The sequence below is a fragment of the Muntiacus reevesi genome, chromosome 2, assembly GCF_963930625.1.
Source record: "Muntiacus reevesi chromosome 2, mMunRee1.1, whole genome shotgun sequence".
Classification (NCBI taxonomy): domain Eukaryota; kingdom Metazoa; phylum Chordata; class Mammalia; order Artiodactyla; family Cervidae; genus Muntiacus; species Muntiacus reevesi.
The window spans coordinates 162,284,053-162,428,231 of NC_089250.1; the positions used below are offsets into that span (position 1 = coordinate 162,284,053).

The following is a 144,179-nucleotide window of genomic DNA, read 5'->3' on the forward strand; positions in this document are numbered from 1 at the left end:
AATTTCCCCTTAATTTAAAAACTGATGTGTTATTATCACTTCCTTGAATCACTTAGGTTCATTTAAGGCACTTCCTACCTCCTGTTGTAGATTAATGAGCCCTAATGCAAATCCTGCAATACCAATATAGCCCTGATATGAACACATTACCATAAAAAGACTCTTCTTATGGGCTGAATGAAGCAGAGAGCCTACGGATTCCTCAATCACAGACACCATAAATGTCTTCAACAATGGCTGCTCTAGCAGCCCTTTCTACTCTGGCCTCAGGAGTAGCTCACGTCTTCTGCTTCCCAAGCCCACAGAGAGTGCTCAGCCAGGACAGGCAAGACTCAGCAGGAGAACATTTTAACGTCACTGCCATTTTACTAGATTCTTCCCTGGTAGCTCAGATGGTACAGAACCTGCCTACAATGTGGGAGACCTGGGTTCGATCTCTGGGTCAGGAATCTTCCTCAGAGAAGGAAATGGCAACCCACTCCAATATTCTTGCCAGGAGAACTCTAAGGATAGATGAGCCAGGTGGGCTATAGTCCATAGGATCACAAAGAGTTGGACACTATGGAGTAACTCTTAGAGAATATTTGTATTTGTAATTATGTACATGTACCTAGTCGGAAATACAAACTTTTAGTGTACTGCTTCTCAATAAACAGCACTGTTACTCAGGTCGTCAAGATTTATAAAATGTGCCCTTCTACAATTATGCAAGAATCCCAGTGACTTTCCCTTTAAAATACCGTAAGTGCAATTTAAACCTGTATCCTACAGAGAATTAACTTTCATGACTGCTACGTTCTGTCATGAAGAAGATTTATGCCTTTTCCTTCTCTTTATTGAAACCCTTTGTGCAAACGAGACAGATATGAGAGATATGGCCCACAAAAACGTCAGGGGTCACTTTCCCAATGAATTTGGCTGGAAATCCCTAGGCATTAACTTCACCCTCAAAACAGCATCCTTCAAAGGCAGGAGCTGAATTCTCAATAATCATCTTGTTTGGTGATCACCTGGTAGGTCTGTCTTGGGGCAGACTCATGGGTCTGACAGCTGTCTCCCGCCCTCTAGACCAGACTCCCAGGTGTTGAGCTCAGTGACACCCAAGGGACCAGGGAAGACCAGAAAAGACAGGAAATCCCAGTCTGCCCAGGGGGACCATGTAGATAGGGAGTGCAGATTCTGGGAGACAGTTCCTGCTGCACCCAGCGTCCCCATGGGGAAAACAGCAGGCCAGCAAGAGGAGCAGGATAAGCAGGCAGGAGGAACGACACCCCCAGTCCTGGCACCTGGCTCAGCTCCAGACTTGGAATCACCTGGGGACTTCAGAAAGGGCTCCTTTTCTCCAGTTTCCTTGATTGACACCAGGCTTAGAGTCGGGGGTGATAACGACAAACACAGAACACTGCACTGTTAAATGGTAGCCTGTTAGTCAAGCAATGAAAGACCTACTTTTGTTGTATGAAAAGGGCATACAATGGGCGATGCATTTGATTCCCGTAGAAAATGTTAAATTTCTGTATTTCCCCAAATTCACCAAATAAAGAGCAAATTAAATTAGGGAAATATTTGCAAATGATTACATCTCATTACTGAGTGGAAAAAAGACTAAAATTAGTTCTTAGACGATGACCTCAATTTTATTAAAAAGATGCATTTTTTGAAGGAAGAGATATTTAGTCACTTTAAAGAAGCCAATATTACCAGTGATCATATAATAATTTTTTTTTATATTTATGCTCTTCTGGAACTCCCATATTTTCTATAATAAGCACTTGTTTATTTTCTAATTTAGAAAAATTTTAATAGTAAAATAAAAGACAATTATACTCACTCCTGTGAATTATTTTAGGGAAATAACACAGAATTAAAACCAACTCTGAGCATGAAGATATTTACTGTGGCTTTATCTTTTTTATTAAAAATGGAAATAACTTAAATATCAGCAGATAGTGAAATAGCTAAATAAATAATTGTTTATTTATTCTATGAAATACTGTGAATTCATTTGAATGATAATTATGATGACTATATAAGTATTTTAAGTATACTTATTATGTCAAAGTGTTAGCCGCTCAGTCATGTCCAACTTTTTGCAACCCCACGCACGGGCTGCAGCCCGACAGGCTCCTCTGTCCATTGAATTCTCCAGGCAAGTGTACTGGAGTGGGTTGCCATTTCCTTCTCTAGGGGATATTTCTGACTCAGGGATCAAACCCGGGTCTTCCACACTGCAGGCACATTCTTTACAGGCTGAGCCACTACGGAAGCCCCATACTTACAATAGAAGGGTCAAAAAAGATTAATAAAACATATGTTATATTATGAAAGTATGAAATATATCTTTATTTGAGCAGGATTGGGAGAAAAATGTAAAATAAATGCAAAAAGGCAAAATGATTGTCTGAAAAGACCTTACAAAATAGATGAGAAAAGAAGAGAAGCTAAGAGCAAAGGAGAAAAGGAAAGATATTCCCATTTGCATGCAGAGTTCCAAAGAATAACAAGGAGAGATAAGAAAGCCTTCCTCAGTGATCAATGCAAAGAAACAGAGGAAAACAATAAAATGGGAAAGACTAGAGATCTCTTCAAGAAAATTAGATACAAAGGGAACATTTCATGCAAAGTTAGGTACAGTAAAGTACAGAAAAGGTATGGACCTAACAGAACCTGAAGAGATTAAGAAGAGGTGGCAAGAATACATGGAAGAACTATACAGAAAAGATCTTCATGACCCAGATAACCACGATGGTGTTATCACTCACCTAGAGCAAGACATCCTGGAATGCGAAGTCAAATGGGCCTTAGGAAGCATCACTATGAACAAAGCTAGTGGAGGTGATGGAATTCCAGCTGAGCTATTTCAAGTCCTAAAAGATTATGCTGTGAAAGTGCTGCACTCAATATGCCTGCAAATTTGGAAAACTCAGCAGTGGCCACAGGACTGGAAAAGATCAGTTTTCATTCCAATCGCAAAGAAAGGCAATGGCAAAGAAAGTTCAAACTACTGCATAATTGCAATCATCTCACACACTAGCAAAGTAAAACTCGAAATTCTCCAAGTGAGGCTTCAACAGTATGTGAAACAAAAACTTCCCAATGTTCAGGCTGGATTTAGAAAAGGCAGAGGAACCAGAGATCAAATTGCCAACATCCATTGGATCAAATCCATTGGATCATAGAAAAAGCAAAAGAACTCCAGAAAAACATCTACTTCTGCTTCACTGACTATGCCAAAGCCTTTGTTTGGATCACAACAAACTGTGGAAAATTCTGAAAGAGATAGGAATACCAGACCACCTGACCTGCCTCTTGAGAAATCTGTGTGCAAACCAAGAAGAAATAATTAGAACTGGACATGAAACAACAGACTGGTTCCAAATCAGGAAAGGAGTACGTCAAGGCTGTATATTGTCACCCTGCTTATTTAACTTATATGCAGAGTACATCATGAGAAACACTGGACTGGATGAAACACAAGCTGGAATCAAGATTGCCGGGAGAAATATCAATAACCTCAGATATGCAGATGACACCACCCTTATGGCAGAAAGTGAAGAGGAAGTGAGGAGCCTCTTGATGAAAGTGAAAGAGGAGAGTGAAAAAGATGGCTTAAACAACATTCAAAAAATGAAGATCATGGCATATGGTCCCATCACTTCATGGCAAATAGATGGAGAAACAACGGAAACAGTGACAGACTTTATTTTCATGGACTCCAAAATCACTGAAGATGGTGACTGCAGCCATGAAATTAAAAGTTGCTTGCTCCTTGGAAGAAAAGCTATGACCAACCTAGACAGCATATTAAAAAGCAGAGATAATACTTTGTTGACAAAGGCTTGTCTTGTCAAAGCTATGGTTTTTCCAGTAGTCATCTATGGATGTGAGAGTTGGACTGTAAAGAAAGCTGAGTGCCGAAGAAGTGATGTTTTTGAACTGTGGTGTTGGAGAAGACTCTTGAGAGTCCCTTGAACTGCAAGGAGATCCAACCAGTCCATCCTAAAGGAGATCAGTCCTGAATATTCATTGGAAGGACTGATGCTGAAGCTGAAACTTCAATACTTTGGTCATCTGATGTGAAGAACTGACTCATTGGAAAAGACCCTGATGCTGGGAAAGATTGAAGGCTGAAGGAGAAGGGGATGACAGGATGAAATGTTTGGATGGCATCACCGACTCAACGGACTTTAATTTGAGTAAACTCTGGGAGTTGATGGACAAGGAAGCCTGGCGTGTTGCAGTCCATGGGGTCGCAAAGAGTTGGACACGACTGAGCGACTGAACTGAACTGAATTGAATATAAAAATTACATTAGCAAGTAAAGATTATGGACACATTTTTCTCTTTTTAAAAACTGTGATATTGTTCTTAATATTTCAAGAGAGTAAAACTAGATACTCTTAGATTAACACTTTCAGGATACATCAGGGGGCTTATAAATTCACTTTTTTATCTTATGCTGGCTTCTAGGCCTCTGGATTTAGTCTGTCTACTCTCAAGACTTATTCTAGGGCAGACTTTGAATTACAAGCCAGCCATCTACCCTGAGTAGGAACACAAATATGACACCCAGAAGTGTCAGATTGGGATTTATTTTTAACTGCAACAACTGGAAGATTCTGTGAAAGACCAGACAATGTTGTGAAACCCTTAAGACTGTTAGAGTGTCTCACAGTCTATTTCTACCAAGATCCAAGCTCGTTAAGGATGTGTAATCAGTAGAATTACTTCTTCTCAAGAAAGCATGATTACGCACCAGCTACAAGCTTGTAAAGTTAATCTGATTTATGAAATGCTATTCCATGAGCTCAATATTAAGACATTGTTTATTTGGACTAACAAAATTCTGATGAATGAATCAAATAAGGATGTCCTCTAGCTTATTCTTCTGTTAAAAACAGCCAATAATTTGATAAACACCCACTGACAGGGCCCCAGTGACCCCAGGAATTAGTGTTGCCTGTAGGTCAGTTATGTGGACCAGCTGGAAAGAGAGAAGGGGCCCGAATGGGTGCACACCTGCTCCTTGTCCTTAATACCCAGGACAACCATCACATTGGAGCATCTTACAAACAATATTTCAAACCCTAAATTTTCCCTAAGTCCCAGAGCTAGGAGGTGGCCAGACCAGAGCAGGACTCCTACCTGTCTGTCTGTCTGTCTAACCACAAAGCCCTCGCCATTTCCAGCAACACCTGACTGCCTCTCCTTGTGCTCAGGATGTAAGAAAAACACATCCCTCACACAGCTTCCTCAGGAGAAGTCCATTTCACCATGACCGCTTTTCTCAGAAACCTCCTTTAGTCTAATAAACCTCAATTACCAAGTCATAAAGTGCAGTGACTGATCCATTGTACTGCAATAATTACCCATAATATGTGCAGACACAAAAAGAGATCAATAACAAGAGTAGTCAGATAATAATTTGGACTGATGATCATCCACAAGGAAGTAAAGGGTGGGTGGAAGGTATTTAAAGAAAAACCCAAGGAAAGATAAATAGATGCTAAGTCTAGGCTGTCAACCTAGTACTCCCTCCTGTTCATCCAGTCCCCCACTCAGCTGCCGACTGGGTCTCCCATGTTACTGGGTGCCTTTCCTTTAAAATGTGTTGACTGCACAAAGTGTGCATGCATGGTCCCCATTTCATCCCCGGCAACAATGCACAACCATACCTAAACCTCACATGAGAGCAGTTCTGCGTCCTGGACTGAGCCCTGAGTGGGTGGAAGTTCACCTCTTTCACTGGCCAGAAATGTGATCTTGGGTAAGTCACTTCCCCTTTCTGAGGCTGCGTTTCTCCATCTAGAACTTGGAGTTGGCAATACCTACCACTGATGAAACAGGGTTGGTTTGTAGTTCAGATGCTTTCATTTAAAATAAGACAGGATTGACCAATTTAAAACAGCAGTGTTATAATAAAAATAATCTAACTAATGTACTAAATGTTGTGGCCCATATTGATGTTAGAGGTAGTGGGAGGCTAAGTGACCTTCTCCTGACAGGAGAAGGGTTTGAGTAAAGACACAGCCTGAGAAGGGAGGCTCAGGAGACCCAAGTCTGGAAGAGAAGGGGGCATCGTTATCCTGAAAGATACACAAGTTGCAGTCTTTTAAAGCTAACTCCTGAGGCTACAGACTTGAGCTCCAGATTGCATCGTAAGCATGGTATGACTGCAGGGTGGCCAGAGGAGCACTGGTTAGGGCTTGCCTAGCAGCTCAAACAGCCTACGTCTTTGGCTATGTGTACAGACAGGTTGACTTTTTAGAAAGAGATAAGTTAGCCCCTTCAGGGCCAAGGTCATCATGGTCCATCCAGAACTGCGATTCCCCAAAGCCTGTCTGATATGTTCACTATTGGGATCCCTTAAAGCCCTGGTCTTAAAGCAAATCACTGTGGTTTTGGTATCCCTGTGAGTGACTCAGCAAATCCAACTCCACTTTTAACCAAATTTTCATTACTTCTTCTCTTGCAGGATACACCTTAGAGAGGGAAGATCTTTCTTCAAATTTAAGGTCGCTTAGAGGGACTTGGGCCCCCCTGAACGTCGCCAAGGAATGGATCTTCAAGACTCTTGGAGAACACTCTTGAGGGTCCCTGGGACTTCAAGGAGATCAAACCAGCCAATCCTAAAGGAAATCAGTCCTGAATAGTCATTGGAAGGACTGATGCTGAAACTAAAACTCCACTACTTTGGCCACCTGATGTGAAAGAGCAAACTCATTGGAAAAGACCCTGATACTGGGAAAGACTGAAGGCAGGAAGAGAAGGGGACAACAGAGGATGAGATGGTTGGATGGCATCACTGACTCAATGGACATGAGTTTGAGGAAGCTTCAGGAGTTGGTGATGGACAGGGAAGCCTGGCGTGCTGCAGTCCACGGGGTCACAAGGGGGTGGGGGCTTCCCTGGTAGCTTAGCTGGTAAAGAATCCACCTGCAATGCAGGAGACTCCTGTTCGATTCCTGGGTTGGGAAGATCCCCTGGAGGAGGGCATGGCAACCCCCTCCAGTATTCTTGCCTGGAGAATCCCCATGAACAGAGGAGCCTGGAGCCCAGCAGGCTACAGTCCACATGGTGGAAAAGCACTGGACACGACTGAGTGACTAAGCACAGCACAGCTTAGAGGGTCAGTGCTGTCCCACCCCCACCCCCAAAAGGACCTGTATTCATATTCCAGCTCTGCCAGTAAATCATAAGGCACTTAGGAATCTAAGTGCTGTGTTAGGTTCTTTAACATAATATCTAACATAAGGTTTTTAATCATCCAAGGATAATTACCCTCCCCCACATAATAGAAGAAATGGAGGCTTAATGAACTCAAGTGATCTGCCCAAAGTCACAATAAATGCCCTTCTAATACTGATAGTAACCTTTCAAGACGCCTAGGGCCAGAAGAAGGAAATCCAGCGTGAGGATCAAAGAAAAGGCTTAGCTCACATGGAAAGTCCTTAGTTTACTGCCTAGCACGTGGTAATTCCCAACAAATGATATATGGTATTAGTAATAGCAGTTCATTACAGGAACCATTAATGGATCATATATAGTGCATTGTTGCCATTGAAAAATTTTGTAATTCCAGCTCTTCATCTCATTCACTCTCTCCATTCAGCCAGTGAATCCTATACATTCACTTATTCTTTTTTTTTTTTTTTTTTAGATCATGGAAACATTCTTAAATCCACAATCTCATTTATTCTATAAACTCCATAAGGGTAGAGACTTTGTGTCCTCTTCACCCCTATATCCCCAACACCTACAACAGTGCCTGGCATTGGTTCAGTTAAGTTCAGTTCAGTCGTTCAGTCCTGTCCAATTCTTTGCGACCCCATGGACTGCAGCACGCTAGGCCTCCCTGTCCATCACCAACTTCCAGAGCTTACTCAAACTCACGTCCATCGCATCCATGATACCATCCAACCCTCTCATCCTCTGTTGTCCCCTTCTTCTCCTGCCTTAAGTCTTTCCCAGCATCAGGGTCTTTTCAAATGAGTCAGTTCTTCGAATCAGGTGGCCAAAGTATTGAAGTTTCAGCTTCAGCATCAGTCCTTCCAATGAATATTCAGGACTGATTTCCTTTAGGATTGACTGGTTGGATCTCCTTGCAGTCCAAGGGACTCTCAAGAGTCTTCTCCAACACCACAGTTCAAAAACATCAATTCTTCGGCACTCAGCTTTCTTTACAGTCCAACTCTCACATCCATACATGACTACTGGAAAAGCCATAGCTTTGACTAGACATTGGTCGTTTTCCTAAGTTAATTGATCGAAGGCAGAAGGCTAATTGGGACTTTTAGCTCTTGCTTTTCACAATTTTCATCAGGACACATAGGCTTACATTTTCATAAGCGCACATAGGCTTACTCACTCCCAGTCTTAAGAAAACAGAGGTAACCCCAGAAAACAGACGTAACCCCAGTCACCACCTTTTCCTTCAAGGCACAACAAGATCCTATGCTGAGCTACGGAACCCTCACGGTGGCGGAACCCTGAAGCAGACGGAACACAGGAGTGACGGAACCTGAAGGCAACGGAAACCCGGAGCGGTGGAACCTCGGATTTTGCGGAACCAAATTACGGCGCTCAAGGAGCCACCCGGACTCTGTTTGGAACGGAAGCCCAGTGGCCGCCGGCTTCCTGGTTGCGCGGCGGCTCTGAGGGCCCAGTTTAGCCGTGGCGATGTTGCCCTACACCGTGAATTTTAAGGTGTCGGCGCGCACCCTCACCGGGGCCCTCAATGCCCACAACAAGGCGGCGGTGGACTGGTGAGGGCGCCGGGCTCCGAGGCCGCCAGGCTCGGCCAGGAGTCTGTGAGGGGAAGGGGAAAGAACAAGAGGTTTCATCCCCCTGTTTAGTTAGTTCTCGTCAAGAGTGGACGCTGCCTTCACACTTTATAGAGATTTTCATTTTTAAATGCTGGCTTTCTGTTGTTACTATAAAAGCTGTAAATACCCCTATGTGGGAACTTGCCTTGGGTGGATATATTTGCCCTCGTTCTCCCATCTCTTGTTTCTCTTCGCTCTTTCTTCTCAGTTTCCTCGCCGTCCCCGTTCCCCACTCTTACCCTCTCCTCCAAGTCTCCGGGCTTCTCGCCCCCATGTCAGTTCCGTTCTTCCCCAATTCTGCCTTCTTTTTCTCTCATCCCCGTTTCTTAACCTGTATCCATTCAACAGTGTGCTGGACGCTGTGCCAGGCCCCTGGGCTCTCGCCAACTCTTCATTTCACCTTTATCTTTTTACTATAAAATGACACCGATAATTAATAACCAGGCAAATACAAAGCAGACTGCTTGTAGCTGTGGCTCCTGGGAAGGTTGGCAAGAGTACAGAAGCTTCCTGTTCAGGGTTCGTCTTTTTATCTGGTTGGAGGGACCAGGGCTAATCCCAGAGTGTGGAGTGTGTCCCACGCACTCTATGGATGCTCAGGATTCAAAGTTGACTAAGACGAGGCATAAGCTCTAGGAGACAAATAGACGATCGGAGTCGTTTTATATGTCTTTACGCCTCTACAGGCATGTCTCTCAGAACTTTTTTTTTTTTTTAATCCGGAAAAAAAATTTCAACAAGTTTTTTTTTTTTAAGCTTAGTTAGACCTTTTCTATTTAAATGGTAAAATGTAAAGTACTAGCCTTTGGGCTTACATAATAATTTTATTAATGGTGGTGCCTGTTGGTTAGATTTATCTGTTTATGATGCTTCTTGGCAAGAGAGAAGTTGTTTTGCTTTGCTCTTCACTTAAATGTTCACACTTTTTGTTAGGGGCTGGCAAGGTTTAATTGCTTATGGATGTCATTCGCTTGTGGTAGTGATTGATTCCAATACTGCTCAAACGCTTCAAGTTTTAGAAAAGCATAAAGCTGATGTTGTCAAGGTAAGTCAGATCCTACTTACATCATATCATAAATTGTCTGTTCTAAAGTTTTAAATATCGCTGGAATCTCATTAAAGTCATATGTAGAAATGTTGAGTAGGTTTTACATGTGATACTCTATTTTGGGTAGCCTAATACGGGGTTTCCCTAGTGGCTCAGTGGTAAAGAACCCACCTGCCAGTGCAGGAGTCTTAGGTTCCATCCTTGGGTCAGGAAGATCCCCTGGAAGAGGAAATGGAACCCACTCCAGTATTCTTGCCTGAAGAAACCCATGGACAGAGGAGCCTGACCCGCTACAGTCCATGGAGTCACAAAGAGTTGGACAAGACTGAGCACACATGCACATGCAGTATTTCCATATATACATTTACTGTTGCATCAGGATGAACTATTAAATGCTAGTTCTTAGGTCATTTTAATGCTAGTGGAAAACACTAATTTTGTCCTGTACTGCACCACTCATTTCAGTCATTAGTTTTGAGCATCTAGTATGTGCTAAGAGTATAGAGATGAAAGCCCTCAAGCAATTCATTTTCTAGTGAGGAAGGGTGAAAAGAAAACGAATACAGTGTGGTAGGTGAGACCTATTTTATGTGCTCTAGGAAGATAGAGGAGCTACAGATCACCTGGTTGTAGGGATCAGAGGAGGACTCAGAATTCTTTTCATTTTAGGGACTGATAAACAGTATCTGGCTGAGTGAAAAATTAGGAAGTGCACTGCAGGAAAAAAGGAGGATAGATTCAAAAGGAAGCAGTGTGTGTAAAGGATGGCTAAAAGATGGAATACACATGTAATCAGTAGGAGTGACAAAAGAAGGCAGCCTGAGAAATTCACCTACCCTGAAAGGTTTATAAGATTATGATGGATTTGGGATTTTTAAGGAGGAGATTGATTTGATCATATTTGCATTTTAGAAAAACTCACTCTGGCAGTGGTGGAGGATCTGTTGGAAAAAGGCAAGACAATGCAATGGGGTCATTTAGGAGAATTGTAGTAATTTTGGCAGGAAATCCTTAGGGCCTAAATAAAAAGGAGACAAAAAGGAGTCAGATTTAGGAGCTCTCTAAGAGGTGAATTTGACACCTTTATGGTACACAGTCTTAAGGGAGAGTCAGAATGACTCCAGTGTAGGAGACCCCGGTTTGATTCCTGGGTTGAGAAGATCCACTGGAGAAGGGATAGGCTACCCAGTTCAGTATTCTTGGACTTCATGGGTGGCTCAGAAGGTAATCCACGTGCAGTGTGGGAGACCTGGGTTCATCCCTGGGTTGGGAAGATCCCCTGGAGAAGGGAACAGCTACCCACTCCAGTATTCTGGCCTGGAGAATTCCATGGACAGAGAAGCCTGGCAGGCAACAGTCCATGGGTTCTGAGAGTCAGACATGACTGAGCAACTTTCACTTTAGAGGTGAACTTGATAGCCTTTATAGTGAACAATCTTAAGGGAGAATCAGAATGACTCAAGGTTTCTGTTTGAGTAACTGAATGGTAGTTTTGTTTTGATGAGGTGAGTGTGTGTGAAGTCAGTGTTTAAGGTGCAAAGTCTGAGACACCTGGGGCAGTTGAATTATACTGATCTGAAATTTTAGGAAAGACATTACTATTGGAGATAGACATCTGGGGGCTTTTATTGGTTGTTAACTGCTTTATTGAGATATTCATACCATAAAATTCACCCATTTAAAGCATGCAGTTCCATGGCTTTCAGTGTATCCACAGAAGTTGTGTAGCCATCACCACAATCAATTTCGTAACCCCCCAAACGAAACCTTGTACACCTTAGCAGTTGCCACCCATCCCCTTTCCCTTCATCCCTGCTGCTGCTAAGTCGCTTCAGTCGTGTCCGACTCTGTGCGACCCCATGCACTGCAGCCTACCAGGCTCCTCCGTCCAAGGGATTTTCCAGGCAAGAGTACTGGAGTGGGTGGCCATTGCCTTCTCCGCCCTTCATCCCTAGGCAACCACTAATCTGCTTTCTGTTCTGTAGATGTGTCTGTTCTAGACATTTGAAATAAATGAGATGATACAGTGTGAGCCTGCCTTCTTTCACCTAGCATAATGTTTTTCAAGATTCATCCATGTTATATAGCTTGTGTCAGTACTCTGTTCCTTTTTATTGCTGAATAATATTCCACTGATACAACATTTATTTATTGATGGATATTTGGCATATCTCACTTTTGAGGTATTATGAACAATGCTGCCATGAACATTTGTGTACAGTTTATTTGTGTGAACCTATGTTTTCATTTCTCTTGGGTATATGCCTCGAAGTAGAATTGCTGACTCACATGGTAACTCTATATTTAACTTTTTGAGGAACTGCCAGACTGTTTACCAAAGAGGCTTCAGTGTTTTACATGCCCATAGCAGTGTATCAGAGCTGGAGCTTCTCCTCAGACTCAACATTTGTCGTTACTTGTTCCTTTGATGATAGCCCTCCTAGGGGGCACAGAGTGGTTCTCACTGTGGTTTTGGTTTGCATTTCCTTAATGGCTGATAGTGTTTAGTATCTTTCATGTGCTTATTGGTCATTTGTAGCTATTCTTTGAGAAATGTTTATTCATTCCTTTGCCCATTTTAAAATTGTATTTTTTAAGATTTTGGAGTTGTAAGAGTTCTTTATGGTTCTAGATACAAGTCCCTTATCGGATACATGCTTGTAAAATATTTTCTCTCATTCTGTGATAGTGCCCTCTGAAGCACAAAAGTTTTAAATTTTGATGTAGGTACAAATCTTTTCTTTTTTCTTTTTTGGCTATTTCCAAGAACCATTGCTTTTCCCAGTGTCAAGAGGATTTATACCTTTGTTTTTGTCTAAGGATATTACGGGTTTAGCTCTTATATTTAGGTTTCAGATCCATTTTGAGTTAATTTTTGTATGTAATGTGCAATAGGGAAAAATACAGGGAATTTTTTTTTTTTTTTTTTTTTTTTTTTTGATATCTACATGTACCCTATAATCTTGCTAAACTCATTAGAGCTAGTAATCTGAGTGGTATTGTTTTGTTTTTCTTCTGTAGACAATCATGGTCTCTGCAGATAATGACAGCTTGGATTTTTCACTAGTAATCTGGTGTCTTTTCTTTCTTTTCCTTGTCCTGTTGTGTTAACTGGGACCTGTACTACAGTGCTTAGGACTGAGGGAGAATGCCCTTGTCTTATCCTGAGCCTAGGAAGAAAGCATTCAGTCTTTCACCATCAAGTCTAATATTAGGTATAGGTTTTGTTTTTTACTTTTTTTGCTTTTTGGGAAGAAATATTATCTCTCCCCCCATTTCTGTCTTTTTCGCATTTCTGGAGTTTTCATTTCTTAGTATAGATCTGTGTTTTAGTCTGGTGTCATATTCCTTTTGGCTAAAGAATTTCCTTCAAGTCCTTGAGGCATGTATCTGATATTGGTTGACCCTTTCTGATTTTATTTGTCTGAGAAATTGTTTCACCAGTACTTTTTTTTCCTTGTAGTGCTTTAAAGATCACTCCATCATCTCCCAGAGTAATTTTTGTTGGGAAATTTTTGTCTTTGTTTCTCTGTATGCAATGTGTCTTTCCTCATCTCCTTATCTTGATTTTCAGCAGTTTGATTATGATGTGTTTAGGTGATTTTTTAAAATATATATACAGAGATGGAATTCAAGTACTACACACACACACACATACACACACCCTACAGTAATTCTTATCTGTGATAGTTTTATTCTGTAAAGTTGTTGGAAACACTGAATTAGCAAATACTGCTGCTGCTGCTAAGTCACTTCAGTTGTGTCCAACTCTGTGCGACCCCGTAGACGGCAGCCCACCAGGCTCCTCTGTCCCTGGGGTTCTCCAGACAAGAGTACTAGAGTGGGTTGCCTTTTTCTTCTCCAATGCATGAAAGTGAAAAGCAAAAGTGAAGTCGCTCAGTCGTATCCAGCTCGTCGCGACCCCATGGACTACAGCCTACCAGGCTCCTCCATCCATGGTATTTTCCAGGCAAGAGTGCTGGAGTGGGGTGCCATTGCCTTTTCCGAATTAGCAAATACTGAACCACTGATTGCTCCTAGGGGAAAGAATGCAGTTTGGTTCCTAGTGAGCCTCTAGTTGCAATATTTTCATCAACTGATTGATATATAACCTTGTTTTGTATGTGTTTCTGTTAAAAGATATTTATTATATACTGTTGATTTATTGTTATTGAACTCATGGCCGACAGCACCATAACTCATGCCTGGACAAAGCTTATTTTCATGTGTTTTTTCTATAATGCATGGCACAGCTTTTTGTGCTTAGGAGCACTAGACAGCACTTTAGCACTGTGCTGGGGGACCACTTTAAACAGTGAAGTCATAACTGGAAGCACAGGAATGCAAAACCACGGGAATACGTAGGCCTCCAAAAAGACGTGTTTACGTTATGAGAATTGACACAAGAGCACCTTGCTCAGAGGCAGCTGGGATGCTCTTGTATGTTGAGTGGCTCAGATGTTTCACCGCTCTGCGTGTGTCCATTAATGACTGTAAAAGCACTGCAGATAAAAGCACTGATTTTACAAATAAAATTACAAATACGTTTTAGCGAGTAGGCAAATTCACAAATACAGATTCTGTAAATAACAAGGAGGGAGAGTATACTTAGCTGCACACATGTATAAAGTAAATATATACATACATACCCACTCAAACATATATACATGCATATGTGCAGATACACATTTTAATTTTAAAAAAACTCTTGCCTGAGGAAAAGATGTGTCTCATTAACTCTGAAGTTCGGAAAACTTTTTGCCATCTTTTTCATGAATGCTATTGGAATTGATTAGCATGCTTCCATACCCTCGCATTTTCTCTGAGTGTGTTTACTTTTATATGTACATACATTTGTGTGTACATAGGTATATGCCTATATATTCAAATATAGGTATATGTTTGAAGAGTCTGTAGTGTTAAGTTTCTTTACTAAACACATACTTGAACGTCAGCTGCAGGCACTGTGTTAGGGTCTGGGAATAGAAATGTGAGCAAGGCCCCCATGATCCTGCCATATGGAGTGGGACTGGTGATAGGTCAAAACAAAGTAAATAAAATAATTACAGAGTATTATGTGGGAAATGATCCAAAGTAAGCAAGTAGGACGCTGAGCTAGAAAAGGGAGGTTGTGGCCAGGGAAGACATTGGCTCAGAGTAAGGACTCGTTTTATTCCTTATTCTGTCAGTGTTCAGTGCTCAGGAATTAACCTGATTTGTGCTGGGATTCTTGTATTTTTTATTTAAAAAGCTATTAATGTTATTATAAAAAGTATGATGCATAAATTTTTTTTAGAGAAAAACCTGTTAACAGTTTTTTTCCGATTTTATGAGAGGGATACCCAGATTTTTTGTTTGATTTTGTTTTCCTTTTGCAGGATTTTTTTAGCTTCAAGTTTCCTTTTTATTAGAAGAATAGAATGCAAGAGAAGATTCTTCTTAACAATTTAGAATTTTACGTGTTTTGTCAGAATTAGATTTTATGGTCTTTACTGTGATTAGATGATATACCAGTGATCATACCATTTTAAGAGATGGTATTCTGGAATTTTTACCTGAATTCTTCAGATTATTAAGGCTTTGTGTCATTTCCGATATTTTAAAGGCAATAAAGTTGTGATATTTTCAAAACTATTTTATTTGTGACTTTAAAAAAATCATAATAAAAATGTCTGACTTTTGAGGAAGCTAATTTCCTATTTTTGTAATATAAGTGTAGAATGTAGCTTTGAGTTCTGGTCAGTGTTTTATGAAAATTATATATGGTTTACATCCAGTGCAAGTATTTACTTGATTTGGTTTCTTCTTGATACTAGGTTAAATGGGCCAGGGAAAATTATCATCATAACATTGGCTCGCCATATTCCTTGCGCTTAGCTTCTGCTGATGTCAATGGAAAGATCATCGTTTGGGATGTAGCAGCAGGAGTAGCGCAGTGTGAGATCCAAGAGCATGCCAAGCCTATTCAGGGTGAGGAAAGTCCACGCTCGTCCGAGCGTCTGTGATAACACACTTATTGTTAGAGCGGTTGGTTTTTGTCCCTTTCATTTACTTTCATCACTTGTCAAGTTACCTCTTGATTGTGTGTAGCCAGTTCTGTGGATCTGAATCTAGCTTTTTTTTCCTTATCAATACACTTCTGGGCTTATTTTCCTCAGATCTCAGTTGATTTGTGCTTTGGTAAAATGCATTAATTTCAACCTTGCCTTCAGTTGAGCATGAAGAGAAAAATTAAGCTCCTTATAAATGGTCTTGTAAATCTAAGCTATAAATAAACTCCCCTGAACTGCTCCTTTGAATTAGCCCTCAATGCTTACTTTCTGTTAATAGAGATAAAATGTTCTTATTTTCATATATCAATAGATCATTTGCTTGCTTGCTTATGTTACTGACCTAATCAATACAGTATTCCTGGCTTTGACTGAGTGGCTCTCTTGACTGGGTGAATCTTTTAAATGACTGTTAAAAAAATACTTATTGAGTACTTACTGTACCTATTGAACTAGATCTTTAACTTCTTTATTATCATGAAAAAACGTGCAATTCTGTAAAGTCCCATTAAGTAACTCCACAAAAACATTAGGAGGGTCTGACATTGATCATGGCTAGGACAAGTCTTTGACATAAAGTTTTAACTAATGAATAGTGTAAATTGCCTTGTATTTTCTTTGAAGTAATATTTCAGATTACTTGGAAATGCTGACCTCTAGATTCTAATGTTCAGGCAGCTTATTTTTATGTAAAATTAGTTTTCCCTGTCAATCTTGACACATACACTTAGATGCAACATTGAAGAGGAGGGGGAAAGTTAAGGTTTTAAGGATTATGAAAACACATACACACAACTAGATATAGAGGATACATTAACCAAGTGTTTTAAAGTGGGTGCTTTCTGAATTTTGCCTTTATTTATCTGGTCTTTGCAGATGTTCAGTGGTTATGGAATCAAGATGCTTCCCGGGATTTATTGCTTGCTATCCATCCGCCAAATTACATTGTGCTCTGGAATGCAGATACTGGCACCAAACTCTGGAAGAAGAGCTATGCAGATAACATTCTTTCTTTTTCTTTTGATCCTTTTGATCCCTCACATTTAACTTGTGAGTACTAGTTTCTTGTGGAAAATGAATTGAGGTATTTGTAATATATATGGTTAATGCTATATACATAAGATACACATAGACACACACCCAGTCATACATTATACATCTTAAAATGAGAAGCACATCTAGTTCGTATCTTTTCAGCTCCTTGTACAGATACTAAATCATAACCCATATTTTTTGCAAGTATTCTGATGATCAGAAATTTAAATCAGCAAGCTAGACCTTCAGTGTGTGGAATTTGTGATCAGAATTAGATCAGTCAGAACGAGAGAGTTGCTGTGTTATTCTAATTCAGACTTAATTAAATTTTTTTTCTAGGAACATCAAAAGAACCCGAGTCGAGGGTTTCATTTAGTCTGTGGCCAAATTCATTTCTTCCTTTTCAGAATATTGTTCTAATTCATTCCAAGCCTTTTGAGTGCCATAAACAGAGGCATGTCAGGAACAGACTAAGTCCAAAGGAGTTTTTTCTGGCAGAGACTGTTTTTGCCAGTATACTTTAATGTTTTACTGAGCCACTGATATAAAAATCAGATTCTGGACAGATATTTTTGTGACTGAATTATTTAGAAAATATTTTTTATTCAGTTATCCAACAAATATTTCCTGAGCTTTTACCTACTATATGCCAGGAGTGTTCTGGGAGTCTGGAATATATCAGTGAACCAAGACAAGGATTCTTGCCTTCATAAAGTTTGCATTCTAGTGAGCAAGAATTAGGTGGTAACCTTTGGGCGTAATGAATTGGTACACTGCAATATATTATGAGTGGTATAAAAAATAAGATAAAGGGGGTGGGAGTGGGCTTGTTGTATTAGATAAAGTGGTCAAGGTAGGCTTCATTTTGATATTTGATGAACAACTTAAAAGAGTTGAGGGAATCTACTATGGTAAAGAATGTTTTCCCTGGATTTGAATGACTCAAAATTCCAACTTGTATCCTCCAATATTTATTGAGGGGTATGTGAGTTGATGGAGGGACAGAAGGTCAGACAAGTAGAAATTAAAATGAGAAACACAGCTGTGTAAGTAGCTGCAGCAGGGTGTGTTCAGGCTTTGTATGTGTAAAGGTGTACACATGGACGTATGTATGCACTCGTTGGGTTCCTGTGGAAGGCAGTGCTGTGGGAGCCCTAAGGAGCACAGGCTCAGCTGACAGTCCTGGAGTGAGGACGTCACAAAAGGAGGGGACAGACCTCACCCTTGAAGGATGCCTTCTGTAATCTGAAATGGAGACAAAGCTTCAGGTTAATTTACTGCATCTCTGTAATTTAATTGATGAAAGCACAAGATTTCAAAGCATCAGTTGACCTGACATCTTTGATTTGCTCATTGAATGTGCTGGGTTTGTCATAATTCTTGAATGCTTTGTTCCCTGTGTTTAAAGCAGCTTCACTCATTGCCAGGAACCAGGGTAGATAAGATTTTTATGATCAAATAGGTGCTAGTTGGCCCCAGTTGTGAGGGGGATTATTTTTTCAGTCATAAAAAGGCGTACAATATTTCTGTTTTCTGTAGACTTAGTAAGCCACTGTTGGCACTTTTACTCTAAATATTAAGTGAGAACACTCTGCACATCCTGAGCTTCAGTTTGACACTCAAGAAGAAAAAGGAAGTAAATTTAGACAGAGCAACTCATGATAATGATAAAAAATTAGTATCAGCAAGTTAAATATTTGAACTTGCCAACTGTGGTATGCAGAACCTCATATATGGGTTTTTTTCCCCCTCTTCTGTGAATTTTTTATTCTGAAAGTCTTTGGATTTTGAAGTTACAAGATATAATGAGGAAAGGTTTCTAATGAAAGTCTGTACAGTGAATTTATTTGGAAGAACAAACATTTGCTCTTTCTGCCAGTAACCTTCTGGTATCTTTTTAATATAAAACATTAATTTAGAGCACTGAGCTTGGAGGCCTCTGATGAATTGTAATGGACCACCTGTTTCCCTTTAACTTGGAGAACATTCCCATTATGTTATGTCTGCATAATACTGCCAGTTCTTTATTATTAAAATTATCATTACCTTGCTCTCAAAAGTGTATTGGAATAAAACTCTATGCTAAACTTGATTAAACTTTAATCAGAGTTTCACTTCTCTCAGTACAGTACTCACCAGTGAGGGCATCGTATTCATCTCAGATTTCTCTCCATCCAAGCCTCCCTCAGGCCCTGGGAAAAAAGTTTACATATCCAGTCCACACACTAGCCCAGCTCACAACAAGCTGGCTGCAGCCACAGGGGCCAAGAAGGCTCTTAATAAAGTGAAAATCTTAATCACTCAAGAGAAACCTAGGTAAGTTGCAAGTATAAAACTAGCAGTAACATTCATGTAATTCAACGTTTATCTGTTTATTGAAAATATCATTTTTGGAGATGTATTAAGATTGATTTTCTTGTTCATGTTACCCTTTCTTGTTTCTAATTTTGAATTTATAAGAGGAAAACTATTTTTTTGTTTCATCCTCTAAGAAGAGATTTAGCACTTAACATGGTTCCTTTGTTTCCAGTAAAGCAGTAAACACCCCCCGCCAATTTTCACAGAGAACATCTTTGACTTCTGAAAATGAGAGAGAAAGATTCTAAGATGGGGGCCACTGAGCACGTTAAAAATTGGGGAGCAAAAGTGGATTATGATTTTAAATACATTTTCCTGACTTGAATGCTGTGTAATGTCATTAGCCAGTAAAATATGGGTGTTTTTCTTCTGCATGTAAAGGTGTTTCCCATAGTGGTTAAGGGCCAAGATTCTAGGGGAACTATAGCTCTGTGACTTGGGAGTATACTTTAATCTTTCTCAGGTTTCACTCTTCCAATTAGCCAACATAGTGTTTTAAAGGATTTCATAGGGCTATTGTAAAGATTAATAGATACAGAAACTTAACTCCTTATCATGATATCTGATACTTAATAAGCATTCTTTTGGTAAATGCTAGCTATTTTTGTTTATTTCAGAAATTTCAACTGAATGAAATTTTATTTTGAAGAACTAATTTTATGCATTAAAGATAGATTTCTGTTTTTTTTCCCTAGTGCTGTGGTTCTTAAATTTTTATTGCTTTGGTAGTTTTTTGGCATTCATTTTAAAAATGCTTTTATTTTTAATATACTGATTATGCTGTCTAAACTTTGTGGGTAATTACCTGAAAAACACCTGGTAAAATACAAATTGCTCTACAAATTCTGAACTGATGTGTAAAGATCAGTTTTATATATTAAACCATAGGCTGGCTAAATTTATCCCTAATTTATCCCCCACCCTATGCCGAAATGATTGAAAATTGCTCCTTAAGTATCTTAAGAACTCATTTCTTTTGCAGTTATTCTGTATCATAGTTTTATAAGTTATGACCTACATAATGTATTTTCTCTCATGTGAATCATGTGTTCAACTGTATGAGGAAATTGAGTCTTACATTTTTAAAATTTGTTATTTAAGCTTGCCCAACTGGGAAGTGCAGAGCCAGAATTTTAATGCAGTCCACATCCCTCTCCATGGTCCTCTGATCTAACTTTATTTTAAATTTCAAAATCTTAATAAAATTATTATGTAAAAAGATGGTACATAATTATACGCCCATTCCTATTGAAATAAATATAAATATGTAAAATTATTATAAATACAAAGTTGGAATTAAGTATATACAACAATCACAAATTACTGAAATGATTTTTGAGACTCTTCAACAATCTTTACAGTCCTAATGTTGTTTCATCTCTCTTATTTACACAGAAGAAAATTCTGTGGTAAGTGAATAAAATATCCAACTTTGTTCCAGAAAATCTTTAAGACAGTTGAAGAGTGAAGGAAGGCAGAGTAGAGGAAGTGACTTGCTCAAGGCCAAACAGATAGTCCATTGACTCCTGATCCAGTTGTCTAGCCCTAATTACTCTAAATGCTTTTGTTTTAATTCCAAGGCTTTTTTTCAGCAGTCCATCTAGCAGTTCTGATTACAAAATAAGAATGACAGTACTGTCTTATGAGTGCTGTGTAGTATTGTCACTTACCATCTCATATCGTAGACTTACTAGTTTACTTTAAACTTTCAGTGTTTTGGAAACTTGTCTCTCTAGCCTATCCAATGTTGTTGTCATAATTTGGATTTTGGCACAAAGGAGACATCTAATTTTTAGATGCTACGTCATGTTGGTTAATTCAGGAGATGGTTATACATTCTCATTGATGGTTATTATGTGGAGAGTACAAAGTTCAGTCCTTTTTTAGCTTTTTCTGATATGAATAAAGTCTGATTCATTTTTTAAAATTAAAGTGTAGTTGATTTACAATGTTGTGTTAATTCCTGGTATACAGCAAAGTGATTCAGTTATACATATTATATTACATGGGGACTCTCTGGTGGCTCAGACAGTAAAGAATCTGCCTGCAATGCAAGAAACCTGGGTTCTATCCCTGGGTTGGGAAGGTCTCCTGAGAAGGGAATGGCAACCCACTCTAGTATTCTTGCCTGGGAATCCCATGGACAGAGGAGCCTGGCGGGCTATGGTCCATGGGGTTGCAAAGAGTTGGACACGACTGAGTGACGCAATGCCTGTGCATGCACATGCACACACACACACACACACACAGCAAAGTGATTCAATTATACATATTATATTACTATTTTTTTTTCATATTCTTTTCCATTGTGGTTTATTATAGGATATTGAATGTAGTTCCTTGTGCCATATAGTAGGACCTTGTTTATATAGACTAGTTTATATCTGCCCATCCCAAACTCTTAATTTATCCCTCCCTCACTGCCACCCTACCTTTGGTAACCGTAAGTTTGTTTTCATGTCTGTGGGTCTGCATCTGTTTTGTACGTATGTTCATGTGTGAGTCTGACTCATTTCTTGATGCCTGAAGTAAATGTTTACTTTTTCCAGTGCAGAATTCATAACTCTCAATGATTGCCTTCAGTTGGCATATCTGCCTTCCAAAAGGAATCACATGTTGCTGCTCTATCCTCGTGAGATTTTAATCCTTGATCTTGAAGTGAATCAGACAGTGGGTGTGATTGCAATAGAGCGAACAGGAGTTCCTTTTCTGCAGGTATCTACAGCTTACAAATTACATCACCAAAAGTTGATTATGAATTATATAGAGAAAGATAATCTATACTTTTGCATAGTCTTGCAAAAGTCCTTAGTTTTCACTTTTTTTCTATTTATTTAAAGATTGACAATGTTATTTTACATTCCTTATTTTTCTAGATTTTTGATTGGTTTGATTTAACCTTAGAAATTCTTCTCGCAGATCTGGAGATAGATACTGAACTATTTAAGATATATGAATAAAAACAGATTTTTTTAGGATTGATGGATTAGGGGATTATATGTGTGCTTTTGTGTTTTTGTTTTACTTTTTGCCTGTGTTCTGTAAATAATGAGTTTATGAGTCTCACCATATATATAATTTTAAAATGTGTTGTTTTAAAAAATAAATACATCATCTATTTAAAGGTAATTCCCTGCTTTCAACGTGATGGTTTATTTTGCCTACATGAAAATGGTTGTATAACCTTACGTGTTCGAAGATCTTACAGTAGTATTTTCACCACTTCAAATGAGGAACCAGGTAAGTTTACATCTCACGATAATGTTCACTTTATTTTTCTTTAGAATTATTTTATAAAGCTTTATGTGGCGAATAGTAGCCAAAGCATGGAGTTAATCATAATCCTTGCCTTAAGATAATAGAATATAGTTATAGTATGAGGCATGAGAAAGCATAAACCCCGGATAGTCTCTGGGTATTACGACAGTGCACCTCCTGTAATGCAGCAAAAATAGTAGTATTTTGTAATCCCTTCTTGACTGTATCCGTGAGCCAAGTGCATGTTATCTTTTGTGACTATTTCTTTAGCACAAGTCCAACCTTGTATATACCTTTATTATTACACCCCTTTGACTTTTCTTCTGCTTTAGGAAGGAATGTCTTAAACCTGTGTCACTTCCAAAGTAGCATAGGTTGTCTTCAGGGCATTCAGTTGTCTTTTTCAATCTTATCCTGGAGAATAAAACTGATGTTTTTAATGGAATGATGTGTGCTGTAAAGGTGAAAGTGACTTTCACATCTTTCATAAAATACAATTATTTTTAGGCTTACTGTTCAGTTCGGTCACTCAGTCATGTCTGACTCTTTGCAACCTTATGGACTGCAGCACGCCAGGCTTCCCTGTCCATCACCAACTCCTGGAGCTTGCTCAAACTCATGTCCATAGATTCAGTGCCATCCAGCCATCTCATCCTCTGTTGTCCTCTTCTTCTCCCGCCTTCAGTCTTCCGCAGCATCAGGGTCTTTTCCAGTGAGTCACTTCTTTGCATTAGGTGGCCAAAGTATTGGAGCTTCAGCTTTAGCATCAGTCCTTCCAATGAATATTCAGGACTGATTTCCTTTAGGATTGACTATTTTGATCTCCCTGTTGTCCAAGGGACTCTCAAGAGCCTTCTCCAACACCACAGTACAAAAACATAAATTCTTCACCGTTAAGCCTTCTTTATGATCCAACTCTTACATCCATACGTGACTACTGAAAAAACCATAGCTTTGACTAGATGGATCTTTTCAGCAAAGTAATATCTCTGCTTTTTAATACGCTATCTATGTTGGTCATAGCTTTTCTTCAAAGGAGCAAGCGTCTTCATTTCATGGCTGCAGTCACCATCTGCAGTGATTTTGGAGTCCAAGAAAATAAAATCTATCACTCTTTCCATTGTTTCCCCATCTGTTTGCCATGAAGTGATGGGACCGGGTGCCATGATCTTCATTTTTTGAATGTTGAGTTTTAAGCCAGCTTTTGCACTCTCCTCTTTCAGTTTCATCAAGAGGCTCTTTAGTTCTTCTTTGCTTTCTGCCATAAGTATGGTGTCATCTGCATATCTGAGGTTATTGATACTTCTCCTGGCAATCTTGATTCCAGCTTATGCTTTATCCAGCCCAACATTTCACATGATGTATTCTGCATATAAGTTAAATAAGCAAGGTGACAATATACAACCTTGATGTACTTACTCCTTTCCCAATTGGAACCAGTCTAGTTCCATATCTGGTTCAACTTGGTTCTTGACCTGCATGCAGATTTCTCAGGAGGCAGTTAAGGTGTTCTGGTATTCCCATCTCTTGAAGAATTTTTCACAATTTGTTGTGATCCACACAGTCAAAGGCTTTGGCATAGTCAGTGAAGCAGAAGTAGATGTTTTTCTGGGATTCTCTTGCTTTTTTGATGATCCAGCAGATGTTGGCAATTTGATCTCTGGTTCCTCTGCCTTTCTAAATCCAGCTTGAACATCTGGAAGTTCTTGGTTCATGTACTGTTGAAGCCTGGCTTGGGGAATTTTGAGCATTATTTTGCTAGCATGTGAGATGAGTATAGTTGTGTGGTAATTTGAACGTCCTTTGACGTTCCCTTTCTTTGGGATTGGAATGAAAACTGACCTTTTCCAGTCCTGTGGCCACTGCTGAATTTTCGAAATTTGCTGGCATATTGAGTGCAGCACTTTCACAGCATCATCTTTTAGGACTTGTAATAGCAAAGCTGGAACTCCATCACCTCCACTAGCTTTGTTCTTAGTGATGCTTCCTAAGGCCCACTTGACTTCGCATTCTAGGATGTCTGGCTCTAGGTGAGTGAACACACCATCGTGATGTAGCGCACAGTAAATTATTATGAAGGGCTACAGGTGCGCTGTTCATTATTTAATCATATATCACTGTGGATCCTTTTTTGAAGGATTTTCTTCACTTAAAAAATATTAAATAAGCTATTTTGATAATTGCTATTATGGACATTAAACTTGGTGTGGACAGTCATTAAGTTAATTGTCTTATATCCTGAAGAAATTAGTAATTGCAAACTCAGGGAAGCCATTTTTGACAAACTTTGCCTTAGTTGAAGGGATGATGTTCTTTTTGGTTAAGGTATTATTTACATTGAAACAAGTAGCAGTGACATTAATATGGTTGCCTTCTAATACTTAAAGAAAACAATACTCTTGTTAAGATCCAGATCCTGTCCAGGAGCTTACCTATGACCTACGAAGCCAGTGTGATGCAATCAGAGTGACAAAAACTGTCCGTCCCTTCAGTATGGTGTGTTGTCCCGTCAATGAGAACGCAGCTGCCCTCATAGTAAGCGATGGCAGGGTCATGATATGGGAACTGAAGTCTGCTGTTTGTAATCGGAATTCACGGAGCAGGTAAAGGAGCCAGTAGGATCTCTTTTTTGTTTTGTTTTGCTCCCCCCCCCCCCCCCCTTTTTAAGATTGCCAGAATCATATAAAAATAGCAGGGCCTTTTTTCTGTAAAAAATATTTAGACATTAGATTATAAGAGGATTATGTAAACCTCCTAGAGATATTTCACCTGTGGTTGAAAATATTAATGTAAAAAATGGATAGAGTACTGTGATCTAAAGTTAGTAATTTGAGTTACTAACATATGATACAGACTTTAAATATGTAAGAACTGTCTAATTATTATATCTTTGCAGTAGTTCTGGCGTGTCACCTTTATATTCACCAGTGTCTTTCTGTGGAATTCCTGTAGGAGTCCTACAGAATAAACTCCCAGACCTCTCCTTAGATAACATGATTGGTAAGCCACTTTTTTTTTCCCTCCTGACTTTCATGTTAGGTATACTTTTTGAAGGGCAAAATTAAGAGTCAGTGATTGTAGTTACTATTAAATAAAAGTTAATACTTCAGAAAACTAAAATGTAGATTCGTTCTTTTCTGATAAATCAGACGGGTGTAAAATAAATAAAATTTATGTGGTCCTGAGAGTCACCTGCCGACTGTCACTGTGATCTTACTTGTCTGTGTCTTCCCGTAGGTTATTCGTACCACGAGGGTGGGACAGAGCTTCACTCAGCCTTGCTTTCCCAGCACTCAGGGTTGCCCATTCTAGATGTACAGTAAATAGTTATTGAAGAAATAATTAACTGAGCAGTATTAGAAAAAAATCATCTTCTTGACTTACATTTTCTTAGTTTTATGTTGGAAATTCTTACTTTCACCAAATGTTTATTTGCAAATAAATTATTTCAGACTTACTTATCTAGTTATTATAGAGCCAGAATATAGTCAAGGAAGAATGAGGGTTGGTGATTTCAAATATTACACAACTAGGAATTATAAATATGCTAAGCAGAATTGACGTATAATTCACTTAAAATTGTGGCCAGTGGTCTATAAAGTATTTTCTTTACCATTATTTGTTATTCCATAATGTAATTAAATGTGGACATTATTTACTAGGTTTCTTTTTGTTTGTTTAAATGCTATAAAGATAAATGATATACTAGAAAGAAGAGCATTAGCTTATTGATCTTAATCAGAGATGACATTTATTGGGGGCTTAATACTATATTAAATGCTGTCTCAAATTCTCTACGTAATACCTTGACAACCCTGTGGACTACGTACTATTATTATTATTTCCATTTTATATATGTGGGAACTAAGACCCGGAGAGATTAAAACACTTGCCCCAAAGTACACAGCCAGTGAGTGGAAATGTGGTCATAATTGAGAGAGAATCAATTCCTAGGGAGATTGATAAGAAGTCCAGGGGTTCCCAAGGAGAGAGGGGTCTGGAATTCTCAAGGAGGAAGAAAGGACAAACCTTTTTGTCCCTCTACATTCCTTAGGGTTATGTAACAGTGTACCCTGCTTGAGGACAGCCTTTGGAAACTACCTTCTGGCTAATCCTGCTATCCTAAGATGTAAGCTGTGGGAGTGGGTCTACTGAGGTCTTCACAACCTCCAGACATTCTTTTGATTCACTGTAATAACTGATTAAAGAGTGTATGGCTAACACTAGCAAGGGGGTCCTCGTTCTGCCCCCTTCTGAGGCCTGTGTCGGAAGCTTTCTCCATCTCCTTTATACTTTAATAAAACTTTACTACACAAAGGCTCTGAGCGATCAAGCCTCGTCTCTGGCCCCGGATTGAATTCTTCTCCTCCAGAGGCCAAGAATCCCGGCGTTTTTGCGTGTTCAACAACCACCTTCATAATCACCCGTCTGGAGTCTGCTTCTTGGCCATGACCTCTAGTCCTGGCTGCTTCACTGTGACCCAAGCAAGGCTTGAGCTCTCCATACCCTGGTATTCTCATAATTCCTGCCAGTTTTGGAATCTTTGTGCTCACTGATGCTAACTTACATACTTCAGATTTTTTCTTCTCACCTTTCAGACATAAATCCCTATGAAGAAGTTCAGACACATAATTGTTTTGCAAAATTTATTTTATTAGTAACATAATTTTCTGAGTTAATTGACCCTGTCTGCACTTAATGTAAACTATTAAAGTGAAAAGAATTATGAACCCACATGCATAGAACTAATCAACAATATGAAGCCCATAGGAGTTTGAGATTTTATGCTGTTTAGGTATCTAAGTGATATGAATTGCATTTTTTAGGGGACAAAATGATACAGATTGTATAGCAGTTCTTGACAACGTTGTTGATTTGAAAGTATTAAATAATTAAATCTTTGTTACTTGAAAACATTTTAATTAAAACTTTTAATTAAACTTTTAATTTGAAATTCACTATGTACTTAGTGATAATTGAAAGCAATTCAGTTAAGTACAGAGGTCTGATTTATATTCATTGAGTAAAGGCTGTTGGTTATTAAGGCCTAATCTGCCCTACTTTATGAATCACTTCACATGGAAAATGCTGGAAGAGAAACATGCAGTTTCCTGGAATCAGCTCCAAGCTGCCAAAAGTTGGTAAACATGGCACCTACTTGTTGCCATTGCTTTAGACCCCATCTTTGTTACTAAAAATGAGTTGTGTGGCTCATACTAAGGGATCATTTATTCAGATTCAGTTGATCCTTATTTTTTATGTATATCTTACCGATTTTATAACATTTTATTTGAACAACTTGACAGGTTTAAGAGGTTTATTTAGAATCCCATCACTCACTCTGAATAACTATTTACATTTTTCCCTTTCACAATATGTGTATATGTGTGTGTACATATATATACACACACATGTACTAATACGTGCTTGTGTTTAGTCGTGTCCAACTCTTTGTGACCCTATGGACTGTAGCCAGCCAGGCCCTTCTGCCCATGGAATTTTCCAGGCAAGAATACTGAAGTAGGATGCCATTTGCTACTCCAGGGAATCTTTCTGACCCAGGGGATTGAACCTGTATCTCTTGTGTTTTCTGCATGGACAGGTGGATTGTTTACCAGTAGCACCACCTGTGATAAACACACATGCACATACACTCACACATATTCTTGTGTGATAACTTTGTCCCAGTCTTTTGGTGGTGCTAGTGGTAAAGAACCTGCCTGCCAGTGCAGGAGACATAAGGGACACAGGTTTGATCCCTGGGTGGGAAGATCCCCTGGAGAAAGACATGGCAACCCATCCAGTGTTCTTGCCTGGAGAATCCCATGGAGAGAGGAGCCTGGTGGGCTATAGTCCATAGCGTCAGAAAGAGTTGGACATGACTGAAGTAACTTAACACACACAAAGGAAGAAAAATTTTAAACCCTTATTAGTGAATTAAAGTTTCAATTTTGCTGCACTCTTTTGTAGTCACATTTTGTTGTTGTTGTTCAGTTGCAAAGTTGTGTCCGACTCTTTGTGACCCCGTGGACTGCAGAAAGCCAGACTTCCCTGTCCTTCACTATCTCCCTGAGTTTACTCAAACTGATGTCCATTGAGTTGGTGATTCCATCCACGCTTCTCATCCTCTGTCATCCCCTTCTCCTCCTGCCCTCAATCTTTCCCAGCATGAGGGTCTTTTCCAATGAGTCAACTCTTTGCATCGGGTAGCCAGAGTATTGGAGCTTCAGCTTCAGCGTCAGTCTTTGCAATGAATATTCAGAGTTGATTTCCTTTAGGTTTGACTGGTTTGAGCTCTTTGAACCTATTTTTGTTTACCAATTTTATGTGCACTTTAAAGAGCATCAGATTAAAACATAACCCTTTAGGAAGGCAGTGAGACAGGAATATGCTATAATATGTCATGTACAGAAATTGTTTTCTAACCCTAGTCCTTCTCTATTTGCCTTTGATGCCCTGAAGCCAGCACCTTTGCTAAAAGTGTTTCTTAGAAGATAAAGGCCCCTGAATTGAATTATGGATAGCAATACTCTGGAGTAATCGAACCTTTGAGATATTAGATGATACAAATTAAGTCCCATAGCTAAATAAGACCTAGTGTATAGCTAAGCCCCCAGAGTGCTACGTGACACCTTCTAGATCTGAAGAGTACTTCCATGGTAAAGTTCCTTTAGATTTTTAAGATCAGCATATGTTGCAATTAATGTATTTTTTGTTGTTTTATTACAAACCAGGGCAAAGTGCAATTGCTGGGGAAGAACATCCCAAAGGCTCCATTCTGCAGGAAGTGCAGCTCAAGTTCCTGCTAACAGGTCTGCTTTCAGGACTGCCTTCCCCACAGTTCGCTATCCGTATGTGCCCCCCGTTGACCACAAAAAACATCAAGATGTATCAGCCGTTGCTTGCTGTTGGTGAGTTCCTGTTTTAACTCTTAATGTCTCTTTTACATTTTTAAGACATTAAAGTTTCCTGGTATTAGAAAATCCTTTATTCTCCTTTAGAATGCTTTAAGTGGAGGAAGAGGCTCCATGAAATTGTGTAAATACTCATCTTGAGGTGCTTGTTTTCCCTGTCTTGTTAATCTTTTTAAATCACAACAGTAACTCATTCACCGACGGCAGATGACAGAGATTCTGACACCATGGGTATGTTTTTGAAAGGTCAGGAGGGTAGTCCTGTGTGATGCTGAAACCAGACTGCTGGTTTTTTCTTGGACCATCTCAAGATCTTCCTGTACATGTCATTTTGTTTTTAGTTTTTGTTAACTAACAATGTGGTCAAAGTTAATATTTAGCATCAGCAAGGATCTATATTTGCTAAGAATTGTATGTTAAACCTGGTTTTATTTTGTTTAAAGTGGCTCTTGTCTTTGTAAACTAAAGATTTGCCTTCTGGGTTGAAATTGCAATTTTTATGTTTTAGATTAAAAAAAAATTGGTCTGGGTTTCAGCTTGCTGTCACAGTAATTTGATGGTAATGTGATTAACCTGGTTTCTTTTACAGAGAAAACCCAACTTTAATTTGCTTTTAAGTATATAAGGTTAAAAATTCATGTCTCTAAGATTTTGAAAAATAGAATATTTGAAATTGTCATTACTTTTCTTAAGATGCTATTGGTTTAAGTTCTGGTTTTTTCCCAGTACTCTAAACATGTGATTCATGATTCTTCTTTTTTTTTTTTCCTAAAATGAAAATCTGATCATATGTATCTTGTAGCCCTTGTGTCTTAGCTGAGTTGCTGGCTTGTGAGACCTAGTGGCTCATTTGAGTTTTACTGTTTGGCAGTACTGTTGTTTGCTCATTTTTTTCTGTTATCATCTTTTGAAAGTAATTTGAATTTTAAGATTCAGTGATCTGTGCTTATATGTATCCAGATTTATATAAATACAGATAGATGTTTAATTTTTGCTCTAGAAACTATTGATTCATCTTAAATCTCTTATTGAAATTTCAGTTGGAATTTGTCAATGTACATAGAATGTATGTCTCTGAATGTCAGTATACCTCATTTGTCAATTAGGATTTTATTAATTTCTTGGTGAAAATTATGTCTTGAGATAGTTAGATAATAAGAGTTGATCAGATTCTGAGATTTCCATTGTAGAATAAGCTGTATTATAGTGGTATATAGTGAATAGCAAGTCATTTATTGAATTTAGTATAATAGCAAAGTAAAACCAAAAAATATATGCGCCTGAAGTCTTGCAGAGTCATTAGGAAACATAAGCAGAGCTCAGCTGGATTTACTTCTCCTTCTAGGGCCTGTAGATCATAGTTTCAACATCAAAATGTGCAGAATATAGAAATCATAGAATCATTTTAAATATTTGCTAATTGAAAAGTTTGAGTAATTTAGATATTTTCTCAGTACTAGAACTAGAAGATATTGTGGCATAGATAATAAATATAAAGTTGTAATACCATATTTCTCCAGAATAGTTTTGCAAGAGATTTCTGAAGCTTTAATTCAGCAAGTTAACCAAGATTGGAATTTGCCTAGCATTTTTGCTTTTACTGTTATTACATGATCCCTGGGTTGGGAAGACCCCCCTGGAGAAGGGAAAGGCTAGCTACTCCAGTATTCTGGCCTGGAGAATTCCATGGACTGTATCGTGCATGGGGTCGCAAAGAGTCGGACCTGACTGAGCAACTTTTTCTTTCACTTTCACATTATTATATTATTATTTCTACAATCAATTGCTTTATATGAACCCATTAATTCTTTCAGTCATGTGTAGTGAGAAAGTGATTGTGCAACCACTGACTTTGTTCACTTTTCTTGCTTCACTTATAAAAACATATTAAGGGCTGAAACATTAATTTCTGAAGAATTTCAAGTGGCCGTGTCCCTTCTAATTAAATTTTAGACTTATTATCTGAGACTGTGAAAAGGTTTAGGCATAATAATCACTACAAATCATAATACAGTGATAACAGTAATAGTAATAATCACATCCTTACATTGTGCTGAGTGTTGTACTAAGTGTTTTACACCTACGTTTCTCATTTCATCTCCAATGAATAAATAGATTTTCAATGCAAGCAAGAAAACTGCAAGAGTGTAGGGCAGAACCAGGGCTTAAACTTAGGCTTCTTTAACTGTAAAGTCCACAGTAAGCCACTGTACTTTACCATCTCTTTATGATGTATTTAATGTTAAAGACAGAGCAAAAAATCTTTGTAAAGAAAACTAGAAAAATCTGGTTAATGAGTTCTGCTCGGTTGCATTTTTGAGGACCAGTTATAATAATAAACATTCAAAAAGCTTAAGAAAGTACATCGTCAATTTTGTATGTATTGAATTTGATTTTGAAATCTTTATTTGAAAATCTGTTTCTGAGTTTAGATAAGATTGCAGAGTTCATGGGACTTTCCTGGTAGCTCAGCTGGTGAAGAATCTGCCTGCAATGCAGGAGGCCCTGGTTTGATTCCTGGGTTGGGAAGATACCCTGGAGAAGAGATAGGCTACCCACTCCAGTATTCTTGGGTTTCCCTGGTGGCTCAGATGGTGAAGAATTTGCCTGCAATGTGGGAGACCTGGGTTTGATCCGTTGGATGAGAAGACTCTCTGGAGGAGGGCATGGCAACTCACTCCAGTATTCTTGCCTGGAAAACCCCACGGAGAGAAGAGCCTGGAGAGCTCCAGGCCATGGGGTCGCAAAGAGTTGGACACGACTGAGTGACTAAGCACAGCGCAGCGCAGAGTCCGTGAGACTAGACCCATTTTGAAAAGAGCGAAGACAGAGAAATATACTCTTCCTTCACACCTAGCTTAGGTTCCTTTTATAAAAGATAGATGTTTTAAAATGATTAAAGTCTTGAGAGAAGACTTTTGTTAGATCTGGAACTTCCACTAGATTAATTCTCCTCTATCATGTCATTTTGATAGGCACAAGCAATGGTTCGGTCCTGGTGTACCATCTCACCAGTGGGCTGCTGCACAAGGAGTTAAGCATCCATTCGTGTGAAGTCAAGTGAGTCTGTCATTGGGATATTGAGCTCGTAAACATATGTAATATCAAAAAAGTTCTTAAGGACTTTTCTACACGGAATGCTCTGCAGTGATTATTTGACTGAAAGCTTTAAATAATAGATATTCTTGTCCAACTAATGGCTGTGTTCATCAAGGATGAGTACTAACTGTTTACTTCCTAGAGGACCTTAATTCAGTGGAGAATTTTTTCTCACTTTATTTCTGCATCTTACTTATTTCCCCTAATATCTAGGCTATTTTCTTCCTGGATATAACTCTCTTTCCTTATTCCAGTTTATATAGTTTTTTTTTCCACTTCTGTAAAGATCTGATAGTCGGACTTCTGATGAAAAATTTGAGTAAAGTCACTTTAATTTTTTTTAATGTCATTTATTCTTTCATTTGATTTATGACCTATTTTATGAGTTCTCTGAATGCAGAGGTATATGAGGAAAGGCTAACAGGTCAGAAGGAAGCTTCTTGCTCTATGTTTTAAAGTATTATATCCCACTCCAATAAAAATAAAAATAAAAAGCATATACCTACCTGCTCCATAGCATTATTTTGCTGATCACATGACTGTATTATTTTCTTTGCCCTGGTAATGACGGATTGTAAAGTTACACATGTAAAATATAAATTTGTTAATCTTCAGTTATTTTTGGATGATTTTGGAGCAAATGTATCAGGCTATTTTCTTACTTCTATGTATTATATAAATTATAGGTCTCATGTATATGTTAAAATTCTTGGTGAACCCTTAGCGTACATGTTATTCTGAATAAATGCATTTTCTAAATGGGAAGGGTCAGTGCTTGAAGTATCACAACTTCTGATTGCGATGAAAGTTTCTGAGAGTTAATGTTGCCTTAGTCTTTCAAATGCATGATTTTTTGGTATGGCCTAAGTGACTGTTTATCGTCACTTTATGCTATTTCCCCCCGCTGCCCCCCAGTATCTCCATAAATACATCTACATGGAGGAATAATGTCTTCAAAAGCATTGGGTATCTATTTGGATTCTTTCAGATTGTTGGTCATCTTTTTCTCTCCTTCCAGTAGTCCCTGCTGCCACTGATACCTTCTCTCTCCCTTTCTTTCCCATCTGTATTGACATTTCCTCTCACCCTTGGATTTTGTGTGTAGTGTTCCCTTTTATGACAAACAGCAATGAATCAAAACTCATCATTTAATCAACACTTGTTCTAAGGATTATGTTAAATATTAATACTTTGCTTTCGTTGTTTCATGATCCCTCACTACAACTCTCTGCAGTAGGCACTATTATTGTTCCCAGTTTACAGAGGAAGAAACAGAGTATTGTAGAGTCATCTGTGAAAAGGTATATGGAATTCAGTCTAGGCCTTTTAGGCTTCAGAACTGAGCTTGTAGCATCCATGTGCTGGGTCTTCAGATAAAAAAATTGGAAACAGTTTGGCAGTAAGATAAAAATGTTGACTAAGCCAAGTTTAATACCAAGAATTTGGTACATGCTTCTGGGAAATCAAGCACATTTTCATCTTTTTCTGAACACTGAAATCTTATTTATTTATTTATATTGAGGTGCAGTAAGATATATTAGTTTCAGATGTACCATGTAATAATACTTGTATGTGTGGTGAAATGATCACCACAATATGAAGTTTTTAATAAAGACACAATAGCTAGTTAATCAGTGAGCTATTTGCTATAAGTAAGATGGTTATTCTGGATTGCTCAGGTTGTAGGTGTCACTAAGAACATGATTTACACATTATGATAGTATTTGTTATTGACACAAAAATTATTTATAAAGTGTTGCTTGGGGTACCAAATAACTCTCAAGGGTATGCTACTCAGTCAGGCTAGTGTCGTGAATGATCTCGTAAATATGCTCATTTTTTTAATATAAGTTTTCCCTCTTAATTGCTGTTTTAAAGATAATTCACATTTTACATCCAGAGATGGTGCTCAAGAGGATGCTTAAATACTGCTGTCTTTGTGTTTCAGTTAATGCAATTATAGTACTATAATTAAAAACCATTATGAAAATTTCACAGATGTGTTCTAAAAATTGCTGAACTTACTAGCAATAAACCCAATACATTCTAGATACTCATATGTAAATTAAACACCAACTTTTAAAAGGTGGTTTTTCTACCTTGTACTAAATGTGTTTTTTAAAACCACTTAATCTTAAGTACTTCAGTCTTATGCATACCCATGGCCTGGAACTCCCTAACTATAGATAGTTTATATCTGTGTGTTTTTCAAAACCATGATGTTTTAATCAGTTACACTTTATAAATATGAAATATATATTGAATCTCTTCTCTGTGCCTGTAAGCAGACAAAATCTTGGAGGCTTATAATCCAGTGGAAGATACCTAGAAGTAAACAATGTGGAGTGGTACATACAGGTTTTCTTAGATTATTAGAGTTCTTATATTATTAGTTGGTATCTTTGTCCTGTAGACTAAAATTACAATAATATAGCCCAATATTATGCTCATGGCAATGTGTATGGGTATCAGAACACTGATGGACTTAGTATCACTTTGAGTCCATTGAGTTTTTTGGGCAAAGTAAAATGATCTCCATTTTGTTCTTCCGTAAATTTGCAGAAGTGAGTTTCATATCACTGTGGAACTTCAAGGATTTTCAGAACGTGTGTGCTCCCCTCGGACCCCCCGGTGATGAGAGGTAGCCAGGCTGGCGTCCCCAGCACAGGTGACCAGGGCAGAGCTTGGGATCTGTGAGAGCCTGGGCACTTGTCGGTAGATTTTAAGGTTCTAGTTGTTCAGTAGTGAGGAGTGCTACAAAACCAACTTAGATTATCCGAGTCAGAACACAAGCTACAGTTCTTACAAGTTTTTTTTAATAGAGCTCAGTGTATGGTTAAACCTAGATGGACAGTGGTTTTCTAATCCTGGGAGCAGTGTTGTGCTCAGCTGTTTAACAAGAGTTTTCATTCTTTTCTTTTGAGAAATAATCCCCTCCTTATCTCAAACTCTTTGAAGTCTGACGTGATTTTTATTTTTTTTAGTCGTTCATTAGGAGTCAGATATACAAGCTGCTACTGGAATCTGTTCACAAGCAATAAACTTGTGCTCAGTTATAAATAAGCAGCCACTCATGTTCTGTTACATCTCAACACTGGGATGTCCTGTAAACAGTGGGAAAAGCCCTTCTCTGGATATGAACAGCACTTAGAAACATAAGGAAGCGTGGTAGGCTTTTTTTGAACATCATTCTTTTAATCTAACAGAATTTGCTGAGTGCCTGTCATGTGCTTGGATTGCCAGGACAGGTACCTCCCTCCTAAGAGAGTACAGCCTAGAGCCGTGCTTCTCCATCAATTGCACTCTTTCCTCAGCTTTTCTGGCTCTCAGGCAAAGCCCTGTTTGCCCTTTGAGTCTCAGCTTTCATGTTTCTCCAGGAAGCCCTACCTGGCCCGTGAGACCAGATTTCTGTGTGACTCGTGCAAGCTCCTGTTGAACTTGGCGCTGCTCTGTTTTGTGATAGATAACTCCAGATGCACTTGTATAATGCCTCTTTCCTGCTAGATCACGGGGCTCTTGAAGGACAGTAGTTAAGTCTGCCTCATTTGCAGCTGTATTCCCTTAGCCTGGCAAGTTGCTCACATGTCCTGGGTACTTAATAGCACAGGCACCAGCATTTATGGGGTACTTAACAGATGTATCTTTAAAATAATAATTGAAAAGTGAGAGGACTGAAATTTTTCCTGTCTAGAGATAGCAGCATTACTATACCGGAGTATCGATTTCCATCAACAAGACTTGAAAAGTATATCTTAAGGTTTCTGTGGGTAAAGAGATCTGATTGAAGCTACCAGACTTATGTAGAGAGCAGAAGTCCAAAATGCTTCTTCTCTCATTGTGCTCACTCTAAATAGAAAAATTAATGAGTACTCCACATTAGGGGAAAGAAAGAGAAACAAGAGACAAAGGAACTCTTCCAGTGAATAATTAACCAACTTACATTGTAGTCACTATGGCTGTGGTTTGAGTGCAGTTCATGGAGAAGCTTAATGAAAAAAACACAGCTTGAGTTAGAGATCCCGAAAAAAGCATAATTGATGCTGATGATGAGTCTCTGCAGCACTGACTCTGCACCAGGCCTTCTTTAAGCGCTCAGTGTTGTTACCCCTCCACAGCAGAGGAGGAAGCTGAGCTGTGGAGGAGCATAGAGCCAGTAAGTGCTGGAGCTGGGACTTGAACCAGGTAGTAGAGAAGAGAGAAGGAGAAGCGGCATGAAAATTCTGAAGAGTGCTCAGTTTTCAGCAATCTGATCTGATTGTTTCAACAACAAGTTTACATTTAAAGAGGTATAAATTGATAACAACAGGAATTCCTGGCTCTTGCAAATGTTATTTTCAATTCTCTTGGGATTATCTTTGCTCCTCTGAGAAAAGACAAATAGACAGATACACAAGGGGTCAGTGAGGAAAGGTTACTCTTATTGAAGTAGCAGACAGGTTCAGATGATTGAGAGGTACCTGTGTTGCTGGGTAGCTTTGAAAATCGCGGAGAACAGCATGGATGTGATGCAGGAGCCATCACACCTTTTCTTGGGCAAGTGGAGAGGTGGTCAGAGCAATTATGCTAACTCAAGCAATAGCATTCAAATTAGAGTAGACGTGGAAAAATTAGATCAGTCAGCAGGACAGAAGGCAAATATTTTAAGCTTTGTAGGCCGCAACATTTCTGGCGCAGTTACTCAGCCCTGCCATTGTACTGTGAAAGCAGCCATTGATATTCTGTTGTTGTCTTGTAAGTGCTAATGAGCAATCACGTGTAGAACAGAGGTTTAGATTTGCCTCCCAGCCAGCTGTTACCTTGTGTAGTAGAGACTCTGTGACCCCATGACCTGTAGCCCGCCAGGCCCCTCTGTCCATGGAATTTCCCAGGTAAGAGTATTAGAATGAGTTGTCGTTTCCTTCTCCAGGGGGCCTTCCCAAGGCAGGGATCAAACCTGTGTCTCCTGTGTTAGCAGGCGGGTTTTTTATCGCTGAGCCGCCAGGGAGACCCCATTACCTTGTAAGCAGTGCAGGGGAATAATAGTGTTTCTCACTTCTTTTTGTGACTACTGTGATGAATTCACATGTCCTGAGTCCCCTCATTTTCCATTTATGGTTAAGCCAGTTATGTCAGTGGAAAAAAAACATGGACTCACCCACTGCCAGTCCCAAGGAAACGGGACTCAACAGGGCATTAGGCTGATAGGTTAGTGACTTGTCATACATGCTTATTTTTTTCTTTTGTGCTTTTCTTTAATTGATACACTGTTTGGAGCTTTCATCCACTTCCAGTCTAACAGTTCACTCTGTTTCTTCAGGAATTTCTGCTTCCTAACCAGCTAGGAATTTTGATAAAATTTGATAAAATTCCTTCATGTACTCAACTTTAAGCAGTCTGCTCAGAATATTTCTATACCACTTGTTTTAAACAATGGAATTCTTGGTGATGATCTGGTGCTCTTTGCCAGATTTTAATAGTCATTTTAATGCCATGACTTCTGATAACTAAGCTATCTTTGGAGATAAAGTTTTAATTAGAAATAATTTTTTCTATGTTGGAAATATATAATTTATTCTCAAATGTTGTATTAATATTATTCTTTAATTAACTTGTATAATAAGGTTTAGGACATAGAAAAAACAATTTTCAAATAAATTTTTCAAACAAAGAATTTTAATCTTTGTTTAATTTCTCTATATAGGGGTATTGAATGGACGAGTTTAACTGGTTTTCTTTCTTTTGCTACCTCAACACCAAACAACATGGGATTAGTGAGAAATGAACTTCAGCTGGTTGATCTTCCAACAGGTTTGTGTATTTAGACTATTAAAATGTTTAAAATGGTACCATCATGTTGATCACAGATGCTACTATTTAGAAGACATGTTCAAAGTTCTTTCTTTCACCTTGGAATTTTTTTCTCAATTTATGTATTCATTTTTATATATTTTATGTTTATGTATTCATTTTTTGGTTGCTCTGTAATAGCTGCCTTAGAAAAGACTCATCATTGTATGCAAATTGTGTTAACACGAGTTCATGGAGTGCCATTAGCCCAAATGGACAGATTCATAAATGAGATATCAGTGCTACTTCCAAGTACATTGTTACAGATAACCAGAAGTACAGTTTTAAAATAAATCTTTGTAGTTACACTTTTTTAGAATCTCTTTTAAAAATTTTGGCCTTTTCGTGAAACCCTTAAAATTCTTACAAGGATTGTTTTAAAATGCTCAGCTTTGAAACTTTTGATATTCTCTGGCTAACTAATAGGAAAACTTAATTTTGGAGTTTAAAGGCATTACAGTAGGAAATATTCCAGTAAAGTAACTTGTTCACAGTTGTTAAAAACCTACAACCCAGTCAGTTTCAAAATAATAACTTAAAAGCAGAGTAAGGTGAAGGTTTCATATTATTTTTTATATAGCACATGGAATGATTTCAAGCATTTTTTTTTTAAACAAAATTATGGGGAGTTTTTTTTAATGGCTTAGCAATATAAATATATGTTGTTTCAACCAATAAGTTATATGTGTGTGTAGTAAATCATGTATATGGTTGCTTCCTTATATTGTCAATACATATTTACAATTTATAGTTCTTACTTATCAGATTATGTTAACTAAACCCCAAAGAATTAGCTCCTGTTAGCCCAGTGTTGCTCTAGTCTAATCGGAAATGACCTGCCTGGTGAACCATATCCCTGCATTCCTGATTTGTTGGTAAACTGACACTGTTCACTGCAGTCACATGGTAGCCCAGGGATGAAATGCTATTCTGTAGTATCATTCACTGAAAACATGCCTGTGCATTTTTCCCATCAGCTCAGGTTCAGAACTCTTAGATAACTTAAAATCTGTCTTTCACAGATTTCTTTTTGAAGAACAGATTTCTGAGTAAAAGATTCTGACTTTTTTTAGGTAGGACATTTAAGTTCATAAATTATAGATTTTTACAGCCTTGTCTTCTAAGGAGACCAGCAGACAGCAGAGCCAGGAAAGGGTGTAGGGTGTTTGGCAAATAAGAATAGTGAGATTAGATGTGATAGCCTTGAAGAGCAGGGAGACATGTAGGCATCCATTTGTCTTTGAATTGAGTCTCTTCTCTCTTATGTTTCATGTAAATAGAAATCTAGGAGATGCTATTAAAATATTTTTTCAAACATAAGGTAGAACTTGTTTTTTTTTTTTTAAGTTATAGAAAACTGTTTAACTTCTTTGGCTGTTAACTCATTCTCAATATTCCCCAATTTCAGTTTATAGAGACATTTGGAGGAACATGTCAAAATATTGTAGCTGAGTATTTTGCACACGGGACAAGAAATCTTAAACACCTATTCAAAGAGTGCTTTCCCCATTAGTTAATATTTGTAAACATGGAAATGTTTATAATACTTTGAACGTACCAGTAATTTTTATAGTAGATAATTGCTTTACCATAGATGCATTAAAACTTTAGAAATTGATGTTTCTAAATTTCTAAAATTAAATTATTTGAAAGGTACCACAGAAGGGCACTAAGAAATTCTGTAAAAAAATGAAAATACCTTTTTATAAAGTAGATATTTGAATGTAAGTAATACAGTGTTGGTCTTATAATACTTTTGATTTAGTTTTGAATTTAGATCATTAGAAACAGCTTAAAGCAGTTGGAAGAGTGAGGAGGAGACTAGAAGGTACCACTGATCAAATTACATTGGTACAGCTTTTAGTTTCTTATGCGTTTCATATGCTGTTTTTACATTTTGTTTAATATTTATAATTAAAGGCAGGAGCATTGCTTTCCGTGGTGAACGAGGTAATGATGAGTCGCCCATCGAAATGATTAAAGTATCTCATTTGAAGTAAGTGTCAACCTAAAAAAAAATCTGGTGTTATCACAAGGGAATCTCAAGCATTTTTTTTTTAATCTTTAAGGAAATGAGAACATGCATGCATGTGCATAGAATTTCTTAGTAGTAGCAAATTGTGATGTGCAGCTGTATCATAGAAAATATTTTAATTGCAAAATTAAGTTGCTATTGCTTTTAATTCACCATTTCTATAAAGACAAGGTGACTTATCTGAATCTTAACATTTCAGATTGGTAAAATGAGTAACCCCATTTTGTTCAACTATAGCTATATTGATAGAACTACCTGTTACTCACTAGGAAATGTTATTTGTTATTTGGTTAAATTCTTTGTTCAGCTTCTACCTTAGTATGTGCTTATTGAGTGAAAGAATTCATTTTCCTTATTTAGAACTTAGATCTAATTCTAGTAAGTTTTTTGTTCCAAAGAAAAATATATGTAAAGCAGAATCATTGACAATAGAGATTGACTGAAAACTAATCCAAAGAACAAAGAAAGGAGTAAGCACTCTGAAATTGTTTTTAACATTGCTTTAGCTTTTTGAGGATCTCTGCATTTCCATATAAATTTTAGAATCAACTTGATCAGTTTTATCATAAAAGCTTACTGGGATTTTGATTGTGATTGCATTGAATCCATGGATCAACATGGGGAAGAACGGACATCTTACCAAGTTTTGTGATTCATGAGCATGGTATATATCTCTCCACTTATTTAGTTCTTCTTTAATTTCTTTCAATAATATTGTGTAGTTTCCAGTATACAGGTCCTGTGCATCGTTTGTGAATTATTTTTTGCTTTTTCTTTGATGCTGTTATAAATTATATTTTTTCTTCTGTTAATTTCAGTTTTCAATTATTCATATACCGAAATAGTTGGATATAATATTTATTTGTAACATTATATAAGCTTCATGTGTACAACACTATATTTCTACTTCTATTTTATATACTTCACAACATGCTAACCACCCAAATTTTATTTTCTGTCTGTCACCATACAGTTGATCTCCTTTACCCATTTTATCCTCTCCCCTGCGTCTTTCCCTATGGCAATCACTACTTTGTTCTCTGTATATCAGTATATTATGTCAATCAATTTTATTAATTGTTTCAAAGAAAATCCTTTGGGTTTCTTTCATTTTTCTTTGTGGTTTTCTGTTTTCTGTTCAACTGACTGCCATGCTTATGTCTTGTTGAGTTACTGACTTCTTTATCACTGAAATAACCTGTTTGTCTTTTCTCAGAAGTTTAAATCTGATTTGTCTGATTAGTGTAGATACTCTAGCTTTCTTTCAATTAGTATTTGCATGGTATATCTTTTTCCTTCCTCCTATTTGTAACTTATCTCTGCCTTTGTATTTAAAGTTGATTTCTGAAAGAGAGCATATAATTGGACTTATTTTACCACTTGATCTGATAATCTCTACTTCTAATTGCAGTGTTTAAGTTATTCATATTTAATGTAATTATCAACATGGCTTATGTTTTCATCTGCCATTTTGGTAGTTATTTTCTCTTTTCTCATTTTAAGTAAATTAATATAGCTTATAATTATGTTAGGTTTAATTTCTCATAGGCAAAATATCAGTAAAACCCACATAAACAAAAGTTCTTTGGGGGAGATCCTCAGTAATTTTTTCAAATGTAAGGGAGTCCTGCCACAAAAAAGTCTGATAATTGCTCAAACTATTTGGATTCCAGATTTTTCTATTTCTCGTCAGTCTTGACTCTACACAAGCCTACTAAATTAATACATCTTAAACGTCTGGTCACATTATCAACCACTGCCTCAAAACTCAAGGATCCCCTTTTCTGTACAGAATGAATCTCTATTCACGATAGTGTTGCATTTTAGGGTGTCTTGGGGCTTTTAATGTGAATCCAAAATTTATGTTATTCTTCTTTCTCACAATGATTGCTCTCATCTCACATACTCTGCATTTCAAGTAGCATATTTCCCCCACACACCCTGTCTCCTTTTCTGTCTTTGGCCATTTATCACACTTGTAACTCTGCCTAGAATGCCATTTCTCTATTGTCAAAGTTATTATCAGCTTTCATAGTGAATCTTTATAGAATTTACCAGGTTCTCTTTTATTTATATTAGTTATTTACATACATGTCTCTGCTTGTTTTTATATTAAATATAATAAAGTGTGACATATTTCATTTACATAATCCATTATGATTTATAAAATCCTTTCCTGTGTGCTGTCCCTTTTTCTTTATCCTTGTAGTGTTTAGTGAGATTGATGAGGCAGGTATTATTAACACCATTTTAAAGGTAAGTAGACTAACACTCAAAAGGTCACATGGTTTGTCTGAGGTATCAAATGGGAGAATCCTGTGATACACTGAGCTACAAGTCACATTTCCTACTCTGTCACAGTTCCTCACAGTCGGCATGATAGAAACTTTACTTCCTTTTTCATTTAGTTTTTCCCGTAACCCGCATACCAGTCAGCCCATTGATACACGTGTTGGTATTTTCATGTCTCAATGAGAAAATTGAGCCTCAGGAGGAGGGTTATTTTAAGATTTGGATGTGAACTCATGCCTTTTCTCATTCTTCATTCTGAGCTAGGCTCCTTGCCCTGAGGGTGTGTGTGACTCTCTTAGGTCATCTTAGAGCTTTACCTTCTTAGGACTACTAATCAAGAGGGCTAAAAGTTAGTTTAAATTATCTTCGTTTAGAATGTGTCATCTGAGCGTTATGAACTTTTTATTTGTACTACTTATGGTGAAAATACTGCAAAAAGAGCTTCATTTGGTAATTTTGTTTATTTTAGGCAGTATTTGGCAGTTGTATTCAAAGATAAACCCCTGGAGTTATGGGATGTTAGGACTTGTACCATTCTTAGAGAAATGTCCAAAAACTTCCCTGCAATAACTGCTTTGGTAAGTTACAGTTTTAAAGAAGTAAACAGTTTATTTGGGTATGTATATACATGGTAAATATTTTTCTTTAGCTCAAATTAAAATCATTACTGCTGTATGTTTTATTGCAAAAAATGTATATTCAGAGAAGATGATCTAAACAAATGGAGATAATTCTTATTTTCTTGGATGGGTTAAGCTAATATTATGTGAAAGTCCAATTAAAATTTAATTTAGATATTTTGAGGAGCATGATAAAGATATTCTAAAATATTTATGGAAAAATAAAAGTCCTAGTAGCTAAGTTAACCTTGGAAAAAAGAGTAATATAGGCAGTATGGGTGGAGGTAGGCCCCATCCCACTCCATAGAAATAAAGTAATGTCATATTGGCCCAAGTAAGAGAAATGGATCAGTATAATAAAGAGCTCATTAATAGGCCCATAAATATTTGGTAACTTAATGTACAGCAAAATAACTTACAAACCCAAGGGGAGGGACAGCCTGTTTAGTAGAAGGTGTTGGGAACCTTTCACTTCATAGAGAGAAATACTGGATTTATGCATAATACCATATTCAGAGGTGGGCTCCACAGGATTAATGACCTAAATGTGAAAATAAGTACAGCGATAAAATTAATATAGTCAAATACAGAAGAATATTTTTGTGTTCTGGGGGTAAAAGAGGATATCACAAGCTCAAACCAAAAGGCATAAAGGTGATTAATGAATTTGATTACATCAAGATTGGTGCTTTCTATTCAATGAACCATACCACTGTCAAAGTTAAATATAGAAGACAACTTTTAAACTTTCTTTTAAAAAAGGAAATTGTCCAGTGTCTTAAGATGGACAGAGGACTAACTAATCCCTCTAAGGAATTAGTATTGTGGGAACTCCAGCAATGAAGCAGAAGTAGCCCCAGTGGAAAGAAGGGCAAGATGAAAGATATGACCAGTTAATGAATGTCAGAGAGACCTAAAAGGCCAACAAGCATGTGAAAAATATTAAGAATCCTGGGTTTTGAGATGTGCAAAGTAAAATGGCCATGATAAACCTTCTAGACAAACAAAAATTGGAATGCCAGTAGCATCCCGTGTGGGTGAGGTATGGGCTGTAAGAATTCTTAGGCACTGCTGGTAGGGGTGTAGACCAGTGAAGCCATTCTGCAGAGCAAGCTGGCAGCACTTAGTCAGACACAGACGTCCTCTTTGCCCCAGCTGGTCAGCTTCTGGTCACGCAGGAACTTCTGTGTGGACGTTGAAATTTCAGTGCAGTGTAATTGCCGTGATGAGAGTATAGAGACAATCTGGGTGTCCTTTCCTGGGAAAACTAAACTAAAAACTAGACTGAAAATTGACAGATGTACCCATGAAGTACTGTGTAACATACAGAAACAACAGAGGTGGGACTTGAATACATTGTGCGGAGTAAAAAGAACAATGGGATGAGATACATAATCCACTGCTGTTCATGCAGACCACAAATACGTGCATGTAAAATAACTACATGTTTAAGAATTTATACATGTGAGAGGATATTAGATTAAATGTTTTAGAATACCCAGGAGTAAATAAATAAAACTAGAGGTTTGGGGTGGGCCTATAGGTGATAATGGGCAATGACTGGAGGAGTGTGTGATCAGCTCATCTAAGGGGGAGGTGGGGAGGCAAGAAGTGGGAGGTACGATAACTAAATGTATTATTTTGATTTTGAAAAATGAAAGCATCAAAAGTTTAAGCCTTTTGGAGTTTGCCATTAAGCTCTTTTCCCTTAAGCTCTAATTGAAGATTAGAGGTGGAAGGAAATAGAGATAGATTATTGAAACCTTCTATCATAAGCTTTAATGAAAATGCATGCCTTCAGCCTTTCTAAAAAAAAAGTAAAACCTAAGAACAAACTGTGAGTTCATGTGCAGTAACAAGAAGTGATGCTGGGCAATAGTGAGTATGGCCCGCTCTTCTGGAAGAAAGAGGAGCTGAGCACTTGGTGTGTCTGCCTTTGATTCACAGGAATGGTCACCTTCTCACAACTTGAAGAGCTTGAGGAAGAAGCAGCTGGCCACCCGAGAGGCCATGGCCCGCCAGACTGTGGTCTCAGATACAGAGCTGAGTGTGGTTGAGTCATCTGTGATCAGGTGTCCTGCTTCCGCCACTGTCATTTGTAATAACCTGGTTATTACAGATAACCAGGAATTTATTATTTCCTGCTTGGGAATTTTGTTAGACAGGTGGCATCCTAAGGCATCTCTAGTCTGCTTTGGAACAGTCTTTGATGTTTCAGTACACGCTCATATGGCTAAAGAGTTAGTAATTGCATTGCTTGGTGCAGCGTGCAGTTTACATGTCAGCACCTGTTAGTGAGCATGATTGATTCTCAGTGCCCTTCGGCTCCATAGACTTCAGCTTCTGAAGTTCAAATGAACGTAGCGTGAACACCCAGGTGGGCCCTGTTGTCATTTATGTTCACCACAGAAATATATTAGGAATTCTAACTTTTGTACTGCCCCGTCCCCACCAGATTAACAAATAAAAAACTTCAGAGAATGATGGGCCAAGATAAGGCCTCTGTTTTGCAGCAGAAACAGCAAAGAGGCTTCTTTCCCATGTGAAGTCTAGATCACTACATTCTTCTGTACAGGGTAAACATTCAGTCGTGGTATGAAGAATAATTTGTGTTTTCCTGTTATTGCTGGGCAAAGATTAGTTTCAGCCTTTTTTTTTAAAAAAAATGATTTGACCTCCTGTTAATCCATCTATATTTTGGGTGAGTTAATTCATTATGTCACTGTAGGGGGAAAAAAATTCTTCATCTTCTTTTCCTCCATCCCAAAGCTTGTTGCAGGAGGCTGAAAGTAAATCTGAACTCAGTCAGAACATCTCTGCCCGGGAGCATTTTGTGTTCACCGATAATGATGGCCAAGTTTACCATCTGACTGTGGAAGGAAACTCGGTGAAGGACAGTGCTCGGATCCCGCCGGACGTGAGTCCCAGCTGGTTAAACCCGCGTGAAGCGTTCTCACCATGGACCCCATTAGTCCTACACCCAGCGAAGCCACGGTTGGGGGGACAGCTATTTCAGAAAGGTTTAATCTAAATAACCTTTATAAGGAGATGTTACCGTTGATTAACTTTGTCCCATACTTTTGGAGAACAGCATTATAACTATTTTGATGGCTTAACATGTGCTGCTCATTTTTGTCATTATAATAATTCATGAGGAACTATTTCCATTTTATCTGTGATAGGATTGAGGGAGAATGAGTAACTTTCCCCAGGTTGCCTGGCCTTGTGACATACCAGAGCAGCGTTTAAACCAGGTCTATGTGTCGGACTCTAGTCTCTCCTCTTTCCATTTCAAGTATCACCCTGAAGGATTTGATTTAAAATCTAGTATTATTTTTAGGTAACAGTAATCAAGTTGGAGGTATAAAGGTGTTTATTAATCTTTACTAACATATATATCCCCCATGGCCTTGTGGAATTCTCTAACTAAGGATTTATAGTTAATAATTTGTGTCAGCATGTATCTCATGGGTGTTTTTCCTGAGTGGATGAAGAAAATGTTTTTGCTAATACTACTATACCTATTAAGTAATGGATGAGATTTTATATATGTGTGTGTGTATATATATATATATATATATATAACTATATATAACTAACATGTGAAAGTGCTTTACAAGCTGTAATTTCAGTTTTACTGTTACATAGAATGAGTCATATTTGAGAGTTAGTAATGTCTATTTTTAAACGCTTAATAGTGCCAGAAGTTTTCACTAGTTTGAAAGGATAAAAATAATGCAAATGTGAAAGATTGATATTTGGCATTATAATAGGAGCAGTAACCTAACTTTAAGTGCGTAGATAGAAAAATTGCAGTTCAAGAGCGTGGCCTTAAGAGTTTCAGTGTAATGAGCTCTACTCTGGAAAATCAGTTGACTTTCAGAGCTCCTCCTTTAGACCTCAGAGAAGGTCCCACCTTAGCTCCTCTAGTGCCACTTGCTAATAACTCATTCTCTTTGTTTTTAATTACATCATCTTTGAGATTAGAATAGAAATAATCCAATAATTTCTAAGATTCTAGGTCCACCCACTCTAGAAAAAGTTTAAAACTTTTGAACACTAGACAGATGAATTTTCCTTTTTGTAGGGAAGAAAAGGGGAGAGAAAAGTCATGCTGCTTTCAGGATTATTGCACAACACAGCTTTTAAGATTCTGCCTCTTCTTATGGAGGTCTGGTCAGGATATAGCAAGTCTTAATTCTGCCTGCCAGATCCTTTTATTCCACAGCTGGAAGCAGTTTCTTCAAAGAATGACCAGCCTAATAAGGATCCAGCCTCCAGTGAAATTAGTGCATATTTTATTTTAGGAAAAGAGAGTTATGTATCTACTGTATAAAACATGAACGATTGATTTGGGTTCATTATTTTTATTTTCAGTAATCAAAATATTTTTCAGTGACCAGTGAGTAGAATTGAGGCAGAGGTTTTGTTTATTTTAATCTAATATTTTTCTTAACCTTCCTTCCAAATATAAAGTACTAAACCACTAAGCCAGTTATTTTGAGTTGGAACTTTACCTTTAAATTTTGGCCCCAGAACTATAGAGCATATAAGAAATGGTAAAAAGAAGAAGCTTGATATATTTTAAATTACATTCCCATGGAGAGTTTATAGGTGACTGACTGCCTTTATTTAGAAAACTGTGGGAGAGAATGATTATCTGTTTGCTGCCAGCTTTACTTCGATCCTTTGAACATCGTGTTTTACACGTAGGCAACATATCAGTGCCAACTAAAAATACTCTACTGAGTTTTAAATCTTTCATTGGTTCTCTTGGGATTATTTGGAGCCAGAAAGCAAGTTTGTCCCACATTTCTCCAAAAGCACCTTAGAATCTTCATATGGCTTGTATCCCATCAACAAACTCTTAGATAGAAAGTTCTATATCGTTTAATTGTACAGTTGTTTTAATACATCACTTGTAATTCTAAGCTGGTGACAGATTTCTGGACTTAACTTTTAATATTCTAATTTTTAGAAGTTGGAAACTAATGTAAAAATGTTTAAAAAAAATTCTCAGGACTTAAAAAGGTTAAATTTAAAGTCAAACTCTTAAACATTCTGTTAATGTGGTCAGAATAATAGAAATAAGATCTTGGAGTATTGCTTTATATTGTACTGAATTCTATTTATTTAACATAGCTTTCTAAGTTTTTTACTAATCGAATCATTAGAAATATTATTTTTAATCCAATCTTATCTTTTGTTTCTGGACCTACCACTAGGATTTATGCAGTATTTGGTGTATGTGCAAGTCTTTTAACAGCCAATTTAGCAAAACTCTGGAGCATTCCTACTTCTTACTAGCAATACCATGAGAACCAAATGTGAATTTTTAATATTGTTCTACAAATGATGAAACAAGATTTCTTTGAATATAAGAATATAAGTAGAAAAGTAATTGAGCAATATTATTGAATAGCTAGCATTATATTGACTCTGTGGCAAACATTGTCCTAAGGCCTTTACCTGTAAAAATTTATTAACACTAATAGGAACTCCTCAAATTTTGTGAGCTTGCCCTACTTTATTGATGATAAATCCAGACATATAAAGATTAAGTAAGCATGCCCCACGTCACACAGCAAATTCAGTGATACAGCTGGGATTCAAGTCCACATAGCTTTCCAGAGAGCCCCAACTCTGCGACTCTCCATCACAGTACCTCTGTGCATGTGTTAGAGATGCATGCTCCTTCCAACCCACTTTGATTTGTTACAGAAGTGTCTCTTTCTTGTATTTGTGTTTCCTTGTGTAACTTCTCTGCAGAACCTTCTGTGAATTCAGATTTTACAGATGCCTTCTGTGTACAGTATCTCTTCTTCATTATTCATGAAGGTATCAGCGAAGCTATGAATCTTTTTTTCTTTTTTAATTGAAATATAGTTGACATACAGTATTATGTTAGTTTCAGATGTACTGCATAGTGATGAAGAAGAAGAAGAATTCTTCTCAGTAGAATTGCTGAACGGTTGTGAGACAACTCTGAGTTCCCCCAGAATAAATGTGTTCATCCTTTAGCAGTGAGGGATAACTCGTGAAAGGATGTCCTTTCCTTCTCTTTTTTCTTCTTTTAATTTTCTTTTCTCTGAAGTAGTTCTTCCTCAAAAGACATCCCTTCTCTATAAATCTCGTTCAGATGATAATCTCTATTGAATTGAAATCTTCTGTTTCTTCTTAGTTGAAATTGAAATGCTAGGTAGCCCTCTTAGTGACTAAACTCTGTTAGTGTTTGATGATGTTCATACTAAAGGGAATCCATTTATAATTAGGTTTTATTACAGTATCTTAGGGGCTTCCCTGGTGGCTCAGTGTGTAGAGAATCCACCTGCAATGCAGGATATCCAAGTTTGATCCCTGGGTTGGGAAGATCCCCTGGAGAAGGAGATAACAACCCACTGCAGTATTCTTGCTTGGGGGATCCCATGGACAAAGGAGCCTGGTGGCCTATAGTGTATGGGGTCATAAAGAGTTGGACACGACTTAGCGACTAAACCACGAGCAAGATATCTTTATTATTTCTTCACAGTTGTTAAATAAAAGTATTTCTCTGTTGTGACTGCTTATAAGTGGTGAAATTGATGTGTGTTTGTTGCTGTTCTTTCCTAGGGGAGTATGGGTAGCATTACTTGCATTGCTTGGAAAGGTGATACATTAGTTCTTGGAGATATGGATGGAAATTTAAATTTTTGGGATTTGAAAGGCAGAGTGTCCAGGTATGTGTCGGAATTCAGGTGTATTATTTGGCTGAAACAAAAAATCTTGATATAGTTCCATTGGTGGCTTGTTACTTGGCAATAAGCGTCAATAAATATAGTCACATGCAGGTTGGACCCTTGGGTCTCTTGTTATAGAACTTGAGAGGAATGGCCTTGAACTAAACTCCAGAATAGTCATAGATGACCCTTGCCTGCAGGTGGCCCACACAGAAGTGCTGGGACACTATTCCAACTGTTGTTAAAGAGCAGACCATGTCTGTCATGTGTGACCCCGTCCCAGAAAGCAGAGTGATTCTCCTGTCCTGTCACTGGACTTCATCAAAAGCAGAAATAGAAAGAGACATTGGACATATCTCTCAATAATGAGATATTACTCTACTTCATATTGGTGTTTTGGTTTCTGTTTGTCCTCAGAGGAATACCTACACACCGAAGTTGGGTGAAGAAGATTCGTTTTGCCCCTGGTAAAGGAAACCAAAAATTAATAGCAATGTACAATGATGGAGCTGAAGTATGGGATTCTAAAGAGGTAAGCCCAGTTCCACGTGGGTTCACTGCAAATGAAGCTGCTGGTCACAGGAACTATGTATTTTTTTTCCTTCCTTCTGATTTATAAATGGGTTTGTCAAGCTTCTTAGAACAGTTTTCTTCCTTTAAAAATTTTTCTTTTATAGTATTTCTGTTCTAAAGGTGACAGCTCAACAGATTGTTAATGTTATCACTATCTCTGGGACCTTCAAAATGCAGTCTGCATGTGGAAGATAGATTGCCCAAGACTGCTCAGTTTTAGACATGAACTGGACCTTCACCACAGGCACTGTCTTTCTTGCTCGTTTAGTCTGGAATGATAAACATCTTCCTTTCTTTCTGAAAGTGACAACCAAATTCACTCTTGAAGGTTCAGATGGTGAGTAGTTTAAGAAGTGGAAGAAATGTAACCTTTCGGATATTGGACGTGGACTGGTGCACGTCAGATAAAGTGATCCTGGCTTCCGATGACGGGTGTATCAGGGTCCTGGAGATGTCCATGAAGTCCACGTGCTTTAGGATGGATGAGCAGGAGTTGACCGGTACGGAGTTCTAAGGGAAGGATGCTTGGAAATGTCTTTATTTTGCACCAGCTGTTCTTTTCATGGGAGAGAGTTGCTTCTCTTTAATTTCGTTCTTTCTTTCTAGGAATCTATGTTTGAGAATGTATATTAACTTAAAGCTTGAGTGTTTTTACTGCTGAGATGCTAGAGTCTGTAATTAGATGTCAGTCATTCCCCAACGCTGGTTTACGCAGTGCCTCTTCCTTGACCTCTTTCTGAGTGCTCTGTCAAAAGATCAAAGATGTTTACATGAATAAAAATGACTTCCTCAGACTTTAGAAGAGCTCATCAGAGCACACAAATCTAGTGGTAAAGTGCTGCTGGCTTTTTAATAGTGAGTCTTATGTCTTTTGCAACCATATATCATGGAAGAATAACTTTGGAAAGTGTGAATTGTGATGCCTGTCTTATGACTTGTTAAAGGGCCAGTCAAAACAGAATTAGATGATTGCACTACCCTGCCCTTTTTTATATGGTTGTTTTGCGATTTTTTTTCTGAGTATGAAAGCTATTTTAGTAAAAAGTAGCTATGAATGAGAAGTTTGTGAATGTACTCATCAATCTATTTGAAAATGAGATGTCCCTTCATCAAATTTTCTCCAAGCATACCTTTGGTATACACACTGGGCTATCTCATCTGTAAAAAAAAAAGTCATAAGAGAATTGTTTAGTCATTTACAGAGTTTCATCATAGAAACTGTCAGCTCTGGAAATTGTCTGTGCCTTCACAGAGTCAGTCTTTGGCACATTCAGAGACAGTAGGGTTTTAAAAACATGACCCTTCATATTATGTTTGTGCTTGAGGCACTACTGACTGCTGTGTATGTTGACTGGGCTGCCTTTAACTTAGATTAAATGGGTTTTTGTTTGTGTCACTGCTCCCCCCCGCCACTGTATTTGGGAACCATCACTTCTTACTCTGTAACTGTGACTGCCGTCTGGTGAGCTGCAGTTGAGCACTGCATTCCCACATCTGTCCTCAAGATCCCTGCCAGCTCTGCAGAAGTAGCAGGACCCCCCTCTAGGGAAGGACAAGCATAGATACAAACTTTAAACATAAAGTTATTGAGGAAATTAAGGGAATTTCAAGAATGATTTTTTCTTTTAGTTATTAGTTCTAGGTAAAGAAGTATGCAAATGTAATCTAGATGTTTGAGAAGCTATTCTTTGACCTTTATCTTAAAATTTGAGTCTAAAAGTCTCCAAAGCCAAGGTACTTGTTTTTAAATTAAACTCTTTATATTATGAATGAGAGCCCATTGTTAGCTTAATGGGCTACCATGTTTAATACCATGACTGTTTAATACCATGAATGAACAGGTGACCCTCAACCAGATTTTATATTACATTTTTCTTTTAAAATTTTCCAAAAAAAAAAAAAAATCCTATCAAATCTCTAGTGGTGCAATCTCAGCCAAAAAGGGCAAGTTTTAAAGTAATAAAGGGGAAAGTCAATGAAATTGTGCATATATTCCCCAAATGGAACTTTAAACTCAGAACAACACTCAATAAATGTTAAAGAATAAAGACAGGTGAGAATGTAAACATGGAGTTAGGAAAAAGATTTCTATGTGTTTGCTGCCAGATATGTGCTGATTTGAGCTTGGAAAAATATGTTTGATGTAATATATTTCTATTCTGAGGAATTAGAAATTTATTTTGGACCGTATTGATGTAGGATAATAAAATCATTTGAGGTCATATGCAGTGATATAATATTTAATATATTTGCTTCATTCCTCCTTTATGACAAGTAGAGAAGATCATAAGATGTTGATTCAAATCTGTTTTCTTAGAATAGGTTAGTCTTCATCCTCCACCCCCGCCCCTTATTTACATTTTTCTGACACTGCCTCTTCTCCCAGTAAAAGGGGAAATCAGACAAATGTAGATAATTAGAATCCCTGTTTTTAAGTTGGAGAATCCTTCTTACCTGCTGCCTAGATCAGGGGCATAAAATGGCATAAAACAATATTCTTTGTAGCAGTGTCTTAAAAGGAATCCAGAACTATGAGACTTGTTTAATAATATTTTGTATGATGCTGTTTCCAAGAACTTTCAGTACTATCTCTGTGGGGTCAGAGACTCTTCGGTCTAACTCTCTGCCAACACTTAGCCCCTGTGTCTTTAGCAGTGATTACACTAATATACTGTCTGAGTTGCCACCACCAGACTTACACATTGTTGTCTGCTGACTTCTCTGTGAACTGTCTACAGCAGAAGCTTTATAGTTGTATACAATTCTACTTGTTAAAAGCAAAATCTGTGTTTTTGTCTAGAGCCTGTGTGGTGCCCATATCTCCTTGTTCCCAGGGCTGCTCTCGCCTTGAAAGCTTTCTTATTACATCAGCCTTGGAATGGACAGTATTCTTTGGACATTTCTCATGTGTAAGTTTTTTTGCATTTTTGTTTTCCTTTCTTAATTGATTTAAGATTGAAGGACACCCCATGAAAATTAGCAGTGGCTGGTCTCCAGGGCTTACAGGGATTGGAACCTTAAAACTGAGTTGAGGCAGTGATGGCAGAGACCCTGAAAGAGTCACTGATCTGCTTGTCTTTCCCACTCTGGGGACCTGGGCGCAGCTGTGAGTACACACTGGGCTGTCCGGTGGCCCTGTGGTCATGTTACGGTCTGAACCTGGGCATGCCATTCTGAGTGTGGAGAGGGCCAGTTGAGGCCAAGAGGAATTTGGGGACAAGATTCAGTTCAGTTAGTCACTCCAGCCGTGTCTGATTCTTTGCAACCCCATGGATTGCAGGATGCCAGGCCTCCCTGTCCATCACCAACTCCCAGAGCTTACTCAAACTCACGTCCATTGAGTTGGTGATGCCATCCAACCATCTCATCCTCTGTTGTCCCCTTCTCCTCCCGCCCTCAATCTTTCCCAGCATCAGGGTCAGGGGACAAGATTAAATCTTTTTAAAAGTAGCATAAAAGAATCTACTTCAGAAGTGTTTTATGTTTTATAGCCTGCCTCCTTGCAAAAAATAGTCACAGAAACCATTATTGGTAGTGGTTAGTTAAGCTACCACAAGTGTTATGGGACCTTTGCTGTGTGGAATGCACAGATAGGCATGGGTTGTGTGTGTGCTCAGTCACTTAGGCGTGTCTGACTCTTTGTGACCCCATGGACTGTAGCCCACCAGGCTCCTCTCTCTGTGGAATTTTGTAGGCAAGAATACTGAAGTGGGTTGCCGTTTCCTTCTCCAGTGGATCTTCCCGACCCAGGGATCAAACCCACATCCCCTGCGCTGGCAGGCAGATTCTTTACCACTGAGCCACCAGCAAAGCCCTGGGTTAGGAGAATTAAAACAATAAATGTGATGAGATGTTCTTTCTCCAAGAAGTATCTACTCAGAGAAATGAATGTTAATTTTGCAGAGCAACGAGCAGATTCCTGTAGGCATTGCTAAGTTCCTTATTAATATGAATCTGAACCTGATAGTTTTAGAGCTCACTAATAAATTTTCTGGTTTCTTGAAAACCAGAGAAACTTTGTGTGTTCATTTCTCAGTTTTGACTCAATAAGATAAAAGCAGACATTAAAGATGATTGGTAGGTTCCTGAGTAGTCTATTGCTATTTCAGTCTACATGCAGTTTTTTAACCAAGGACTACAAAGAAGTTATTTCTGTATTAACACAACTTTTTTTCCTGGTGAAGAAATAAATGGTGGTAAATAAAAAATGAACTCATTTAAAATATTTTCTTGGCACAGTGATTATCCAGAAAATGAAGAAATAAAGAATCTCCTTCAAGAGCAGTTGAACTCATTGTCTAAGTAAGCACTCTGATTATGTTTTATTAGAGAATAAGATTATGAAAAAGAAGAACATAATGATTTAGACTTTTTAAAGTTAAAATAAGCTTTGTTTTGGAAAATATTAGTGGCCCATGGAGAGACCCTTCTCTTCGCCTCAGTTTGTTTCCCTTTAGAGTCTTTGTTTTGTGGAAGTAAGTTTCAGATTGCTGTGGTCTCATGTCAGGGCAGGAGATGAAGCAGTGGGGTAAGCCGCCTTGTAGCTAGCCTGCCTCCAGCACAAATGCCCTGTGAAGCCTCACGTTAGAGGATGGATGTACACAGGGCAATTCTTGTGTGTCAGCTTCTCTCTGCTGAGATAAGTTCTCTGTGTCAGCTGCTGTGTGTGCACAATTCTGGCTAAGAAATTAATGTGCTCCCTAGAGTCAAGAGCATTTACATATAGGTACTGTGAATAACACTGGAAAGGAGTGTTATTCCTTTTCTACGGAAAGGAAGTAGAAAAACTTGACTCCACAAGGAGTTCTTGGGAAAACATATCTTGGCAATCTAGAATCCATCACATATATTTTAATACTTAATAAATTAATGCTAAGGGAATATTATATTGATGTCAAATTCAAAGTAATTACTTTTTTCTCTTCTCTGTCCCAAGGTTAGCATTTATGTTTAAATGGAAAAGAATAGATTTAAAGACTATCTCCTCTTCTTCCTGATTTATAAATAGTCTATTTTTTTTTCTTTTCTTTTTTTTTTTCTGTTGTAAAGATCAGGGCAATGCCATTTCATTAATTTTTTCCACAATGGTATGGTGTAGCACACAAGTCATAATCTATAATGGGCTAGTATAGAAATATCAATTTATGAAACACTAGCCTTTCTTCCTTATATATTTTAATTTTTCAGTACTTTGAAGAATAAATTCTGAATGCATCTTCTCTGAAGTATAGAGTGTTCCTGATGATCATTTACTAAAGTCATTTTATCAACAATGACTTTCTTATTCCTGTAGTTAGGTAGCTGTTCATATTTTTTAGAATGGGAGTTGAGCTACTTCAAGAAGGTAAATCAGAATTAGAACCTTAAGCTGCGGTGGTTGATGGGTTCCACTTCTCCAAGCCTAGATGCTGTCTAAGCTCTGTAAGCTTTTGCAGTTTTAGGGCTGTGGCAAAGTGACTTCTTTTGTAGGTTCTTATCATATCTTTTGGGTAGAATTTTCCATTTTAAGAGTGTATTGATTTATCTCCTTTATTGACGGATTCAAAAATTTTGTCTTGCCTTTGTCTGGATTCCTGCCTGCAGTGACATAAAGAAACTCTTGCTCGATTCGGAGTTTACTCTCCTGCAGAGATGCCTGCTTGTTTCAAGGTAACACTATTTGAAGTGTCCTATGTAAGAGACAGGGAATTTCAGGTTAACTCACTCCTTTCATCAAGAGTTGTTAGTTAAAACCAAACTCTTTGGAATTTTAGAAAATATATCAGTTCATCCTTTATAGTTGGCTTACAGATTGTTTTGAAAGTAGTATTACAAATAGAAAAAAAAAAAAACATGAGATCTAGGCCTTCTCTATTGAAAAGACTCCATTCTACAGATAGCTTTTTAAAATATCAGCTACAAGGGACATGTCCTAAATATATCTATAAGTTATATTTAGATTATATTTAGAAGTAATAACCTATATGTTCTTACTTAGAGTAGAGCCATCCCTTATAAGAAAGACCATTCCCTTCCCTCCCCAGAGAATAAAGAGCATATTATTTCCACACCTTATATAGTCAGTGATCCCAGAGGAACTTCTTCCTTAACTGGTGCAGATTGAAAGATGTGCTGATGGCAAACCAGGTAAATAATAGCACAGGCTGTAGCACCACGGTATTGCTCTTAACAGAACAAAGGGAGGCTTGGGTCGGAAGGGGCCCCGTGCAGCCAGGGCCCTGTGCTGTTTGAGAGCCAATACGGGGCTGGAGGGCTTGCAGCTTCAGCTCTTCCACCGGCCAGCACGTGGTCTCTCACGGGCCAGCACATGCTCCTGGCACTTCAGGCTGCCGTGGGGAGCCCCCGTCCAGGCCCCACGCTGCTGCGTGAGGTCAGTGGAGACTGTGGTCTCACCCTGGCCAGGCTTTATGGTGATGAATCGGAGCTGCACTTCTGGACTGTCGCCGCCCACTATCTGCACAGCCTGTCCCAGGAAAAGGCCGCGAGCACACCAGTGGCTAACGAAGCCGCTCCTCGGGACAGAGTGAACAACCCACTAGATATATGTTACGACGTCCTCTGTGAAAATGCCTATTTTCAGGTATTACGTTTCATATATTAAAAACCTTTAAAGCTATGTCTTTCTTTGTAAGTATCTTAAACTTGGGAAACTTTGTACTCAGTAAAGGTCTGCATAACAGAAACGAGTCTCTTGGCACAGTCACATAAAAAAGGCCTGATTCAGGACTTGAGAAGCTCATAAACGCTTACTGAGTTTTTAGTAGACATTAAAATTTTTTTATTAACAGTCTTTTAATTTTGGGGGGGTCTTAAAAATTTTTAACTTGGTTCATTTTAATTTTCTCATGTTACTAATTTTCTATAAATAACAAATGCTTAATTTACTTGGTTTGAATTTGCTGTTCTATATATATAAAGGCAGTTTCATAATTTGTTTAGCCTCCAATAGAGTACTGAATTACACATAGGGATTTTTCTTCCAGCTCTACTAAAGTGCCAGTTTCTGTAAGTAGGCAGACATGCACACAGATTATAGTACATTTCAACATTTCTTTCTTCTCAAATTCTTATTAAATTGTTGTACTTCTTCTTTGACTCAGAAGTTTAAGCAATGTTTACTGATAGTTAAATAATTCAAAACTTTTAAAATCCAGACTCAATTTTCTCTTTTTTTTTTCTGCTCTAGAAATTTCAGTTGGAAAGGGTTAATCTTCAGGAAGTAAAACGGTCAACTTATGATCATACAAGGAAATGTACAGACCAACTGCTTCTCTTGGGTCAAGTATGTCAGTTTTTATCTCTTTTCATGTTTCAGGGAGTTGATGGTTGATTAGTATTTTACAGCATCATTTATATCACACACAAACACTGTGCACACACTCTATAACATTTCCCTGAAAGTATAAGTGTAAATATATGCTTTCTCTCAAAATAAGACCAACAAATGTTCTGAGAAAGCAAAAATATATGGTAAACCAACTTGTAATTTTGGTTTCCATAATGTCACATGAGGCCTGCCTAGTTTTGTTTTGTTTTGGTTTTGTCTGACTAGTACAGAGCTTAAATAAGTACCTGTGTAAACCAGACTGTGGTTTTACAGTTGTTCTAAAGAAGCAGTGTTGCACTTTTGTTCAACTTGTATACATGTAAACAATGTGTTTATGGATAATTTTTGACAATGAAAGTCTTCTTTAAGCTGAAAACTTCAGTGTTCCAAATTATGAATCTTGGAAGGTTATGTTGGAGGAAAATGGCCTCATAACTAGAAGAACTGTTTGCCTTATTAGACAGACAGAGCCGTGCAGTTGCTTTTGGAAACCAGCGCAGACAACCAGCATTATTACTGTGATTCACTGAAAGCCTGCCTGGTCACCACCGTCACCTCGTCAGGCCCCTCCCAGAGCACCATCAAGCTTGTGGCAACTAATATGATCGCCAACGGAAAACTGGCAGGTGAGGCATGCTTTAGGGGTATATTTGTCAGTACTCTGAAAAATCAGACCCATTCCTAGGAAAGTATTTGGTTATTAGGAATATTTCTTTCTTTTTTATATACACTGGAGAAAAATAAATTATTGCTAGCAGTTTACATAATGAAAGTGTTAGTCGCTCAGTTGTGTCCAATTCTGTGTGACCCCATGGACTGTAGCCTGCAAGGCTCCTCTGTCCATGGAATTGTCCAGGCAAGGATACTGGAGTGGGTTACCATTCCCTTCTCCAGGGAATCTTCCTGATCCAGGGATCAAACCTGGGTCTCCTGCATTGCAGGCAGATTCTTTACCATCTGAGCCACCAGGGAAGCCCTCATGTTATAAGATGACCATATAATTTAGGCATCTAGACCAGTGCATTTTTAAAGAGTAAAAGCGGTGTTATTAATAATTGCCAAAATAATATACATAAATTGGACAAACATGGGCACCCTAAACGTTAAAACCAGTGAGTGAGATAGTCTTGACTCTTGTTTTCTGGACTGTATTTGTACTGCCAACCCAGGTTACTTGAGTGACAACACTGTAAAACCCTATTTTAATACTTCATTTTAAAATTTAAGTCAGTCGTGTCTCCAGTAGGTATAAGATGTTCAAGACCAGGTGAAGTCAGATGGTGGCTTTACCCTTCAGTGACTCGCCAGAGAGACAGCTCCAGCCTTACTCACTGGGCTGCTGTCTTGTCTTCCAGAGGGCGTCCAGCTGCTCTGCCTGATAGATAAAGCTGCGGATGCCTGCCGCTACCTGCAGACCTACGGCGAGTGGAACCGGGCAGCGTGGCTTGCCAAAGTAGGTGATTCTAGTAGGTGCCTGGAACTTCAGGTGGGAAAGTTCAATCTTGAGTTTTTGACTCATGATTTGAAGGTATTTTGGGGGTTGCAAAGCGGCTTTACAGATACTTTCTTAGCAACTTTCATCTTCTTCTTTGCGTATAAATTGCATTCTTCTTACTGCAAAGTGGAGGTTGCATTGGTAGCAATTAGTGAAAGCAGCTGCCTCCTGTCCCTGCTGGGGTGTGAGTCCAGACTACGTACAGCCAAGAGGTGGTCCTGGACCCATTGGTCCTGAGGCGTGGGTCCCTGTCACATCTGGTCATGGTGCAGCAGCAGGGGCTGTGTCATAAAGCAGAGATGAGCTCTGTCATGGTAACAACATGAGGTCTGTTGATCTCATTTCAACTGAATTCTTTTTTCTTTCAATATAGTGCAGGGTGTCCTTTTTAACATGAGCGTCTTTCTCAGGTCCGCTTAAATTCTGAAGAGTGCGCTGACGTTTTGAAACGATGGGTTGACCACCTTTGCTCCCCTCAAGTGAACCAGAAGTCCAAGGCCCTCCTGGTTCTCCTTTCCCTGGGCTGCTTTTCCAGTGTGGCCGAGACGCTTCACAGGTACACCCGCTGTCCATGGCTGGTCAGAACCACCCGGGATTCACCACCTCACGCTCATGAGGCTCTGCCAGGAAGGTGGTAGTCCTTGATGTTGGGAGTGAAGGGAGAAGCATATATTTTAGGTTTATATTTTAGAGAAAAACCTAAAGGGGGTGAAACAGCCCGTGCTTATTCATTATCCCTTTGGTGTAGGAACTTTGCTACTTCTCTGCCAATCTGGTAGTCAAACCTAATAGTTACCTGTTTAAAAAGAATATTTAAAAAGAATTGAGGTCAATTTAGCTTTGAGTAGAAGAACTGAGACAAAGGCAGAAAAGCAGTAGGAAGGAGGAAGAACGTGTGGCAAGTTAGAGGTGTCCCCTCTGAGAACCTTGAAGGGAAATTCATGCTTATCACTTACCATAGGACATTTTATTTATTTAAAACTAAGGGAGGTAGGTTGAGGCAGATAGGACAGAAAGTTACTTGTGAAATCTGGACCTGGGTTTGTGGATTTTTGTCCTGTCTCTGTAGATCAGACAAGATAGGATTCTTGTCCTGTCTTTATTTCAGTGATTTCACAAATGTTTTATAAGAGTTAATAGAAAACAGCAATGGGTTGGAGCATGAGAATTCTCCTTTCCTCTAAGCTGGGGCAGAGACCAGTGCTGGTGTGCCTCACGCAGCCCTCGGGCTTCTATGGAGAGTATGTACAAGTCCTTGTATAGACACACTCCCTGGGATGGTCTACCCCCAGATGATGAAAGTCACAGCTCCTGACGTGCTTTGTGTTCTGTTGAGCAGCATGAGGTACTTCGACAGAGCGGCCTTGTTTATGGAAGCTTGTCTCAAGTACGGAGCCGTTGAACTCAGTGAGGACACAGATATCCTTTGCTGGGACGTGTTTGCTGAGGGGGAACCAGATGCCGTGAGTGGGTTTTAAGCATCCCCGTTGGCTGTGCTGCCTGGGAGGAAACTATTGTATGGAGAAAAATCCGTGTTCTGACTGCTCAGAGCCAGGGAAAAGGGAGAAATGGGAAGCGACAAATCAGAAAGAAGGTTGTTGCCCCACCGGCATCAGCTGTGAGATAAATGGAGAGCCAGGAAGGGCTGTGAAGTGGAGGGAGCCCAGATTTTGTGATGTTTTGTTTGAACTTACAAAGAAGATAGAGGAACTAGTAGTGTAGGAAAGGTATAGGAGGCTCTGCTGGAATAAATGCATACCAGGATAGATTAAAAAGAAAGACTGGCTGTTAGCCACAGGGACGGGCTAACGTGTGGGACAAGACACGGCAGCACTTCAGAGAGACGTGTCATGGAGGCAGGTCATGGTGGGCCCCCGTGGGACTAGGAGCATTTCAGTTCTTCCACCCGTCACTTGAGTCACATGTTTTTCTTTGAAAAGAAGGAGCTTGAGAATCCTACTCTCAGGTCCTTGTGTTTGCAGAGGCCTTGTTGTTCTCCTTGCACTTTTTCTTGAATGGTTACATTGTGGCCTCATATCTACATGTCATGTTTTTTATTTTTCTGTATTTTTTTTTTAACAGAAAATTGAACTCAGTGTCATGCATCTCGGCACTGGTGGAGTTGGCTCTGATTCAGTGGAGCTGTTTTGGATATCAGAACACAGTGGGACAGGGCTGTCTAACATCCCCAAAGTGAAAGTGATAGTCACTCAGTTGTGTCCGATTCTTTGCGACCTCATGGACTATAGCCCGCCAGGCTCCTCTGTCCATGAATTTCTCCAGGCAAGAATACTGGAGTGGGTTGCTATGCCCTCCTCCAGGGGATCTTCCCAACCCAGGGATCAAAGCCAGGTCTTCCGCATGGCAGGCAGATTCTTTACCATCTGAGCCACTCAGTGAGGCTGGATCTGCCCCTTAAATGCCAACCTCTCAGGCTTGCAAGCAGCTCAAGGGTTTGCACATGTATTTCTCTTCTGTCATCCTTCCCTCTCTACTCCTTAAGTGCATTTAGACCTTGGAGCATCTGAGGGCATGTTAGTTGGGTCTTGTAGGAGGTCGGGCTTTGGGCTCAGCTGGTACCAGTGCAGGGACATTGCGGATTGAAACCTCACCTCCCCCGCCGCGAGCTGCCCTCCCCCAAAGCTCCCTGTGCTCCTTCCACTGCCCTCCCCTGGCGGAGCTAGTCCTTGTTTCCAGCCCGTGGGAACCTGCTGGAGCCCTCTCTGCCCTTCTCTTCCTTAACTGCAGTTTACAGAAGCTCATCTCTGCTATTTATGCAGATTATGCCCGAAGTTTAAAGAACCTCGGGTTTAAACAGGGAGCAGTTCTTTTTGCTTCAAAGGCTGGAGCAGCTGGCAAAGATTTATTGACCGAACTGGAATCCCCCAAGCAAGAACTGACTGACTGAAGAGTGACCAGTCTCTGTGCCCCAGGGCACCTGGCCTCAAGAGCAGCAGCCGGGGTGTTGGTCTGGCTGCAGACGGTCACAGCCAGACCTACGAGGGTGCCGTCCCCTCCGGGGCCCTCGTGGACTGTTTACCATGTATGCACAACAGTATGTGAGCATTTATGCTATAAGAAGCCAGTCCCAGGACCTGTATTTATCTCAGAGAAAGACAGGAATGCTTCAGATATTGAAAGTATAACATTTTATACTTTGGCAGACAGCTTTAAGAGTCCCTAGAAATGCTTTTCATTTTTTAAAAATTTAAGATCCAAACAATTGAATTGCTTTTCACATAGACTAGATTTAAATCTGTAGTAAAAGCAGCTTGTGAGAGCTATACTGAAATACGTGCTGTGCCTGTGTGTATATTCAAGGTATAAACAGAACAGAAACATTTAAACAGTAAAGGCGACTTACCATGGCATTCCTTGTTTTCTTACCTTGAAAACAGAACTGTTCATTTCTTGGTTAGGCAGTTGCTGAATTTTGTAATTTCAAGTGTATAGGCTCTTAGAGAAATTGTAAGCTTTAGGTTTTGTCTGTGGAGTCTTAGATATTTGGGATTTTAGCTCCTTCTGTGATGGGTTACAGTAACCTCCTCTTTGAAGACTCTGTGCTCTAATAATTTTCTGTCTTGTGTTCTTCCAATGACTGAACTGTATGAGATGTGACATATAAATTATTGCTAAAAATTTAAATGTGTGTAACTTACAGAAATGATAAAAAGGGAATTAATTCCAGCCAGGCTTTTGTGTCCTCTGAGCTGCTCTGCATCACGTCGGGTGGTGTGCTGGCGCCTCAGGAGTTGGTCCAGCTGCCCGCCCTCCAGCGCCGCTTTGCTGAATCCAGAACCGGGCTGCAGGAACTCGGGGCTGCAACACAGAACAGGGTGGAACACCTGCGCTCTTGCTTTAGGTCTTTCTATCGCTTTGAAAGTGGGAGCAGGACATTTTGTTCTCCCAAAACCAATAGTGGAGCAGTGTCAATACCAGCTTCAGGTCCCTCCCAGAGGCACCATATCAGAAGTTCTCTACAGAGTGGCCCTCACCTCCATAGGAGAACAGTGCCTCTCTCGGCTGTTAATTGCCTGGAGATTCCATCTTGCATGAGGACAGTCTCAGGTGTCTGTGATTCCTGAGCTCGTGATCACGCAGAGTATTTCATTCTCCTCAGCAGCACTTTGCAATTGAAGTAAAGTGTTCAGGTACACACTGGCAGTTGTACTAAAATAAAAGAATTCTGCAAGGCAGAAATTGACAGACAAGTGAAAATATTCTCTGAACCAGTAGGGCTTTATTTCTTTGAGATCTTGCTCACAATTGATTTGACTGACTCAAAGTGACTCATTCTCATTTTGTGAATGAAAGAAGTCCCTCAATTAAAATGTAAACGCATTTTAAATTGGCTCTACCAATACTTGAGTGTTCTGGTGTTTTAAAAAGAAGAAAAGCAAAGGAGCTAGGCTTTAGGAATGCAGTTCTCCTGAGAACTGCTGAACTCCAGTTAGATGGGCGGGTCCAGTGGACACTTGGATGAGCAGATTGCCCGCTGTCTTTCCTGTCCTTAAAGGTTCCTTGCGTGTGTTTGCTCACGAGACCCACGCGAAATAATGCCATGAAAGTCTCACCTCTCTCCCACTGAGATTTTCTGTGACTGTGGCTCTCAGATGAGTCCCTGCAGGCATCTTGCTTCAGTATTTGGCTCTTTTACCAAAAAAGGCCAACTAACACTACCAACCCCACTTATTTTTTTTCAAGGACACTGAGAAATAGGACCTAGTCAAGGTGAAAGTAACTGTTCCAAGTACAAAAGAAGGAAAGATATTCTAGGTTCCATAGGTGATTTGGGTTGATTTTTAGCTTTTCTGTTTTCCATGTTTATGTATAGCAAAGTCAAGTGCAGTTAGGCAAGAAGGCTGTTAAAAACCCTGTGATGATAGCTTCAGAAGGACTGAACAAATAGTTAAGAATTTAAGATCAGATAAAAGGATATTCTCCCATCACTGCCTTAAAAATGTAGCTTGAAAAAGAAAAATGTAGCTTGGATCAGTTTTCCCTTGTGTTTACTGCCTTTTTGAAACTGAAGTAGGGTGGGCTGGTATGGGCGGATGGTGGGGGGCTGCACAGGAAGAGACCTCTCATTGAGACCCTCGAGGTAAAGGGCTGCAAAATGCAAGCTGCAGACCTGATCCTGCTCCTTGCCTATTTCGTAAATAAAAGTTTTACTGGAACAACCGCGCCCATTTGTTCCTTGTCCGTGGCTGCTTTCATTTGACAGATTTGAGTACTTGGGACAGAGACTATATGTCCTAAAAAGCCTAAAATATTTTACTGTCTGGCCTTTTATAGGAAAAAATTCACCCACTGCTACTCTAGGTCCATAATGCCAACTTGAGATGAAATTTCAACTGCACCCAGTTGTCCTTGTGGGTGCAGATCAGTGGTCCTCCTCTGACTAGGTGTCCTAGAAAGTGAAAGTGTTAGTCAGTCGAGTCCAGCTCTTTGCGATCCCACTGACTGTAGCCTCTGTCCACAGAATTCTCCAGGCAAGAATACTGGAGGGGGTAGCCATTCCCTTCTCCAAGGGATCTTCCCAACCCAGGGATTGAACCCAGGTCTCCCATACTGCAGGCAGATTCTTTATAGTCTGAGCCACCAGGGAAGCCCTGATGCACTGTAACTTAGCTCTTTTCAGAAAGATGTTAGCCTCATCCCAGGACTTCCCTGATAACTCAGTTGGTTAAGAATCCGCCTACAGTGCAGGAGACCCTGGTTCGATTCCTGGGTTGGGAAGATCCCCCGGAGAAGGGGGAGAATTCTGTTAACTGTGTAAGTCCTTGGAGTTGCGAAGAGCTGGACACGACTGAGTGACTCACTTTCACCTGACTCATGGACCCCTGTTCCCATGACAGTGGGTCTGGGAAACTACACACAACATGCATCTCTCAGACTGACCTAGTCTTATTTTTGACAGTTCTGAGTAAACAGATGGTAGTTGATGATAGCTGACATCAACAGGTGATAGAAAATTTTAAATCCAAGAGCTGTTTCATTATCAGCATTTTAAAATAAATCTCAGTTTTACTCCAGGCACCCCCTAACGTGTTCTGCTATAGCAAGAGCTCACTTTATTCCAGTATTTTGACATTCTACCATCTAGAGCCTTAGTGCTTCAGCCAGGGTGAAAGTGCAAGTGTTAGTTACTCAATCATGTCCGACTCTTTGCAACCCCATGGACTGTAGCCCTCCAGACTCCTCTGTCATGGGATTCTCCAGACAAGGATACTGGAGTGGGTTGCCATTTCCTTCTCCAGGGGATTTTCCTGACCCAGGAATTGAACCCGGGTCTCCTGATTTGGAGGGAAATCACTCAGATTGTTTTCTTAAACAACCACCTGTCCGAGGACAAAATATAATTCTACAAATTAATTTCACCGCCCTGTGGTCTAGAGCTCACACCAGCTGGGAATGTAATTGAACAATAGGCCCTTGCTAAAGTAGCTAATGTTTGGCAAGAATAGGCCAAGGGAAATAGGCTGTGTCCCATGAAGTAGTCTGACAGCTGTCCTGGAGGATAGTATTCTAGCGAAAGTGTGACGTTAGTTAATTCAGGGGATGTTAAGAATCTGATCTGCTTGTGTTCTTGGAAATGCCATGGCACATTGCAGAGAGCCGACTGGAGCCGCCCTCCGGCCGGCTGAGTAACTGTCAGTCAAGCCCTGGGTTTTGCTTTTTGCCTCTGCAAACTTGCTCAGGCGTGCTTCTGAACACCAGCGCCCACACTGTGGAACAAAGAGGAAAGCGTGCCTGGGGATGGTGTGTGCCTGCCGTCTGACTGACTGACCTTGGACAGGCTGCCCCCTGGCCTCACTGTAAGGCCCTGCCTTACAGTGGTACTGCCTGCCTCCCGGGGTGGCTGAGCGAAGATGACAGGTGACAGATGTGAGGGCTCGCCAGTCTAGACGCTGCTCAGGTCTTTGGAAGTTCTTCAGGAACGTGTGTGGTCTGCTCACGTCCCTGTTCGTGAGAAGACAGATGAGACTGTCAGCTTGCATTCAGGACTGAGAGTCTTGCTTCTGCGACACAGGCCAGGAGCAGGGATCAGAACGGGACAGGGAGGAAGGGAGCGAGAAAAGAAAGAAGGGAAGTGACTCTGGCCATCCCTAACATCACCCACTGACATCGTGGAAAACTTGTTTTGAGCAGAAAGGACTTGGTCTGGAGCCAGGGTGGACCTCCTTCTCTCCATGAGGCATTTCCAGAACCCTGCTCCATCCGCTTCCAGTGGTTCCTCTCTGACCGTCTCCGGGACACTCAGCAAGCCTCCTCCTGCCTGAGACTCACCTCCCCTTCCCGCACCCCAGCCTTTGAGGCCTCCCCATCTCCCACCCCAGCCCTACCCATGGGAACCACCAAGCTCCCAAGTACCGACTGAGCCACCACCGTCTGCCAGGGACCCAACACACCTGGTCAGGAGACAGGGGCCCTTCTCTAAAACGGGGGGCTGGGATGGAGTGGGGAGGTGAGGAGCAGCCCCAGGCCCAAGAGGGAAGGACACCCCACAAAGGGGAGGCGGAACAATCCACTGGGAGTGGCCCTGAAAGGACACAGCAGACACCAGAGCTGGAGAGGCCCACAGCAGGGTGCACCGCGGTTCAGAAGGGGTGGGGAGCAGGCGACACTGGGGGCTCATGGGGAGGGGCGTCAGCGTGGCCCCGAAAGATGAGCAGGCAGGAGCCCAGGGTCTCCAGGCAGATAAAAAGCGCACGGAAAGATGTGGTCAGGACAATGGGCCTACAACCAACTCAAGCAAATGGTTCCATTTTTCAGGAATGTGGGACTTCTCCCCCAGGGCCGGGTGGGAGGAATGTGTGGACCAGCTGCTTGGACGCCCGTGAGGCCCAGCTGGGGGCCAGCTCATCAGAGAGCCGGGCAGCAGCTCCCACCAGCTGCTCTGGGTGGCAGCTGACATCTGCTTCTCTGACAGAGGGGTGAAGAGGAAAGAGCAGAAGCTCCTGACCTGCTGGCCTGTGAGACTGTCCATTGTGGCCAGGCCAGCACACTGCCCCTGAGGGGAGTTCAGGTCTGGTGGAGAAAACCGCAGCTTAGCCATCTCCCCGCTCCCATGTTAGTCCTGCGGTCCAGTCATAGAGCGTGTGTGCTAAGTTGCTTCAGTCCTGCCTGACTGTGACCCTATGGACTGTAGCCTGCCAGGCTCCTCTGTCCATGCGGTTCTCCAGGCAAAAATACTGGAGTGGGATGTCATGCCTTTCTCCAGAGGATCTTCCCAAACTAGGGATCGAGCCTGTGTCTCTTACGTCTCCTGCACTGGAAGGAAGGTTCTTTACCACTAGCACCACCCAGGAGGCCCTAAGAGCGGCCAGAGTGATGTTTTAGACACAAGATTCTCATCAAATGCTGCTCTGGCCACATCTCTCCAGTGGCTCCCAACACACTTAAAAGTCAAAGCTCTTACCACGCTTGTCCGTAAGGGAGGCCCTGCATTATTACCACGCTTGTCCGTAAGGGAGGCCCTGCATTATCTAAGGGCTTCCCGGGAGGCGCAGAGGTCAAGAATCCGCCTGCCAATGTAGGAGACACGAGACACACGTTTGATCCCCAGGTCAGGAAGATCCCCTGGAAGAGGGCATGGCAACCCACTCCAGTATTCTTGCCTGCAGAGTCCCATGGACAGAGGAGCCTGGCGGGGTACAGTCCACGGGGTCACAGACGAGTCGGGGGCGTGAGTGACCTAGCAGTGGCAGCGGCTGTGTTGTCTAGCCCCGCCCACTAACTAGCCTCTGTCCATGTCTCTGGCCTTGGAACATGCTAATCCACTCTGCTTCAACACTTTTGCACTGGCTGTGTCCTTTGCTCGGAGCTCGCTCTCCCTGCTGGTGACAGGGCTCACTCTTCCCTCCCCAAGACCTCTGCTCAAATGTCACCTCAACCTCAGCCGGGGCCCTCTGATCTCCTCTTACAAGCAAGGTCCCATACTCCACTAACCCTAATCCTGCTTGCCTTCTTCCAGAACCCCTGGCTTCCTCATGAGATTATAGGCTCCATGAAGGCAGGGCTAGTCAGCCTTGTGCTTTCCTGAACCCTCAGATCCCAGCAGAGGGTCAAGCACACAGAAAGCCCTTGATAAATAAATGCGGAGTGAAAGGATGCGTGGAGAAGGGGGCCTGGGGGGGCTGGAAGAGAAGCAGGAGGGCTGGGCTGTCCCGGTGAGAGGTGGCAGGGAGCGTCTCCTCTGAGGGGCCCCTGAGACCTGCTTCCTGTCCTCCCTTCCCCAGCCCATCATCTAAGATACTGCCTGGGTCTCTGTCCCGGGTCCCCTGTCCAGGAGCCCATGTGTCTTGGTGGCACCTGATCCGTGTCCAGGAAGGGCCTCGAGAGGTCTGCAGCGTCATCTTGGCTATCAGATCGGTGACTCCCCTTCCAGGCAGGGGCTGGCCTGCCCTTGTCTGGCTTCCCACAAAAGCAGGTGGAGGCACGGTGCCCTTGCAGGAAACCCACGCCCATCAGTCTCCTTTCCTGTGAATGAGCCTTTGCTCAGTATGAACATGTGCCGAACCTCCATCACTGTTGCTGTCATCCCTGAGGAAAGGATGTGGAGGCCCCGGCCTCAGTCTTCCAGGAGCCTGAGAAATGACAGAGCCACAGAGGGCAGAGTGGGCCACTGGGGGAGAAAGGTCAGGATACCAGAGGGGAGGGTCCTGGGAGCCCCTGCCTATTTATTACCGTCCCTGCCTCGGGGCACTAGTCATGTATGGATATGAGAATTGGACTGTAAAGAAATCTGAGCACGAAAGAATTGATGCTCTTGAACTGTGGTGTTGGAGAAGACTCGTGAGAGTCCCTTGGACTGCAAGGAGACCCAACCTGTCCATCCTGAAGGAAATCAGTCCTGAATATTCATTTGAAGGACTGATGCTGAAGTTGAAGCTCCAGTACTTTGGCCACCTGATGCAAAGAACTGCCTCATTGAAAAAGACTGTGATGCTGGGAAAGATTGAAGGTGGGAGAAGGGGATGACAGAGGATGAGATGATTGGATGGCATCACCAACTTGATGGACATGAGTTTGAGTGAACTCCAGGTGTTGGTGATGGACAGGGAGTCCATGGCGTTGCAGAGTCAGACACGACTGAGCAACTGAACTGAACTGAACTGCCTCGGGGCAGGGGGCGAGGCAGGTGGGGACGATGAAGAGGGCTGCTTTCTGGAGGCAGAGGCAGAGGCAGAGGCACGCCAGCCTCGCTGCTCTTCCAGGAGCACAAGCTGGAGATAGCAGCTCCGCTCACCCCAGCCTTGTCCGGAGCCCCATTGCAGCACTGTCATCAAGATGTTTTGGGGGAAGACACGTGAAAATGGGGATTTTTCTCAGAAATGCCATGTGCAATGCGCTCTCTCCTGCAACTCCACAAATCTTTAATAAAAGTAGGAAATTCACCTTGTGGTTGATGCGACTAGGCTTTTGGGAGGAGGCTGGATGTGAGTGGAGGCTGGCACAGTACTGAGACGGCCTTGGCCCATGAGACGGGAACAGGCTCACACTAAAGTTGCCAGGGAAGGGCCTGGACTGGCTTGGACAGCCTTCTGAGACCAGCCTGGCACCAGCCTGGTCCTCACCCCTAGGGCACCAGAGGCCTTCCCATCTGACTGGGCCCTGGGGTGGCCCCCACATTCTGCAGTGTTCCAGAAAGGTTACTGACAGGTGTTGGGCAATCGTGTTCCAAAAGTTTCCATTTTCCCCTGGCACCTGCAGCAGGACAAGCCTCCTCACACATCTTTTCCTCATCATATTTCATTTCCTTTAGCACACGGTATCTTATTTAAATGCAATTATCTGAAAACTTCCTAACTGAAGGGTAGTTACTAACTGAATCTCTACTGTGGTTGATGAATACAGAAAAAAAACAAAAAAAAGCACTTTTGAGAGAGGAAAATGATGTTCATTGCTTTTTCTTCTCTGAAATCTGTAGATAACCAAGATGCAATCTGTCCAGGAAAGCTGGTACTTCACTCTGTACTGTGGGGAGTGAGGGAAGCGGGGAGGGGGGCGCAGGCAGAGCAGGCGGAGTGACCCCTGAGTGCTGTCACCTGCCACCTAGGTGTGCTGGCTCTGCCCACTCTGTCCCTCTCAGCAGCTCTTTGAGCCCCCTGAGCTGCTCCTCCATGGACTCTTGGCCTTATCCCCGGACTCCCCACCCCACTTCTAACTCCTGGTTCTGCCTTTGCTAGTTCTGTTATCCCTGGCCAGCGAATCTAGTATCCCCATGCCTCAGTTTCCTCATCTGTACAATGGGTTCGATGATAGTCCTTCCCTCGTTAAGTTGAAAAGCTCTTGGGACACAGCTTGGCAGGATGAATACTGACGAATATTGGCTCTCATTTCTGGTGCTGTCTCGGGGGAGACGGTTGTTGGTAAGAGACTGGAGGCCCCTCTACTCCAGAGGGAAGCTGCGTGCTTTCCTGGGGGTTCTGAGAAGACTCACCTCCTCCCCTCTGCATTCTCCCCACAAAGAGCCCAGTGAGGATCAGAACATCCCTAACATTCTGATTAATGAGCCTCCAAGTGTCCCTGGAAAACGTCCTCTTCCTCTCCATCAGCGGATCCCAGGGAGGTGTCTTGTATTTTGTGAGCAGGAGTAACTCTGCCTGTGTAGCTCCAGGAAACTCAGATTCTCCGTGGTCTCACGAATCATCAGGAAGGAGCTGGGAGAGAACCAACGTGCTCATTCCACTCCCCCCACAGCCGGCAGGGAGTCAGGGTTCCCCCATAACACGCACTGGTCTGCGGTGAGAGCCACACAGCCCCAGCTTTCAGACCCAGTTCTGCCCTCCGGGGTCTCCGTTCCCCGCAGCCCTGCAGCCCCCTCCCCGCTTCACTGGGGCGGTACCTGCCGAGGCCATCTCCACAGCCAGAGCCATGTCTCATCACCCGTCTGGCTTGGAGCGCCCCGTGGCATTGAGCCCTGAAAACAGCTTCCCAGTCCCGGGGAGATGTTGGAGGCCTGGATGCCTAAGCACGAAGTGGAGTCAGGGAGGAGAGGGAAGACAGAGGGAGGAGGTCTAGGAGGATGGAGGAGAGCTTTAAAGGGCCGTCCTTCTCTGGGTCTAGCCCGGAGCGCCACATTGTGCCCCTGGAGGGGGCAAAGGAGGGAAGGGGTGCCGTGTCCCCTCCTTGAGCAGAGGCCCATGAGAAGCCTGAGCCTTGAGTTCTGAACTGAACTCAGAAAACCATAGGAGAGATGAATCCTTCCCTGAGATGTCCCCAGAGCACCTGGCCTCCTTGCTGGCTCACCGTAGGGACTGACTCCACAAATATTTGTGGAGAAAAACATCTGTGGAGAGAAAAGGCCCTAATAGAGGACAGTCTAAGGTTATTTCCTCCAAAAGGCGATGCCAAGGAACATGTGCAAGAGATAGTCCCGTGATATATCCCTCAGGAAAAAACTCAGGGGGGTGGGGGCTCCAAATAATAAAGTCTCTTTAAAAGGAGGCAAGAATTAAATAATTCAGGAAAACAAGATAGTCGAAAGTCTCCTTGGCACAATGCACATAGACACCTAAAGGCTCTGAGAAGTCCTGTAATAAAGACTCCTGCGTAACTGTGTTTCAACCAACAATAGCTAAACACGCTTAACCAGGAGTGCCTATCTCCCCTCGTTGCTCACCCTCTTTCTCCTCTGCTGTCTCCGAGCATCACGTGGAATCTGTGCTGAGGACTGGGGTGGACATGGTCCCCTGAGATACATGGAGATTCATGCAGGGTATGGGATGTCATTCTCAGGGATCAGAGCAATGACTCCACACTCTCAGCAGGATTTCTGGGACTTCCCACGTGAAGGGACCAAGGGTGACCCAGGGACTTGCAGGAGGCTGACCCTTGAGCCACACAGATGGAGCCTTCCCAGAACAAGCCTCAGGGCTCTCCTTGAACTGATCTGCCCTCAACTGAAGCAAAAGGATTTAATGTCTTTTTCCCAGAGAGAAACTAACTCTTTTATACACACAAAGCGAGGATTGAGATCATCAAACAATTTCCTCCAGGTCTAGAAGTTTCATGAGAAGGAAAGAAAACAAAAACACTTCAACCAAAAAACGAAGCAAAGAACAAACCCTGAGAACAGAACACACTTAATGAGATTGCTTAGCCCTTGGAGTTTCTGAATAATTCATGCCACCGCAGCTTTCTTTCCACTTTGTTTCTCAGGCTCCCCGGGGGTGGGAAGCCAGCCTTGTCGTGGTCTCATCCAAGCAGCCATCCTGCCTCTGCTCACAGGCCTCCTGGGACGGGTGCTCACTACCTCCCAGGCTGTGCCCTGAGTCAGTCATAGGTTCTGCCCATAGAATGGGCATTAGGTGACAGCAGGCTGCCTGCAGAGGCCCCTCATGTGGCAGCGACAGTGCGGTGTAGCAGCTGAGAACCTGAACCCTGGATCAAACCGGCTAGCCAGAATCCCGGCTCCATCGTAGCTGTATGCCAACGGGCAGCAAGCCATGCCTCTCTGAGCCTCAGTTTAGTACCCTGCCAAATGGGGGTGGTGACTTATACTTACCCCCTAGGGTTGCTGACTGGTTTGATCTCCTTGTGGTTCAGGACCTTCCAGTCAATCCTAAAGCAAATCAACTCTGAATGTTCATGGCAAGGACTGATGCTGAAGCTATAGCTCCAATACTATGGCCACCTGATGCAAAGTGCCAGCTCATTGGAAAAGACCCTGATGCTGGGAAAGACTGAGGGCAGGAGAAGAAGGGGAAGACAGAGGATGAGGTGGTTATATAGCATCACTGATTCAATAGACATGAACTGGAGCAGACTCCAGGAGATAGTGAAGGACAGGGAAGCCTGGTGTGCTACAGTCCTTGGGATTGCACAGTCGGACATGAGCCTCCCTGTCTCTTGGAACCCTAGGTGTATCTGTAGCTGTCAATGGTGGGGAACCTCTCCTAACTTCTCCCCTAATCTGCTTCCAAGCCTCTCCTAACTTTTCCCCCTGAGCTTCCAAGTTCAGGGCCTGGGGAAGGAGCAGTGTACCCCAAAGGGCTCCCCAGAACCCTGGGAGCCACTTTGTCCAGCAACAAAGAAAGTCCATCCCCAAGGTGATTAGAGAGTTTCCAACCACTTCTAGAAACAGAGCCAGCTCATGACTTCAAGAACACAATGGCAGGTTAGAAAAGCAAAGAGACAAAGGAAAACCTCTAAGTTCCATCACAACTCAAACTTTCCGCTCACTCAAGTTTTTGAGCCAAACTCAACTCCCCGTGAAATTTCAGTCACTCGTGCCTCAGCTGGCTGGTGGGGATATGAATAGTGTTGCTGTGTCTGAGAGGTGGGGGCTCTGGCTTTTCACAGAGTAACAAGAGAGGCTTGGTGAATTTCAGGGCTGCAGCCCAGCCTCGGAGCTCCCAGACCTTCAGGCCATGATCGAATCCAACTCAACACAGAGAGAGCCCCACAGACACACATGTCAGCCTCTGCCAAGAGGGAGGCCACAGGAACACCTGCTGGAGACTCGGGGAATTGCTGGTTCCCTGTAGGGACTTGAATGGCATCCCCCTCCCACCAAATTCATGTCCACTTGGAACCTCAGAATGTGACTTTATTTGAAAATAGAGTCTTTGCAGAAGTAATTAGACCTTGAGATGACATCATCAGACAATGATGGTGTCTTTATAGGAAGAGGAGAGAACACAGAGGGATGAAGGCTTTGTGACGACAGGTGGAGATTGGAGTGATGTAGCTGCCAGCCACGGACGCTGAGGCTCACTGGAAGGACAGAAGCCGAGATGTGGCGAGAAGGATTCTTCCCTGGAACCTGCGGAGAAAGCATGGCCCTACCAACTTTGATTACAGACATCTGGCTTCCAGAATCCCGGGAGAACAAATTTCTCTTGTTTCAAGCCACTAAGTTTGTGCTCATTTTTTTTTTTTTTTTTTTTTAATGGCAATTCTGGCCAACTAAGACACCTCCTCTGAGCAAAAAGGAGGACCAGAAATTCCTCAGGGACCCCAAGCGGTAGGGCCAATGGCCTCCTTCTTCACCTGGAACGGTAAGAATTCTGCTTCCATTCCCCCGTCCTCATCTCCTGGCCAAGTTGGAGGAGGCTTTCTGCCTTTGTTTATTTTGTTTGCCTTTGTTTCTGTGTTTGTTTTACTGAATCTGCTTTGTCAGGGAAGAGCCCACAGTTCCAGAAACAGAGGAATAGTTTTCAGTTGCACTTCTGGACTAGAAATTTCACTGTCAACCAGGCTTCCCGCCTTCTGTTTCCATCTTTCCAGAAGCACTCGTGATGCTTTGCTGGCCTTTCTTTCCGAGCCCTCTGTGGATCAGGGAAAACCATGGACAGCAACAGTTCCAGCACCCACAGCCCAAGGAAGCCCTGGGTAGTCAAAGCCATCCAGACCCATGATTCTGGCTCGGGGAAGATTCCAGTGTCTGGGATTCTTTGTGGTTTTAGCTTTGCAGGCTTCTGGAGCCGAAAATCCATTTTTCCAATTTATCCCAGTATGTGTTCCTTAGAACTGTAATGTCCTGCAAAAATATTAATAAATATGTTTTAAACATCATAGTCAAATAAGTTTAGAAACTGCCAAAATAAACATAGTTGAGCAAATCACTGTACTGCAGACATTCTCGGGACTTTTAATATGTCATGTACAAATTGAGTCCCTTCAAACAAAGGACACGATATTCAAGGTTACCAAACCTGCTTGATCACAGGTTCTCTCTGCATTCTGCTTGCTTTTAGCCAGTTGTGCTTTGTTGAATTGCAACAGTGAAGATGTCCCTCCCTTCCTTCTCTGCTACCAGAGATTTCACTTCCAAGTTTAGAAAAACCACTTTGCTCCTCCTGTCTCCCCCGTAAATGTAACTGTCACTGAACCCCCAGGCTCAAGTTAAATGGCATGAAATACAGTCCATCATCCAGGGTCAGGCCACGCCTCTCGCTCAGCGTCTGTTCTCTGCACCTTACAATGCAATCAACCCGAGACACCTGTGATTGCTGATCACGTGACATAGTCACAGCTTGGCCCTTGCTGTCTGGGATGCCTTTCCTGCCTCATCTGCCTGGAGAACATCTACCCATCCTCACATCCTCAAGACTGAAAATCCTCTCCCACCTCATGCCTCCCACTCCCCCATCCCCACTTCACTCTGGTTCTCAGCCTCTCTGTCATCACATATCAGTTCAGTTCAGCCACTCAGTCGTGTCCGACTCTTTGCGACCCCATGGACTGCAGCACTCCAGGCCTCCCTGTCTATCACCAACTCCTGGAGTTTACTCAAACTCATGTTCATCTCATCCAGCCATCTCATCCTCTATCGTCCCCTTCTCCTGCCCTCAATCTTTCTTAGCATCAGGGTCTTTTCAAATGAGTCAGCTCTTCGCATTAGGTGGTCAAAGTGTTGGGGTTTCAGATTCAACATCAGTCCTTCCAGCTATAAACCCAGAAAAACACCATTTTGGCCACCTGAAGAAAACAATAAGATTCAGCAGCCCTGGTTCCTCACCTGTGTGGTCTCTGGACCGCACTGTGCACAGTAAATGCCACATAAGGCACCCTCCTCCCAATGCAGCCAGAGAAGGCAAGTCACTGTTGAATCTTCCGTTGGCTTTGATAATGCTTGCCTTGCATTAGTGAGCAAAGGAGCAGACACAGTGTACAACAGGGAACTTGGAAATGACTAGCAACGTCAAAGTCAGCAGCTTTTTTTCCCCTCTAGATATGTTTGTGGTTACAATATTTTAAAAATGAAAATAGACAGTGTTGCTGTAATTTTGACTAGTTGGCTGGTGTTGTTTGGCTGGTTCCTGGGGCAAAATGAAGTGTATACACTTTTCTGGTTTGGAAAGAACTGTGGGCAACTCACTTTGTGATGCTCGATTTTAGCACAGATTAGGTTATGATGGACGATATTTTTTTCTGTTATCTGATGACTGGGATCCACAGGCTCAAAAACAAATCAGAAAGTCAACCGTAAGTGCCAGTAAGACTGTTGGGGTGCAGTGCCAAAACCCACCCCGTATTAGGGGGTCCCAGGGCAACAGGCTCAGTGAAGGAAGCCGTGGCCCCTACTCAGCGCCTGCTGTCTGTTGGCCCAGAAATAGTGCCGTTGGGGCACCAAGTGTCAGAGCTTTTGATCTTTCAAAAGAAGTTGCAAGTCCAAATAACTCCATGAAATATCCAGATTTTTAAACGTTGGCTTGAGCTTTAAAAAAAAAATTCAGTGCATGCCAAACAAAATACCTCTCTGGGCCAAAATCAGCTTTTGTGCCGACAGTTTGTAACTTCCATAATCATAAAAATAAGATAGCATCCGCATCAACGCTTCATCTCTTAGCTTTACTATGTTAAAAGGCAAAAAATAAAAAAAAAAAAAGCTAAAAGATATGCAACTCTTTGGAGTACCCTGTTCTCTCTGAGCTACCAAAGCCCCTCCATGATACACTTGGGCTCTGAGAGTAGGGTCCCAGGCAGTTCTGCCTCCCTTCTGGCTCTCGGATATGTGTGTGTAAACTCCTTTTTAAAAAATCACATAACCACCCAGCCTTGTTCAGCTGGAGTCTTGAGAGCTGGGGTCTGCGTGTCTGAGGTTTGCACAGTACCCCCAAGTGACTTTAATGTGTGGCCAGGATTGAGTTTATTTGCTTATCCCTCTGTTCTCCTCCCATGACAGCGAAGGCAGCTAAGAGTTGACGTGCCTGCCAGGCTACCTGCCTCATAAAAGACGCCGATGGCTTACAAAGGGCCGTCTTCTCAGCACAGGAGTGCGTCCATCTCTTCCTCTTGCCGACTCTCTGGACCCTTCAGAGATGAGTGAAGACCCAGGTAGGGCCTTCCTCTGTCACTGGCTGGCTGGCTGGAGCGCTTTGCTATGTGATCTGAGTTTCCCTAGTTTAAGCGCAGTCGTCATTCTGATACTGACACAGAATTCTGTGAGCAGCTGGTCGGCCGTGAACACAGTGCACATACAATAAATCATTTTCTGGGCTTTCTCCTGCCCCTAGTCCTCTCTTCGTGTCCGAGTTCTTCACCTGCCCTCTGCACGAGCACCCCCACACTGCTTCGAGCAGACCCGTGCGCTGGGAGCTGTTCCCCCCTCCAGCCTGCCTCCTGCCTGTTGTCACCAGAAACTTGTGGAAGGCTCTGTCACCTCAGATGCTGAGTCCCAGGGCCAGGTCTGGTCCAGGGCACAGTGAGGGCACATGGCTCCACTGTGGATTGGCAGTCTGTGGCTCCCTGCACTGGGGGCACAGAATCTTAATCACTTGATCACTGGAGAAGTCCCAAAGCTACCACATCTTTCATAAGAAAGATCCCCTCCCAGTGGTCTGACCTGTTCAGGGTACACTTAGGGATGGGGGGACAACTTAAAATGAAAGAAGCATTGGATGTATTTGAAACAGCCAGGTACTAGCAAAGAGGTATTCACACACGAAGAGCGGGCAGGAAGAAAGAATGCTCATGTGCATTGTTCATTTAAAAAGCAAATCACCAAACAATACATAGTATGGTGGTTTGTGGGGCCTCAGATGGTAAAGAATCTGCCTGCAATGCAGGAGACCTGGGTTCGATCCCTGAGTCAGGAAGACCCCCTGGAGAAGGAAATGTCAACCCACTCCAGTTTTCTTGCCTGGAGAATCCCATGGACAGAGGAGCTTGGTGGGCTACAGCCCATGGGGTCACAAAGGAATCAGACATGGCTGAGTGACTAAGGCTTTCACAGACTATAACAGTATCACACAGACTGACATAAAATATTCAGCAGTCTTTAGAGCAAACGCTTGTCAGTGGTTATGTGTACACAGTGGGTCTGTGGTTTAAGACATTTACTGTATTATCTATATTCAAAACATTTTTAAGAATAAAATGTTGTCTCATAATAAAAGTCAAGTTTAAATTCTAATAGTAAAAAGACAGTCCACCAACCCTCAACCTCCGTGAGGTCTTTTCTCTGGGTTCCCCCTGCAGCTCCCGTGGGAAAAGGGCATCCTGTCCCCTCCCATAGCCCTTGGGACCACCTCCTTCATAAGACATGTCATCACACTGTTCTATAATCCTCTCTCCCTAAGCTGTGCCCTCCTGCCTATCAGAACACCCAGCACGTCCTCTTCAGGGAACTCTTTACCATTATGATTAATTAATTTCAGTGGAGTTCATTTTTCTGTGCAATTTTTGGTCTCCTGTCTGTCTTTCCCACTGGACTGTATCAGTAAGGGTAGAGACCAAAGGCCAAACAGCCAGCAAAGTCTGCAGAACTCATAGTTGGTGTTTGATAAACAGTTGCTGTATAAGTGAAAGGGCGAATCTATAGACGAATGAATTCAAATCAGGACTGTCTTGAAAAAGTCCAAAGCCTTTCCCCTGATGCTGCCAGTCATCAGATGTGTCTCTCCAGACTGCAGAAACCCTGCTCGATAGCAGAGGCTCTCTGTCACTCACTGGAGTGGTACACACATCACCCAGATCAGAGAAGACTATGTGTCCCCAAGGAGTCTCAGCGAAACCTTGAACGGAATCCACCTGTGTGCTATGGGAACCCAGCGTTCTCACAGCGCTGAATCTAAGGATGAAATAAAAACCAAGTAGTTGAACTTCTGCATTTCATGTATCATTTTAATTTTAAAGCCCCCATGGACTGTAGCCTGCTAGGCTCCTCTGATGCACAATATGATTTATTTTTAAAGTCTATTCTTCCTCTGAAATTCCATGTCCAAAGTGATAGCAAAAGTTCTCACCTGGAGTATGCATGAGCATCACGTGGAGGGTTTATTAAAATGCTGAACCCGGCGGCCGCCACCTGTTTCTGAGTCAGGTCTGGAATGAGCCCTGAGAAGCTGCCCTCCTGGAGGCTGGTCCAGGCCCCAGGAGGGGTCATGGTGCAGAGGACCCTCTGGCCTGCTGAGCTGTTGCGTGGCCTAGAGGACGTCGCTGTCCATTCTGAGCCTCAGGTGCCCTGCAAGTAAAAACAGAAGCCTTTAGAAAGTTCTGGGCTCCACGCCTGCTGATTGCATCGGCCTGGCCCAGCCTGCTCCGGGCAGCAGAGGGCAGCAGAGACCAGGAAACAGAGAAGAGCCAGGCAGCTGGATGAGCCCACAGAACGCTGCATGGGCGCTGAGTCTTCTATTTGAACATCTGTTCCCTGGTGGCTCAAACGGTAAAGCATCTGCCTGCAGTGTGGGAGACCCTGGTTCGATCCCTGGGTTGGGAAGATCCCCTGGAGAAGGAAATGGCAACCCACTCCAGTACTGTTGCCTGGAAAAATCCCATGGGTGGAGGAGCCTGATAGGCTACAGTCCAAAGGGTCACAAAGAGTTAGACTCGGCTGAGTGCCTTCACTTCCTCTGGCAACTCAGTGCTCCAAAAGTGCTAGACCAAAGGACAGAAAACTTTCTAATCCATTTGCCCTCTCTTGTGACCAGGAGAGGTGAATTGATGCCTTATGTGGAGGTTTTTTTTTTTTTTTTTTTTTTCCTGAATCACTTTTATAGCCCTGGGAAACTGAGGCCTGGAGAGAGGAAAAGAAAAAGACCCACAGTCACATGTTAGTAATACACAGACCATTCACTGCCTCCTGTTGTAACTTTTGCATCCCCTCCTCTCCTGGAGGAGAATCAGGCCAGGTGGGGCTCTGGGGGCCTCCGGATGGGGTGTAGGACAGACATGAGTGGTTTTTTAAGTCAGGCCCCATGAGTCTGGAGCCCCCTCCATGGGCAGCTGGAAAAGGGGGTTCCCTACAAGGAGCTGACCCCAGGGCCCCCAAACATCTATTCAGAGACAGCAGGCAGGTCCCAGTCTGCATCTCCCTGCTGGGCTTTAAACAGAGAACTCTGTCCCCTTCCCCACGAAGGGCTCACACTTCTGAGTCACTTGATGGAGGAAGGGGAACCAGGGAAAAAGACACAGCTTCCCAAGACCCTCCCCTTGAGACCCTGTTCAACAAATCGCGGGGAGGCCCTGGGACCTCATATTAAAGCCAGGCTGGTCCTCACCTGAAGGATCAGGTGCAGAGGTTCATTCAGGGAGGATGCAAGAAAGGGGGTACGGACTCAGCTGTCCACGTGAGGAGGATTCCTTGGTTCTGGTAAATTCCTCCAAGAGTCTCCTAACTTCCTGACATTTTGGAGGCCAGGACAAGCGTAAACGTGGAGGCCCCAAGCCATGTGTCGATTACCATTCCTAATCAAGATAATAGGCTGTGAGATAAAATGTGTTATTTTTCTACCTTGATAAACATCTTCCTCCAGGTTTGAACTTAAGAATCTTGGGAGTGGGCTGTCAGGACACAGCGGTGTGGGGAGCCAGGCTGTGGTCCATCCCTTGGAGGTCCACCCCCAGCTCTTTGTAGGCCCACTGGAGGGGTCTTGAACATATGTGTTGAGGGCACACGAGCATGTACCCACCAGCCTCACGTGTCCAAGTTCTGTCCAACCCCCCCCCCCCACACACACACATCCAGCTGCTGTGTCACCCGGAGGAGAACAGATGGAGGGGGACAGGCACACACAGACCTGGGGCCAATTCAGGACTCCACAGACGCGAGATGACCTCTGCAAGGACAGGATGCAGGCCCCGCCCCCAGGTCGGAGACTCCGCCCACAGAGGGGCGTGGCCCCAGGAGGCAGCCCAGATGCGCATTCCCGCCCGGGTCTCCCGCCGGACAGCCTCAAGGTGGCGAATGGGCTCCTCCTTCCGTGGAAGACGGAGGACTGTGCAATGACCGCTGTGCTTTGCTCCTGAAAGGGCAGGGCGCACCTCTGGGCTCCCGGAATCGCCCTGGGTGCTGACGCCCATCGGACCCCAGGCTCCCATCTGCTATCAAAGCAGAATGTAGACCTTCAGCTGATTCCTGCAGGCAGGATTCTCAGTTCTGTCCAAGAGGAAGTAGATATGGGTTCAGGAGGCTGCTGGGGGACCCGCGGAGCTTTCTAATAAGAAAATGGTTGACAAAGCCATCAAGTGCCATCACCCGTGCCCAGCCCTAGGAGGCTCTCAGAGGCCCGGGAAAGAGAAGGCCAGCTCATCTGCCACGTCAAGGAGACATCTGGGCCTTGGAGCCTCCATGGGCTCAGCTGCCCCCACCACGCACAGCCTGGGGCCTGGGCCTCCCCCAAGCCCGCCTGGGCTCTGACAGGCTACCGGGACTGGCTTGTTGAAGTTCCATGAGCTTTGGGTGTCCACAGCCTGATTGTGGGGGCTTCCATAGTAGCTCAGCTGGTAAGGAATCCACCTGCAATGCAGGAGACCCTTGTTCGATTCCTGGGTCTGGAAGATCCCCTGGAGCAGGGCATGGCAACCCACTCCAGTATTCTTGCCTGGAGAATTGCTATGGACAGAGAAGCCTGGCAGGCTACAACCCATGGTGTTGCAAAGGGTCGGACACGACTGAGCGATTAAGCCCACCACGGCACAGCCTGACAGTGAGGGCTTTCCAGAACCTCAGGGAAACCTGACAGGACTGATGGGGCTGCAAGTCCCCAGAAGGTTCTAATTCACATTAAGATGTTAAACCTAGAAACATTTTTTAATTCATTCAGTCAATAGGTATTTAGAGAGCCCCTTCCCTTGGCACCACCAGACTCTTGTCCCCTGTAGCTGAGAGAATGCCACCTCTCCCCCACATCTTCCCTCCCTCCTCAGATCTCAACTGCAGTTTCACTTCCTTGGGACACTCTTGCCAAAATGGCTGCCACCTCCAGGCCCTCTCCACCATATCCCCTCACTTTGCTCCATCTGGACCTTTACCACAGGCGCCTGTATGCATTTATCTTACTCACTGCTGTGTCTCTCCTTCCAGAATATAAGCCTCTGCCCCCCAAAGCAAGGGGACATATCACGATCGCCCCTTCCTCCCCAGTGTTGCTGGCACATAAGAAGCTCAAGGAATAGTTATCAGATGATGAATGAGGCCATGACGACTTACTGATTCATTGTCTCTTCCAATAATAGGACAATGGGGCAGGCTCCTGTTGGGAGAAAGAGGGCGTTTGAAAAGGGGGAAGGTGTAGGTGGCGGAAGGCCCCAAGCTCTGCAGACCTGGAGTGGCTGGCTGCCAGCCCCTCTCCAGGGACACTCTCCCATGAAAGGTAGAGAGGAAGCGAGATCAAGAGAGCTCACCAGCGGGGCGTCCTCCCTTGTGAGGAAGGATTCAGGGCTCAACATGCTTCCTGGGGCCGGGTCTGTACAGGCAGAAGGAAGAGGCCGGGTCGCTCCCAGGCGGGGCCAGCCCGAGGCCTGGCGGTTTGCAGGAACCCTTCCTCTCCAGTTCCCGCTTGTAGGTACTTGCTCTCTGGCACACCATGAATTGTTTTCTAGCTGCCTTGTGAGGAGATTAGGCTTTCATTTTAAAAGATGAACAAAAAAAGTCTCTTGCAAAGGCTTGAGTAGAGCTGACCCCGAGGAGGGGCGGTAATAGCTGATGGGCACTACGTTTGTCTAATTAATCTTCTTGTCAACAAAGTTGTTCTTCACTGCTGCCAACCCTGACATCACCCCACAAGCCTGCCGCAGTGGTTCATACCCAGCCACAGAGGCCGCTTCCGACCCACCCTGAGCTTATCGACTCTCCCGCTGCCCCAAATGCAGCCCCCACTGCCCCTGTGCTGCTTCTGGACTGGGGACCCATGGATGAGAACCCAGGTGTCCCACATCCACTAGCCTGAGGGGAGGGGACCCTGGAGCATCAGTTTGAATGAAAGATGGTGGAGACCTGGAAGGTTCAGGGGTTCTCCCAGCCTTAAGGAGGTTGGTTCCCAATTAGGACTATTCAGAGATCCTGAGCTTTTTCTTTAAACTTTGAGGGGCTCAGTTTTGCAGGGCTGATCACTGCTGTTTGGCTGGTTTGCCCCAAAAAGCAAAGTTGCAAAATCAAATGCCTTTAGGGCCTAGTTGTTGCTGTTTAGTCTCTGAGTCGTGTCTGACTCTTTTGGGACCTCATGGACTGTAGCCCACCAGGCTCCCCTGTGCATGGGGAGTCTCCAGGCAAGAATACTGGAGTGGGTTGCCATTTCCTCCTCCAGAGGATCTTCCTGACCCAGGGATTGCACTCCAGTCTCCTGCATTGGCAGGCGCATTCTTTACCACTGAGCCACAGGATGTCAATGAGTCTGGGTTTTAGGAACTGGGGGAGCACAGTGGTCAGAAAGTAAAAACAGGTCTTTCACTGGAGAGTCAGATTTTTCACTGTGCAGGGTTTATGCTACTTGGGGCCCCTGGTGGCCATTTCCTGCCTCTGTAGGAGGCTTTGTAACATCAAATGTCTTCCAGGCTTTTTGCGACATCCTGTAGGAGTCAGGCCCTCTCTTCTGTTTTTATTGTCAAAATCACCCTGTTGATTTCCTTCAGGGCCTTCAGCACCATCGATACTCACCCTGTTTACTTACTTATTGTCTGCTCACCTACCAGGCTTCTTAACCAAGTGTTCTGTGGATAGAATCCAGAAGGTTCTTGAACTTGCCTAGGGAAGCATTTACATCACTAGTCTGAGTAACCTCAAACAGAAATGTAATGTTTTTTCAGTTATGAATACAGGCAATATGTCACAGTGTATTAACAGTGACTGTGGCTTCCTAACCAAGAAATCTCAGCTATTTTCATATCACCTTGCAATTGGTAGTTATCCTGAAATACCATTTGTGCTCAATGCTATTTTGAAAAAACTGGTAGTTAACATAAAGGTCTGTAGTTCTTGTGACATCATATATTAACACAGAACACGATCATTCTAGAATTAAAAGGATTCAGGGGCTTCATGTGACCGGCAAAGGCACCCACTCCCCTCTAAGCTATCACTTTTCGTTTTTTCTGTATGGAGAGCCACCTAGAGTCCCAGTGGCAATAGGAGGAACTCATGGCATTTTTGTGAACTGATTTACTGGATGAACCATACAACAAACGAAGGGATGCTAGCAGGAGCCTTAATATAATCTTGCCCTGCTTCCTGCCCAGAGTCTGGTGCATCCTCGAAGCAGCAGAAGACTCCCAGCAGCCTTTGTCACCAGCGCGCCTTTCTCTGTGGCAAACCTGGGCCCCCACGGGGAGAGGCTGAGTGGCTTGCCCCCCACGCTGAGAGTCCAGGTCTGACCAAAGAGTCCTCACCCAGCAAGACTCCACCGGGCCATTCCCTTTGGGGCTGCAGCCCACGTGCAGTCCGCCCACGCCCAGAGCTGGAGCCCAGGTGATGTTCCTCTAGGACAGGGCGGTCTTTCCCCATCCGCAGGGGTCGCCTAGCCCATTCTGGTCCTGGAGAAGGTGGGAGCCGACGGCCCCAACCGTGCTGCCCTCTCAGACCACACGATGGCGCTGTGGGCCCGGCCTCGGAGCCGCGGCTGCTCCAGACCCCGCGCGCGCTCACGGAGGACTCCGCGCAGGGAAATCGCGGGTCCTTTTCTGGTTCCGAGAGACCGCGGGGCTCCCGGCCTGGGAAAGGGGCTCGCGGGTCGCTTCCAGCGTCGCAAAAGCCCCGCTCAGGTTAATCAGTTACCCATCAGTTACCCATCAGTTGCCCATCAGTTACCCATCATTTCCAGGGGGCTGGAAATCATCTCTAGGGCAGGTGGTAGGCGTGGGAACTCAGGGGTCCCGGCCTCGAGCTGGGCAGGGGGCGGGGGTGGGGGAGAGGCAAGAGGGACAGGATTCTCGCCTCCCTGGAAGTGAAACCCCCGGTGCCAGACCTTGAGAACCTCTAGTTCGCTGTACACACCTGGTGTCCACCGAGGGCCATGGCCTAGAAGTCAATTGCCTTATTGGTGGTGGTGGTAATGGTTTAGTTGCTAAGTCGTGTCCGACTCTTGCGACCCTATGGACTGTAGCCTGCCAGGCTCCTCTGTCCATGGGATTCTCCAGGCAAGAACACTGGAGTGGATTGCCATTTCCTTCTCCACAATTGCCTTGTGAGGAGTGCCCAAAGGACTTGAGTTCCCAATACTGTCCCTGACTTTCCACCTCCCTTTTCTGTTTTGCAAAGTGGGGATAATATTAGTCCGGACCTGTTGGTAGGATTGAAGGAGATGATGCAGGAAAAGACAGCACAGTGCCCTGTGCTCAAGCGCACTGAAGAGTCACTGACCACGGTCATCCCCTTGCTCGGGCCAGGCTGGTCTTGGGCCCCCGTCCACAGAAGAGGTCCAGTGTCCTCTCTGGCTTGTTGTGGGTTTGAATGAAAGGCATACAGGGCTCACATTTGCCGGGTACAGTCCGAATAGCCAACGGCCATTACCCTTTCCACTGTTCCAGGAGGTGTACTGCGGACCAAGACATTCTGTTGCCTCTCTAACCCCGGTTCACCCTCTTCCTGGGGGTGTTTGCGGGGAGTGTGGGAGGCCTCCCTGCGCTAGGGCCTCCCGTGTTCGGGAGAGAACTTGGGCGGTGGCGTTAGGGCTCTTAGAAGGAAGGTGGTGAAGGCGCATCCCATATCCTTTTGGATCAGGAAGATTCACACCTGGGAAACCAGTTTCAGGTCAGAAGGAAGGTGTTTAGAAGAAGCAAGGGGCTTGGCTGAAACGCAGCTGAGGATTTTCAGGAAAGTTCTGAGACTCGGGTTTTCCTCTGTTGGGATAGGTCCCTACGCCGCCCTGGCGACAGCCCCCGGGGCCCGTCCCTGTGTGCATGGTCACTGGGGCGTGCAGGCCCGAGCCTGGCCTTCTGCGACTCAGGGACTCTGGTGTCCATAATTAAGAGACACACGTCAAGAATGTAAATTCCTGCGGTTTCCAGCCTGAGAAGGCTTCATTCGGAGCCTCAGGACAATTACAGGCTGAGGGAGTCTGAAAGAGGCAGTGTTACCGTTTAAAGTGTTATCAGTTTAATGAACTGCTTATGAAGTGTTAAATGCATGCAAGTGTGAACACAGCATCTGGGCTTGGATTTTATTTGTGGACTTCAAATTGGGTGCCGGTTGTTTTGAAAATGCCAATTAATGGTGTAAAATCAGAATTTCTTGTGCTGTCTCCCTAAACTATCTCAAAAGGCATCTAAAACATTGCCCCCTGCCCCCACCCCCCGGCATTTACACGCAAACAAAGCAACCACCAAGGCTTAAAAGAATTTTTTTTTTAAATTAAAGAAGCAGGAATTTGCTCTGTTCTGCCTTGTTGCAAGATTTCAAGTGTTTTTACTGAAAGAAAGGATGAAGATTTTAAAATCAGAGGTACCATCAACACAGATTTCCCAAAGTTGTTTAGGAAATTTGTCGTCTCTAGCCATTTCTTCCAGGTCAGAAAATAGACAGTCTACAGGAATATTTACTGCACTTTCAGGAGAAAAATTTCCAAGCTACCCCCTGAAGCAATGAAGTTGGATATGGAGCAAATGGAAACATTGTGAAATTGCTTATTTTCTTCCAAAATTTGTATTTTTCTCCCTTATTTCCTGTTAAATCAGTGCCACTCATTAGCAACCATATTTTTACATTATATACTCAGCAGAATTTTCTCCCCATGACTGGATTCCAAATTCAACTTTTAAGTTTCCAGGAAAAGTGTAACAAATGTTTAAATTGGTCAGAAGTTAAACTAATGAGAGGGAGGGGAAAAAAAAAGCCCACAAATTTCTTCTTCTCTTGTACTGCTGTTGCTTTTATCTGCTTCACGCTTTGGGGACAGCTTTATTCCTGGGATCTTGAAAGGATCATTCAAAAGCAAGAAGGCGCAGGAAAAACAGGAAGATGGCTACACTTTGAGCTATTGAAAAGTTCAGACAGATGCTGGTTTCCAGAAAATAAAGACAGTTGGAGGATTTCATTGTAAGATTTGGGCACTGCTGTTTAGAACCAGTGGCACTGTGTTAGAGCCGGAGCCCGTCCAGTCTGGAAGACTCATTTTATAGATGGTGTGGTGGAATAGCAGAGAGGAGCAGCCGCACACTCAAGATAATTTAGTGATGAAGTTACAAGCAGAGGGGCTTCCCAGGTGGTGCTAGTGGAAAAGAAGCCACCTGCTAATGCAGCAGACATGAGACATGGGTTCAATTCCTGGGGAGGAAAGATCCCCTGGAGGAGGAAATGGCAACCCACTCCAGTATTCTTATCCATGGACAATCCCATGGACAGAGGAGCCTGGCAGGCTACCGTTTCATGGGGTCACAAAGAGTTGTACGCGACTGAAGTGACTTAGCACACGTGCATTACACATAGAGCCCCTCCCTCTTGCTGAATGTCCTTTAATGAGCAGCTACTAGTTTCTTTTGTGGGTGTCTCTCTGCTAAGTCTCAATGAAAACATAGCTAAATGGAAGCTGTTGCTTTCTAGCAACAATAGGCACATGACACTCAAAAAGAAAAGGTGGCCACATACATTAGTTTTCTATCAAGGTGGCCCAGCAAGGCCCAAGCTCTGTCTTCCTTCTGCCCTTGTTTGCTTTTCCATTCCAAAACAAAACACTGGGATGAGCAGGGGAAAAAATTCAAAAGAGTAGATTCCTGGGTGAAAGCTGTAAAGTTGATTATTATCACAAAAAGACAATGGCTACTCAGATCAACAAGGGTTATATTCAGACAAGACTTGGAGTAGCCTGGATTGCTCCTTCTCAAGAAATTTTGGTAGCTTGATCCAGCCCAGATTATTTTGAGAACGAAGTCTATTAAAAATATTATACCATTGAGGGAAAAGAAGAAACACAAAGATATTGTAAAACTTCAATAGTCAAATCAAACCATCAACAGATGGATGGGTATAACAGAATGTCTCAAGAACAGACCCTAGTAGAGATAAAAAAAATTAGTACGTGGTAAAGATCAGTGAGGAAAGGGAGATTAGTCAATAAATGATGTTAGGACCAACCATGTGGAAAATATTAGACATAATCCCTAGCTCTCCCCATATAGCAAAATAAATTCCACATGCACTTAGCAGTTATATGCAAAAATAACACAAAAATAGAAGACATGGGGAAATTTCAGATCTCGAGAGGAGAATTTTATAGATATAAAAGCTTAAGACACAGGTTAAAAAGGAAAAGATTATTGTGTCTGACCACAGAAACCTTAAAACTTCTAGACATCTGTAACCCTGGAAAGGTGTTTGTGATGAGTATTGCAAAGAATCTTATTTTTATGTGAAAGGCTATTGCAAAATGATGAGAAAAGTGCTAAGGTAACTATATTAAAATGGACCAAGAACACAAGTTAAGTACAGGAATATAAATGTTTAACAAACGTGCAAGATACTCAAATATGTTAGTCAAAAATGTAAATCAAACCAATAATGAAAATTCATCTTGCGCATTAATTTACTGTAGGACAGACTCTCTTTCACATTCCTCATGGGTGTTCACACTGATAGAAACTTTCTTAAAACAATAATGTTAATCAAGAGCCTTAAAAATGATCGTATTCTTTCCTTATATTTTCCTGTTGCCACAAATGCTCCACAGTCAGATTAAAAACACAAAGACTTAATCACAAGGTTTACTATTTTTGCAGAGGCTCAAAAGTTTTGGGAGGTGCCCTCTACTGTTAATTAGAATTGTTAGCATCCAAATGATGGAATATTATATAGCCATTATTGTCATTTTTTTCAAAGTGAATCTTTTTTTAAAGCATCTCACCAGGTGTAAGATCTGTTGGTACATTAAAAAAAATAATTTTTATTACATTTGGCCACACTGTACCACAAGTGGGATGTTCCTTCCCCGATGAGGGATTGAATCTGCACTCCCTACAGTGGAAGCGTGGAGTCTTAGCCACTGGACTGCCAGGGAAGTCCCTATAATCATTATTTTTTAAGGAAATGACCATGATGTAACTCTAAGAGAACAACTTCAGATAAAACCTGTGTATACTATTTATATAAAAGGCTAAAAACAAAACCCCAAAGTTTTCTGTTGGGATAGTGGGTTTGAGTGTAACTTATTTTCTCCTTTGGTGCATGTGTTTTTTTTTCCCCCCCAGAGTAGAATTTATTAATTTATGATTTTAAAAAAAAGCTGTTGAAATGGCATGACTTTCTCATTCTGACCACCTCAAGTAGACTTGGATGGTGATGAGTGGGGATAGAATTTTTTCCTGGGTGATGGTAGGAGTGGTGTGTGTAGACACGCAGTCTCCCTAGAAATGTGGCCACATCTCATGAAGCAGGCCCAGCACTCGCAAAGCTTCTTATATACAAGTTTGTTCTGCACTTGTCAAGTCCCTTGGGACAGGTTTTCCCAGCCTAGTTGTGGAAGCAGAGTCTTCAGAACCCCAAAGAGCTATGGCTTCACTTGCCCATCCCTTAAAATATCTATCCCTTAGAAGGTGAAGGGCTTCCTCCACTACATTTTTCAGTATTAGGAGAAGATGCTGTCAAATGAGAGGTTCTTATGTGACCTCTTAACACAGGTAAGCATCACAAATTTGAGTACCACAGGGCTCTGGGCTCAGTCACATAAACTGGGGGGGGGGGGGAGCTTTAAAACACATCCAGGGGCTCCATTTGGGACTGCAGAGGGTCTGTCTTTGGCGCTGGATACAGCTCGATACACTGGAGCAAGCTCATGCAGTTGACTGAACTGCTGCATCTCCTCCCAGCTTGACAGTCACCCCAGTGGTAACAGAAGGTTGGCCATTGTGGAGTATTTATACCATGGAGATAGTAAGTACAAATCTGGATTTTTTTTTTTTCCTGGAGAGCCTAGAGTTATCTTTAAAAAAATCTACCAACACATCATTGGCTGTGCTTAATACAGCAATGATTTTTATTATCTCACAGTTTCTGTGGGACAGGAAATGAAGGACTTGTTTGGATGGTTTTGGGTCTCTTGTGCATTTGCAGTCAGATGATGGCTGGCGCTGGGTGAGGGGGGAGCAGCTGATGACTGGCTGGAAATCTCCCGCTCCTCACAGTCCTGCGGTTTCTCCATGTTGGGGAGTTCCGGCTTCTGCAGAGCATCATGGCTTTGGAGCCATCACAGTGCTTACAGGGTGGGTCACAGCTTTGGGGAGAGTGTTCAACTCACAAGGCAGAACTCAACTGCTTTATATGACCTCACCCTGAAGTCAGACAGCATCACTTCCGCCCATTCTGTTGGTTACAAGTGAGTCAGAAGCTCATCTAGCTTCCAGGGAAGGGGAATTAGAGCCCACGTCTTAATGAGTGAGTGTCAGGTTTCCCAAAAAGCATATAGAATGAGAAATATCATTAGAGATATTAGTTTTGGAAAATATAATCTGCCACAGTTTAAAATGCACTTTGGAGTTTGCCTTCAGCAGCTACAGCACATTTTTCTAGATATGGATTCACTGGGCGTTGCTTCTCTTCCATTGCTAAGTAGTCTCTTAAAGGGACTACTTCAAAGGACAAATTCTTTAGAGTTAAATATTACAAAAATGGCATGTTTTACTATAAAACCGGTCTCATTGCCATATAGCACACTGTACTTTTCTTTTCATCAAAGTATTTAGCATTGCACCAGGCAATGAGAGGGACAAAGTAAATACCTGAGTGATTGATTTACATTTCAGAGCAAAACTGAGACAGCCTCTGGTTCCACAAGGTCCTTAAGTGCTCCTTGGAATTGGCTAACTGTAGAAAAAGAGAAGCTAACTCTTTTTTTTGAAACCTCTTAAATAAAATCTTTTCATACTGTTCATGGCAAAGAAGTGACTCATTTGAAAAGACCCTGATGCTGGGAGAGATTGAAGGCAGGAGAAGGGGACGACAGAGATTGAGATGGTTGGATGGCATCACTGACTCAATGGACATGAGTTTGGGTAAACTCCGGGAGTTGGTGATGGACAGGAAGCCTGGTGTGCTGCAGTCGACGGGGTCGCAAAGAGTTGGATACGACTGCGTGGCTGAACTGAACTGAACTGAAATAAAATCTAATGTGTTTAGACTGGAGGACTTAGGGTATAAATAAAAATGTATATTTCTCTAGATATATACTCCTGTGAGTTTATCTCTTTCCAAAGCCCACAATTATGTGTATCTGTTTCCTCTCGTCCTTTTTGGAGGGGATCAGAGAAGGTGGAGGAATAGATGACGCCCCGGGTACTGCCCCAGATGTCTTTGTGGTCTGTAAGGCAGACACCAATGGAAAAATTGGCTTATTTCTCCTCAGGCCACCAAGTGTCCTGTTTTAGTTCCCAGGCCCTGCTTGAGTAATCACTCTTGAAAGTGAAAATGTCAGTCTCTCGGTCTTGTCTGACTCTTTTCGACCCCATGGACTGTAACCCCACCGGGCTCCGTGGTCCATGGAACAGGGTATCTTCCCAACCCAGGGTCTGAACCTGGGTCTCCTGCATTGCAGGCAGTTTCTTTACCATCTGAACCACCAGGGAAGTCCTCTTTAGCCATCAATCACTCCTCAGCCATCAAATATTTCTTCAGATTCTCGCCTGTTCTGTCACTAGGACAGAGGTACCAGGAAAGTTCCTATGCATCCATGCTTTCCCCTAATTGAAGCCTAGAATATCTCACCTGTCCCCACTAAAGACTAAGGAAAGGACCGGCTTCCCAGGTGACTGAATGGTAAAGAATCCGCCTACCAATGCAGGAGACACAGGAGATGTGGGTTTGATCTCTGAATTGGGATGATCCCCTGGAGTAGGAAATGGTAACCCACTCCCATATTCTTGCTTAGAAAATTTCATGGACAGAGGAGCCATGGACAGCCCACGGGGTTGCTCGGATTAAGCATGCGTGCTCGGGAATGTTTTTCAGAAGCACCTGATTGTAGACATGTGGGTGCTTACACGGGAGGGCAGAGACGTTTCCCGCCCACCATATATGGTGTTCATTTCCCAGTTTCCCAGTCTCCTTACAGATAGGGGGGCCCGTGTGACTAGTTCTGGCCAATGGGCTGTGAGAGGAAGTGAACTGTTACTTCTGGGTTAAAATATAAGACAGAAGGAGTGGGCTATCCCAGGGGACACTCTCTTCCCCTTCCATGGTAATCACGGAGGACATCTGTTCTTGAGAGTGTAACTCTAAGATGCAGGCGCTGTCGTTAGCCTGGGTCTTTAAGGGACTACGTGGAGAAGGAGTTTATTGACTACCTTTCAGCCTCTCCCCAAGCCACAGTGGGTGAGGAATAAGCCTTTGTTATGTTAGGCACTAAAGTTTGGGAGTTAATGAGTTATTGTAGTATAGTGAGCCTAACCCACTAATGCAATGATCTACAACAAAAGAACCAGCTCATGAGCTGGCCCACAAAAGGCTGGCCTAGTGGTTTTCTTTAAGCAGGAATCCTCATTGGGCCCCAGGCAGGAAAAGCTAGACTGCTGGTGGGAAGATGAGTGGAGTTAATTTAAACAAACGAATACATAAATGCTTTAAATGTTTCACAGTTTCAATTTCAAGTATGGCAAATATCAATAGATGCAGCTCACAGCCAACAAAAGCTCCCTGGGGTCTTCAATGATTTTATTTTTTGTTTCTTTATAATTTCACTTATTCATTTTGGCAGTGCGGGGTCTTCATGGTGGCGCTGGCTTTTCTGTAGCTGTGGTGAGCAGGGGCCACTCTCTAGTTTTGGTGCCCGTTCTGCTCATCACAGTGGCCTCCTTTTTGAGGAGCACAGGCTCTAGGCTCACGGGCTTCAGTAGCTGCAGCCCGAGGGCTCAGTGGTTGCATCTCCCAGGCTCTAGAGCTTGGGCTCAGTAGGGGCATGGGCTTAATTGCTCTGCAGCATGTGGGATCTTCCTGGACCAGGGATTGAACCCGTGTCTCTTGCCCTGGCAGGCAGATTCTTACCACTGAGCCCCCAGGAAAGCCTTCAGTGATTTCCGGTGTTAAAGAGGGTTCTGGGGCCAAGGAGTTTGAGAATCATGGCTTTCAACGGTAGGCTGTTTGCACTCTGAGTGTCTCTGTGATACCTAGTCCACTGTGACCGACTATCCTTTCCTACCTCCAGGCCAGCGCTTGGCAAACTTTTCTGTAAAGCACCAGAGTAAATATTTTAGGCTTTGTGGCTGCACAGTCTCTGTTGTAACTACTCCAGGCGACCGCAGGGTCACAAAATCAGCCAACAAATGGGTGTGGCTAGGTTCCAACGACATTATTTATGGACACTGAAATTTGAGTGCTGTGTAATCCTCACGTGTCACAAAATATTATTTTTCTGCAAGTGTTTTTCTTCTTCCCCATAAGTAGATTTATAAATGAGATAACATCCTTGTTTCCGACTTTTTGTTTGGGACATGGGCTCATCCCACTGTGCTCGGTGATTCAGGGGGTGACGAAGGATCAAGAGTGTGACCTGGACCTTGCATCGCAAGGGGACGTGTAAGGTGGGTGCTTGCGCCTCAGAGAAATGCCCGTAGAGAGACACCCAAATGTGGTGCGGTAGGGGAGCACCCCGGTTCCAAAAGGGGAGGCAGAAGAGTTCATTATGCTGCGTTGTGGTCCAAATTGAATAACCACCTCTGACTATTCCCCCCACTCATTCAACACACGCCATATATAACGAATGCTTATTATGTATACCAGGGGCATTAAAAGTTTAATATCCAACATTTGAATCCTATTTTCCTTAGAGACTTCTAGAACACTTTGGGGAATGTTTGTTGAGAATGTGCAGAATCCATGAATAATGAGGAGAGACTCGTGTCAATATATTGTTAGTACCTAAAAGGATTTCAGGATGAAACTGGTCCATTCATTCTAGAGAGCAGCTGGGTCATATAGCCCTAAGCTCTTTAACGTCTCAGAATTATCCAGAAGTGAGTGAATCTGTTATGTGCAAAGATGCTCACTGAAGAGTTGTTTATGGTATAATGGAATACTATGTGCTTCTGAATAATAATTAAATGAATATTTGTTAATATTAATATGAAAAGTTCATGAAATGCTGTAAAGTGAAAATAGAGTCAAGCAATACATATAACCATGTTTATGGATAAAATTTTTGTGTGAATAAATACGTTCCATTTATGCTGTGTGAGACAGACATGTCCAGTTTATTTGTTGGTGGTGGTCAGTCACTGAGTTTTGTCCAACTCTGTGTGACCCCATGGACTGCAGCACACCAGGCTTCCCTGTCCTTCACTGTCTTCTGGAGCTTGCTCAAAGTCATGTCCATTGAGTTGATGATGCCATCCAACCATCTCATTCTCTGTCACTCCCTTCTCCTCCTGCCTTCAATCTTTCCCCACATCAGGGTCTTTTCCAGTGATTCAGCCCTTCGCATCAGGTGGCCAAAGTATTGGAGTTTCAGCTTCAGCATCAATCCTTCCAATAAATATTCAGGGTTGACTTCCTCTAGGATTGACTGGTTTGATCTCCTTGCAGTCCAAGGAACTCTCAAGAGTCTTCTCCAGCACCAGTTATACAACTTTGTCATACTCCTTTCCCAATCTCGAACAAGTCAGTTTTTCAAGGTCCTAATGTAAGGTCCTAACTCTTGCTTCTTGACCTGCATACAGGTTTCTCAGGAGACAAGTAAGGTGGTCTGGTATTTTCATCTCTTTAAGAATTTTCCACAGTTTATTATGATCCACACAGTCAAAGGCTTTCTCATAGTCAATGAAGCAGAAGTTGATGTTTTTCTGGAATTCCCTTGCTTTCTCCAAGATCCAGCGAAAGTTGGCAATTTGACCTCTGGTTCCTCTGCCTTTTCTAAACCCAGCTTTATAATATAGTTTATTATATTATAATCCAGATATATTGAGTTTATGAAAAAACTCTGGAAGGACATATATCCGTAACGTCTCATGTATGTGAGTTTGGATTGTAAATGATTTCATTTTGTTCCTCGTACATCTCAGTATTTTCTAAATTTGTTTATAATGAGACAGCTACCTTTATCACTAGAAATGTATTATTTTCATAATGACCATTTGGAGGGTGCTTACTCTCTGCCTGGTACTGGGCTAAGTTCCTTAACTCTGGAGTCTTTATTAAAATTCTATGAAACAAGTTTTGTTTATAATTTGTAACAAAAATAGAAAAAGTCTCAAGATCCCCTAGCTTCATTCCATGGATCTGGAAGGCTCTGGAAGGTCAGCTCCCTCTGACATGCCTTGCTGCCACTCTGGGAACCAGAGTCAGGGGTGGAGACTCTGGCCCAAGTCCCCAAGTCTGCTCAGAAAAGTGCTGAGGCTGGAGTCTTCCCCGCCAGGGCAGAATTCCTGGGGCTTGGCCACAGGGCCAGGGCAAACGGATTCAGGCAGGAATTTTGTCTGTCTCCTTCTTTGTTTTTAAAAGAAATAGCCACTGCCTAAACTAGGCTGAGCCCAGTATTATCTGGCTTTCTTCAAAGGCACACGAAGATGAGCTGCTGCTATTTGGTTCTGTGGGGCTGTCTGGGGAGCAGCAAGGTCTGGGGGAGTCTGTGCTCAGGGGCCCAGACCCGAGTCAGCTGTCAGCATTACCTATTAGTACATGGGATGAGCTTAACAGATGGAGGTGCATCGGCTCAAGAGCTTCTGCTTGCAATTTATCCTTTGGAGCATGGCTGTGTTCTCAACCTGGATTTTTCTAGCAGTCAACAAATCAAAAACTAACCAAAGGTGATAACGGGGACCAAATTCAGGCCCCAATCCTTTCTGCAGGTGCCCTTCCCCACCCAGTACCAGCCTCCACAGTGGTGCTCGGTCAATCTTTAGCCTTCTAGCTTGTTCTTTGTACTCCACGTCTTATGAACTGCAGAGTTCACTTGACTGGAGGCTGGAGGACTTGGGTACAGGTCCTGCTGTGCTACATTCTGCCTCCTTGACCTTTCATTAAGTCATTAGCTCTTTCTGGTCCTCAGTTTACCCATTCAAAAAACTGGGTCTAAAAATTAGATCATGTTTTGCTTTGCTGACAGTTTACAAAAACTACGGGTTGGGGTACACAGCAGTCAGACCCCGTCATAAAGACTGGGTGCGCCTCCTGCCCACTGAAGTCAGTGTCTGTGGGAGCAAGCTCAGCGTTTGGATTTTTGCGATGCCAAAGCACTAGGATGCTTGCACGACTCGACTGTCAGCCTCAGCGAGCAGTACCAGGGTATTTCTGTGGGCAGGAGCAAGGCTGGGGGGCTTCCGAAATTACACCACACAGGGTTCCCCTGACCTACATAAAACAAGTCAGCACACCCCCTGGGGCCGGCCGATCGGAGCTCCTCAGATCACGTGGCAGAATTAGGCATGGTTTTTAGTTCTTTTCAGGGAGCTGGAGTCTCTGAGAAGGGTGTACATGTCAGTTTCATGAAAATCCGTTCAAAAAGGCCCGATCAACTTCTCAATCATTCACTTCCCTTTCTCCTCCTTACCCTCCCAGCGTGCCCCAGGCTGCTTCTGAGATCAGAGAGCATAATTACAAATGAACGGGGACTCTGGGGGCTGGCTTACAGCTTAATTAGCTCCTGTCCCCCCGCACTGTCTCTGCTGCTGGGCCTCACGCTTGGGGCATCCTGACTGGTGAAGAATTCAGAGCGGGAGCGTCCTGGCTTGCTCGTTTACCTGCAGTGGTTGGTCCCTCCTGACTCTCGCATCCAGGCTTCACTGCAATTAGGCCAGCCGCGGAGCGGGAAAGGCCTCTGTGGGTGCATCCGGAACTGGGGAGGGGTGCTAGTCTGAGCCAGCCCGGAGGCGAGGCGCAGCGTGGAGTGGAATGTGGAGCGCACACCTGTCTGGCCCAGCCCAGGTCAGGAGGCTTCGGGCTGCAGGTGTGTTTCCGGGGGGGTGGGGGGCGTCTGGCAGGGAGGGCAGTGAAGACACCTGGGGTTAAAGGGACTCATATTTAGAAAAAATGTAGAGTAGGGAGGGTAAGGAGGGCCAGAGATGAGCGCCGCCATGGCCCTTGGGCTGCCGAAGTGCTTTTTCAGGAGGAGTCAGGCCACTAGAAAGGGCCCTGGGCCGGGCAACATCAAAGGGAAGTAACTGAACAATCATACCTGGAGATTGTACCTCTCAAAGGAAAATAGAAACCCATAAGTTGACTTCTGGGTCCTCATGACTTAGGTGGCTTAAGGAGTGGGCTGTCACTTGAGTTCCTGGCTCAAGGCAAATTACTCTATCCGACAGGGAGCTCACTCCCCTAGCTCCTGCTAAGGAGAGAACTTGGAGGAAGAATCCCGCTTGAAGGCAGAAAAGAGATGCCGTGAGCAGGACACTGATGCTTGTCCAAGAAGATAATGGGAGAAGAGAAAAGTGATGCCTCCCTGCCTCCTACTCCCCTCTCCCAAGGCCCACGGCCCAGCCAGGCGGGTCTGCCAGGGCCCCAGAGGCACGGGGCTTGCTTAGGACCCAGACTGTACAGAACAGTTTAAGCCACATCCCCTCCCTCAAAGAGAGGGAGTGAAAAACAAAATTAAATTTACTGTCTACAAAACAAAATGCTGCATCTAAAAGTCAACTGCCATTCTAATACTTATATGAAAACGTGTTTGAGTATTAGCCAGGGATGTATTTTAATCTGTTTGATATAATAAGAAATATGTGTGTGTGTGTGTGCGCACTCATGTCTGACTCTTTGCAACTCCACAGAATTTTCCAGGCAAGAGTACTGGCATGGGTTGCCATTATTTCCTACTTCAGGGGATCTTCCCGACCCACGGATCAAACCCGTGTCTCTTTCATCTCCTGTATTTTCCTGGAATAGCTTCCCCCTAAGCGAGTTCCCTGGGAGCTCTACAGAGCTCTTAACAGAGGCCTACCCCTCCCCTGAAAGAAGAAGAGATGGAAAAGCCATGAACCTGTGTGCATGCTCAGTCATGTCTGACTCTTTGCAACCCCGTGGACTGCAGCCTGCCAGGCTTCTCTGTCTTTGGGATTCTCCAGGCAAAAATACTGGACTGGCTTGCCGTTGGAGCCTATCTCATCACTGAAAGGCTGAGGCCTCTGAGACAACAGCCCCTTGGCCTTGGCGGGTGCCTTGGACCGGAACCCGACCCTCCCCTCGTGGGGAATGAACTTCTTTGTCAAAGGGATCCTCAGCGCTCACACCACGAGGTTGCCATACACCTGCCGGTTCCGAGGATGCCCGTGTTGCAGACCTGGGGCTTTTTCTTTAGCAAAGAAGATTAAGGGGGAGTTTCAGAGCGAGAGATAACTTTTCATCTATCTCGTCTTATCTCAGCGCAGTTCTTCTCTGCCCGGCCTGTGATCCGGTACTGAGAATGCCCTTTGTGCCCCTTGGGCTCTGAACCAGGCTGCATTTTTGTTATACTGTTAGGGAAAGATTTGTTCTGTGCTCAGGGGGAAGCCAGCTTGCCCTATTTATATTTTAAAGAGGCATTGACTGCCTGGGACCCGCATGCCTGGCAGGTGCTATTTTTAAGGTGCTCAGAGGCCGGCAGGGGAGACAATTATAGCGCAGCAAGGAAAGCTGCAGAAGAGGGGTCTGAACAAGGTGCTTCGAGGCCTGGGGACACGGGGGTCATTCCAGCGGAAGGTGGGGGGACCACACAAGGGAGGTGGCTACGAGCTCAGCCTCTGCCCAGGATGGGGTGTCCTGGGTGCCGGTCTGAGAGAGGATAGGGGTCAGGGGTCAGGGACAGGGATGTGGGGCAGCAGGCTCAGGCTGGAGAGGTGGATTGAGACCCGAGGGAGAGACCCAACGTGCTGCCCCAGACTTTGGGAAGGTCTCACCTAGTCTAAGGGAGCTACAGAAGGAATCTGACAAGGGGATACTGTCTCAGCATCTGGGCTGTGGGGTACAGGCTGGAAGGGAGAGAGATGGGAGGCCTCTTCCACCGGTTGCCTGGGGGCAGCATCATCATGGCTCATCAGCCACAACCATAAATGGGTCACCCTGCTGTGCGGACCTTCAAGTGTCCCCCATGGCTCCCTTTGGAGCTTGTCTGCTTATAGGCAAGTGATGTTTCTGTTAAAGCTCCAGCTGGGTTTGGTCCTAGATGTAAAGCCCATTGGAAACCCCCAGGCCTTTCTACTCGAGGTGTGGTCCAGGTACCAGCCTCATCGACCTCCTCTGGGAGCTTGTGAGAAATACAGCACCTCAGGCCCATACCGGACCCACTGGACCCAGCTTCTCCAGTTCACCAGGGCCCTGCGTCTTTCTGAGGGCTCCCAGACCAAGTGCTCACTGCCTGGGGCTGCGTGACCTCAAGGATGGTTCCTCCACTCCCAGGCTCAGGCCAGGGAGGCTGAGCAGGACCAGGACCGCCCTCCAGGTGCTAAGCAAGGCTTCAGCCTCGGGTTTTCAGGTTTGCAAGGCTCCAGGCAGGAGGCCAGCCAGAAGGGGCTCAGTCAGTCTCAGGCACAGGGCGTCGGGCGGGTGCAGAGTCAAGAAACAAAAACAACCCGGGAATGCAGGTGAGCTCACGCCATCGAGGAGCCACGGCAAGTCGTGCTGGGGCACGTTTGTGGGTCTCCGTGAGGAGGCAGCCCGTACAGGTGGAGCCGTGCGCCCAGACCTGTCGGCACTTACATTATCCACGATTATCTGGATTTTCTTTCCATTTGGCCCCAGAGAAGGAGCCGCCACACAAAGAGTTTAGCAGAGCGAAGTCAGTGGCCTCGCACTTGGATAGAACAGTATCCACAGATGCAAAGAATAACCAGTTTAACATGTGAGCGTGTGTGTGTGTGTGTGTGTGTGTGTGTGTGTGTGTGTGTGTGTGTGTATACAGGGGGTGGGGCTGCTGAAATACGACGCATCTTGTCAAAGGGGAACTTGCAGAGTTCTCTGCTTTTCTGCAGGTTTCAGCGTGAGAAAAGTTTTTCATCTCATGTAGGGCCTTGAGCCTTTGAAAATAGTAAAAAGGAAAAGTTTTTGAATTAAAATTTATGGTTGAGCCTGCCTGTCTGGGAGGAGCTGGCTTAGTGGGCAAAGCTGACGCCAGGCAGGCTGCGGGGGCTGGGGGAAATTGGACACCAGCGTCCCTGTGAGTGAGGGGAGACCACTCTCCGGCGGACCCGCGCGGTGGCCCCTCTTGGCTAGCCGCTCCCAGCTCCGGCTGCTTCTGCGGGAGTGTTTCAAAAATGCTGAGGCCTGAGCTGCGATGCAGGCCGAGCCCATCTGATCCTCTGAAGGTGGACACCATTCTCAAGAATATTTTCAAAGCTCTCTAGGGGATTTTAGTGTGACACCAGGGTTGAGAACCGTCAAAGATTCCAGATCTGGTGGAAAGGGAAAGTGGGGGCTCCTGGTTTCTCTTGGGGGTGGGATGGCTTCAGTAGTACACGCCTCTGTGGGTGCAGGAAGGATGATGCTAGCATCCAGCTGTTTGGGAGTTTTATCTGCCTAGCGAGGGCCAGAATCAATAAGGAGGGTGAGTCTGACCAATCTAGCAGCCAGCTCCGCCCCTCCATGTCTTCTAGCTGCCCAGACACTTCCAGTTTCCATGTAGGAAGCCCTTTTCAAAGAACTGGAACATCCATGATTTTATTAACCTGTGTACTAGTTTTCTATTGATGATGTAACCACTCAACACAAATGTAGTGAATGTGCCTGAAACAACACAAACCTCTTACCTTACCTCCCTGGAGGTCAGTTGTCCAACACCAGCTGGCAGGGCTAAAACCAACGGGGTCCCGGGGCTATGCTCCTCTACAGGCTTTGCTGGAATCCATTCTTTCCTTTTTTGAATTCTTGAGGTGCCCACATTTCTTGGCTTGTGGTCCCTTCCTTGAATCTGTATCATCTCTGTTTGTCTCATGTTTCCTCCTCTGACTCTTTATGTTCTCTCTCCCTCATCTAAGAACCCTGTGATTATGTTGGACTCACCAGGAGAATCTTTCCAGCTGAAGATCTGTAACTTAATCTTTGGCCAGAGACTATAAAGAAAGCTGAGTGCTGAAGAATTGATGCTTTTGAACTGTGGCGTTGGAGAAGACTCTTGAGAGTCCCTTGGACTGCAAGGAGGTCCAACCAGTCAATACTGAAGAAAATCAGTCCTGAATGTTCATTGGAAGGACTGATGCTGAAACTCCAATACTTTGACCACCTGATGAGAAGAACTGACTCATTGGAAAAGACCCTGATGCTGGGAAAGATTGAAGGTGGGAGGAGAAAGGGATGACAGAGGATGAGATGGTTGGATGGCATCACTGATGTGATGGACAGGAGTTTGAGTAAGCTCCAGGAGTTGGTGATGGACAGGGAAGCCTGGAGTGCTACAGTCCATGGGATTGCAAGGAGTCAGACACGACTGAGCGACTGGACTGAACTGAACTGGCTGGAACAGTCATGTGAATCTGAAGGGCATTGTTACCCCTATAGATGGGAAAACTGACGCCCACCCAGGGACAGGCTCCTAGATGGTAAAGGTGAACCTGCATTCCTGTAACCCCCTCCCACATCACTGCTGCATCTTAGCAGCCTCCTCGTGGGATAATCACCCATCTTGACCCTCTAGCCATAGGCCTCCCTTTTTCTTTCCACAAAGTCCAAGGTCCCTCCTGTCCTCCTGTGGAGTTGGTTATTTTCGCATCCTTGTAGCAGCTTCATGGGCCCCCTGTAACTGATAGAAAGTGGTGTCACAGGGGAGCACGTTGCTACTACCAGGCCAGCACACATCACGATGGAGCCCGGGAAGTCAGGTTCTCTCTGTGGGTCGGCACACAAGGTTCTGGGCTCTTGGATCCCCTGACTAGGTCTGTAGACACACACATCACTTACTTCTCCTCTACGACATTTGTCAGAATTCCACCATGATTTATCTACTTCTATAATTAATTTAGGTCTTTCTCTCTCAACTATAATCTCCATGAGGACAGAAAACATACTTGTTTTTGCTCCCTAGTACCTGGGCATTTAGGGGATGTTCAGTAGAAACCTGTTAAATGAAGGAATGGTTGCCAGTAGTCCAAGGCTTACAGATTGCAAGTAACTCCTTTGCCTTGTGGAAGCTGTGGTTGATGATATTAACGTTCCCATCTACTGCCTTCCCTGTAGGAGAACCAAACATTCCCATTCATTGACATGTGACCAACTGCAGGGGATTCTTCCCTGCCCTGCTTCCAGGTTTGACTGTGTGACTTGCTTTGACGGAATGTGAATGGGTATGATAGAAGCCACATTAAGCAGCATTAAGGGTAGTTAAGTGGCTTGACTTGGTCTCTTGTTGTTTTCCCTTTGCCAAAAGAACACAATATCCCAAGTACGATTGTTCCCTTTCAGGACATGTCCCAGAATGAAAAGGCCCATGGCATAGAACCAGAGTGGCCGCCTTGCAGTTCCCAGCGTGAGTGAGACTGAAGCTCTTGTTGCTGTAAGCCAGGATTTGAGGATTTTTCTTATTGCAGAGTTTAACAAACTCTGACAAATATAGACATCTTTACTGGATGTCTCAGAACACATCCATCTTTCCTTTCACCCAGATGGAGATCATGGTTCTGCCACCTACAAGTGGTGTGATCTTAATTTTTTACACCAAATTTTTGATGTTTTTTACACCAAAAAACATCAAATTTTTACAGCAACATATAGAGCTTTTTCCCAACTTTATGATCTGTGATCATGAAGAATGAGCTCATCATTTGAAACTTGACCCTTTCCATTATAAATCGTCTTTGCACATGGTAGTATGATACCAGAGAGAGATATGGTACTATATCTCTCTTGTTTTCTGCTGGTGCCATATGCTCAAGCAAAGAGAAAATTTTCCTGTTGCTTAGCTCAAAGGGAATGACTTAGATTTTTCAAAGATAACTTTATTAAAAAATTTATAAGAGTAGAGTAGGGAATAAAAATATAAATGCTTAAAATATGAAGGAGTTAAAGATGGAAGAGTGCTGGAGTTCAGATTCCTTGCCGTATAACAGCCAGGAGTACAAGCCAGCTCATGGATCTGAAGTCCTTCCCACCCAATTGGCTCCATCTGAGAAAACCAACCTTGAAGTCCCCTTTAGAAGCTCTGGACAGTCTCCTCCATCCCTCCTTCCCTTTCACGTTAGGATTGAGCACCAGCTGGTCACGGTGTGATGGGAATGGTGGCAACGAACTTGTTAGTCCTTTCATTATAGATTGCCACCTTCTTCCCCTCCACACCCAGAGACCATTGGAGGATGGGTGGGAGACAGCATGTGCAGAGATCCCCAGCTCTTCTTCCAACCTCACCCCAGAGAAGGAGAGCAGAGGGCTGTTTCCTCACCCTGCTGGACCTATCACCCAGAGCCCAGAAATTTATAACTTTGCTGCCTAGTAGAGTGTAGGTCCCTTGCCCCATCTTCAATCCATAGGTTCAAAGATGACCAAGTCGATTGTTAGAATGCCCTTGAAAATGAAGACAAATAAAATAATTACTCTCCCCTGCTTTTGCTTGTGTATTTTCAGACTGAATCATAGTGTACCCAGCCTAATCACTGGGTGTGTTTTGGACTGCTCTGGGCTCTGTTGACTTCTACAGGTCAACTTGCACCAACTGGGAGGAAGCAGCCCACACAGAGAAGAGACTGGACTCTCTAGCAGCAATCACCCCATCACTAGTGTCTGGAGAGGTTCCCTTTCCTTGCCAGGCTCCCTTACCTCTGAGGGGGTGCAGGCGTTAGCTGGAGAGAGTTTAGAATATGGGAACATGACTTGTCTCTTTCCTCAGAACTTTAGAAGCTTATTTACAAAGCCCTCCAATTCCTGGGTCAAAAGGGCTCACCACAAGACCTAAGATATTCCCCCAAACGAGTCAATATTTATCATCTGGGGCCTCAACTCAGGTGGCTTTCTGAGACTATTTGAGTTCCACTTAACTACTGTACATTGATCATTTGCAGGAGACCTTTCGCCCGCTGGCCCCTCGCTCTTTATTCTACTGAGCAATTGGGAATACACTTGACTTTCAAAGGCTCAACTTGCGCCATTCAAAGGAAAAATGTCCACCTCATTTTTAAGCCCTATCTTGCTCCCCTGCAGTCTGAGTAAACATTACTCACTAGTTGAAGTTACTTAGGCATCAATCATTTCCACTTCAAGGCAGAGGTAAAGAGAACAGAGACGTAAGAACACAAAAAGATTGAAATTTAACCTCCACCGCTGGGTGCTTTCCAAACTTGTTCAGATTAGTTCTTCAAAAAGAAGCCCCAGAGAACTGACGTTCCCTCAGGTTCACTGAAATTCTCTTTCTCTCAAGGATTATACTTGAATGTGAAGCCAGTCTCCTGAAAGCCTCAGGCAGGTGGTCAGCTCGGCTAGTGTGTGAGTATTTGCTTTCTCTCTCCTCTTTGGAGTAATTTCCACATGCTGTTGACATTCCTCCCTTCTCTGGTACGCCTTCCCTCAGATGGGCTTCTGACTAAGTGCATGTGTGTGTGCTAAACCGTTTCAGTCGTGTCTGACTCCTTGCGACCCCATGGACTGTAGCCCACCAGGTCCCTCCGTCCATGGGATTCTCCAGGCAAGAACACTGGAGTGGGTTGCCATGCCCTCCTCCATGGGATCTTCCTGACCCAGGTATCAAACCTGCATCTCTTACGTCTCCTGCATTGGCAGGTGGGTTCTTTACCACCAGCGCCACCTGGGAAGCCCTCTGACTCAGTATCTCCTTCCCATACAATCTCCTGGTCTATGAGCATTTATGTACCTCTCTTTTTCCTTTCCTCCTTTATGTCTACCCAGCCTCTGGAAAACAAAACAAATAGACTAAAAAACTTGACCTCTGTAAGTTCCACTTTCTCTCATCTTATTGACTATTGGGAGCCATGTTTGGCCCTGAGATGCTGACGCCCTCATTATATCAAGCAGGGGATGTCGGTTTCTCAGACCAACTGCACTCAACTCATGTGGATCTTGTGGAGCACAAAGTTTCCCTGAACCTCACTGCCTTTACTGAACTGGACTCTAGCAAGGGGACCAGGAAACCTGTAGGTTTCACAAACTCATCATGTGAGTCTTCTACCTTGTGAGGTTGGGGAACTGCTAATACTAAGGAGGAAGATGCTTTGGAGCAAAAGAAAAAGCTTAGCGGGGCCATGTGCTTTACTCCTTACTAGTGGCATGGTTTTTTAACAGCTCTATTGAAATGTAATACACATATCATGCAATGTGATCATATACTTTGTACCTACAGTTCAGTGGCTTCTGGTACATTCACAGAGTTGTGCAATCATTACTACAGTCACTTTCAGAACATTGTTATTACACCAAAAGAGAAACTCTAGGTCCATTAGCAGTCACTCTCCGTTTATTCTTAACCCTTCAGCCCTAAGAAGGGCTTCCCCAGAGACCCAATGGTAAAGAACCCTGCTGCAATGCAGGAGACACAGACCTGGGTTTGATCCCTGGGTTGGGAAGATCCCCTGGAGGAGGGCATGGCAACCAACTCCAGTATTCTTGCCTGGGAAATCCCATGGACAGAGGAACCTGGCAGGTCCATGGGTTCGCAAGAGTTGGACACAACTGAAGTGTCTGAGCAGCAGCAGCAGCTCTAAGAAATCTCTAATCTGCTTTTTGTCTCTATGCATTTGCCTATTTTAAACTTTTGTATCAATGGAATCATAGAATAGGAGACTGGTTCTTTCATTTACAGTGTTTTCAAGGTTCATCCATGTTGTAGTATGTCAGTACTTTATTCTTTTTTACACCCGAGTAGTATTCCATTGTATGGCTATATCAGTGTATGGATGAGCTGCCACCGTCTCCTAGACTGACCTCAGAGCGTGAAGCAGCCACTGCGAAGCATAGGTGGTGCAGTAGTCATTTCAGGCGTTGAAGGTCAGTCTAGGGAACGGTGGCAGCCCGTGTCTGGGGCACTGCTTCGCTGACTCACTTTGTTGACACTCACAGTAGCACGTGTACCAGTAGCTTCAGCGGCTCTGCTGGGTCTCCTGCTTCAATTTCTCCAAGTCCCGGGCCAGGTGCCTATGACTTCTATGGCACAGGACATGCTTTCTCCAGCAGGCCACCTACCTGACCAAGGTTGTACAGGAGATAGGCTTGGGTTCCAGTTTCCAGGCAGATCCCAGCTGACTCCTGCTCTCCTCTGCTTCACAACAGCCTTCTTTTCCTCACTGCTGCTCTGCAAACCTAATCAACTTCAGACTCAATGCCAGAGGCAACAGCCTTTGATAGAATGTCCTACCAGCTTCCAGGATTGGGTAACACTCAGTTCTTACAATACATCCCTGATTCTACCTCTCTGAGTGAATCCTGGACAGTAAATCACAAGGCAATTATGATACCTCCCCATCTAGAGAAACCTGGGATTTCTGAAAGGTGGTCTTCCTAGAGAGAACAAATGTGGTCACACAAAGTTCTTCTCAGACCTGTAACCCCAGGTTACCCCACGTGGAGGGAGGAAGTGGGATCTTCCACCTGCTCCTACTGTGTTAGGTTCCTGTTAGGACTGTAATTGGGCTTCCCCAGGTGGCGCTAGTGGTAAAGAACCCACCTGCAGATGCAGGAGGCATAAGAGCCGCGGGTTCGATCCCTGGGTCGGGAAGGTCCCCTGGAGAAGGAAATGGCAACCCCTTCTAGTATTCTTGCCTGGGAAATCCCATGGACAGAGGAACCTGGTGGGCTACAGTCCATGGGGTCAAAAAGAGTTGGACAGGACTGAAGCAGCTTAGCACACACACAATGCTGTCATAAATTATCACAAATTCCATGGCTTAAATCCTAACGCAGATTTATTATCTTACAGTTCTAGAGGTCATAAGTTCAAACCAGGTCTCATTAGGTTAAAATAACGAAGTCCTCTGGGCTATGTTCCTTCCATAGGCCCTAGGGGAGAATCTGTTACATTGCCTCTTCCAGTTTCTAGAAGCTGCCTGCATTGTTTGGCTCATGGTCTCTTCCTCCATTTTCAAGGCAGTAGCATCTTCAAGTCTTTCTCTGTCTCTCTCTCACACACACTATATATAGTATATATAAAGAATGTATGTGATATATGCATACAACTCAATAATGAAGGCAAACAACCCAATTAATAAATAATTTATAAATGGGCAAAGGGCTTGAATAAGCATTTCTTCAGAGAAGATATACAAATAACCAACAAGCACGTGAAAAGATACTTAACCTTCTTAGTCAATAGGGAGATGGAAATGAAAACATGAGATCCCCCTCACACACACTAGGATGGCAATAAACGAAACAAAAGGAAAATAGCAAGTATTGGTGAAGATTCAGAGAAAGTGGTACCCTCGTACACTACCGGTGGAAACGTAAAACGGTGTAGCCATTGCATAAAACATTTTGGTGGTTCCTTAGTAAGTTAAACATAGAATTGCTATACAACCTAGCAATTCTATTCTTAGGTATAGACCAAAAAGAAAACAGGTGCTCAAATAAAAACTTGCACGTGAATATTCATTAGCAGCATCATTCACAATAACCAAAAAGTGAAAAGAATTCAATATACATTAATAGATAAGTGGATAAACAAAATAGGATATATGCATACATATACTTGGATATTACTTGGCAATAAAAAGGAATGAAGTCCTGCTACAAGCTACAAGATGGGTGAACCTTGAAAAATTATACTAAGTGAAAGAAGTCCAATGAGATGGCCACATACTGTAAGATTTCTATTATATAAAATATCCAGAATAGATAAATCCACAGAGAGAGAAAACAGATCAGTGGTTGCGAGGGGTCAGGGGAGGTGAGATTGGGGAGAACTGATTAACAGACACATGGTTTCCTTTTGGGTGATAAAAATATTCTAGAATTTGATCGTGATGATGGCTATACAGAACTGTGGATGTACCGAATGCTACCGAGTCATACACATCAAAATGGCTTAAATGTTGTTTCACACCACATGTACAAGAGTTTCTTTTAAAATTACCTTAAATGTGCTGTAAGACTCCCACCAGGACTAAGCCCTCAGACTCTGACAATTCCACCAAGGTGTCACCATTTCTACAACTGGACCCTAAATCTCGGCTGATCCTACACATTAGGAGAGCAACTGCTGTTTACCCGTGGGAGAATCCTTCCTGTAAAAGCATGCCTGCTTCTAGAAATGCATCTAAATTCCCTGCAAACGAGGGTCAGTTCATCTCAGCAGCCTCTGTTGCCCAGAGCATGGCATGGAGACCACAACAGGGAGCGTGAGGCACAGATTCCAGGAGCTTTTTGAGCAGTGCTGGGGGCTACCTGAGGTCACGATAGGCTCTTCTGATGGCTCCATGGGGAGCTGAGGACCTTCTGTCCTCTGTTGGCCTCCGGGGGTGGCAGGAGGTGGGGGGCGAGTGTTCCAGTGTTCCCAAACTACCCCGGACACTCTGCCCAGAGAAATGACTACACTGCTGGAGATGTGGCTTGGCAGAGGTTAGGAAGCCGCCACTGGCCCAGAGTCCAGCTCTGTACTGTCTTCTAGTCACGTGGGACCCCTGAACTCCCTTCATTCTCTCCCTACCCCGCCAAAGGCCCTTCCTGGCTGGTGTCCAGGTGGAGGCCCTGGCTGCAGGCTGACATGGTTCCCCAGGCACTGCCCCGTCGGTCACCCCTCCTTCCTTATCCTCACATTCGTGATCTCCACAAATACTCTTTCTTTTTTTTTTCTAGAAGAGAAGATTTAATAATTGATAAAAATGTACAAAAATATTCAAATCAGAAATGCTTTAGAATGTGTACCACAAAGTCAATACTTCTCAGTGAGTAGGGAAGGTAAAATACTTAGTCAATGAAAAAAAAGCAAGAGAAAGTTCGGATTAAAAAAAAAAGACTGTTAAAGAAATTGCTGAAGTCAACATTGATTTGTTTTAGACAAGGATATTGCATCCATCACTTAAAGTTTGGTGGCACATTCTTTAGTAGGTCCTTAAGGCAATATATTTAAGCTAACTTACAATTTGATAAATACTCTCCTTTCATGAACGCTCAAATTCAGGCCAATCTCTCCTGGTTTAAAATATTCACTTTCTGCTGATCACTCCATCCCAGCCATCATTCTCCTCCCTCACTGTCATCTCTCACCTTGGTCAGTTACATTTCTGTTTCCTTGCTTCCAGGCTATGAGGCCAATGCCTTGTTTCATGACACAAGGATCCTCCCAGGCAGTTCCAATGTGTGAGCTGAAAACACCTGCTTTTATACACTCTCAGCAGATAATTTGTGTCCAGGGATGGCAGAAGAGCCAAGGTGCGGGAAGGGAAGGGCGGTTCATTGTCCAGGACCGTTCATCACAATGCAATACAAAGTTCAAGGTTGCTGCCAGCCAGGCTGTTTCCCAAGTAGCTGGTGGGGGGCAGGGGGGGTGTGTGCATGTCTAGAGAGGCCTCCGATTTATGGGGCTTTATGATCAAAACAAGGTCAGGGGAAAAATTGGCAGACTACTGTGAGTCCAAAGTGATTTCAACTAAAATAGGTAGAGAAGATAGAGATCGTAGAAAAGGGAATTTCAGATTTAGTGTCTGATGTTCCAGGTCCTAAAAATAGGCAACCTCCCAGGCTGCAATTTTGGCTTTCTCTCTCCGTTGTCTCTTTTGGAACTCGTTGTGCAGATGTTTCTGTGCTATATTTCTACCTGATGGCAGCAAAACCTCTATTTGGAGTCAACAGCTCACTTCAAATGCAGTATATCTCTGATTGAACTCATTCATTTGATTCATTCCTTTGCCATGTTTCCCTTATCATTTCTAAACTTTTCAGCATCCTGGCTTCCCTATCCGTTCCATTTCCCACTCCAGCAGACCGTACCCCCAGCTGCCTGCCAATTCTCAGGATCTCTACCTACAGGTTCTCTGGATTCCAATCTGCCCTAAACCCCCAATCCAAATTCTCTGAAGCCTGCCTCCAAGCTGTCTGTTCTTGCTACAAGCCTTTATTTTTGTGAAAACTGTATCTCATTCATTTTGCATCCAGTGTTTCTTACTATCTGTTATGTGTTGGGCATTGTGTTAGGGGCTGGGATTGCAACAGTGAACAAGACTCTTGGGGCTCACAACCCAAAGAGATATGGAGGAGATAATTATGAAGCTAAATTGCAAGGGTGAAAAGTGCTGTAATAGGAAGGGAGGCTGTGTGTGCCTTGGGCCACAAAAGGACCACGGACCTCAGACTTGGTGGGTCACGGGAGGCCTCCAGTACTTGAAGGATCAATCTAGATTCCTTAGTAAGGGTTCAAGATTGCCCATACCAGGCCTATACCCTCTCCTCACATGTGCCAGGAAGCAGCCACAAAAGGCTCCTGCCTCTTTCCACACAGACCAACACCCTCCTAAACTTTTTTTTTTTTCATTTTTCTTTCTCCCGGTTCCTTATCTCTATATGTCAAATTATCACTGAGCCTTCAAGAGCCACAGAAACACCACCTCCTCCCTGAAGCCTTCCTTGATTTCTTTACTGCCCTAGTGTCTATATCTATGGCACATTGGAGCCATCTGTATAGTTCTTCTCTGTGCCATTGAACTCTGGGGGCAGAGACCACATTCTGTTCATTTCTGAAAGCCCCAAAAGACCTTCTTATCATCATACCCTGCACTGAGGTGAAGGTGATGATGGATTAAGGAAGGTGCCCATGTACTAGTCTGGGGAAAGGTCAAGAGCTAATCATATTTATCTGTCTGTCCCAGGGAGCCTCAGCTTGCACCTATCTTGTAGGTCCACAGCAAACCTCTCCTGACTGACTCTCCCGTGCACAATCTTAGACTGTGTTGAGACAGAATTGAAGCTCTTGCAAACATAACCAAGTCTTTCTCATATTTGATGAAGAAGAATTCACTTTCATTCTGGGTTCATTGCTCTCTGCTATCCTTTTCAATTCATCCTTCTCTACTTCTTACCCACCTGGCAAACCTTCCCCTCCTAATCCAGTTCTATTTGAATTGACCGCCAGCCCAGCCCATTGGACCTTCTCCCATCACCCTCCTTGCACTTCGGCCCCTCACCTTGACTTTGTGTTGGAGAAAGTTTAAAATTTTGGTTTTCTCCGACCCCTTTAATCATACTCGATTATCTTGATCAGCACTTTTACTTTGCATTGTTAAGACAGTCTGCCTTGAATTCTGACTTCATCGGGGGAGGGGGGAGAGTTGAAAGGAAGACTGTTGATGATGGCTATATTTTATCATGTGTGATGGTCATGGGTTAGACATGCAGCTTGTTGGGGGCCGGGTGTTGGGAGGGGGAGAAGGACACTAAATACCATAAGTCACAGTGCAAAATATTTTTCAAGGAAACATCAAAGTCTTTTTCCATGGTGTCTTGCCTTGACCCCATTTCACACTGGCAGAACACAAACGCAAATTAAAATAAAAATACCAGGCTGGCTCCATGTAGCCAGTTGGGCTGTTGGACTAAGTGACCGATTTTATTGAAGTCACCAAATGCAAACATTCCAGGATTAGTTTTCGTTGCTTATAATTTTTTTTCTGCCTTCCCACTGGTGGGCTGTTTATTTCTAATACTTTGGTAGGAAAAAACATTCGCTCATACCAGTGGAGGTCTTATATGCCAAGCTGCAAACCAGAGTGCCTTTTATTGAGGAATAAAAACCCTGGAAAACAGGCTCTAGGGGGACCCAAGGACGGCAAATTTACAAGCATAGTACAATTGACGCCATTATAATTAGTTCCCCCCAAAAGTCTTATTTTAAGGGCAGAGATCTGAATCTTTCTCTTTGCACACGAATATCTCCGGACTAGAGCAAAAACATTACGAAGGGTGAGTCATAGACCAGCTTTGGGCTTTAAAGACTAACGCAGATCCTATAAATCTAACCCACATTCTTTTACTGGGAATGACTGACTTTTATGAAAACCAAGGATTGTAAATCAGAAACCTAAATAGCTTACTTTGCAGCAGATAAACACAGATTTATGTAGTGGCGGAGCCCTAACTTAACCCTTTCATGGTGCCACAGAGGACCTGGGGCTATGTGTTCAGTGGCAGTTGCTTATATCCAGCTCCAGTATTTCTTCCTAAAAGCTGGAGGGCTAGGCAGGTCAGGTTATCTCCAGCAGATGGAGGTGGGCGACAGGAGAAGCCCATCAAGCGTGCTTGCTACTAGCCCATCTCAGCTGGGTGCACATCAAATCACCAGGAGGAGCTGGCCCCTGGTTATTCCAAAGGACAGTCCCCAGCCTATTGCGCGCATACACGCCAAAGCTAACCTAAAAGGTGCTTGTATGCGAAGCTGATACAGCCTGGGCTTCTGATCCCTACATGTGTGACCTCTGGCAAGGCACCAGTTTCTCCCTGGACCTCAACCTTTTCATCTGCAAAATGGGACACCTGGCATGTTGTAAGAGTTAAACAGGACAACCAAATCAGGGGCTTGCATACTCTGACCCAGTGCGCCTGGGATTCCACATTTCTAACAAGTTCCCAGATGAGGCTTATGCTTCTGGTCCAGGCACCCGGCTCTGGGTAGTGGAGGCGACAGAGTTTGGAATTTACAAACCATGCCCACATCCTTTCTCATTCAAGTCTCATTTGCAAGCTTTGACCTGTACACAGGTCGAAGCATCCTTCTTGCGGCAGATGTTGTTAACTCCATCCACATGATCCTCGCCGAAGAAGTCCTTCCAAATCCTCCCCTGCTCTCAGTGCATTGGGCCGCCCAGCGAGGGGCGCTGGCCCCCCTGCGCCCCTCGCCCCATCCCCGCGCCCCAGAGCTTCGTGCTTATCTCCTCGGACTGCAGCCCGCAGCCCAGGCCAGCCGCTCGCACGAGTTTAAGCGGGGCACGCCCTGTGCGGCCCACGCAGACTTTAAAGGGAAACAGGACCCGTCGATCCGATCGAGGGAGGAAAGGGCATCTATCATTTTTATGTGGCATTTCAAAGGAGGAGGCTCTGAGGCGGCTGGAGACAAAGGCCGGTGGCGAGGTTAATGGAGAACCCGGATTTAATCATTAACGCTTAATACTAAAGCAGCCCGGGGAGGCCCGCCTAGGTGCCTGTGGAGGCGCCGGGGAAGCTCTGGCTCAGTCTTTGGGGGCTGGGAGGGGGATTGGGAGGTCTTGCTGGGCTTGACTGTGTGGATCTGCTTCCGTGGGTGAGGTTGGGGTCCTGGGCTCACCCTTGAAGACCAAGCTTTGGGTGGAAGAGCGGGCAGATGCATCCTGTTGGTTCCCAGGGGCCCCTGAAAATCTAGGGAGAATGGGGGACGCCTAGGTGGTCCCAAATTAAGGACCTGGATCTTTTCCCCAGGATCACCTTGAGCCGGGAAGGTAAAGGCGTTGGCTTCCATTCTAGACTAGACCTGAGATCTGGATGGGTACACAGCCCGGAGCCGAACACCGGCGGTGAGGGCCCTGCCAGCCAGTGCCCTCCACGTGCCTCCTCATTCCCCCCAACTTGGGTATCTCCAGACTCCTCCCAGCACCCACCTGGCTCATCCTCAGCACCGAGGCCTTGGACTGGGACATCTACTGGTCCCCCATTGCCCATCCTCTTGCCCGCCCACATGTTCCAACCCTGCAACTGACTCTGCCCCCCCACCCCCACCCCCACCAACCTCCAACTCTCTACACTTAGCTCATTTTAATCATTTACCTGGGGCTGGGAATAAGTCACCTCCTTCAAGTTTTCCCAAGTGCTTGGACAACCTTGAAATCCCACAGTGAGAAAGTCATTCTCCCCCAAACTTTCTGATGAGGAGGAACAGGACTTTGGCCCCTCTTGGGCACTTGTGACTCCCTCTTGACTATCCCAGCCGAAGCTGTAGCAGACCTTGGCTTCTCCCCAGGATTTAATAAATGGCATCTTATGGTTTTTCCAGTAGTCATGTATGGATGTGAGAGTTGGACCATAAAGAAAGCTGAGCATTGAAGAACTGATGCTTTTGAACTGTGGTCTTGGAGAAGACTCTTGAGAGTCCCTTGGACTGCAAGGAGATCCAACCAGTCAATCCTAAAGGCAATCAGTCCTGATTATTCATTGGAAGGACTGATGCTGAAGCTGAAGCTCCAGTGCTTTGGTCATCTGATGCAAAGAACTGACTCATTGGAAAAGACCCTGATGCTGAGAAAGATTGAAGGCAGGAGGAGAAGGGATGACAGAGGATGAGATGGTTGGATGGCATCACTGACTCGATGGACATGAGTTTGAGTAAGCTCCGGGAGCTAGTAATGGACAGGGAGGCCTGGTATGCTGCAGTCCACGGGGTCACAGAGTTGGACACGACTGAGTGACTAAACTGAACTGATCTTATCTTCACTGTGTTTCTAGTTATTTTTAACATTTTAAAAAATATTGACATTTAGTACTACAACAGATTTTATGTTGGATGTTAAACTAGGTGAATTAGATCAAGCTGAAAAGTCTGTAAGACCAACAGTCAGATCAAAAAACAGAATCTGGCAATTCTGAATTCAAAAACAGAATTTCCTGTGCTCCCAGACCCTGATACTGGCAACGATTGAGGGCAGGAGGAGAAGGGGACAACAGAGGATGAGATGGTTGGATGGCATCACCGACTCCATGGACATGAGTTTGAGCAAGCTCTGTGGAAGACGGGGACACCTGGAGTGCTGAAGTCCACTGGGTCACTAAGAGTTGGAAACGACTTAGCGACTGAACAACAGAAGCCTCCTCTGCCCGTCCCTTTTCATCACTACCCACCCCTTCCCAAAGTGTGGCCACTCTCCTGACTTCTGATCACGCATGTTAGATTTGCCTGATTTTTTCCATCTGGCAATAAATGCAATTTCCTGGGCCCACCTTCTTTCACTCAGCGTTCTGTTTGTGAGATTCATTCATGGAGTTTCTGACCCTGTTCCCCATGCCCAGATTGGGTCAGTTTTAAACCCTGTCATATAGGAGCTGCTTATAACCTGCCAATGCATTTGGCTTTCAGCTGTCTTGAAGGCCAGGCACTATGGTCCCCACTCAGAGCTCCCTACTGTGTCTAGAAGGACACTGGGGCCTGTGGAGCACCTGTGTGTGTGGGTTCTGTGACCTCTGCCATGGCCCCTCTACAGCAGAAAGGACTGAGCCTGCTCCAGGGCTCCCGGGACACACTGCTGACCTTTCCCACCTCCCTGTGGGAAAATTCCGAAGGAAGAGATAAGATCAGTGTAGTCAGGGCCTTGCAGGGGGCCCACATTCCTGGGGAGCAGGATAGAGGGAAATAGTTCAGACCTGGCTTAAGCCGAGTGCCCCCCCAAGGCTCTCTATCTGGAGTTTCTGTGACTTCTGCTCTAGTTTCTCTGCTGAAGGGGAGACCCTCCTGGAAACAGCACCCGGCCAGAATCTCCAGGGGGCTGGCAGCAAAGGCTCCCTGCCCGAGAGAAACCTGAGCACCTGCCCTGGGCCAGATTAGGTATAGATTTCCACCTTTGTCTCCCCAGAGGGAAAATGTCACTTGCAAACCCTTGGTGGGAGGTGATACTGACTTGTTTACCTTCAGATAGCAGCTTGAGAGCCTGTTGACTTGTTAATCTTGGAGATCTGATCGCCCAGCAGTTGACGGCTCAGACTTAGGAGGCTGAGAAGAAAGGCCTCTGGGCTCTCCTGACAAACCCAAGCTGGAATCCCAGCCCCCTGTCCTTTCTGTGGCTGCACGACCTCCCTTAACCCCTCCCAACCTTAATTTCCGGGTGTGCGTGGTGGAGGTCGTAATATACCCCTCAGAGGGCAGTGGTGGGGAAGCATGGGAGCCAGCCCAGCATTTAGCTTCAAAGATCAGTAAGTGGTGGGGTGGGGGGAAGAAAGGAGTCCTAACTTTGAACCCAGTTGCTTAATTTTTAACCCTTTTTCTGGGTATTTCTCCATTAAGTTCAGTTTTTTTTTTTTCCTTTGAACAGGAGAGATGTATGAGAGCAAGAGGTGGAGCCTTGCTTGTTACTCCAAGGGTGCCTCTGATTGGTGTAGGATCTTGGGTTCCCTGGCAGCTTAATCCTCTGGGGGCTTCTTTCTTTCCAGTTCAGGGGTCTCTGAGAGGAGCTGGGCTGCTTCCAAAGGGCCGTCTTAGCATCCTCAGCAGAGGCTGCAAAGCGGGATGCTGGCAAAGGTTCTGAAGGATAGAACCTTTGCCACTCTGGAAGCCTTACTCCCTACCCACTAGGGCCCCCCATTCTACTCTGCAACATTGTTCTACGCTTCAGGTGCTTAAGGATGTCCATGTTGATGGCAGTATTATTCATAACAGCCAAGAGGTGGAAGCAACCCAAGTGTTCATCGAGGGATGAAGGGATAAACAAAAGTGGTATATTCATACAATGGAATATTACTAAGTCCTAAAAAGGAGTGAAATCCTGACATAGGCAGATGGTGTGTGGATGAAGTTTGAGGTTTGTTGTTGTTTGGTTGCTAAGTCACGTCTGACTCTTTTGCAACCCCATGGATTGTAGCCAGCCAGACTCCTCTGTCCTTGGGATTTCCCAGGCAAGAATACTGGAGTGGGTTGCCATTTCCTTCTCCAGGGGACCTTCCCGACCCAGGGATGGAACCCACGTCTCCTGCACTGGCAGGCAAATTCTTAACCACTCAGACACCAGGGAAACAGAGGCTTGAAGACATAATGCTATGTCTCAAAACCACAAAGCTAAATAATTCCACTTACATGAGGAACCAGAATAGTGAAGTTCGTGGAAACAGAACATAGAATGGCAACTAATTACCAGGGGCAGGGGCAGGGGTGGGGGTGGGGAGGGTAGGAGTGGAAGTTGTCTGAGTGTTAAAATGGAAAATTCCACATCTTGGGAACATCCTCGATCTTTGACCAACAGGAGCAACTGCTCATCTTATTCAAATTGCTTTCTCTTCTGCTGCTCTGCTTACTTCCCACCTCATCCAAACTAATAACTGAGCAGAGGCTGTGCTAAACACATTTGCTACATAACTTCCCCAACGATCCCATGAGACAAGTATCGCTGTTATTGAAACCAACACACTTTATTGTTCTTATCCTAAACAATACAGAGACAAACCATGCTAAAAGAGAACTGTGACTGTGCAAAATAATTTAACTCCTGGCTCCAGGAAATACTTGCCCGAGTCCATAAAGACCCAGATGAACCATGACTATGCAGTTCTATACCCAACCTATGACCACTGAGCGTAGCTGTGGGTCCCGCGGCCTCGTATAAGCCCTCCCTGAGGGGAGTAGGTACCCCAGGCACAGTCCACCCCCTCTGTCGTCCATGTCTCTCCCAGGGCCTGGGGTGAGGCTGCCGTGTCTGCCTTGACGAGGAGAGTGGGGCTGAGTGAGAGCGGCTGGGTTAGAATCGCCATGCTACCAATCCGGATAGGTCATTGAACCTCTATTTTGTTTTCACATCTATAAAGTGAAGTAGTTTTGTTCAGTGCCCTGACTGACAGCATTCTAGAAGATCAAAAAGAGAGTGCATAGCAAAGGCTTGGCAAACCATCAAGCGCCACACAGACAAGGGAGCTGGTGTCAACCTTACATTCTTAATAGCTCAGCTGGTTTGCAAGCTTGGTTTTTTGACTGCAACATTCTTTTCATTCACTTAGAAAATTTACAAACAATTAAATGCATATTTTTGGTGTAGTCATGTAGCTACTTTCATGATCAAGATACAGAATGGGTGTAACACCTTAAAATATTTTCTCGGCTTTCTCTTTTTATAACCAACCCCTCTCCCCACTCCCAACTTCTGACAACCACTGGTCTGTCCTATTTCTTTAATTTTTCCTTTTCTTCAATGTTACATAAATGAAATCACATAGTATGATTATATGTTACAGAAATGGATGCTATGTGAATGGAATCTCATATTATGTGTAGCCTTTTAAGTCAGGCTCCTTCCTCTTGTTGTTCAGATGTGTGCGACTCTTTCTGATCCCTTGAACTGTAGCACACCAGCCTTCCCTGTCCTTCACTATCTCCTGGAGTTTTCTCAAGTTCATGTCCATTGAGTCGCTGATGCCATCCAACTATCTCATCCTCTGCCGTCCCCTTCTACTTAGCATCATGCATTTGAGATCCATCAGAGACATCATGTACCAATCACCCCCTCCTTTTTATTATTGCATAGCCTTCAATGGTACGGATGTACCAGGAACTGGTACAGAATTTTCACCAGGTGGAAGACATTTGGGGCTATTTCCATTTGGGGGTAATGGTGAATCAAGGCTATAAACATTTATGTTCAAGGTTTTATGTGGATGTAAGTTTTGCTTAACTTGGGTAAATGCCTAAGAGTAGAATGGATGGGTCACGTGGGTATATTTAACTTTATAAGAAACGGCCAAACTGTTTTACAAAGTGGCTGCACCATTGTACTCCCCACCCCCCCACCAGGATTGCATGAGAATTCCGGTTGCCCTGCATCCTTCCCAACACTTGGAATTGTCTGCTTATTTTCCTTCTTTCTTTTTCCTTCTGAGTCATTCTAATAGGTGTGCATGGCCTTACAGTTTACTCTTTACGTGGTGTATTAGTTTCTTGGGCTTCCCTGGTATTCTTGACAGTGGTAAAGAATACACCTGCCAATGCAGGAGACACAAGTTTGTCCTTGGGTTGGGGAGATTCCCCAGAGGAGGAAATGGCAACTCACTTCAGTATCTTTGCCTGGAAAATCCACAGACAGAGGAGCCTGGCGGGCTACAGTCCATGGGGTCACAGAGTCGGACACGACTGAACAACTAAATGATGACAATCCATTTCGTAGAGCAGGTAACAAAACAGATGGTGTCCAGTCCAGTCCAGTTCAGTCTCCAGTCGTGTCTGACTCTGTGCAACCCCATGGACTGCAGCACACCAGGCTTCCCTGTCCATCACAAGACCAAGAGCTTACTCAAACTCATGTCCATTGAGTCGGTGATGCCATCCAACCATCTCATCCTCTGTTATCCCCTTCTCCTCCTGCCTTCAATCTTTCCCAGCATCAGGGTCTTTTCCAATGAGTCAGTTCTTTCCATCAGGTGGCCAAAGTATTGGAGCTTCAGCTTCAGCATCAGTACTTCCAATGAATATTCAGGACTAATTTCCTTTAGGATGGACTGCTTGGATCTTCTTGCAGTGCAAGGAACTCTCAAGAGTCTTCTCTGATATCATAGTTCAAAAACATCAATTCTTCGGTGCTCAGCTTTCTTCACAGTCCAACTCTCACATCCATTCATGACTACTGGAAAAACCATAGCTTTGACTAGATCGACCTTTGTTGGCAAAGTAATGTCTCTGCTTTTTAATATTCTGCCTAGGTTGGTCATAACTTTTCTTCCAAGAAGCAAGCTTCTTTTAATTTCATGGCTGCAATCACCATCTGCAGTAATCTTGGAGCCCAGAAAAATGAAGTCTGCCACTCTTTCCACTGTTTCCCCATCTATTTGCCATGAAGTGATGGGACTGGATGCCATGATCTTAGTTTTCTGAATGTTGAGCTTTAAGCCAACTTTTTCACTCTCCTCTTTTACTTTCGTCAAGAGACTCTTTAGTTCTTTGCTTTCTGCCATAAGTGTGGTGTCATCTGCATATCTGAGGTTATTGATATTTCTCCTGGCAATCTTGATTCAGCTTGTGCTTCATCCAGCCTGGCATTTCACATGAGGTACTCCACATATAAGTTAAATAAGCAGACAGACAACATACAGCCTTGATGTACTCCTTTTCCTATTTGGAACCGGTCTACTGTTCCATGTCAAGTCCTAATTGTTGCTTTCTGACCTGCATACAGATTTCTCATGAGGCAGGTCAGGTGGTCTGGTATTCCCATCTCTTGAAGAGTTTTCCCAGTTTGCTGTGATGCACACAGTCCAAGACTTTGGTGTATTCAATAAAGCAGAAGTGGATGCCTTTCTGGAATGCTCTTTCTTTTTCGATGATCCAACGGATGTTGGCAATTTGATCACACTCACAACACTGTAAGTGGCTTAAATAGCAGAGGTTTATTATCTCATGGGTCTGGAGGCTAGAAGTCTGAAATCAAGAAGTTTGGTTTCTTCTGAGGCTTCTCTTGGCTTGCCGCTCTGTCTGTGCACATTTCTGATGTCTCTCCATGTATCCTCATTTCCTCTTCTTATAAGGATCTCATTCATTGGTTCAGTGTGTGTGTGGTGTGTGTGCTCAGTAGTGTCTGACTTTTTGCGACCCCATGGACTGTAGCCCTCCAGGCTCCCCTGTCCATGGGGTTCTCCAGGCAAGAACACTGGAGTGGGTTGCCATTCCCTTCTCCAGGGGAATCTTCCTGATCCAGGGATCAAACCAGGGTCTCCTGCTTTGCAAGCAGATTCTTTACCACTGAGTCACCTGGGAAATGGGCCCCTCTCAAACATATCATTTTAATGTAATTGCTTCCTTTAAGATCTTATCTCGGAATATGATTACATTCTAAAGTACTGGGATTAAGAATTCAATTCGTGGGGCACAATTCAGCCTGTGACAGGTCATCTAGATAAATCTCAGCCCAGGCACACAGAATGGGAACACAAGTAGACTTTATGTGGGGAAGGTGGAGAAAACCCTTTAAGTCCGTATAGCTCAGGGTGGGATCAATCACACGGGGACAAAATACTGGATGCATCCTTTCCTCGGACGTGTGGGAAAAGCACGGGTTGTAAAATCAACCCCCAGTTCCAGTCCAGCTCTGCTGTTTCCTGGCCACATGACCTTGAGGGGGTCGCCCCCTATCTAAGCCACACTTTCATCATCTGTAACAGAGGGGAAATTGCGATCATCTCCCCACCTGGTGGCGAGGAGCCGAGAGGATAATTCATGTGTAGCGGTTCCACCAGCTGCAACGTGTGAGAACTACAACTTCCTTTATGACTTCTTTCTTATTCATTTTTGCTTCTCTTTAGCTGCACTCTAGGGAAACTTTTGGCATTTTCCTCTACCTCCTGGGGTTTGTGTTAAGGTCCAAGTCCTTAGTAAATGTCAGCAGCTGGATTTAAAGATTCTCAGTAAAATATTCTACCGGAGACTCGAATGTGCTTGTAGATTTGTATGTGATTAGAAAACTGTCAAGTGCTGGAGAAAGTTAGCCACTGGGATTATTTGCCAAAGGTCTCAGATGTCTCCGCCTCCCTGCCTTTCTCTACCAGCTACCAAGTTCTCTCTCTCCACCTGCATTTCTCAGGGAAAGGTTGTGTACATTCAGTAAAGATGAGTGAGACCCATCCCTGCTGTGAAGGAGCTAGCATGGACCAGGGGAGACAAGACGGACAGGGCAGTAAGCAAATGAAAAGACAGAAGAGCATCTTCTCACCCCTGAGAAAGCCAAGTCAGGCAGCAAGCAATCTTAGAGGAGACCGATTTGGGGTATCATTCCCAGAGCATCCGGGACTTGAAAGAAGAGGGTCTACTTGAGCATCTTTGGACTGGGAGAGTATTTAAGGTGATGGAGGCAACACAGGCAAAGCTGGCGAGATGGGGAGGGCAGGGCACCAACAGGGAGCCTATGGCTGGCACGCAGCAGGAAGAGAAGTGGTGGAGAGGAAGGCCAAGGAGAAAGCTGCTGGTGACCTTGCATGCCAGATACAGGCATCTGGATCCACGTCCTTGGGCAGCAGGACACTCAAAGCAATTTTTAAGTGGGAAATCTCCTTACCTAAACAGAGGTTCTGGATGATAACCCCAGCATCTAGATGGAAGGACTGAAAGGGAAATAGCTTTAGGCAGGTGGCCTAGGTGGAGTGGATGCCAAGAGATCTAAGAAGGGGAAAGGAGGAAGGTGGTCTGGTGGGGAAGGCAGGGATGGAGCAGGGGAGAAGGGACCTGGAGAAGTGGGAGGTGGGGCAGGTTGGCCAGGTGGGAGCGTGGGTGGAGACAAAAGGGTGGAGTTTAGGAAGGTCTTTTGTCATGACTTTTGTCATTAGCTTTCTACTGTTGTTCTCACTAATGACCATGGACGTGCTAGTCACTCAGTTGTGTGCATCTCTTTGTGGCCCCATAGACTGTACCCCATCCGGCTCCTCTGTTCATGGAATTCTTCAGGCAAGAATACTGGAGTGGGTAGCCATTCCCTTCTCAGGGGATCTTCCTGACCCAGAGACCGAACCCAGATCTCCTGCATTGCAGGCAATTCTTTACTTTCTGAGCTACCAGGGAAGCCCAATGACCATGAACATGGTGGTTTAAAACAGCACAAACTTATCTTATAGTTCTGTAGGTTAGACGTCCAACGTAGTCTTCCTGGGCTACAATCAAGGTGTTACAGTAATCTGCTCTAGGGAAAAAAATTATTTCCTTGTTTTTTTCACCTTGTAGAGGTAACCCACAATCCATGGCCTATGGCCCCTTCATCCATCTTCAAAGTTAGCATCTCTCTAACCCTTCTTTAGTCACATTCAGTTCAAGGACTCGTATGATTAGACCAGACCCACCTGGATAATCCAGGCTAATCTCCCTATCTCAAGTCCTAAATTTAACCACATCTGCAAAGTCCCTTTTGCTTGCCCTGTAAGGTGACGTAGTCACAGGTTCCAGGGATAAGGATGTAAACAGCTTTGTGTGTGTGTGTGTGCATATGTGCTCAGTCGTGACCGACTCTTGGTGACCCCTTGGACTGTAGCCCACCAGGCTCCTCTGTCCATGGGATTCTCCAGGCAAGAATACTGAAGTGGGTTGCCATTTTCCTTCTCCAGGGGATCTTCCTGACCCAGGGATTGAACCCGGGTCTCCTGCATTGGTAGGCCAATTCCTTACCACTTGAGCTGCCTGGGAAACCTTTTGGGGGTTGTTATTCTGCCCACCACACTCACGGAACTGCAGGACCTCCTTTCTGCTCCTCTCCAGCTATGGATGCTCCTTGCTGGTCCTTTGTCTTTTCCGAGTATCAGACTGAATTTTCGGAGCTGTCTGCACCTGTCTCTCCAGCTTCTCCTCCTGTTAGGAAACCTACCTAAGAAACTGACGTTGGCCAGGCCCCTCTCCTGGCCTCTTGCTCTCTTCCAGACCTCTCTGTCTTTGCCCCCATCTCCTGCGCCCCAGTTGGCAGCTGGCCATAAGCCCCCTCCCTCCGTGATTATCCCTCAGGTGTCCGGAAGGAGGCATGGGCTTTCCTCAAGGAGCTCTGGGGACAGCTGTGAGGGGACCATCTCCCTGCTCCCCAGCTGGGGAGGGGAGAACACTTCCGGGGCAATATCTCCTCTTCCAGCAGGGCAGGGTCAGCAGTTTGCACTCAGGGTCTGGCCATTGTGGAAAGGAATCCCCCCAACATCCATCCCCGTGGGGTTGCTGCTGCCTCCCCCAGGCTTGGAGGACTCAGCTCCAGAACTCTCATGCTGGTGAGGAGCTGATAACTAAGGAGAGAGGAGCTTCTGTCTGAGTATGCCAGATCTGAGGATGTTTTATTTCTCAAAGTGTCAGGAGCAAGAAATGCAGAATTAAAGCCAAAATCTCAGCCCTGATCACTTCATCAGACCAACTCTACCCAGCGTCCCCTTTCCTCTCACACCAGGGCTTGCCAGGGACTCACCTGATGCTCTTTCAGTCAGTTCAGCCCGAGGGGGCAAAACAAAGGACACAGTGATTCTGCAAAGGGATGCCTGGGGTATTTAGGCTCAGATGTTATTTGAATGGATGTGGAAGAAGCCATGGCACTTTCCCCAGGATTCCTACAACCGCAGCACTGACGACCGTGAGGACCTGGGGGAGAAAGCCGCCTCTCCAGGGCCAGCTGCCACCTTGCTGCTCTAGGAGCCCGCAGCCCCAGGCAAACCAGGGCCTGCCACCACCCACAAACCTGGCCATCCCTCTCATCCCTGGTTCTGCTTACCTCCCCCTGCCCCGCCCCTGCATGCAGCTCAACAAAGTCCCCCAAACCCTTTGGCCTTCTTGACCCAGGCTGGCCAAAGGGGACCCAGAGGAGGAAGATGTGGCAACAGCATCCTCTATGGCGTAACCCAAGGGAGGAGGCAGGGTCTTATGTGACTCAGTGCACCAAGGGCCAAGATGGCAGGGGCGCAGGGTCTGTGTGAGAGCCACGCCCAGCCCTGCCTGGAGAGGGAGGCAATCAGGGGAGGCTTCCTGAAAGAGGAGAGTTTTGTGCAGAAGGGGAGGTTGGCCAAGCAGAGGAAGTTGAGGATACTACAGGCAGAAGGAATGGCTGGAACGGATGGACTTTGAAGAGACCATTCTTCCCCAGATCTTCTTACCCTCAGCCCACTCAAGGCTTTCTTAGTATTCATTGCTCTCCATAGTACTGTGATCACACAGACTGTGCGTGTGTCTGTCTGATGAGAGAGATCTACAGTCCCCTCTACCTTCTGTGTCACCCCGAGTCATCCTCTGTGCTTCTCCATTAAAGCTCATTGAGTGAATATAAATGGCCGTGTTTGCAGCACAGCTGTCAAAGCCTCGCGCTTTGTCTCTGGCCTGGGATCCAGGAGGCTCTGCCCCTCCTGGTTGTTTCAACTGTATTCAGGGCATCTGCCTCCAGGGGTCTTGGGGTGACCGTGACAATTCCTGGTGGTGTTCCGGAGTTCCTGGAACTGGCTGGCCCCCGGGAAGCCCCAGGACACAGCAAAAGAAGCTCACATTTGAGAACCAGGTCCCGGGAGTGTCTCACCTTAGCTATGGCCCTGCAGGCTGGCGCCCAGGAGGACTCAGGGCTTCTGTGACAGCTCGCTTTCACAGGATCGTGATCTGCATCCCAGCTGCTCTCCTCCCCCTGGGCCAGCTCAGTTCCCAAATGCTTGATCAATGCCCTGCTTTGGAGTTACAGACTCTGGGCCTGATGAGGCTGGCCATGGGCCCCAAAGCTGCTTCTTCACTGACCAGGAGCCTTTCTCGCTCCTTCCAGGCGCCCTCCTCCAGCGTGTCAGTGGCAGCTGCAGGGTTTACAGGCTGTTTCCCGTCTGGCCTCTCCCCTCCAGGGTGGGGGATGAGCCCAGCCATGCTGTGGTCAGAGCTACTTTGTGGGAAGTTCTCGGCTACCCCCCACCTTGCTACTGAGCATCTTCATAAAGAGGCTTCCCTGGTGGCTCAGATGGTAAAGAATCTGCCTGCAATGCAGGAGACCCAGGTTCCAGCCCTGGATCGGAAAGATTCCTTGGAGAAAGGAACGGCTCCCCACTCCAATATTCTTGCCCGGAGAATCCCACGGACAGAGGAGCCTGGCGGGCTGCCCGCTGAGGAGCTGCTGAGTCCTGCAGGAGAGCCTGCAGCCCGTGGTGCCCAGGGAGGCTGTGTGGTGTGGTGGTTAGGCACACGTTCTTGGAATCAGGCAGCCCTGGGTTCATGTCCCAGCGTTGCCCTTCCAAATCGTGAGCCTTTGGGCATACCAGCTTCTCAGAGCCTCGGTTTCCCATCTGTAAAACTGGGAAAATAATGGTGCTCACCCACCCCACCCCCCAGGGTGGTGAGAACTGCATGGTGTTTGCCCTGAGCCCAGTCTGACCTATGTCGGGGAGCAATAAATGTGTCCTTTAAAAGGACCATGAGATTAGACCAAAACCACCTTTCAAGTGCCAGGAGCAAAGAGCACTCAGGACAGGCCATCTCTTGGGTCAGGACACGTGGCTGTTCTTACTGCTTGGCTCTGGGACTCGGGAAGGCGGGTGCAACAGACCAGAGGAGACGTGAGTGGAGCCATGGGAGGAGGGAGAGGTGCAAATGTGGGGTGCAGGCCCCCAAGGCTTCCGGGGAGAGGAAGGGGAGGACACCCGTGCCGGAGCTGGCAGGCACCTTGGACTACACTCAGTGTGGAGGAAGGGCCGGGCTGGGGGTCTCTGTCCGGAGTGGGGTATCCCTGGCATTCAGCCCAGCAACAGTGCAGAGCAGAGGCGGCTGGGGGAGGGCAGAAGGCGTCTCACCTGAATGCCAAGCTCGGGGGCAAAGCGGGTGCAGGGAAGAGGTAAGGAGGCACTTCCAGAGCCAGATTCATATTGCAAGTGCCGAGAGCCTGTATCCCTGCATTTGGGGTCTCCGGGGGTGGGGAGGGGAGTCGAGATGGGGCAGAGGTAGGGAGGCCCTATGTTTGTCATCTAGGCAGGGAGTTGAGGGCACAAGGGCTGTAATGCAGGATGATATGGGAGCCCGAGGGCAGTGCTGGCCACCCCCTCTGGGCTCCGGGGAAGAGTCTGAGGGGGCGCGGGGAGCCCTGGACTGTCAAGCTGGGAGTCAGGTGGTGCAGACACAGGTGTGAACAGATCGGCTTACCCCAAGTGTCACCTCCCTGCCTGGGGCCCCCAGCCTTGCGGGGTGGACTGCTCTATTCTTTCCTCTCTGCTGGGATTTCTTTGGAGGGATCCTGCCATCTAGACTTGACCAGATGGCTAAGGAAGAACAGGGGTGCTTGAGGGTGAGGGAGACAAGGAGGCTTCAGTCCTCAGGATCTTGGACGAAACTCCTGGGGTGGAGGGGCACCTATGCAAGCCCCTGGGGGCCCAGGATTGTGGGGTGTGAGCTGGCCAGGCTCAGGGGTCTCACATCGAGCCCTGCCAACCCACTTCCACCACAGATACACTTCAGAGCTGAAATAGAGCCTCTTGGTGACAGAGGAGGCAGAGATGAGGTTCTGGAAGCCGGGGAGCTTTGAGGATGAGACGGCATCTGCCTGCTCCTGCTTTGGGTCACTGCTGAAATGCCACCTCCTCAGCAAGGCCTTGCTGAAGGCCCAGTCTTCTCTATTGCCGAGTGCTGTCGGCTTCTTCCAAGACACAGATCATCATCTGTAATTACACATTTGTTGAGTCATTTGCTGTCTAGAACACAAGCTCTGTGAAAGGGCCAGGCGGGCTCATTCTCGGCTGTATCCCCAGATGCACCACCAGAGAGCACAGAAGATGCTGTTGTTCAGACCCGCAGTTGTGTCTGACTCTTTGTGACCCCATGGACTGCAGCAAGCCAGGTTTCTCTGTCCTTCACCAACTCCTGGAGCTTGCTCAAGCTCATGTCCATCGAGTCGGTGATGCCATCCAAATATTTCATCCTTTGTCGTCCCCTTCTCCTCCTGTCCTCAATCTTTCCCGGCATCAGTTTCCCAATGAGTCAGTTCTTTGCATCAGGTGGCCAAAGTATTGGAGCTTCAGCTTCAGCATCAGTCCTTCCAATTCCTTCCAAGGAATTCAGGACTGATTTCCTTCAGGACTGACTGGTCTGATCTCCTTGCAGTCTAAGGGAGTCTCAAGAGTCTTCTCTAACACCACAGTTCAAAAGCATCAATTCTTCGGCGTTCAGCTTTCTTTATAGTCCAACTCTCACATCCATACATGTCTATTGGGAAAACCATAGCCTTGACTAGATGGACCTTTGTTGGCAAAGTGATGTCTCTGCTTTTTAATATGCTGTCTAGGTTGGTCATAATTTGCTTCCAAGGAGCAAAGGATGATGGGCTTTGAAGAAAAGCCTGGGACTGCCGCAGGCAACAAATCTGACACCAGGGAGAGGAAGAAGCAATGTTTTCCCAGCAGACTGGCTGCGTGGACTGAGTCGGGTTCTGTGAAGCTGAGCCTGGCAGCAGAGCAGGGGAGACACGCTCTTAGGGGAGCTGCCCCTGTGACCTGGGCACGGCCACTCGGTGGACAGGACCAGAGACTCTTCAACCTCATAGATTCTGACGTGGAAGCATGTGTTTGGCTCCGGGTGTGTGTTCATGTGTGTGTGTGTGTGTGTGTGTGTGTGTGTGGTGAGAGAGAGGGGCCCGTTGATGGGAGGGGGCTGCTGGTTCTCATTCATTGGCGGGGCGGTGCCATCACCCATCACACAGGAGGGTGGGAGAGGCTGGGTGCACAGACACGCGGAGGACACTCACCAGGATTGGAAATTCTAAGGAGAACAAGAGAGACAAATCTCCACTGCTGAGCTTCACCCTGAGACTCTTCTGGCTTTGCAACATGCTTCCAAGCTGGCGGGCTTCTCCCAATGCAGAAGGGTGAGAATAGAGGGGTGACTCACCAGATGCCGTCTTGCCTTTGGAAGGGGGCACTTAATGTCCCCTCAGTGGCTTTGCATTTGCTACCAGCAGAGCAGCCCCCCTCCCCGCCCCCTGCTGCCATGAAGCTGCCACAAGTCCCTGAAGATGCTCTGAAAGCTGAAAGCTGTTCATTTTAAGTGAACCACCAGCGCCTCCAAGAAAGCCCGCCAGGGTGGAGGAGCACCTCCCACTCTTGCTCCCCGTTCTCTGTGTGTGATGTCAAAGTGGGTCCTGGGCCCGCCCCCTTAAAGTCCCAAGAGTGATGATGTACCAGGGAAAGGAGAAGAAGGGGGAGAGGAAATGGAGGCGTGGGGACAGCCAGGGTGTGCTGAATCCCCTCAGGCTGCGTCCCTTCCAGGTTTAGAATGCGACTTCCCCTGGGGGCAGCAGCCCCTCCTCTGTCGGAATCCCATGGATGCACATGCCACTGCTTCGCCCAGCGGCCCTTCTCAGCCGCAGTGGGTCACAGCCACTTTTGTAGCTTGAAATGGCTAAAACCTCAGTGTGTTCCAAGGAGAATGCCAAGGAGCCCGGGTCTCTTAACCCAGTCCCCCTTGTCCTTCACCGGCCTCTCACACATCCACCTCTGCTTGAACCTCCCATGCTAGCCTGCAGCCACCAGCTCTGAATCACAGGCCCCCCATGGCCTCACCCCCCTCCTCTCTCCTGCCCCTTCCACCGAAAATACAAACCTTCTGTGTTTAGTGCAGGCCCGCCAGTGAGTGTAACAGGCAGACAGCAAACCGTCTCTGTGGGTGGCTTCAGGGCTGTGTGGCTGCCAGAGCCCAGGGAGAGGGGCAGGCTGCTGCCTCGCTCTGTTCTGGAACATTCGCCGAGCGCCTACCCTCTGAGTCTGTCTTCTGGGTGGGCTTTGAGCATGCCGTCTATTCCACTGGTTCCTCCCCGCAGTCCTGAGGGTGGGCTCTGCTACCCTCCCTGACCGATGAGCAAACGGAAGTGTTTGAGTTTTCTGATGCTGCCCTTCGTAAAGGGGCCAGCACCAGGATCTGAATGTGAATTTCAACCTTGGATCTAGAAAGTTCTCATTAATGTCAGCGGGGTGCATAATCTAATAAGGGGACAGAAGCTTCTTAAGCAGGACTGATCCGAGAAGGTCACTGTCAGGACACCAGTTGCAGGGCTTGGTCAGGTCTAGACCCGCCCGTGTAACGCCTGACACCTGGAGCGTGCTGGACCGGGCTGAGGCGGATGCCCACCTCAGCCTCAGGTGTGGTCCCCTTGCTGCTGCCTGGCCCAGATACCTCTACCTGGCAACTCCGCCATCCCTGTTTTCCTTACCGTACTCACACATACTCCTGCCAACATTTCATCTCCTGTTCCTCTCCGCCAGGCGCCTTGCTTAGCACACAGGTGTTTCTGGACCCTTTTTCCAGTCTGATTTTTCTTGCAAGCCGAGTCTAGATCTTTGGCACCAATGGCAGCTGCCTCAGGCCCCCTCGGAGGTGGTGAGCACCAAGTGCAGGTGTTCCCGCCTCAGGAAAGTGTCTGCCGGGCCACCAGAGGCCTGATGCTATCAAACTACCTCAGAGCCAAGGAATGTGCGTCTCAACAGGCTCCCGGCTGGCTGACGCTGGTGGTCTCTGCACTCCCTCAGAGAAGCTCTGAATAAGAGCGACCCAAGCTTTCCAAAGGCTTAACACTGGAGAAGAGAAGATACTTTGAAAAAGGAGGTGGAACAAATCACTTAGAGACATGGTGGAGGTGGCTGGAGTAACAGGTATGCTTGGAATTAACTCATGCAGAGCTCCCATGGGTCATTTTAGCTACTCATCTCCTTTGGACCCCATCACAGCCCTTTAAAGATAAACGTGATTAGCACTTTTCACCAAGGAAGGAAGTTGAGGTTCTGGGAGGCTTAGAAACATACCCCAGGCTTCACAGGCTGTCAGTAAAGACCCAGACTTTGAAGCCATGTCCGGCTGACTCTTAAAGACTTCTTTGCAAATATCATCCTGCCAAAAGCTGAGCTGCTACCAGGTAACTTCATCCAAGGCAAGGCACTGAGTCACTGTTCAAAGCACATCTGGTAAATGAGTGAAGAATGAATGAGTAAGTGAGAGAATAAAATGGCTTCAGGATTATGGAAGGGAGCCCAAGAGGTTCCCTTTATGACCTCAACACTCAAGCTTCTCCTCCCATAGTTTCTGTAATCTGAAAGGTGACACAGCTAAGTTTGTCCAGTTGATAAGGCCGTGCAACTCACCTGCACCTTTTATCTGCAACCCAAATAAAAACAGGAAGCAGGGGGCTGAGATAAAGGCAGAGGAAGGCAATGCCTGGAATCCTTATAAGCCTGGAATGAGCCATTTAGTTTCATGTCCCAAATATCTACTGAGCACCTCCCAAGTGCCAAGCTCTGTGCCCAGTCCTGAGGATGGAGCAGGAAACCAGACAGTCCCTGCCCTTGTGTGGCTTGAGATCTACTGAGAATCTTGTCTTAAGGAGGTCATTGCAAATGGGATGAACATATAGAAAGGGAGAAGAATGAAGCCAGGCAGTTGCAGCCACCCTCCTGGAGACCTGGCTTTAAGTTGGGACCTCAGAAGTGAGAAGGAAGGAGCCAGGAGTCAGTGAAGGGATCACTTCATGTTGCAACCACCTTAGGGCAAAAGGTGCTTGTTCTGGGTTTTCCTGTTCCTGGTCAAGCTGCCTTTCCACAGGCCACTGTCCATTTTCTGTGCCTGCTCCCCAGCCCTTCCTGGGCTCTGCCTGCAGGAGACATGGCCCAGCTCTGCCTTCCCCTCCCCGGCCAGCTGGAGTGTGTTGAAGCCTCCTTGTACTAGCCAGCTGCTGCTGCTGCTAAGTCTCATCAGTCGTGTCCGACTCTGTTCAACCCCATAGATGGCAGTCCACCAGGCTCCTCTGTCCCCAGGATTCTCCAGGCAAGAACACTGGGGTGGGTTGCCATTTCCTTCTCCAGTGCATGAAAGTGAAAAATGAAAGCGAAGTCGCTCAGGCATGTCCGACTCTTCCTGACCCCATGGACTGCAGCCTACCAGGCTCCTCTGTCCATGGGATTTTCCAGGCAAGAGTACTGGAGTGGGTTGTCATTGCCTTCTCTGTTCCAGTCAGCTAGTGGGATTTAAATTTTGGGGATTTTGCAATCTGTATTAAAAAAAAGTCATATTAAAATTTAAGTTATATGTACAATTTAATATATTATAGTCAAAGGTAGTGGACACTCAGAGCTCATTGTGTGTACTCAGTCATTCAGTCAAGTATGACTCTTCATGACCCCATGGACTGTAGCCTGCTGGGCTCCTCTGTCCATGGAATTTTCCAGGCAAGAATACTGGAGTGGTTGCCACTTCCTAGTCCAGGGGATCTTCCCTGCCCAGGGATCGAACCCCGATCTCCTGTGTCTCTTGCATTGGCAGGTGGATTCGTTACCACTGCACCACCTGGGAAGCCCCAAATCTCATTACTTCCTAGTCATTTTACATTTTGCTAATATTCATGCTCTTGGAGGTATTTACACCAATCCTATTAGCATAATAGAAATACACCTTATCAACAGTACTGGGTACCTCCTACCACCTTCGTGTTTAGTGATATCACCTTGGTCACCTCAAAGGGCTATGATAGGTGTATTTACACCACAGAAATATGTGAATTACTGTTTTGTTTATTGTTTCAGTTTAAGAAAGTGATGGTAAAGAATTTGCCTGCAATGTGGGAGAACTGGGTTCGATCCCTGGGTTGGGAAGATCCCCTGGAGAAGGGAATGGCTACCCACTCCAGTATGCACACCTGGAGAATTCCACGGATGGAGGAGCCTGGCAATCAACAGTCCATGGGGTCATAAAGAGTTGGACATGACTGAGCGATTAGCAGTTTCATAAATAAACAATAAGTGATGGAGAACATGTTAATAATACAGTTAAACATAAGTATGTGTCATATATAGCCGTTGCATTATAAATAGTTCCCCCCAAACTGAAGAACTGTTCTCACTGTATACCACTATTATCTGATTCAGCAAAGAAGTCACTCACATCATTGACAAATGGGTGAATTTCCAACACAGATCTTCATTGTTTCAGCTTTTTTTAATTATAAAAATACCAACTAACTTGTGTTAGTTGTATACTCATTAGAAGTGTACCCATCCATCAGTGATGTGACTCATATTGCTGATTCAAATTGTGTTCAAGCATTTATTTGTATTTTGATTTTATGACCCTATTGAATTGCAAATTAGAAAAAATAGTGGAGTTTGTAAGAAATAGGAAGTCAAATGGAAGTAATAGATATGTGGAGTTTACAGTTAAGATTATTTGGATATTTTATTATTTGTACATCATAAGCTGTAATCCTTTATATCAGTTCAATTTATAATAGCCTGATGTATGTATCTATGCATTTGTTTTTGAAGAGCTGGGTTGTGTTTAGCCTTGTTTTTTCTTCTGTATCCTGCAGTGTTTGGACAATTCTACCCATTTATCTTACTCAATTAGGCAGTTCTCAATTCCTCCACAACACTTCCCTTCATGGAATCACAAAAGAGTTGCATTTTATTTATTATTTATTTATTTTATTTTTGTCTGTGCTAGGTCTTCATTGCTATGTGGGCCTTTCTCTAGTTGCGGCCAGTGGGGGCTACTCTAGTTGCGTTGCGTGGGATTCTCGTTGCTGTGGCTTCTCTTGTTGCAGAGCGTGGCCTAGTCTAGGGTGTACGGGCTTCCGTGGTTTCAGCACAAGGGCTTAATCACTCTGCGGCATGTGGGATCCTCCCAGACCAGGGATCGAACCCTGTCTCCTGCATTAGCAGGCAGATTCTTTACCACTGAGCCACCAGAGAGGCCCTATTTATTTATTTTTAAAGTGTTTTTTTATTAAAAACATTTTATTTTCATATATAGTTGCTTTACACTGTGGTGTTGGTTCCTACTATATGGCAAAGTGAATCAGTTATATGTATACATATATTTTTGGATTTCCTTCCCATTTATGTCACCACAGAACATTGAGTAGAGTTCTCTGTGCTATACCGCAGATTTTCACTAGCTGCCTATTTTATACGCAGTAGTGTGTATACATCAATCCCCGTCCCCAATTCATCCCACCCCCCGTCTCCCCCTGTGGTGTCCATCCATCTGTTCTCTACATCTGTATCTCTATTTCTGCTTTGCAAATAGGAGTTCATGCGTGTCATTTTTCTACAAGTTTCAATTTAAAGGCAAGCTTTTCTCCTCTTCTAGACATAAACATTTAAAAAGAAAAAAAAAAAGAAAGAAAATGTAAAGAAAACCTTCTGGAGAAGCCCCGTCTTATGAGGCCTCTGAGAAAACCTGAGGAAGCCTGGACTTCCCATGGCCATTCCGTGTCACCGACACTGAGAGATGCTGGCCGGAAGCCTGGAGTGCTGGGACTGCAACCCTGACCCGAGGCCTGGACCGCCACACTCCCCATCTTGTTACAGGTTTTTTTTTTTCTTAAATCAGGGAAGTCGGAGGCCTCCATTTTTCCACAGGCTTTTCCCATTGTGGTGTTAGAGTCTATAATTAGGTCTCTGTTAGAAATTGCCACCACTGCCCTAATTCTTATGTGGGTCAGGAGTCCACAGTGGCCGAGGTGTGGCTGTTTAGCTGTGAATTCAGTGACTCAGGGAAGCAGGGGACGCTGTGTCACAATAGCAGCTAAGCATGCGGCACCCAGCTAAGACATTTAATGTGTCCCCACTTGGTCATCACTGAAACCCCACACGGCGAAGGCTGCTATTATCCTCCACAAACAGATGAGGCCAGTGGGGCTTGGAGAGGTCACACAGCTTGCTGGGGCCTGCAGCTGGTGAGTGAGGCCTCGGCAGACAGACTCTGCTGGCTCTCCCTCTGGGCTGACCTCTGCCTAGATGGCCACACCTTCCACCTGGCCGGTCACCCCTCCCACTGTGGCCCAGAGCTGCCTCCATAGGGATGAGGCCAATGGGCCGACTGCTTGAAAGGAATCATCACCCTGCCCGGTACTGGAAAACATGAGTGAAACGCGAGCAAATGAAAGCAAGTAAATCAACTCTGACTTTGCTTTTCTGTTTATAATATAGGTTATTAAGAAACCTAAATGAGCGATCTGTGAAAGGTGCCTGGCACACACAGGACAGGCGGGTCAACTCTATCATGAGATGACAGATGTAAACCACCCAGAAGGGAGCCTGACACATACGTGTGTGTGTGCACGCACACGTGCTCGGTCATGCCTGACTCTTCCTGACCCCATGAACTGTAGCCCACCAGGCTCCTCTGTCCGTGGAGTTTTCCAGGCAAGAATACTGGAGTGGGTTGCCATGTCCTCCTCCAGGGGATCTTCTAAACCCAGGGATCAAACCCACATCTCTTTCGTCTTCTGCATTAGCAGGCGGATTCTTTACCACTGCGCCACCTGAAGCCATGGTTTTAGTCACTAAGTCATGTCTGACTCTTTGCGACCCCATGGATTATAGCCCACCAGGTTCCTCTGTCTGTCCATGGGATTCTCCAGGCAAGAATACTGGAGTGGGTTGCCATTTTCTTCTCTAGGGGATCTTCCTGACTCAGGACTTGAACGAGGGTCTCCTGCACTGCAGGTGGATTCCTTACTGACTGAACTATGATGGAAGCCCCAAAGACATGAATATATACATATACATGTATACATATATACGTATAAGACATATACATATATATATATATAAAATAAATACAATCTTATTTATTGAACATACTGTATATGTATATGTCAGGATTTCCTGTACATGTTTATGTGTATGTCATATACATATTTACATGTATATATGTGTGTGTCATGCATATACATATATACATGTATATATGTGTGTTATGCATATATATGTATACACACACATGTATAGGCATATACATATATGTGTGGTAAGCCTCCTGCTTCTAGAATATCCATCTGTAATTGCAATCCATGATACCCTGGCATCTAAGAAGGAGTTTAGGATCTTGCCTACCATCTTTAGCTATTACTTTATGGGGAGAGGATATATGCTCTGAATTCCAAGTAAATGACTTACACACTGTTTGAAAACAGAGCCCTTTTGTAGCTATGGGTGGGCTACTCATGGTTTTTAACCATTTTTTTTTTAAGCTATAGCAATTTTTGTTCAAATAACATCTTGCTTGCTGGGCCACAGTATAAAACAGGTTCTACAATCAACAAGCACAGTTGAGATGTAGGCTATGGAGGTGGCCTACAGCCAGCCTCCATAACAAGTTCTGCCAAAAGCAGTATAAACCCCTGGCTTATACTATTGTCAGTGTGGATTTCTGAAGACCAGCTAGATTATTGGGTTGATTGAGCATGGTTTTGTGTCCTCCACATGGGACTGTTTAGGACACACGAGATACTTTTGGTTGAAGGCTTCTGTGTTATTTTAATTGTGCCTCTGTTTAAGAAGAAGCAATCATTTCATGGTGATGGGGGGTTAATGGGGTATTCCACTGAACCCCGAGATAGTGCTCTTATTGCTTTACATGGATCAAACAAAGCAGATCAAAGTCAAGATTTTCCGAATTCTCTTATAGAATGAAATTCCTCCAGGCAAAACTTTGAGGTTTTCACAGCCCTGAAAACTAGCCTTGACTTTCTTCTGGCAACAAAAAAAGATCCTTTTATTTGTGCCAAGCAGGAATATATTTCTTCTCTGAAACTATATTATAGATTACATGTCATTTCCTACTTTCCTTTTCTTTCTTATAGTAATTATCTTCCTTTAAGACAATGTCTGCACGACATACAGTAGGTATGTTTAGGCAGATAAGCATGGCAAACCAGTCCAGCTGGGAGCAGCCTTTTTTTCTGTAACCATCCTAAATCCTGGGACCCACGTGGGCAGCATTACATTCAAAGAGCCATAGTCTTGCAGCCAAAAAAGTAATTAAAAAAGGAATCCCAAACCTTACCTGGGCTTTTCAAAACTGCAAAGGGGATCCAAATTTAGAGTTAACAATAATTTCTTCTCCTGGCATGTGTTTCACCAGCACCCACCCATCCATCTTGTAGGGTTTCTGGAGCACCTCCCTCTCCACTGGTCTCCTAAGCCTTTCTTCACATGAGCCCTGCAGTGGGATGGATTATCTTGGGTGAGCAGGAGCGAGGTAGTGGGTTGGGAAAATCTAGACACTTCTCCCTGTTAGTAACTTAGGAGGGAGGTTTGCTGAGTTGCATCCTTGTTACTGTCAGATTTTGTGCATATACAAATAGGACTACAAGGAGATCAAACCAATCAATCCTAAAGGAAATCAACCCTGAACATTCCTCGGAAGGACTAATGCTGAAGCTGAAGCTTTGCCACTTGATGTGAAGAGCTGGCTCATTGGAAAAGATCCTGATGCTGGGAAAGATTGAAGGCAAAAGGAGAAGGGGCTGGCAGAGGATGCAATGGTTAGATAGTATCACCGACTCAGTCGACATGAATTTGAACAAACTCTGGGAGATAGTGGAGGACAGGGAAGCCTGGCGTGCTGCAGGCCATGGGGTCGCAGAGTCAGACACAACTTGACCACTGAACAAAAACAAAAGCGATTACTCCACCTGTAGTACTGTGGTACCCGAGCCAGAATAATATTTAGTCCTGTTACTTTATAAGTTTCTAGTACCCCACCAGGCAAAGAAAATCTGACCCCTGTATTAATAACAGAATTGTTATGGTCTTTCTCAGAGCATAAGCAAAAGACTCTATGTATACTTTGAAACCATGAACACATGGTTCATGTATTATAATTACAGTTAAATAAAGTAGAGAAATCTATTACTCTGAAAATTCAGTGAAAGGCAGATGCTTGACAGTAAAATTAGAAGTCCCTCCCTTGGCTCTGGTGGTGAGAAATTAGCAAAATTGTGGGAAATTGACAATGACTGGAATAAAAAATATCTCCAGAATTTGTTAAAGACAGACCCCTAAAACTCAGAAAAGTTTTCAGAAAATAACTGAAGAGAAGGCCGCTATGAACAGCTCCCAGAGCACACCGTTAATTCTTGACAATCATGCTCTTTACTCTAAAATGAGATTTTATATGTGACAGCACAGGAGAGCCACAAGAATGGGTGAAATAGCCCCTAACTCCGAGAAGCTCCCACTCTGGAGCAGTTCACGGCCTCAATGCAGCAAAGTGCTGGCCAGATGCAGTGTTGGAAGCAGTCTGGAAGGTTACTAGTTTAGAAGCTTGCACGGTGATAGCACAGATCCGGGGGACCAAGTCTCCCTGTGGGGAGTGAGGATCTGGGAATGCCACACGAAGCGAAGAGGGCCGTGAAGGGAGGGTGTTCCAGGCTGAAACAGTGGGCACCAGGCTCAAAGGTATGTGCATGGTGGAGGCAGGAAACAGTACCTCAGTGAGGCTGGAATATGGAAAGCAGGGAAACAAGCCTGTGGATGGAAATGAGAATTTACCAGGTGTCTCTGGGAGACAGCAGCAGAGTGATCTGGATCAAAGAAAAGGTTAAAGTTAAGAGAACAGGAACGCTAACACTGATAGTTTATCCTGTGCATCAGACATCCAGTTGTTATGTCGGGCTCGATCAGGACAACACACATCTTTACCTCCTAGATCTGTAGAAGGGCTTCCACCTCCACAAACCCCTCCCTCCTCTGTCATTTATGAGAGAGCTCAGATATCAAGGACTTGACCCTCAGCAGATACCCTAGTTTTCGAGGAAACCAGAACCAACACCTCCTAATTAAAGAGTGAGAAGCTTTGAAGAAGAGAGCGTGGAACTGTCATAACTGCGTGATCGGATAGAAGTGGCATAAAACTACGCATGCAGCTCAGGCCACAGCAAGAGGAATGATTATGGAGAGACACTCACGAGAAATCTACTCTCTCTCTCTCTTTTAAAAATTTGCTCGTGGGAGTCTCGAGGCAAGCATACTGGAGTAGTTTGCCATTTTCCCTTCTCCAGTGGATCACGTTTTGTCAGAACTCTCTGCTATGACCTACTCATCTTGGGTGGTGCTACAAGGCTTGGCTCATAGCTTCATTGATTTACACAAACCCCTTTGCCGTGACAAGGCTGTGATCCATGGAGAGGAAATCTACCCTCTTTATGTAGATAGATGCATGGATGGATAGATAGATCAACTGATCAACCTGTGAGATTTATACCATCTACTTATCTCTTGGAATCTGACTCAAGAGTCTTTTGTGTTTCTTTCCTATTGTGCAGTTAAGAACAAAAGTGTGCCTATCCTAACAAAGGCTTTCTCCTCTAGATCCTTCCAAGAAGGATACAATTCAGACTAAGAGGAGCGTCAACAAGTCAGAGTAGAATGGCTTTCATCTGTGAATAATGGGCTACTCACAACCTCACACCTCCCAGCCCCCCACCAACAGTCAACATGAAAATGAAGGAGGGTAATGATCAGGGGTGCTCCAGAGGATTCCACGCAACAGCGCCTCCAAGCAAGGGGTCCTCAGATCATAAGGAGGATTCCATTTCCAAGTGATGAGAGGAGCCGTAAACAGTTCAGATTCCTCCCTGATATTGAATTCCTTGATGTTTGTAAAGTTTAACCTCTCCTTCAAAAAAGTTAAGATTTGAAAAAAGTAAACACTCAAGTTTCTAGGTAGATAAAGTATTCCTTTCAGCAACAGTGCAATAATCTCTACAAGCTGTTTTATAAGGAACTGAGGTCATACAAAATGACTATTTATTGACAAGATGTCCCCTACATTTTTATTAACTGAATTGGTTTCTTTTTAATATCAGATTACCTTTTATTCCACAGAGCTTTTAAAAGACAAGTTTACAATCAGTGCAATGAAACAAATGACACACAGCAATGGGTGTGTTAAGACACCCGAATTTTCCCTTTGGCTTTGCCACCAACTGGTGTGTGATCTTAGGCAAGGTTTTTAACATCACTGAGCTTTTATTTCTCCATCTGGAAATTAATGAAGGTGATCTCTGAGGTCTTCCTGTTCAAGTATCCTATAGTCTTATCCATCTTCTTTGAACCATGCTGGGCTTGACATACAGCAGGTGCCTAATGAATAGAGTGGACAACTCTGGGAAGGTTCACTGCACACTTGACAAAGATAAAGTCATTTGAAGTGCTTTCTCCCACTTCTGTTTTCTGAATATTCCTTTAAATTTTATCTTTCTTAATTCTTAGGGTCAATACTGTCTCATATCTGAGGATACTGATGACACTTTTTTGAAGATTCCTCCTTCTTGTGTGCAGTGTCTCTTTTTACTTTAACTTGCTCTTGTGGTTTCTCTTGTTGTTCAGTCACTAAGTTGGGTTTGGCTCTTTGCATCCCTATGGAGTGCAGCACGCCAGACTTCCCTGTCCTTCACCATCTCCCAGAGTTTGCTCAAACTCATGTCCATTGAGTCGGTGATGCGATCCAACCGTCTCATCCTGTCTCACCCACTTCTCCTCCTACTCTCAATCTTTCCTAACATCAGGGTCTTTTCCAATGAGTCAGTTCTTTCCATCAGGTGGCCAAAGTATTGGCACTTCAGCTTCAGTTTCTTTATTTTGATTTTTAATTTTCTTATGGGTTTTTTCATATGTCTGGTAAAACTTGATCTTCCTCTCAAAATCTAAGTGGGGCATTATAAAGATGATTTGGACAAACAATTTTGAAAAAGAGCTACAACCTGAAGAATTACGATGCCTGATTTAAAAACTTCCTACAAATTCACAGTAATCAAGACAGTGTGGTATTCAACACATAGACTCACGGAACAGAACATAGAGTCTTGAAATCAACCCACACATACACTTATCTGCTGACATATGTGCCAAGGTAATTTAAGCAAAAAGGATGTGATGACCTCAGCCCTTGTGTGACCTCATATGCAAAAATTAACATTCAATGGATCATAAATATAAACAAAAAAGCTAACTCTATCTAAATCACTTTTAAAATCATAGAAGAAAATCTTTGTGACCTTGAGGTAGGCAAAGATTTCCTACACAGGACACCAAAAACATAAACCGTAAAACAAATAAATTGATAATTCAATATCCCCCAAATTAAAAAAAAAACCCTGCTCTTAAAACAACACTTCTATTTTTATGAAGTTCTAAAATGTCTCGTGGAAAAAAAGTCAAAACAACAACGAGGACCAGCTAGGATGGAGCATGTGTTCTGATTCAGGAGATGGTCCAGCTTGTGTATTCTTTGCTCCTGGCATTCCAGTGGAGGCTCTGGTCTAAGTGCATGCCTTACGGTTTTGATCATTTTAAGAAAACATGGACTCTGCTTTTACAGGCCAGATTCTGGGCTGAGGGTAAACACTGTGTAATTCTCAAGACCACCAGCCAGGGAAGTGGGGGGAGTGGGAGGCAAGTGCTATTATTTTCCCAACTTTACAGATGGCAGTTGAAGGCTCTGAGAGGCTGAGTGGCTTGCCTGAGGGTCATGATTTGGAAGGGTGCTAGCTGCTGGGATGTGGACCCAGGCCTCCCTCATTCTAAGAGCGTGTGTCTAATCACCACGCCGCAGTGCCTCTCTGGGTACCACCTACTGCAGCCTCTCCTGCAGGACTTGGCATATGATTCTCAGCTGTGTTTGTTTCACAAAGATGCTCAAGCGGCTAAGTGGGTGGTAGCCAAGAACTCATCACAATGCCGTGCCAGCCAGCAGCAGGACTGGGCTTATGCCCTGTCTGTGAGGGGCGAGGTCCAAGAGCTGGGCTCAGCGCTGCGGCAAGGGCAGTGTGACACAGATCACTGTTCTGGGAGGAGGGAACTATGGTGACTGGAAACTCTGAGCCCGAGGGTGACATCTGTAAACCATGGGCTTCTTTCAAGATGATTGGGTCCTTCCCTTGGGCTGATCACATTCCCTAGAGAAGGTCTTTTATCGCCGACCTGGAGGGCATAGTCCTGCCTGCCACAGTTCTGGGGACTGATGACAATTTGGCATTCAGTTAGGTGAAAGTTAACATGCACTCCTGAATAGCACTCCAGCTCTCAACTGTCCCTGGCATCCCCTGACTTTCCATCCCTATGGCTGGGGCTCTGAATTTCTGCCTGGGTGGTAGTGGTGGTAATGGGTCGAGGAAACCAACTTCTTAAACAGCCATTTGTTTGTTTTCTTCCACTGCCTACTCCAGAGGTGCTTTTGGGGAGTTTTGTCTCATAAATCAGATTACTACCTGGCTTCCCCCATTCCCTGGAGGAACCAGTCAGCACTGGTCCATCTACATTCCAGCATCTCAAATTTTGTTAGTTCTTCTTTCCAGTCTGTTTGTCCTTGAGGGTTTATCTGTTCCATAATTCAAAAAGACACACACACCCCTATGTTCACTGGAGCACTATTCACAATAGCCAGGACACAAAAGCAACCTAAATGTCCATTGTCAGATGAATGGATAAAGAAGATGTGTACATATATATAATGTATTTTTTTTTTAACTCAGCCATAAAAGGAATGAAATTGGATCATTTGTAGTGATACAGATGGACCTGGAGTCTGTCATACAGAGTGAAGTAAGTCAGAAAGAGAAAAACAAGTACCTTCTATTAGCCCAAATATATGGAATCTAGAAACATGGTACAGATGAATGTATTTGCAAAGTGGAAATAGAGATACAGATGAAGAGGATGAACACATGGACACAAGGGGGAACGGGAGGGTAGGACCCAAACTGGGAGAGTAGGATCGACATATACATACACTACCACGTGTATGATGGATGGCTGGTGGGAAGCTGCATGTAGCATGGGGAACTCAGCTCAGTTCAGTTCAGTTCAGTCACTCAGTCATGTGCCAACTCTTTGTGACCCCATGGACTGCAGCACGCCAGGCCTCCCTGTCCATCACCAACTGGAGTTTACACAAACTCATGCCCATTGAGGAGGTAATGCCATCCAACCATCTCATCCTCTGTTGCCCCCTTCTCCTCCTGCCTTCAATCTTTCCCAGCATCAGGGTCTTTTCAAATGAGTCAGCTCTTCACATCAGGTGGCCAAAGTATTGGAGTTTCAGCTTCAATATCAGTCCTTCCAATGAATATTCAGGACTAATTTCCTTTAGGATGGACTGCTTGGATCTCCTTGCTGTCCAAGGGACTCTCAAGAGTCTTCTCCAACACCACAGTTTAAAAGCATCAATTCATCGGCGATCAGCTTTTTTATAGTCCAACTCTCACATACATACATGACTACTGGAAAAACCATAACTTTGACTAGACAGACCTTTGTTGGCAAAGTAATGTCTCTGCTTTTTAATATGCTGTCTAGGTTGGTCATAACTTTCCTTCCAAGGAGTAAGCGTCTTTTAATTCCATGGCTGCAATCACCATCTGCAGTGATTTTGGAGTCCAGAAAAATAAAGTCAGCCACTGTTTCCACTGTTTCCCCATCTATTTGCCATGGAGTGATGGGACCAGATGCCATGATCTTAGTTTTCTGAATGTTGAGCTTTAAGCCAACTTTATCACTCTCCTCTTTCACTTTCATCAGGAGGCTCTTTAGTTCTTCTTCACTCTCTGCCATAAGGGTGGTGTCATCTGCATATCTGAGGTTATTGATATTTCTCCTGGCAATCTTGATTCCAGCTTGTGCTTCCTCGAGCCCAGCGTTTCTCATGATGTACTCTGCATATAAATTAAATAAGCAGGGTGACAATATACAGCCTTGATGTACCCCTTTTCCTATTTGGAACCAGTCTGTTGTTCCATGTGCAGTTCTAACTGTTGCTTCCAGACCTGCATACAGGTTTCTCAAGAGGCAGGTCAGGTGGTCTGGTATTCCCATCTCTTTCAGAATTTTCCAGTTTATTGTGATCCACACAGTCAAAGACTTTGGCATAGTCAATAAAGCAGAAATAGATGTTTTTCTGGAATTCTCTTGCTTTTTTCGATGATCCAGCGGATATTGACAATTTGATCTCTGGTTCCTCTGCCTTTTCTAAAACCAGCTTGAGCATCTGGAAGTTCACGGTTCACGTATTGCTGAAGGCTGGCTTGGAGAATTTTGAGCATTACTTTACTAGCGTGTGAGATGAGTGCAATTGTGAGGTAGTTTGAGCATTCTTTGGGATTGCCTTTCTTTGAGATTGGAATGAAACCTGACCTTTTCCAGTCCTGTGGCCACTGTTGAGTTTTCCAAATTTGCTGGCATATTGAGTGCAGCACAATCTTCACAGCATAATCTTTTAGGATTTGAAATAGCTCAACTGGAATTCTATCACCTCCACTAGCTTTGTTTGTAGTGATGCTTCCTAAGGCCCACTTGACTTCGCATCCCAGGATGTCTGGCTCTAGGTTGGTGATCACATCATCATGATTATCTGGGTCATGAAGATCTTTTTTGTACAGTCCTTCTGTGTATTCTTGCCACCTCTTCTTAATATCTTCTGCTTCTGTTAGGTCCATACCATTTCTGTCCTTTATTGAGCTCATCTTTGCATGCAATTTTCCCTTGGTATCTCTAATTTTCTTGATACTTATAAGGGTGGGATGGGGGTGGGGTGGGGTGGAAGGAGAGTTCAAGAGGGAGGGGATGAGCGTGTCTGTGTGGCTGATTCACTTTTTCGTGCAGTGGAGGCCAGCACAGCATTATAAAGCAATTATACTCCAATGAAAATTAAACAGAATAAAAGAGTAAGCACAAGGTCTCTTTACAGTTGTTTTGGGAGGGAGAATAAGAAAATGCTGGGGTATGATCCAAAACCTTTCCTGAGATGTTGCTCCCTCTTTGGGGCCAGTAGCTACCTGGGTGCTGCTGTGTTCCCTGGACCCCAGGTCTGCTCACTGCTTTCGTCTGGATGTTAGGACTCAAAAGCAGGTCCTCGTGAACCACAGACCTGCAGGAGCTCCACGTTCACCTTCTCACGCCCATTCCCTCCGTGATCCCAACATCCTCCAGCCTCTCCCTCACCCATGTAAGGTGTTCTTACAAATGTCTGAAGTATGGGTCTCCTGCAGACTTTTTTTTTTCTCTTTCTCCTCCTTATGTTGAGTGGAGGAACTTCCCTGGTGGCTCAGCAGTAAAGAAATCCAGCTGTCAATGCAGGAGACACAGAGACGCAGGCTCGATCTCTGGGTTGGAAGATTCCCTGGAGGAGGAAATGGCAACCCACTCCAGTATCTTTGCCTGGAGAATCTCATGGACAGAGGAGCCTGGCAGGCAACAGTCCATGGGGTTGCAAGAGTCAGACACGACCGAGTGCATGCACGACTGAGTGTGTGTGTGCACACATACACACACACACACACACACGTTGATCTGATCCATTTGGATTTTTAAAGGAG

At 44.1% G+C, this 144,179-nt stretch overlaps 1 protein-coding gene across 3 annotated transcripts; it reads left to right on the plus strand.

Annotated features, from left to right (window-relative positions):
- The first annotated feature begins 8,630 nt into the window (after nucleotides 1-8,630).
- Nucleotides 8,631-63,158, plus strand: WDR11 (WD repeat domain 11). Of its 3 annotated transcripts, none has more exons than XM_065923447.1 (29): nucleotides 8,631-8,765; nucleotides 9,759-9,870; nucleotides 15,690-15,843; nucleotides 16,800-16,973; nucleotides 19,088-19,274; nucleotides 21,866-22,031; nucleotides 22,442-22,556; nucleotides 24,982-25,177; nucleotides 25,471-25,574; nucleotides 29,309-29,485; nucleotides 32,464-32,548; nucleotides 38,268-38,374; nucleotides 40,334-40,409; nucleotides 43,210-43,318; nucleotides 45,308-45,432; nucleotides 46,130-46,277; nucleotides 49,970-50,076; nucleotides 50,494-50,608; nucleotides 50,978-51,149; nucleotides 53,450-53,558; nucleotides 54,889-54,951; nucleotides 56,233-56,298; nucleotides 57,052-57,229; nucleotides 57,836-57,931; nucleotides 58,437-58,602; nucleotides 59,332-59,429; nucleotides 59,882-60,027; nucleotides 60,811-60,890; nucleotides 62,225-63,158. In XM_065923447.1, the coding sequence occupies exons 1-29, from the start codon at nucleotides 8,680-8,682 to the stop codon at nucleotides 62,377-62,379; spliced, it is 3,672 nt and encodes a 1,223-aa protein (XP_065779519.1). In that variant the 5' UTR covers nucleotides 8,631-8,679; the 3' UTR covers nucleotides 62,380-63,158. The 3 variants fall into 3 exon arrangements, with proteins under 3 accessions (XP_065779519.1, XP_065779520.1, XP_065779521.1); XM_065923448.1 differs by having other exon boundaries at nucleotides 25,474-25,574; XM_065923449.1 differs by lacking the exons at nucleotides 9,759-9,870; nucleotides 15,690-15,843 and having other exon boundaries at nucleotides 8,634-8,765.
- Nucleotides 63,159-144,179: the final 81,021 nt, after the last annotated feature.

Bases quoted from the DNA above. Each gene is read 5' to 3' on its own strand.
- WDR11 (XM_065923447.1), top strand. From the start codon at position 8,680: ATGTTGCCCTACACCGTGAATTTTAAGGTGTCGGCGCGCACCCTCACC. The intron at 25,178-25,470 runs GTAAAGGAGCCA...ATATCTTTGCAG, and splicing joins AATCGGAATTCACGGAGCAG to TAGTTCTGGCGTGTCACCTT. The intron at 50,077-50,493 runs GTATGTGTCGGA...GTTTGTCCTCAG, and splicing joins TTGAAAGGCAGAGTGTCCAG to AGGAATACCTACACACCGAA.